The sequence below is a fragment of the Lithobates pipiens genome, unplaced genomic scaffold, assembly GCF_037356315.1.
Source record: "Lithobates pipiens isolate NorthernLeopardFrog02 unplaced genomic scaffold, aLitPip1_a1.2 Scaffold_27, whole genome shotgun sequence".
Taxonomy (NCBI): Eukaryota; Metazoa; Chordata; class Amphibia; order Anura; family Ranidae; genus Lithobates; species Lithobates pipiens.
The window spans coordinates 96,448,355-96,592,533 of record NW_027507788.1 but is presented as its reverse complement, the minus strand read 5'-3'; the positions used below and the strand labels follow the sequence as shown (position 1 = coordinate 96,592,533).

Below are 144,179 nucleotides of genomic sequence, written 5' to 3'. Positions count from 1 at the left end.
TGTGCCATGCATGGCGCGTGCGTGATTTTGCCCTGTTTCAATGCGCTAAGCAGATTGGCACCGTTGTCACATACCACTTTACCAACTGTCAAATTTAGCGGTGTTAGCCACTGATCTGCCTGTGAACGCAAAGCTGAAAGGTGTGCCGGGCCAGTGTGGCTCTTGGCTTCCAGGCACAACAGACGCAGCACGGCATGGCAACGTCTCACCTGGCATGTCGAATAGGTTCTGGGGAGCTTGGGCGGCGCAGCGGAAGAGACGCTAGCAGCGGAAAAGGAGGAGTCAGCCGAGGAGGAGAGGGAGGAGGAGAAGAAGAGTCAGGCCTGCATGCAATTTGTGGCGGTAAAACCAAATCTACACGGGTGCCACGGGTTACATGCTTGACGGCCGTCAGAAGGTTCACCCAGTGGGCAGTAAAAGTGATATACCTTCCCTGCCCGTGTTTGCTAGACCACGTGTCTGTGGTCAGATGTATCTTGGCACCGACACTGTGTGCCAGAGATACATTCACTTGCCGCTGAACATGGCCATATAGCTCTGGGATGCCCTTCTCTGAGAAATACTTCCTTCCTGGGACCTTCCATTGTGGTGTTCCAATGGCCATAAATTTGCGAAAGGCCTCTGAGTTCACCAGTTTATATGGCAGTAGTTAGCGGGCTATGAGTTCTGACAAGCCAGCCGTCAACCGTTAGGCAAGAGGGTTATCCAGCGTCATCATTTTTTTACGCTCGAACATTAGGCTCACGGAAGCCTGCCTTTTTGCAGAAAAACCTGAGCTTGGCTTGATGGAAGGTGGAGTGGAGGACAATTGTGAGGAGAGAGGAGAAGGAGAAGTAGAAGACGAGGCTGGACGGTGAGAGCCTGGAGTGTGGCTTTGTGTGTTCCATTGCTCCCACTGGGCTCAGTGATGGCTGCTCATGTGCCTTCTTAAGGCGGTCGTCCCTAGGTGAGTGTTGGGCTTACCGCGACTAATGCGTTGACTGCTAAGATTGCAGATGGCAACGCTATTGTCAGCAGCGGAAATGTTAAAAAAAGCCCACACTGCGGAGCCATGTGCCAGGGTCCTGGGAGCGTCAGATGTGACTGTACATGGTCGATGACTCGCTCCTGATACATTTGCAGTCTACTTTGTCCCTCCTGTGCAATGTAAGTTATTCCTGCTTCTCCTCCCTATCTGCTGGTCCATATCTCCCTCTGAACTCCCCTCCTCTTCCTCTCTTGTGGGCACCCACGTGACATCACTAGACACGTCATCATCGACGTCACCTTCCCCACCGCTTTAAGTAGAGATATCGGAGTAGGCAGCAACACCGGGGACCAACCTCCTCCTTGGGCTGATCTGGGTACTGTCGTCAGACTGCTGAGTAGCGGTTGTTGCTACCTCCTCTTCCTGATCCAATACCAAGAGTGCTACGCATCAGAAATGTCTTGATATGGATCGTAAAATAATTCCTGTGACTCAAGCGGAAGGTACAGTGGTGTGAAAAAGTGTTTGCCCCCTTCCTCATTTCCTGTTCCTTTGCATGTTTGTCACACTTAAGTGTTTCAGGAAAATCAAACCAATTTAAACAATAGTCAAGGACAACACAAGTAAACACAAAATGCAATTTGTAAATGAAGGTGTTTATTATTAAAGGTGAAAAAAAATCCAAACCATCATGGCCCTGTGTGAAAAAGTGATTGCCCCCTAAACCTAATAACTGGTTGGGCCACCCTTAGCAGCAACAACTGCAACCAAGCGTTTGCGATAACGTGCAATGAGGCTTTTACAGCGTCCTGGAGGAATTTTGGCCCACTCATCTTTGCAGAATTGTCCTAATTCAGTTACATTAGAGGGTTTTCGAGCATGAACGGCCTTTTTAAGGTCATACCACAACATCTCAATAGGATTCAGGTCAGGACTTTGGCTAGGCCACTCCAAAGTCTTCATTTTGTTAAGGGTGGTCCAACCAGTTATTAGGTTTAGGGGGCAATCACTTTTTCACACAGGGCCATGATGGTTTGGATTTTTTTTCACCTTTAATAATAAACACCTTCATGTACAAATTGCATTTTGTGTTTACTTGTGTTGTCCTTGACTATTGTTTAAATTGGTTTGATGTTCCGAAACACTTAAGTGTGACAAACATGCAAAGGAACAGGAAATGAGGAAGGGGGCAAACACTTTTTCACACCACTGTATGTGGTGGTGGTGTTGTTGGTGGTAGTGTCTTTGGGGGTGCACATAGCAGAGAGTGAAGAAGAGGGTGCAGATCGAGAGGATGAGGAGGGTGCAGAAGAGTAATGCTGAGTGAGCCACTCAACCAAGTCTGGTGCATCCTTTAAATGAATTGAACGCACCTTCTGCAACTTCCCACTTTGGCTCAAGCCTGTTGCTCCTGCCCTACCCCTACCACCCCTGCAGAAGGGCCTGCCTCTTCCTCTGCCTGTCATTTTTTAAATGACCCTGTGACAAAACTCTCTGTCCCTATACCGATGAAGGACTGCTGCAGTATAGGGCAGCGGTCAGCAGTAGTGCACCTCAACCCTATGTATTGTGGACCTATAGCAGTCCTTATAGAATGGCAGACTGTACCTCACTCAACCCTATGTACTGTAGCACCCTAGACAGACCAAGTTAGCAGTCCTTATAAGGACCTTTGTGGAACAAGTAGGTTGTGTGTGACTGATTAGCAGACTGTACGTCAGTCCCTATACCGATGAAGGACTGCTGCAGTATAGTGCAGCCGTCAGCAGTAGTGCACCTCAACCCTATGTATTGTGGACCTATACCAGTCCTTATAGAATAGCAGACTGTACCTCACTCAACCCTATGTACTATAGCACCCTACGCCAGGTTATTACCAGTCCTTATAAGGACCTTTGTGGAACAAGTAGGTTGTGAATGATTAGCAGACTGCAGCAGAAGGGCAGCAGTCAAGTATAATATTTTTTCTATATTTGGAAGAAAGAATATTATACGTGTACAAGCCTATTACCATACCACTGATACCAGTCCTGAAAAGAACCTTTGTGGACCTAATATAGTAACTATTGGCGCTGTTCGCCCGGCGGACTTCCGTGTTTACTGTGTAAAAGAACTTAGACCTATGATGACACATCCATCATGGGGTACAGAACAGCCAATTGAGACATTACAGCACATGGACACTTGGACATTCCCATTAACTTATAAATAGACCCGATCCGGCGGCCATTTTACATTCTTTCTTCTGTCACTATAGGGAGAGGTTGCTGTGTGGAGCAGGGAGATATTGCAGTGACCCAAATTCGCTAGCTATTTGGTACACAAAAGTTCTTTTCAGGACTGGTATAGGTGTTAGGTGTATATAGGTTTGCTGTGCTACTGATTGTTGCAGCAGCCTGAGTGTCTTTTGTCAGTTTAGAGAAAGGGACAGGACGGTGTGTGCTGCAGGGACAGTCAGTTTAATCATTAGCTGTTACTATCAGGTTCACAAAAGTGCTATTCAAGTTATTGTTCCAGCAGCCTCTGTTTTGTCAGTTTATATAGGGACAGGCAGGAAGCTGTGTGTGAGGCAGTGAGGGTCAGTTTAATCAGTAGCTGTTACTATATTAGGTCCACAAAGGTTCTTTTCAGGACTGGTATGGTAATAGGCTTGTACACGTATAATATTCTTTCTTCCAAATATAGAAAGAATATTATACTTGACTGCTGCCCTTCTGCTGCAGTCTGCTAATTAGTCACAACCTACTTGTTCCACAAAGCTCTTTATAAGGACTGGTAAGGTCTAGGGTGCTACAGTACATAGGGTTGAGTCAGGTACAGTCTGCTATTCTGTAAGGACTGGTATAGGTCCACAATACATAGGGTTGAGGTGCACTACTGCTGACCGCTGCCCTATACTGCAGCAGTCCTTCATCAGTATAGGGACTGACGTATAGCCTGCTAATCAGCCACACAAAACCTACTTGTTCCACAAAGGTCCTTATAAGGACTGGTAACTTGGTCTAGGGTGCTACAGTATATAGGGTTGAGTGAGGTACAGTCTGCTATTCTGTAAGGACTGGTATAGGTCCACAATACATAGGGTTGAGGTGCACTACTGCTGACCGCTGCCCTATACTGCAGTAGTCCTTCATCAGTATAGGGACTGAGAGTTTTGTCACAGGGTCATTTAAAAAATGACAGGCAGAGGAAGAGGCAGGCCCTTCCGCAGGGGTGGTAGGGGTAGGGCAGGAGCAACAGGCTTGAGCCAAAGTGGGAAGTTGCAGAAGGTGCGTTCAATTCATTTAAAGGACGCACCAGACTTGGTTGAGTGGCTCACTCAGCCTTACTCTTCTGCACCCTCCTCATCCTCTCGATCTGCACCCTCTTCTTCACTCTCTGCTATGTGCACCCCCAATGACACTACCACCAACAACACCACCACCACCACCACCACCACATACCTTCCGCTTGAGTCACAGGAATTATTTTCCAAGCCATATCAAGACATTTCTGAAGCGCAGACACTCTTGGTATTGGATCAGGAAGAGGAGGTAGCAACAACCGCTACTCAGCAGTCTGACGATAGTACCCAGATCAGCCCAAGGAGGAGGTTGGTCCCCGGTGTTGCTGCCTACTCCGAGATCTCTACTTATGGCGGTGGGGAAGGTGACGTTGATGATGACGTGTCTAGTGATGTCACGTGGGTGCCCACAAGAGAGGAAGAGGAGGGGAGTTCAGAGGGAGATATGGACCAGCAGATAGGGAGGAGAAGCAGGAATAACTTACATTGCACAGGAGGGACAAAGCAGACTGCAAATGTATCAGGAGCGAGTCATCGGCCATGTACGGTCACATCTGGCGCTCCCAGGACACCGCCACATGGCTCCGCAGTGTGGGCTTTTTTTAACGTGTCCGCTGCTGACAATAGCGTTGCCATCTGCAATCTTTGCAGTCAGCGCATTAGTCGCAGTAAGCCCAACACTCATCTAGGGACAACCGCCTTAAGAAGGCACATGAGCAGCCATCACCGAGCCCAGTGGGAGCAATGGAACACACAAAACCACACTCCAGGCTCTCACCGTCCAGCCTCGTCTTCTACTTCTCCTTCTCCTCTCTCCTCACAATTGTCCTCCACTCCACCTTCCATCACGCCAAGCTCATGTTTTTCTGCAAAAAGGCAGGCTTCCGTGGGCCTAATGTTCGAGCGTAAAAAAATAATGACGCCGGATAACCCTCTTGCCCAACGGTTGACAGGTGGCTTGTCAGAACTCATAGCCCGCCAACTACTGCCATATAAACTGGTGGACTCGGAGGCCTTTTGCAAATTTGTGGCCATTGGAACACCACAATGGAAGGTCCCAGGAAGGAAGTATTTCTCACAGAAGTGCATCCCAGAGCTATATGGCCATGTTCAGCGGCAAGTGAATGTATCTCTGGCACACAGTGTCGGTGCCAAAATACATCTGACCACAGACACGTGGACTAGCAAACACGGGCAGGGAAGGTATATCACTTTTACTGCCCACTGGGTGAACCTTCTGACGGCCGTCAAGCATGTAACCCATAGATTTGGTTTTTCCCCCCACGGATTGCATGCAGGCCTGGCCCTTCTCCTCCTCCTCCACCCCCCCCCCCTCTCCTCCTCGTCTGACTCCTCCTTTTCCGCTGCTAGCGTCTCTTCCGCTGCGCCACCCAAGCTCCCCAGAACCTATTCGACATGCCAGGTGAGACGTTGCCATGCCGTGCTGCGTCTGTTGTGCCTGGAAGCCAAGAGCTACACTGGCCCGGCACTCCTTTCAGCTTTTCGTTCACAGGCAGATCAGTGGCTAACACCGCTCAATTTGACAGTTGGTAAAGTGGTGTGTGACAACGGTGCCAATCTGCTTAGCGCATTGACACAGGGCAAAATCACGCACGCGCCATGCATGGCACATGTCTTAAACTTGGTCGTGCAGCGATTCGTTGTCAAATACCCTGGGGTCCAGGACATCTTGCGGCAGGCAAGGAAAATCTCGGCCCATTTCAGAAGATCTTACACGGACATGGCTCGCCTTGCTGACATTCACCGGCGACACAATCTGCCGGTCAAACGTCTTATTTGCGATTGCCCGACGCGATGGAACTCAACCTTCTATATGCTTGATAGGCTGCTCCAGCAGAAACGTGCAGTTAACATCTACCTGTATGAACTCTGCGGCAGAACAGGTTCTGGGGAGCTCGTTTTTTTTCACCGCACCGGTGGCTGCTCATGCGCGACGCATGCAGACTTCTGCGCCCATTTGAGGAGATCACCAAACTGGTCAGTCGCAGCCATGGCGCCATCAGTGACATGGTACCTTATGCCTTCTTTATGGAGCGTGCATTGCGTCGTGTCATTGATCAAGCTGTGGAGGAGCAGGAGCGGGAAGATGAGGAAGTCGCAATGCTGGATGAATTCCCAGGGGGGGCTACTCTATCTGAGACAAATCAACAACAGGAGTCTGAAGAGGAATCAGAGGAGGATGATGCCGGGGCGGATGAGGAGGAGCAAGAAGAGCATGCTTTAAACCTTTCTGGGATCCCTGTTGTGCGTGGATGGGGAGAGGAGAATGAAGAGGATGACATTATCCTGGATGATGAGCAGGAGCCATGCCACCACACCGCTTCCAGTTTAGTGCAAATGGGGGCCTTCATGCTCCAGTGTTTTAATAGGGACCCCCGTAAAAAAAGCATAAGGGTCAAGGACCAGTACTGGGTGGCAACATACTTAGACCCCCGGTACAAACACAAAATGGCGGAAATGTTACCGCTGTCACAGAGGGCTGGCAGAATGGAGCACTTCCAGGCCTTGCTTCGAGAAATGCTGCATTCTGCTTTTGCGTGCGCTGGCAGAGGAGCAATTCCCACTCCCAGAGAAGGAGTTGCGGGTACCAATCCAACAGCGCCTGCAAGAAGAGGCCGGTTTGAAGATGTGTTGGTGACTTCGGATATGAGGTCATTCTTTCAGCCGACCCATCGACAGGTGTCATCCGGATTCAGCATCAGGGAACGCCTAGACCGTCAGGTGTCCGACTACATCGGGTTAACGGCCGATGTGGACGCTCTGAGGAGTGATGAACCCCTGGACTACTGGGTGGGCAGGCTTGACCTCTGGCCAGAGCTTGCCCAATTTGAAATCGAACTGTTGGCTTGTCCCTCATCCAGTGTCCTGTCCGAAAGGACGTTCAGCGCAGCAGGGGGGATCGTGACCGATAAACGTACTCGCCTAGCTCACGACAGTGTTAACTACCTCACATTTCTAAAAATGAATGAGGCATAGATCTCGGAGGAATTCAACACATGTGACCAGTAGACCATGTATATGTCTATAACCAATTTTTTTAATCGAGCACACAGACCTTCTTTCTTCATTTGGCTCACTTCCTTGTCCAAAAAAAGCACACCCTACTATATGCCCGTACCCTCCTCTTTGAAGAGGTTGAGTGGTGTCATATTTCTACTGGGGCTGCTTATTATGAGGGGCTCCCACCATCCCTGTGCTGTGCTGACTTCCTCCTGGGGCTGCTTATTATGAGGGGCTCCCACCATCCCTGTGCTATGCTGACATCCTCCTGGGGCTGCTTATTATGAGGGGCTCCCATCATCCCTGTGCTATGCTTATTATGAGGGGCTCCCACCATCCCTGTGCTGTGCTGACTTCCTCCTGGGGCTGGTTATTATGAGGGGCTCCCACCATCCCTGTGCTATGCTGACATCCTCCTGGGGCTGCTTATTATGAGGGGCTCCCACCATCCCTGTGCTATGCTGACATCCTCCTGGGGCTGCTTATTATGAGGGGCTCCCACCATCCCTGTGCTATGCTGACATCCTCCTGGGGCTGCTTATTATGAGGGGCTCCCATCATCCCTGTGCTATGCTTATTATGAGGGGCTCCCACCATCCCTGTGCTGTGCTGACTTCCTCCTGGGGCTGGTTATTATGAGGGGCTCCCACCATCCCTGTGCTATGCTGACATCCTCCTGGGGCTGGTTATTATGAGGGGCTCCCACCATCCCTGTGCTATGCTGACATCCTCCTGGGGCTGCTTATTATGAGGGGCTCCCACCATCCCTGTGCTGTGCTGACTTCCTCCTGGGACTGTACCTCTGCTGTGCATATTATGAGGGTCTCCCACCATCCCTGTGCTATTCTCATTATGAGGGGCTCCCACCATCCCTGTGCTATGCTCATTATGAGGGGCTCCCACCATCCCTGTGCTATGCTCATTATGAGGGGCTCCCACCATCCCTGTGCTATGCTGACTTCCTCCTGGGGCTGCTTACAGTGCAGGTGTCAGTGCTGTATATCACGGTGCTGCTGTCAGTGCTGTATATCACGGTGCTGGTGTTAGTGCTTTATGCCACGCTGCTGATGTCAGTGCTCTCTATCACGGTGCTGTTGTCAGGTGACTCTATCACAGTGCAGGTGTCATTGCTGTATGTCACGCTGCTGATGTCAGTGCTCTCTATCATGGTGCTGGTGTCAGATGACTCTATTACGGCGCAGGTGTCATTGCTGTATGTCACGCTGCTGGTGATCATCTCCTGCACCCTCTTCTTTGCCTACCCTGACCTTCCCTCTCCTCCATTGCCTTCATGCGCTCCACAGTCCTGAATTTTCAGAACAATTTCCCATATAAAAAAAGAATGCTTGTAGTTGTCGATCCCAGATTCACCTCATACATGTGTTATGTCATTGGCCATGTGGTGGGACTATGTTTGCACAGCTATTAATTATTTTGTGGCTGCAAATTTGACCTGTAGGTTTGCAAAGTTCGCCTCCCATTGAAGTCAATGGGGCCCGCCGCGAACATTCTGGTTCGCGAACTATCGGCCGCGTTCGTGGTCCGCGTTCGCGAAAACGTCCCGTCGGAAGTTCGTCCATCACTACCCACTAAGCTCTCACCTGAAGCCGGATGTCAGAGATAAGATAGTGAAGGGTGAGTATGTGGAGATATTTTCTCTATTTCCCCTGGAAAATTTTAATTTGGACAGGGTAAAACCAGACGATATTTCAAATGGATACACAAAAATTAAACCGCCCACTTAGTGTATCATCACCGCGCTGCCACTAACCCCTCTTAATCTTTAGCTGCTACTTAAACATATAATTATCGAAACAGTAGGTGCATCCAAATCTATTAACCGTAATTACCAAATAGATAGTACCTAGTAGCGCTAGTGCTGTGTGAAAAATTAATTCACTCACCCTATCAGATCTTACTCTGTGCTAACTCACAATTTATTTTTTTATATATTAAATAACCACTAGTAACAGTGAGCATAAACACATACAGTTACCTATACATTAAATGTTTGTGAGTCACAATATGACCTGCAACTTCCAAAAAAACAAAAATATAAAGACATATATAAAAATTATATATAAAAAACTTTTTTGTGTATATGTGAAGCAATATAGTCCGTCACCCAGGGGTGATTACAAATCTTCCAACAATATTCCTTCTTTTTCGTGTGAAAAATAATTCAGTGTGCAGACAATTTTCTTAAAATCCTTCACCACACCAATAGTGTCCGTGACCCCCCTCGTAGAAGCACTCACCAACTGCTGACCCTAGCACTCTCATGCTGGGCTAGTAAAGCATTAAATCTCTCACGAGATGATAGCAGATGTTCAATCATCAATCTCTGGACATTCTCCTTTAAGGCTTTAATAGATATATTTCGCAAGAACCTCAAAAGAAAAAAGACCTCCAATAGTGCAATACTGTAAACACTCTTTAATTTAAAATAATCCACTCGTTTATGCACTCACATGAATCAATATGAAAAAAAGCACTCCAAAATCACATCAAGCCACTTCAGTCTTCAATAACGTCACACTATACTCCAAGGCATTGGTGGTCACAGCGGACACTAGTTAAGCCGACAGCGTAATTGCTCTCTCTCTCTCACCCTTCCTTGCGTCTCCTGCTTGATTTCCCACAGCAGAGTATGCAGTTTGAATAGGGCACCACAGCCTCCTATCGCCGTCCCGTTCGTCCAGCACCTCCCTCCGCCTTCATATCTGAGCTTAGTGTGTCAGTGATAGTTGCCAGATAGCCACTCCCCCACGAACAATTCAGACAGTGCATGGCCGTCTGTCCATCCCTAAGATGGGATCACAAGGACATTAGCCTCTGGATGAAGCTGATGTCATCGGTGAGGGCCCTGAATCTGTTTTTTCCAGGGGTTCTACATTCCCAGGACAGCAGGTCACCAAAAATGGGGTGTCTGCTGGCAGTACTATGAGGGAACCTGCAGGGGAGCATGTCGTTTTAGACATGACACGAGTGCTCTGGTTGTGGGGGATCCCATCCCGTTTCACGCTGTTTCAAAAAGGGGAAGGGATGAACTGGGGATTTTAACAAAAAAGGGGACGACGCCAGTGAGGGTGGAAAGGATGCAAATGTTTCTAAATAGGTATGCAGATCGGGAGGCCGCTAGGCTCTTGAGGGGGGGATTTTCCAAGGGTTTCCGTATCCCTTGCTCTTTATCAGCCGTTCCGCTGGTAGCTAAGAATTTGTGATCAGTGTTGCTCCACCCTGGGGTAGTGGGGGATAAATTGGGTAAGAAAGTGGCACTAGGCCGCCTTTCAGCAATCAGCCTATGGAGGAGTTGGTGATTTCCCCTCTGGGAGTGGTGCCCAAAAAGGAGCCAAACAAGTTTAGGCTTATACACCACCTGTCTTTTCCAAAAGAAGGTTCGGTCAACGATGCAATCGACCCTGACTCACGTACACTTCCTTTCGAAGGAACCCAGGTGGGCTGGGTTCGCTGCTGTGGAAAGGGGGCATTGATGGCTAAAGCTGATATTGAACAGTTTTTGGCTGTTAGGGTGTCATTGGCAAGGGAAATTTTATGTTGATCGGTGCTTGCCCATGGGTTGCTCCATTTCGTGCACATTGTTTGAAACATTCAGCTCCTTTGTAAAATGGGCGGTTAGGGACATTTCTGGGCTGAATTTCATAATTCATTACCTGGATGACTTTCTTTGTGTAGGTCAGCAGTTGTCTACCGTGTGTGCAGTGTTGTTATCCACACTGCAATACATGGCGGACACATTCTGGATCCAATTGGCAGAGGACAAGACAGAGGCCCAACCACCGCTCTTAGCTTCTTGGCATTGTCATTGACTCGGAAGCTATGGAGTGTTGATTACCGGAGGGGAAGTTGGGTGCACTGAGGTTGGAGGTTCAAGGGGTTCAAGGGATTCTAGGGCTACGGAAGATTCAGCTAAGGCAGCTGCAATCTTTTTTTAGGAAAGTTTAACGTTGCATGCCGCATTATTCCCATGGGTAGGGTGTTTTGCCAATGGCTGTTGGCAGCCACTACAGGGGTCCGGCCCCCCACTGATTTCATTCGGCTTACCAAGGAGCAGCACAAGGATTTGAGTGGTTGGGATACCTCCCTGGTGGACTACAATGGCAGATCAGTCTGGATGTCGGGTCTGGTGAGTAACTGGGATTTGGAGCTTTTTACGGATGCTGTGGGGACAACAGGTTACGGGGCTTTCTATCAGGGCCATTGGAGTGCTGGTCCTTGGCCAGTGGTGTGGGTAGACACAGGGTTACAGAAAAATCTGGTGCTCCTGGAGCTGTTTCCAGTGGTTCTGGCCATGGAAGTATGGGGTGAGAATTTCAGGAATTTAAAAGCGAGGTTAAACTGTGACAACCTGGGAGTGGTTCAAGTCATTAACTGTGTCTCAGCCAGTATTATGGCTGTTATGCCACCTGGTGCTGCAGTGCCTACAGTTGAAAATTTTTCTGTATGCGGTGCATCTCCCGGGGGTAGATAACACTTTGGCTGATGCTTTATCTCGCTTTCAGTGGGACAATTTCCGAGAGCTGGTTCTGGGGGTACTGTGTCCCCAATGGCTGTGGGAGATTGCCTTGGTGTCCTCACAGGTTGGATAAGGAGGTTGGTGATGTCCACGTGGGCAGCTTACAAGACGGTATGGCAGGAATGGTGGGCACTAGTCAGGCAGGCCAAAGTGGAGCAGGATGCCATTGAGGTAAGGTTGCTGATTTATTATTTTGTCTCCAGGAATTTGGAACGAGGGGTGTCAGTGTTAGTCATGGACCTCAAGCTAGCGGAGCTCGCGTTCTTGATTAAATTGCAGGGAGGGGCAGATTTCACAAAGGATTTCTGGTCCAACAGGCCATGAAGGGTTATCGTCGTCAACATAAACGGAGGGATTCCAGGAGACTGGTGTCCTTTGACTACCTGCGGTCACTGTTTGTTCAGTTGGGTGGGGTGTACTCTTTGGCATATGAAGGGTATTTGTTTAGAGTGACTTTTTTGCTAGTCTTTTTTCGAGCCTTTAGAATTGGGGAGCTGGTTAGGCCTTCCAAGACAGTTCAGAGGGGTTTACAAGTTCAGGATGTGGAAGCCAAAGAGGCGTGCATTGAGGTATTGTTACGCCGGTCTAAGACAGCCCAGGGTGGTAAATGGGTAAAAGTATGGCTGTATTCATTACCACACTCTGTTGTATGCCCGGTGGTCACGGTGAGGGAATTTTTGGGAGTTCGCCTTAGTTCAGATGGGGTTTTGCTGGGGCACAGTGACGGAGCCCCATTGTCTAAATTAGAGTTTTGCCGCGTACACACGACCGAATTGTCCGGCGGACTTAGTCCGCAGGAGCGCATTACGCCGGGCAATTCGATCGTGTGTGGGCTCCAGCGGACTTTTTAATCGTAAAGTCCAGCGGACTTAGAAAGTAGTTTTACATCAAAATTTGTCCTCTGGTCTTGGCTTTTAGCGGACAATACGTTCGTCAGTGTGCTAGTCCGGCGGAATAAGAATGACGTAAGCTCAGAAGCAAGTACGAGAAGGAAGCTATTGGCTACTGGCTATTGAACTTCCTTTTTCTAGTCCCGTCGTACGTGCTGTATGTCATCGCGTTAGAAATCGACGGACTTTCGGAGTGTCCGTGTGTGGCCAAGTCCATTTGTTCTAGTCCCGTCGTACGTGCTGTATGTCATCGCGTTAGAAATCGACGGACTTTCGGAGTGTCCGTGTGTGGCCAAGTCCATTTGTTAGAAAGTCCAGCGGATTGTTTGCCGGATTGATTACCGGACTAAGTCTGGCAGACAATTTGATCATGTGTACGTGGCATTAGTGGCAGTTTTTTTGAAAATGCCTGAAAGCAGTGGGTCTGGATAACCAAGCGTATGCTTCGCACTCCTTCTGCATTGGCACGGCAACAGAGGCCACGCAATGTGGGTTGGACGAGGCAGCTGTAAAACCGATCGGTCGCTGGGAATCAGTGAGATCCCAGACTTACATCCAACCACATTTGGTAGGTGAAGACAAAGCCTGGGGTATGACATGAAGGGGGGTGGTTTTTGTTGCCGAACGGGGATGTATTCAAGTTTTTGAGATGGGTGAGTATTGTGTGTAGTGGTATCATGGTTATCTTGTGTTTTTCTTCCTTTCTTGCAGGTAGAAGCCAGATGCGGCTCGTCTGGATATTGGGACACTCCTATGTGTTTTGGGGAGCTAGGCGGCCAGATGTTAGGCCTAATTGCAGGTAACTGGGGATTCCCATATGGGCATGTTGTGGAGCAGGGTTCTGCCAGAGGTGCATCTCTTTGCACATCTGGACAGGCCTCCAAATTTTTTTTTTTCTCCACGTTGGGGGGAATGATTTAGGGGGTTGTACCATTAGGGTGCTTAATAAGGACATTCAATTTGATTCCCTTCGGATGCAGAGTTCCTTCCCTGACATGTTGATTGTTTGTTCGGACATTGTTGCCAGGGCGACTTGGCGGTTGGCGAGGTCGGTTGATAAACTAAATAAAGCCTGCATTAAGGGTAATAAGATGTTGGGCCGTTTCGTGGTTCAGAATGGGGGCTTGGTGATCCACCATATCTCAGAAGGGATGGGGTTCACTGTTCAGCGGTGGGCATTGATCTTTGGTCCTAGGAACTGCAGGATGGGATACAGCAGGCTTTGAGAGAGTGGAGAGGCTGCCAAGGGTAAGGGATCACCCTTGTTAACGGTGGCGGTGCTGGTCTTTGGTGGTGACAAGTAACCTTTGAGATGGAAGTGTGGGGGACCCATCGGTGGTATGGGCCCGTGGTGTATCCAGTTAACACGGGTTAATTGGATGATGGTAATGGTGGCACTGTGGGAATGGGTTTGTTTCTGAGCTGGTGTGACATGGCTGGAGGCCTAATACGCAAAAGCCCACAGTGTGGAAGCTGAATCAAGTTATGTTGGGAAGTGCCGTCAAAGACCACCGGGGGGAGAGCAACTGAGGTTATGGAATTCTCTGTTATGGTTAAAATGTTAATATAATTTTGAATATTTGTGAATTATTTTTGTGAATTGTGTTATTAATGAGACCACACTTGAACTGGAGTATAAGTAGGTAATAAGTGGGACGAGTTTTGGAGTATGATAATGGTGGCAGTCTTATGAAGGTGGGACATCTTATCTACACTGGTCAAGAAGCTGAGGGTAAAGGTGATGAACTGTCCAAGCATGTCTCCAGACCTAATCCCTATTGAGCATCTGTGGGACATCCTCAAACGAAAGATGGAAGAGCACAAGGTCTCTAACATCCACCAGCTCCTTCATGTCGTCATGGAGGAGTGGAAGAGGGCTCCAGTGGCAACCTGTAAAGCTCTGGTGAACTCCATGCCCAAGAGGGTTCAGGTAGTTCTGGAAAATAATGGTGGTCACACAAAATATTGACACTTTGGGCCCAATTTAGACATTTTCACTTAGGGGTGTACTCTCTTTTGTTGCCAGTATTTTAAAGGGAAAGTATATTTACACTGTTATACAAGCTGTACACTCACTACTTTACATTGTAGCAAAGTGTAATTTCTTCAGTGTTGTCACGTGAAAAAATATAATTAAAATTTTACAAAAATGTGAGGGATGTACTCACTTTTGTGAGATACTGTGTGTATATATATATATATATATATATATATATATATATATATATATATATATATATATATACACAGTGGTGTGAAAAAGTGTTTGCCCCCTTCCTAATTTCCTGTTCCTTTGCATGTTTGTCACACTTAAGTGTTTCGGAACATCAAACCAATTTAAACAATAGTCAAGGACAACACAAGTAAACACAAAATGCAATTTGTAAATGAAGGTGTTTATTATTAAAGGTGAAAAAAAATCCAAACCATCATGGCCCTGTGTGAAAAAGTGATTGCCCCCCAAACCTAATAACTGGTTGGGCCACCCTTAGCAGCAACAACTGCAACCAAGCGTTTGCGATAACGTGCAATGAGGCTTTTACAGCGTCCTTGAGGAATTTTGGCCCACTCATCTTTGCAGAATTGTCCTAATTCAGTTACATTAGAGGGTTTTCGAGCATGAACGGCCTTTTTAAGGTCATACCACAACATCTCAATAGGATTCAGGTCAGGACTTTGGCTAGGCCACTCCAAAGTCTTCATTTTGTTTTTCTTCAGCCATTCGGTGGTGGACTTGCTGGTGTGTTTAGGATCATTGTCCTGCTGCAGAACCCAAGTTCGTTTCAGCTTGAGTACACGAACAGATGGTCGGACATTCTCCTTCAGGATCTCTTGGTAGACAGCAGAATTCATAGTTCCTTTTATCACGGCAAGTCTTCCAGGTCCTGAAGCAGCAAAACAGCCCCAGACCATCACACTACCACCACCATATTTTACTGTTGGTATAATGTTCTTTTTATGAAATGCAGTGTTCCTTCTACGCCAGATATACTTGGACACACACCTTCCAAAGAGTTCCACTTTTGTCTCATCGGTCCACAGAATGTTGTCCCAAAAGTCTTGGGGATCATCAAGATGTGTTGTGGAGAAATTGAGACGAGCTTTGATGTTCTTTTTGCTCAGCAGTGGTTTTCTCCTTGGAACTCTGCCATGCAGGCCATTTTTGCCCAGTCTTTTCCTGATGGTGGAGGCATGAACGCTGACCTTAACTGAGGCAAGTGAGGCCTGCAGTTCCTTGGACGTTGTTGTGGGGTCTTTTGTGACCTCTTGGATGAGTCGTCGCTGCGCTCTTGGGGTAATTTTGGGCGGCCGGCCACTCCTGGGAAGGTTCACCACTGTTCCATGTCTTCGCCATTTGTGGATAATGGCTCTCACTGTGGTTCGCTGGATTCCCAAAGCTTTGGAAATGGCTTTATAACCCTTTCCAGACTGATAGATCTCAATTACTTTCTTTCTCAATTGTTCCTGAATTTCTTTGGGTCTCGGCATGATGTGTAGCTTTTAAGGATCTTCTGGTGGACCTTACTGTGTCAAGCAGCTCCTATTAAAGTGATGCCTTGATTGTGAACAGGTGTGGCAATAATCAGGCCTGGGTGTGGCTAGAGAAATTGAACTCAGGTGTGGACAACCACAGTTATAGTATGTTTTAACAAGGGGGGCAATCACTTTTTCACACAGGGCCATGATGGTTTGGATTTTTTTTCACCTTTAATAATAAACACATTCATTTACAAATTGCATTTTGTGTTTACTTGTGTTGTCCTTGACTATTGTTTAAATTGGTTTGATGTTCCGAAACACTTAAGTGTGACAAACATGCAAAGGAACAGGAAATGAGGAAGGGGGCAAACACTTTTTCACACCACTGTGTATATATATATATATATGTCAATGAAAACGTTTTCATCAAAAATTTCGTCAGCGGAATTTTTACAGTGATGAAAACAAAACGAAAAATACAGCACTTTTTTGTCCACTGATAAAAACGATGACAAAAATCCGATCTGCTTTCGTTATTGGATGAAAATGATACAAAAATGGCAAGGAGGGACGTTTACCAACTTCCGTAATCCGCACCCAGCAAGCACTGTGACGACTCAGAGAGTGCCAGAGAGGCCGAATTCTTGACTCCTCCTGATGCCGCAACAGCAGCCCAGAGGCAGAGCAGGCTGTGTGAATGCAGTGCTTTGCAGTACAAAAATTGTGATACAGCAAGCCTGAGGCCTCCCCTCTCCTCAGACGACCACTGTCCGTCCAGAGCACACTGTGCAACAGTGCAAGTACAACTGTGCACGCCTCCTCTGACCACTGGCAGTGGCATCCAGGTCTCTTTTGCACTGTCGATTATATAACATCCCTTAGACCACCATCCAGGCTCTAGCAATGCGTGTGTTGCCTTTATTTACAAATTTTACAGACTACCATTGTCCAGAGAGCACGGTGCTGTGCACACTGCACTGCAGCATAAAGGGTTCCAGTTCCTCCCCACGACTCCAAACTATATACCAAAAGAGAAGAGAAGAACTATGGATGTATTTTACATTTGATGTTAAGGACACAAAGACGCTAGTAAAAATATAAAAAACTTGAAGTATCATTTGCGGACAACTCATCCTGAAATTCAACCTAAGGTAACCACAGCAACACTTAAGTCCACTTTTTGGGGAAAAGTCTTATGTACATTGCAGGGATTTTTTTTTTTACAAACTGTTGCAGATTTCATACCTTTGTTATTCTGAATTACCACTTAGGGCGGCACCGTGGTGTAGTGGTTAGCACTTTCGCCTAGCAGTAAGAAGTGGTCGTTGGTTCCAATCCCAACCATGACACTACCTGCCTTGAGTTTGAATGTTTTCCCTGTGCCTGCGTGGGTTTCCTCCGGGTAATCTGGTTTCCTCCCACACTCCAAAGACATGCAGGTAGGTTAATTGGCTTCTGTCCAAAATTGACCCTAGTATATGAATGGGAACCTTGGGTTGTGGGCTCCTTGAGGGTAGGGACCAATGTGAGTGTGCAATGTACAGGGATAGGGACAATTGTAGACACTCACTCAAGTTTAACTGGATGGACTGGTGTCTTTATTAAACCTTACTAACTATGTAACTTAAAGGGGTTGTAAAGGTAAATGTTTTTTCACCTTAATGCATTCTATGCATTAAGGTGAAAAAACATCTGACAGTGCCTGCGCCCCCAGTCCCCCCGTTTTACTTACCTCACCCCTCGAAAGTCCCACGCTCGTCCTCGACTTCCTCTTCACCACTCAGCCTGGCCGCTGATTGGCTGGAGTGGATGGATGGAAAGCAGCGCAGCCATTGGCTCGCGCTGCTGTCAATCACATCCTCTGACACGGAGCGCCAAGGGGCGGGCCCTGTGATACAGCGAGCGGCTATAGCCACCGGCTGTATCACGGGAGCGCGCCCGCAGATGCTTCTCACCATGCGAGGGAGCTCGCATGAACGTGAGAAGCACCTGCGGGAGGAAGCCGAGACAGCCGCCGAGGGACCCCAGAAGAGCAGGTTCGGGGCCACTCTGTACAAAACGAGCTGCACAGTGGAGGTAAGTATAACATGTTTGTTATTTAAAAAAAATATATTTTTTTTACTTTACAATCCCTTTAAGGACTGATCCTCTTTTTCAGACTTGGTGTTTTTTTTGCTAGAAAATTACTTATAACCTCCAAACATTAGAAAAAAATATATATAACACCCTAGAGAATAAAATGGCAGTCATTGCAATACTCTGTATTTGTGCAGCGGTCTTACAAGCACACTTTTTTTGGGGAATAAAAATCACTTTTTTGAGTAAAATTTGCCCATTTTTTTTTATATTCTGAAAGATAATATTATGCAGAGTAAATTGATACCCAACATGTCACACTTCAAAACTGCGCCCGCTCGTAGAATGGCACCAAACTTTTACCCTCAAAAATCTCCATAAGCGACATTTAAAAAATGCTACAGGTTGGATATTTTACGTTACAGAGAAGTTCTATGGCTATAATTATTGCTCTCGCTCTACCAATCGTGGCGATACCTCACATGTGTGGTTTGACTACCGTTTTCATATGCAGGTGCTACTCACGTATGCCTTATGCTTCTGCGCGCAAGCTCGTCGAGACGGGGTGTTTTAAAAAAACTTTTTTTTTTCTTATTTATTTTACTTGATTTTATTTATTTTTACACTGTTTTAAAAAAAAATGGATCACTTTTATTTCTATTACAAGGAACATAATAGAAAAAAGCATGACAGGTCCTCTTAAATATGAGATCTAGGGTCAAAAAGTCCTCAGATCTCATATTGCAATAAAAAAAAAAAAAATGTCATTTGAAAAAATGACATTGAAAAAATGTTCCTTTAAGAGGTATGGGCGGAAGTGACGTCGCTTCCACCCTCCTATGGTATAGAGACGAGTGGGTGCCATCTTAGCCTCACTCGTCTCCATACCCAGCATAGAAAAAGGACCCGATCGCCTCTGCCGCTACCGACGGCTTCGGTAAGCACCAGTGGGCGTGGGAGAGCGGCGGGTGGGGGGGTTGCACCTCTCCCGCCACCGATAACGGTGATCTCGCAGCGAACCCGCTGCAGAGACCACCATTATCGTAAACACAACCGGTGCCTGAAGAGATAGATTTCTCGGTTGTGGCAGCAACTGTTTGTAAAGGCAGGGTCTGCTAAGGCCTTTTACAGTGCCTCGAAAAAGTATTCATACCCCTTTTTTCTACATTGTGTTGGTCTATCACATAAAATCCCAATAAAATACATTTATGTTTTTGGTTGTAACATGACAAAAAGTGGCACATAATTGTGAAGTTGGAGGAAAATGATAAATGGTTTTCATTTTTCTTTACAAATAAATATGTGAAAAGCGTGGCGTGCATTTGTATTCAGCCCCCCGAGTCAATACTTTGTAGAACCACCTTTCACTGCAATTACAGCTGCAAGTCCTTTCGAGTATGTCTCTCACGATCTAGATGTGCAAATCTGGAAATCTGTTGCCCATTCTTCTTTGCAAAATAGCCTAAGCTCTGTCAGATTGGATAGAGAGTCCCGCAGCTATACAACGCAGGGGGAGGGGTGAGCGCAGGGACAGCATGCAAGGTGCATGGACAGCCCTGGCGCTTTTGTAAAAGAAAGCCTCAGGTCGCTTTAAGAGCAGGGGGCGGAGCTACGGCATGGTAAGCAATAGCAGCGTACCATGCTTTCACTCAGAGCAGAGGAGGAAGCGATCCCCACCCACCCTCCCTGGTTCTATTAGGGTCTGTCAGGTTAGGGTTATCAAGGTGGAATGCAGGCGGTGCTTGGGGCTTTGAATAGGAAATGTGAGGTACAGGTAGAAAAGACTGTTGTACCCATCCATGGGATGGGGGTGGTTAATGGTACTTCCAGGTTACGAGGGGTTAACCTGGAAGGATTAAAAGGGGTAGGTCACTGCGATGGTTTGGATATAGCCTCCGAGACAGGGGATTCCGTCTGGAGGTCAAAAAGTTGTAAGTGACCAGTATGTTATTATTATGCTAGTACCCATGACCCGTTTAATAAAATACCATAAATAACTTTAAAGGCTGGGAAAGTTTACAGTTATTTAAAGTATATATTTTGTTAATAAATTAAGGCCGGATGGCCATTTCCATGACTAGGGTAGCCAGATAACTTACTTCCCCAACAATACATGTAAACTTTAACTGTTACCTTAAAATAAATACCCGGACACCTGCTTGGATGAAAATGGCCTCAACGGCCTTTATTTAAATAACAATAAAAACTAAACTTTATTTTAAATATTTTAATAATACAAAACTTGTAACAACTTCCAGTTACCCAAAAGACCCTAAGTGCTTTTTGGCTGGTCCCTGACGACCCCTTATTATTTTTGAGCCTGTGATCCCCTCTTCGTCAGCATCTGTCCCCAGCCGCCAAACTTGCCTCGAGGACTCACTAACTGACCACAGACCCCCAACATATGTTAGCCATTAATCTGGACTGACACCAGCCCAAACACAATGACTCCATCTCTGGCATGGGTCCCAACCTTTTTCAAATGACCCATGCATTTCTACATATATATTTTCATATATATATATAGCAATCGCCAAGGACCCAACGCCACCCCCATAACGACAACCCTACTAACCCCAACCACTATCCATTATTAGGGCGGGCGGGAACGTCTCTCCTCGCTTGCTGACCCCCAACTGCTGACTTGCTCCACCCTGGCACATGGACGAGGGACCCACACTCCTCCCCCCCTTGTGACCATCCACCAATGGGGTAAGTACGCCTGCATCCTAAACCACCCCCACGCTGCTCTTTCTTTAGCCCAGTAATTCCCTTGCACCCTGTCATGTATGTCCTGCGCTTCCTTTTTAATACAGCTCCGTACATGTCTTAATACCTTGTCCGTCGTTTGTTAAAGGTGGGAATGGGGTTTGGACGGGGTGCCTGTCAGGGGTGGAAGGTTATAGATATACATTTCAATGGGCTTAAGTCCTACAAATGTCATGCCTGTGAACAGCAATTTTCAAGTATTGCCACTAATTCTCAAATTGGATTTAGGTCTGGACTTTGATTGGGCCATTCCAACACATGAATATGCTTTGAACTAAACCATTCCATTGTAGCTTTGGTTGTATGTTTAGGGTCATTGTCCTGCTATGATGTCACAGTCCCGGGGGATGACACCACCCAGTGACCCCGCCCCTTATGACTATATAAGTCGCCGCTCAACGCGTCCCTGGCATTACAGCCAGAGAGAGCGTCCTGTCAACAACGGAAGGAAGAAGAAGGTGATGGAGAACGAGAAGACCGGGCCAACGCTAGTAAAAGAGCTGGAAGAAGATAGCGAAGGAGCCCGGCAGATGAACCGTAGAGCGTGGAGAAGTCGGAAGAAGACCCCCTGACGACGACGAGGAACGAGAAAGCCGGGCTCCTCTGCTAGCAAAAGAGCCGCAAAATAGCAGAAAATAGCGGAGGAGCCCGGTGAGAAGACCCCCGGAGCTGCCTAATAAACTACTTTAAAAACCTGTGTTTTTTATTTACACTTTTTTCCTCCAGGTGAATGGGTAGGGGTAAATTGTACCCCATACTCATTCACATAGGGTGGGGGGCCAGAATCTGGTGACCCCCTTATTAAAGGGGGCTCCCAGATTCCGATAAGCCAGCAGACCCCAACAACCAACAGCCAGGGTTGTCGAGGAGAGGCCTTTGTCCTCATCAACATGGGGACAAGGTGCTTTGGGGTTGGGGGCCCGAAGGGGCCCCCTTCCCCAAAGCTTCCACCCCCCATGTTGAGGGCACGTGGCCTGGTACGGCTCAGGAGGGGGGGCGCTCGCTTGTCCCCACCCCCTCTCCTGACCGGCCAGGCTGCGTGCTCGGATAAGGGTCTGGTATGGACTTTGGGGGGACCCCCACGCCGTTTTTTCAGTGTAGGTGTTCCCCTTTAAATCCATACCAGGTGATGGGGCTAGCAAGGTGTCAGTCTCGCCGATTGGAAGCGGCAACACTGACTTCCTTCACTAGTCCCGTCGTACTTCAAGTCACGTTCAAAATTAACAAACTTTACTCCGTGTGTGGGCAAGTCCGTTTATTTGAAAAGTCCGGCGGACTAGCACACAGACGAATGGATTGCTGTGTCCGGCGGACAATTTTTGGGAAGAAAAGGTCCGCTGGAACCCACACACGGATAATCCGATCGTGTGTATGCAGCATCACAGGTTTTCTTCTAAGATTGCCCTGTATTTGGTTCCATCCATATTTCCATCAACTCTGACCAGCTTCCCTGTCCCTGCTGAAGAAAAGCATCCCCACAGCATGTTTCTGCCACCACCATGCTTCATGGTGGGGATGGTGTGTTTAGGGTGATGTGCAGTGTTAGTTTTCTGCCACACATAGTGTTTGGTCAGATGAGACCAAAATGTTACTTTTTGGCCTAAAAGCCAGAGCACCTTCTTCCACATGTTTGCTGTGTCCCCCACATGGCTTCTTGAAACTGAAAATGGGTCTTCTTATGGCTTTCTTTAAACAATGGCTTTCTTATTGCCACTCTTCCATAAAGGCCATATTTATGGCGTGCACGATTAATAGTTGTCCTGTGGACAGATTCTCCCACCTGAGCTGTGGATCTCTGCAACTCCTCCAGAGTTACCATGGGCCTCTTGGTTGCTTCTCTGATTAATGCTCTCCTTGCCTGACCTGTAAGTTTAGGGCGGCTATGTCTTGGTAGGTTTTCAGGTGTGCCATACTCTTTCCATTTTCTGGTGATGGATTGAACAGTGCTCCGTGAGAGTGTTCGAAGCTTGGGATATTTTTTTATGACCTAACCCTGCTTTAAACTTCTCCATAACTTTATCCCTGACCTGTCTGGTGTGTTCCTTGGATTTCATGATGCTGTTTGTTTACTAAGGTTCTCTAACAAACCTCTGAGAGTAAATTACTCACAGGTGGACCCTATTTACTAATTAGGTGGCTTCTGAAAGAAATTGATTCCGCTTGATTTTTGTTAGGGGTATCAGAGTAAAGGGGGCTGAATACATATGCATGCCAAACTTCACATATATTTAATTGTAAAACAATTTGAAAACAATTGATAATTTTCCTTTCACTTCACAATTGTTTTCAAATAAATATATGTGAAGTGTGGCATGCATGTGTATTCATTTTGCTACACCAAAGGGGCCCACAGTCCCAAAAGGCATTTGCTTTGAGCCTGTTTGAGCCAGTGTCAGGCCTGCAATTTAGTGCTAGCTGGTCCTGGTAATGATAGGCTGCAAGTAATTTGTGCTTGAGGAAGAAAGGATGTTGTATATATACTGAAGACGTATATAATTTTCAGTCCCTACATTGTCTTTTTGATCAACTGGGCATCTCATATCTACCCCTTCCAAGTTTATTTCCCCTGAATAAAACATGAAAACAAGGTGCAGGGACTGTTTCCTGTCTACTGAGAAGCTGATGAGTGTGTGCTGGGCTGGGGAAGGTGAGAGAGGGACCACAACAAGCATCAGCCCCTACAGGGGTACCGCTACATGTGCATACCCCAAAAACCTATCCATTGCAAGCTTTTGTTGGATTCTTTTACTATGTTAAATTACAGTTTGTATCTGGTCCATTTACTATGGTTTGATGATATCATCCTTTTACTCCATGGAAACAACCTCACAAGCTCTGTGTTTTTCATATGGGCTTTCACTACAACGTAGTGACAGATAGAACATAAAGCGGAAATGTACCCAAAACAGGAGAATGTACATTCCACATTAATTAATAATTATGCTACCAAAATAAGTGTGTACTGTAAATTGCCTCCAGCATTGTTGCTGTTTCTTCTTGCTGGAGGCCATCACTCCATTGAAGCCCAGAGCAGTCACTTCCTTATTGGAAATGATCCCCCTCTCTTTGATCTCAAGAACTAGAAGTGACCATCTGTAATAAAAATATGCACATTTCGAGCCTTGATTGTGTGTCTTGGCTCAGATAGAGAGGGAGGCTGACAGAAGCTTTACAGTGCTGAAGTTCACATGTTGCAGATGAGGGAGAAAGGAGCGAATATCAAGGTGATAAGATAAGACAATATTCTTGTAAGTTTAACTCTTTTGTGTCTACCTGGCAGCAGAGTTTGTCCTGTCACCTCTCCTGCTTTTCTATTCTACTTCTAATCCTCATGTTTCTTCTGCACCAGTCTGTGTCGTTCCTGTTGCTTTCTCCCCCCTTCAGCAACAGTAAATCTTAAAGTTGTCAGCAGATGGGCCTCTAGTGGCTCTGATTTTAGGCACAGTGCTGAGAATAGAGAGCAACTAGGCATTTGCAGAGCAGGGTGTGACAATGCATTCCTGGGTTTTAAACAGTATAGACACTTATTTTCAATGTTTTACATAGCTATACCTGCAAAAGTGGCCAGCCTGAAGTGATCAATCAATACTTGATTTTCTGACAAAAGTTCCACTTTAAGAAAAAAAAAAAGAATGTGTTACATTAAAACTTTTATTTTACAGTAATATAGTGTTAAGTCATCTTTATAAATTATACAATACTGATGAATAAATCCTTTTGGACTTGAAGCTCTGTCATTCAATGTCTTTAAGTGCTTTACAGTTTTTCCATACTCGAAGACAGAACAAAGCAGTGGTTGCTGGTGCCATATTCATTCTTATCCATCCTGTAGTGTCTTGTCCATATCCTGGAATAATTTAATATTGATATTTCATGTTTTCAAGTGATTTCTTACAGTTTATATATACAAATTAATATAGTGTTCCTTGGCCATTGAATATCTTAAACGCAGCAGCTGTGTCTATTCATAATTTGGTCTTTTGATCTAAGTTGGATGTCTTCAGCTTATGCAAACAATAAGGTTCCAGTTTTTTCTGCAAATAAAAAAATAAGTAAATAAATCTGTTCAATAACTAGGATTTTTAAAATAATTTGGACTTGACATAAGAAATGCTAGCTGTTAGTGACTTAAAGAGAACTTAAGTCAGGAGAAAATCTATAAAAGCACAGAAGAAACATGTTTAAAAGGAAATCACATAAATTTAAGATAACATTAATGTTCAATTCGCAAAGATTTAATACCAGCCTAAGGCACTTTATTTTCAGCCATGTAACTATAATTTACAAATTTCATTGAACTTAATTGAAAATAGCTTCCTGATTAAAAGTTGTATAGTTCTTCACTCAGTTTTTTTTTTATTACTGTCTGGGTCCCCATTAAGAAGACTTCTTAAAGGCTAAGTTCATCTTTTGGAATAGAATTTCACTTTTCATAATAGATATGGTAGGAACCTTTTCTAATGTTGTTTCTGCCCAAGCCATACCAAGGTGCTTATTTGTCTCTTACTTAGTCCATGGCAGCATTAAGCTTCAAAATTTAAAAAAATGCATTCTGAGTCCATCCATCACTTCCTGTATCATCATGTGGCCATCTAGGAAATGTCATATCCATTATGTGCTGCCTTACTGCATCGCAGAATAGGGTGTGTTTTACTTCTGTGGACCATACCACCACTTTTTTGATATCTACCCAATTTCCTACTTCCTTCTTTAAGGTTGCCATACACTGTACAAGCTGATTGTACAATCTACTTTATATCTAACATCAACTATGTAGTGCAAGGGCCTTCCTGATTTGATACAAATTGAACTGATTGATCAGAACTATGGAATAAGAGGACCTATTTGAACAATCTAAAGGAAATTGTACAGATTGCATAGTGAATGGGCAGCTTTACAGAAGTATATGAAGTGGAAGGAGACACTCAGTTGTAATTGTTCTTGTGTAAACACACCAAAATCACTTTCAGACCCTATTTACATCTAGTGTAGTTACATAGTTAAATAGTTACATAGTTACATAGTTAGTAAGGTTGAATAAAGACACCAGTCCACCCAGTTCAACCTGAGTGTGTGTCTACAAGTGTCCCTATCCCTGTACATTGCACACTCACATTGGTCCCTACCCTCAAGGAGCCCACAACAGGCCACAGGCCAATTTTGGACAGAGGCCAATTAACCTACCTGCATATCTTTGGAGTGTGGGAGGAAACCGGAGCACCCGGAGGAAACCCGCACAGGGAGAACATGCAAAGTCCAGGCAGGTAGTGTCGTGGTTGGGATTTGAACCAGCAACCCTTTTTACTGCTAGGTGAGAGTGCTAAATAGTGTGGTGGGAGCGTACATTTTTTTGGCGCCTTTTTTGTGTGACAGATTTCAATGGGCTGCCTTATGCCCAAACTGCAATACACCAAAATGCCTCATGAACTACTTTACCATTTTTGTTTACAGGCTGAAGCTTCTCATAACCCTCATTGAGTATGAAAGAAACATGTGGCAAAGTAAGCAGCTACAAATACTGCAAAAAACACACCTTATCTGTCCAAGGATCAAAGATGTTATCACCTGACCAGGCTCTTTGCTGGTCCTAAGGTGCTGGCCATGGCATCTTAAATGTGGGCAGCGGACTGTGACACAGTCGGCTGCCCACAGTGCATTCATAAGCCCTGTCAATGGGTATATCCAGCATTCACCTGGGACATGTCCCAAGAGGCTGTAGGGGACAGAGGGGTGGGGAGGGCCATGCTGCAGTGATCTGACTGTAAGTCAAAGATAGATACCCGTTCCCCTCCCAAAGAAAAAAAAATCCAAATGTAGTAGGGGAGAGGAGGAGAAACAGTGACATCACCACGTGACCCTGCCCTTACTTACAGTATATAAGAACTGTCAAACGGCAAAGGAGGCATTCAGCAACCAGCCGTCCTCAGGAGCAGACCTCTTTTTTGCATTGCACGGGCGTCATGATTGACAATAGATTTACATTGGGGGGACACAGTTTTTGACAAATCCTTTATTTGAAAAATAAAAACAGTTTTAGGGTTTTTCTTGCTTTTTGGCACTTTTTTTTTTTGTCAAATAACTTTTTATTAGTATAAAGTGAAACATTACACGTCAGACACTTCAATGCAGCATTGGCGGAGCGAAAGAAAGAGAAAAGAAAAATTACAGGGGAGAACATACCATAAGAGCATATTGGCCTACAGATTATAGCCACCTGGAGCAGGTACCAACCAGGCCATGTAGAGCTATTCACAGACAGCATGTTCTGCAACACATGTAAGTCAGGGATAAAGTCCAACCAATAATAAACCAGTCCTCAAAACTCAACAGCCAGTAAAGAGTGGCAATCCGAGGATACAGGTGTCGACTAATAGTGTAAGATACTTGTAGTACACATTAACCCAATCAAACACCCCCCCTCGGGGGGGTTTGGAAGAAAGATAGAAATAAGAGAAAGGAAGAAGGGAAAAAGAGAAGAAAAGGGATACCAAAAGGGTAGAAAGAAAGGTAGGGAGGAAAAGGAGGGAATAGGGGTGGGTAGTCATCCGAAATCTTCCGCTTGCCTGTCAGGGACGGTCGCCCTTAAGATTCCAGGGATTCCAGACTACGTAATGCGCTTCCAGCCGGTCCTGTATCCTGGCGGTCATCCTCTCCATAAGCTCCACGTCTCTAATGCGAGCGTATAATGCGTCCGGGGTAGGGGGGTGTGTTTTTTTCCAATGAAGTGCAACAAGACACCTCGCTGCGGTCAAGATATGGCGGGATAGTTTCTGTAGGGGTTTGGACAGTTTGGGAAAAGGGACTCCCAGTAAAAAGTGCTTTGGGTTCAAGTCCAGGGGTTGGTCCAGGACACTGGCCAAGAGAGTACAGACTTCCGTCCAGAAAGGGACTATACGAGGGCATTGCCAGTATATATGCAAGAGGGTTTGGCACTTTTTTAGTGAATGGGTAGGGATATTATGTATCTCATACTCATTCACATAGGGGGGCCAGGATCTGGGGGCCCCCTTGTCAGAGGCAGCTTCCAGTTTCTGATAAGCCCCCCACCCACAGACACCGACAACCACCAGCCAAGGTTGTCAGGAAGAGGCCCTTGTCCCCATCAACATGACAAAACACGTCTGGAGGAGGGCAAGTGCTGACATCACCAAGCCGTGTACTAGGAGGACGGCTTTGTTTTTAGATGCAAACTTTTTAACGTACCAAATGTAAGTGCAATACTTTTTTACACATTAAATTGATTAGACTGCATTACGCTATGGTCAGTCTTTTTTTCTGGATCAATTGCTGGGTTTAACGGCCACTGACTTCATAGATAGTGCCAGGGCTTGGGAGATCTACAGCCATCCATACTGTGCTACTGGGTTATTCGGCCACTGATCGTCCGTGCAAGCTAAAGACTTTGGCTGGGCTACAGCCACATGCTTTTTTTGCTTGCCATCCGGTAAGCAGGTCTTTCTTAAGGTGGCTGGGCACTTTCTGATTGAAGTCACTGTGGTGCCATTGGGAGGAGGATGTATTTCATCCTTAATGTTGATCAATAATATGCTGTTCCAATGAAGAATTTTTCTGCAATCATTGGGACTTTTTAGCACAGCTTCTCCCATTTTTCTATCTATTATTGTGTGTATCTTACTTCAAGCTGCTGCTTTGTTTATTTTATTTGTGTTGGAACACCAGCACGGTTTCTTGCCTAATAGTATTCCAACATGATAACGACCCCAAACACACCTCCAAGATGACCACTGCCTTGCTAAAGAAGCTGAGGGTAAAGGTTATCTATTGGCCAAGCATGGCTCCAGACCTAAACCCTATTGAGAATCTGTGGGGCATACTCAAACTGAAGGTGGAGGAGAGCAAGGTCTCTAACATCCACTAGCTCTGTGATGGAGAAGTGGAAGAGGACTCCAGCGGCAAACTAGGAGCTCTGGGTTAAGACAGTGCTGGAATATAATGGTTGTCAGTGGCAGTGCATCCATTAAGAGCGCATGGGTGACGCCCCCTATTTCCAGCCACCCCCTGCATTGCACGAATCTATCCATGCCCACTGTAACCACCCTCTATTCAGATGACGGGTGTTTCTTTAGAGCCATATGCTCTAATAGGCTTTAAAAAGGTAAACTGCGAGCACAGAGCATTTCGCTCGCAGTTCAACCAGGTGGGTTAGCGCTTTGCTAAAACTGAACCGCCTCTCAGCCAATCATAAGGCATGGATCTAATACCCCTCAGCTGATTGGCTGAAGGCAGAAGCACTCTGATTGGATGCCTAACAGGGAGGACAGAGAGCCATGGCGTATACAGGAGCTCGCCGCTGTCACCTGCTGCATGTCCCACAGCTCGCCGCCGTCACCCTCCACCAGTATAGAGTAAGTGTGTGCCGGTCAGACGGCCAGCGGGGGGGGGGGGGGGGGGGGTTCACAGAGGCTGCATATGATGGGCACAGTGGCTTCATTTTATGGGGCACAGTGGCTGCATATGATTTTTTATTTTTTTTTTCAGTATTTTTCAGAAAGTTTGAGCACCATCCGCCACTGATGGTGGCCACACAAAATATTGACACTTTGGGTCCAATTTGGACGTTTTCACTTAGGGGTGTACTCACTTTTGTTGCCAGCGGTTTAGACATTGTAGCAAAGTGTAATTTCTTCAGTGTTGTCACATGAAAAGTTAGAATAAAATATTTACAAAAATGTGAGAGGTGTACTCACTTTTGTGAAATACTGCATATATACACAGGTGCATCTAAAAAAAATTTTATATCAAAGTTAATTAATTTATTTCAGTAATTTAATTCAAAAAGTGAAACTCATATTATATAGATTCATTACACACAGAGTGATATCTTCCAAGCATTTATTTATTTTCAATGTGATGGATATGGTTTACAGCTAGCGAAAACCCAAAAATCAGTATCCCAGAAAATTAGAATATTACATAAGACCAAAATAAAGAATATAAAATACAGATATACTGTATCATTGCTGATGTGTTATGGAGGCCCAGGTTGCTTTGATAGCTGCCTTTAGCTTGTCTGCATTGTTGAGTTTGGTGTCTCTCATCTTCCTCTTGACAATACCCAACAGATTTTCTATGGGGTTTAGGTCAGGTGAGTTTGCTGGCCAATCAAACACAGTGATACCATAATCATTAAGCCAGGTATTGGGGGGGGGCGTGGCTTGGCACATGAAGGAGACGGCAGCTTGAGAACTCAGCTCCCGCTCCACATCGCAGAACGTCGCACAGCACAGCCGGTACACACCGATTCAACTTTCCCTATGAACAGGAGGGGGACCGGAGACACCCCCCGCACCTCGGGGAAACACAAAACCGGGGAGATCGGCAGTTATTTTTCGACAAAGGGGCCTTCACACAGGACCACGCCAGCATCCAAGATGGCGGCGACCCGCGCAGCGGCAGCACAGGCAGCCCTCACTGCCTCTCAGGTACTAGTCTCGCAGCCTGCACCCTCCCTCACCGCAGTCCCCTGGCCCGGGAAGTCAGAGTTCCCAGAGCCCAGCGCAGCCCAGAAGCCCCTCGCCTCAGCCACACAGCCAGCATGAGACATGGGACATGGAGAGCTACATTAAAGCTCTCCCTACTAAAGGGGACATTGAGACCTACATCAGTAGACTGGAGCGTTCATACAAAAGGGAGATCACTGACCTGCGTCATGATATAGGTCAGCGCTTTGAAGATATTGAAGCCACTGTTGAGGAGTCAGTGACCAGGATTATAGAACATGATAACATTTTGCAGGAGCACACTAATCAGATTCAACAGTTGTTCTATGGTCTCGACGACCAGGAAAATAGAAGTCGCCGCAACATTATTCGCATCCGTGGGGTCCCAGAGTCAGTTGAGAATAAAGATCTAGCTAAGGCGGCCACAGCAATGTTTAATCACCTGCTGAATAAACCTAAAGAAGCTCACCTGAAAATAGACAGAATCCATAGATCTCTGGGCCCTTGCAACCCGAATCCAGCTTATCCCAGAGACATTATTTGTCGCATACATTTCTTCCACATTAAAACTGAGATAATGCAAGCAGCCCGTACCCAAGACTCCATCTTGTTTAATGGTACACCTATTATGCTTTTGACAGACCTCTCCCGGCAGACCTTGCTTATGAGGAAAGCTCTGAAGCCGCTTACAGATGCCCAACATTCCAAGCAAATTAAATACAGGTGGGGCTTCCCCTTCCATCTGTTTGCATCCCACAGGCAAATTGGCTACCTTCCGCACCCTTGGAGACCTGCCTAACTTCCTGGGAGTCTTTGAACTGCCCCAGATCAGAATCCCAGATTGGCCATTGGAAGCGGCAACCCTGGGTTTCCCCAAAGCTCCCAGATGGGAAGAAGAGGTCCCGGTCCCGAGCATCCAAATCCCCTCCGGGATGATTTTTTGGTTCTTTTTTGGGGGAATCCCCCTTTTATTTTTTATTTTTCTACCCTCGTCCATTTTTTGTCGCGGCAGCTGATGGATCAGAGTGATCGCACAGAAATGGCCTACCTAGGGTTCTGTCCCTAGCCAAGACTGCCTCTCCATTTGTTTTGCCTACTTGTTTCTGACACCTTTCAAGAGACGAGAGCCTCAGTTTTGGCCCCTTTGGCAGCCAACTTGCCCGTAGGCAAGCTCTTGAACTTGTTACAAACCCGCAATGACTCTCAGTTACCTGTATAACTCATTTTGCACTGTTGACCATTAGATCTTACTCTACTATTGTACTGTGCTGTGTGCCTCAGTAGTTTAACTATATTGGGGCGAAGCCCCTGAGTTTTGCTCTATCATGTTCCCCACGTTAGGGTGTGCAGAGTCTTTACTGTCTCTGTTTTTGATATATTCTTAGGATTATTGTATAGTGTTCACCTCTCCCCTTACCTCTGGACAATAGAGGGTGTAGCTTCCCTACACCCTGCCTACCTCAACTAAGGGTTAAGTATACTAACACACCGACGCGGGACCGCTGGGACTTTCTTGGAGGTGCCGGTGCTCCCGTGTGTCCCAACTGGAAGATAGACCTATGCCCTTGCCTTAGGCTACCAACCCTCCATCTCCCCCGTGACATCCCTTTTTATTTATACCTTACCCCTTCCTACCTGTAGCCTAGCTTCAAAGCTGGAGTCTGCCTCTTCCAGCTCCCTGGACAGGAACCCCATTGTCCCTCAGATGTCCCCCTCCAAAACAACTTCCTTGGCAATCAAAATATCCTTTCTCAATTGTAGAGGCGTTAACACACCGGAAAAACGCAGACAGATCTTGCATCATTTTCACAAAGCTAAAACGCAAATCTTGTTACTACAAGAAACTCACTTCCAGTCAGATAAAATCCCTTCATTCTCCGACAAACGTTTCAAGACCTGGTTCCATAGTACTAATCCCGAAGCTAGAACGAAAGGCGCCTCTGTGGCCTTTCACAGCTCCTTCAACCCCATAGTGCTTGACCAAGAAATAGACCCCAAGTGTAGATATGTATTTTTGAAACTGCAATATCAGCAGACTGTTTTAACCATTGCTAATGTTTACTTTCCAAACCAGAACCAGTATCGATTTCTTTCCTCCGTGACAACCCGCCTAAACAATTTTGGAACTCACAACCTGATCCTTGGAGGAGACCAGAATGTACCGCTTGTGCCGAGACTGGACTCACATATACCACCATCCACACTGACTAACATATGCACCACTTTGAAAGACATATCCCTAGTGGATGTATGGCATGTACTACATCCATCTGAGAAGGACTATACCTAGTACTCTCCCGCTCACAACTCTTATAGCAGGATTGATTTCATCCTCCTTTCCCAACCACTTTTGGACTGCGATCCTGTAAGCGAGATTGGCTTGAAACTGTGGTCTGATCATGCTCCGGTACATATGACTCTCAGGAGACCCCCACACCTTTCCAGACGTAACTCTTGGAGATTGAATGACAATCTGTTAAACAACACTGTGTGTAGCGCAGAGGTAGCTGAAGCGATTGTAGACTTTAACTTGATCCACATCCAAGACGATACTTCTAATTTAATCAAATGGGAGACACTGAAATGCGTGTTAAGGGGAATTTTCATACAGCATGGCTCCAGACTAAAAAAGGCCAGTACGGCTGATATCAGTCCTCTGCTCACGCAGATATCCTCTCTTGAAGATTCACATAAACATTCCCTAGACTCTAGGACATTAGCAGAACTCTCTAACGCGTGTAGGGACCTCATGCAGATATTTACCGAGCGATCGGTGACTGCCTGCACCAAAGGACGACACATTTATTATGCACACGCAAATAAATGTGGTAGACATCTCGCTCGAACTATACATCCCCAACAATGTAGACAAAATATCTCACACCTCATGCCCCCCTCCCACGTGAAGCGTTCCAAGAATTCGGAAATAGTATCGGATTTCAGGGACTTTTATTCATCACTGTACAACCTGCCCTTACCTACCAGCTCCTGTCCTTCCTCGCACCCTGACCTTCTACAATACATACAAGATACAGCTTTGCCAAGAATTTCGCCACTGGCAGCAGAAGACTTAGAACAGCCACTGAACTCTTCGGACTTCTTAAACTCTATCAAGGGTATTAAAAATGGTAAGAGACCAGGCCCGTATGGCTACACTCTCCTATTTTTTAAACAATTTTGCGCAACAGCTAGCCCTGATAATGGCGAGAGCATTTGAGGAGGTGGATGAGCACCACCCATTGTCTCTTTCACTCCTGAAAGCACAGATAGTGGTGATCCCTAAACCCGGGAAAGACCAAAAGCAATGTAGCAATTACCGCCCCATATCTTTGCTGAACATTGATTTGAAGCTTTACTCTAAAATATTGGCCACACACTTAGCCCCCCTTCTTCCCTCCATAGTTCACAGTGATCAAGTAGGGTTTGTCCCAGGCCGTGAGGCCAGGGACAACACCACAAAAACGCTCCACCTAATCTCATACGCTAAGGACCATAACATCCCAGCTTGCCTCTTGGCCTGTGATGCTGAAAAGGCATTTGATAGGGTTAGTTGGCCGTTCCTAAAAGCATCCCTACAACAAATAGGATTGGGCCCTAAACTGCTTTCGAAAATGATGGCCCTGTATTCCCACCCCACTGCAAGGGTCACAGCTAATGGGGAATCATCCGAACCGTTTGCTATTAGTAACGGCACGAGACAAGGCTGCCCTCTTTTGCCGCTGTAGTTTGCAATTACGGTGGAACACCTGGCACAAGACATTCGCAACAATACCTCTATCCATGGGATTTCCACTCCATTGGCTCCCCGTAAGCTGTCACTATATGCCGACGACTTGCTCTTGTATGTCACCCAACCCCCCACTAGCATTCCACTCATTTTAACAGAGCTTGATCGCTTTGGGAGCTATAGTAACTTTAAACTGAACATGACGAAAACAGAAGCCCTAAACATCTCATTACCCTAGCAAGAACTGACCGCTATTCAGAAAAGATTCCCGTTTCGGTGGCAACCACACTCGGTTAAATATCTAGGGACTGAAATCCCTAGAGACATGCAAGACATTTACCCTCTAAACTTTAGTCCACTGCTGACCAATATTAGACGCTCACTCGAGACATGGCATAATCTGAAGCTTACATGGTGGGGGAGGATGAACGTCATTAAAATGGAGGCTAAAGCCTTGTATTTATTTCAGACGTTACTTCACCCCAGGGCTTTCTTCCTCTCCCTCCGCTCCATGATAATTAAATTTATTTGGCAACACCACTCTCCTAGGCTAAAGCATAAGGCCCTCTGTGCCCACAAACACAAAGGTGGCACCGGCCTACCAGACTTCCAATTATATCACACTGCGTCGTTATTCTCCAGGCTACTGGAATGGTTTCCGAGACTCTTGATCAAGCCCTCGGTTACTATTGAACAAGATATGGCCCCAGTTGACCTGAGAGCCCTTCTATGGGGATACCACACCAGATTTTGCACGTTCCGGCAGATTTCCTCGGTGATGACAGCGGTCCTCACAAAGTGGTATGACACAGCTTGTAAACTCGGTCTGTCCACGGACCCCAGTCCTCTCTCTTCCCTCTTTGATAATGCACACCTGCCCACTTACCTCTCTGGAGCACGTGTCGGGGCATACAAAAGAGAGGATTGGCCTACGGCTAATCAATTTATTCACCCCTCCACTGGACTACTGAGAGCGCACTTAACCCCACGGACCTCGGCCACCGTGGATTGGCTCTCCACGATATCCCTGAATCAATTTTGCAGATCATTACACATTTCAGGTTCCATTCACAGACCTCTCACTACGTTTGAGGAACTCTGTATAGAAGAGATAGGGTGTGTTTAGGGGTTTGCGGGAGGTTACAAAGACATTCAATCCAACCTCTCTACACCACTCTCCCGACATACACCCACAAATGGTCTAGTGACATTGGTGTGGAGATAGCCCCAACACAATGGCACACAGCTTTCATACTCACCCACCAATCATCCAGGTTGGGATTCACACAAGAGAAGAATTATAAATTGATCTCCAGGTGTTATAGAGTTCCAGTCTCAGTGCACAGGATGTTCCCCAATACAACAGATACCTGCTGGAGATGTCACGGAGGAAGAGGAACGTTTCTTCATATATGGTGAGATTGTATTAAAGTTCACCCTTTTTGGGACAATGTTTTTGAAATGTATAAGGCTATGTACCAGACCGCTATGTCCCCTTCGCCTTTTGTTGCCCTGTATCCATCATTAGGGGCTCAATTAAGTCGCACAAAAATTGCCTCTTTAGATTCCTTCTTTCTGCTGCCCGTCACAATATTACGCTTTACTGGAAGAAGGACAGCACCCCTTCTGTATCAGGGTGGGTTGACATCCTTAATGATATGATGGTTATGGAGGAGCTACAGGCAAAGGTCGACGACGGATATGACAAATTTGTCACATTGTGGTCCCTCTGGCGCCACCACTCCACCTCTGAACGTTTCCTGGGCGGTTTGCGGTCTTGAAGCAAGTGGCAGTGGTTTATATTATACAGTTCACGGTGTACGGCAGGCAGGATGGCTAGTTTCCTCTGCCTTCACATGCTAGAAACTCTTCCACATATATCCCCCTACCCACCTGTTACCCCCCACCTGAAGACAGAGCACAGTTAGGTGGTCGACATCTTGGGCGGTGTCCAAAAAGTGGTGGCGTGCCACAAGGCGTCTGATGTATGTCATGGATGCTGATCAGGGATTAAGGGCCTAGGTGTTGTTGTTATTGCCTGCGGATAAATTATGAAGCGGGGCGACTTGGCCTCTGCTATGCTACTTGCCCTCTCCGATGTTCCTGTCTACTTCTATTAATCTCCACCCCCCCCCCCCCCCCGATCTCCCATTCAGCCTCCCTCATCCCAATATATGGTTATATTTTGTTATATGTTGTTATGCATATGGCTTAGGCATACTTTTGTATTTTTGTATTTTATTTGTCTTTAAAAGAATAAAATATATATTCAACCTTGAACCAGGTATTGGTACTTTTGTCAGTGTGTGCAGGTGTCAAGTCCTGCTGGAAAATGAAGTCAGGATCTTCATAAAGCTGGTCAGCAGATGGAAGCCTGAAGTGCTCTAGAATTTCCTGGTAGAGGGCTGCACTGAGGCTCAGGAAACCTTTACAGGTGTTTTGAGTTCATTAATCTACAACATTGAACTTTTTCACAATATTCAAATTTTCTGATACTGAATGTTGGGTTTTCACTAGATGTAAGCCATAATCATCAAAATTAAAAGAAACCAATGCTTGAAACATATCACTCTGTCTGTAATGAATCTATGTAATATATGAGTTTCATTTTTTGAATTGAATTACTGAAATTAATAAACTGATGATAATCCATTTTTTTTGATGAACCTGTGTGTGTGTGTGTGTGTGTGTGTGTATATATATACTTACTGTATATGTATACATATAAACGCACTGTATATATACACACACCTACACTGAGGGGAGCCTAGGCCATGGGTTCCCAATCATAGAGAGACTGCACACACAGTTCTTGCTGTAATTTATCCTGAATATTATAGATAGGTTAGAGACAATGCATAAAGACAGTGCCTCGTAACAGTGCCTACAAAAAATTTAGCATATGGGGTTTACATAATGTTACCAGGCTTGGGCCTGGAGGATGGCCTCTGTTTGAGGGGTGGCAGTCTTTGTACGGGAACAACACAATGATGCTGCTGAGTAGAGCCTCACTTAACTGCTCCAGATACCGGAATGTTTCCTCTAGGCAGGCCTTGTACTTAGTGAGTAGGGTCAGCTCAAGAACATCTTCCTGCACTAGACACTTTCCCTAACAAGTAGGATCTCTGAACCTGTGACCTCTGAGGTGTCCGGCTTTGGCTCTTCTTTCTGTGCCGCCAGTAATGCTAGACAGAAGAAGAGCAGAGGGGGAAGATGTACTGCTCTAACTCATTTTGTTTTATGTGTGGATTTCAGCTTGAGCTTTTGATCTCTGTAAAAAAACAGTTGTCTAGGAAAGAAGCACATGGAAAAGGGGAAAACAAGCCAAAAAGCTACTTTCTGGTTGAAGATGTAAAACACTTGCTTGAAATACAAAATATGTAGTATTTAATATTGACTATAGTAAAAAAAAAAAAAAAAAAAGTACAAAACAAATTATATATATATATATATATATATATATATATATATATATATATATATATATATATATATATATATATATCCATCCTTATACTTATATACACACACACACACAATACCTTTGATATATATATATATATATATATATATATATATATATATATATATATATATATATATATATATATATATATATAGTAAATGTATCATGGGTCTAACTTTGAGGCAAGGAGATAGATTCTATCTCCTTGCCTCAATTGCCTGAATGCAGAAGAGACTTTGAGAAATTGTGATTTTATTATTTTTAATGAATAAATAAATACCAATCAGTGTTGTATTGCTGTCTGTCTCCTTGTTTCAATTTTTCCTGTATCACCTGTTGGATGAAACCATTGTCACCAGGACAGCATCCCTGCATAGCAGTAAATCATAAGAGGGTTTCTAATCCTCTCCCAATCTCTTCACAATTTAAAGAGTAGGTAAATCCATTTTTTTTTTTTAAAGTGTAGGTTAAACCTTTCATATTCCTGATATGTGTCTATTGTACCATAATACTTGTATGCAAATGTATCCTGTTCTCTTTCTATTTCTTCCTTTGTGTGAGATCCATAATTATCCTGAACTCCTTTCCTATTAAAAATTGACCACACTAAGGCCGCGTACACACGCGCGGACTGTTCGCCCAACTTTGTCCGTCAAACAGTTTCGGCAAACAGTCCGCTCAAAATTAGCATGGACGGACATGGCCACACACGACGGACGAACAGTTTGCTGAAACCGTGCGCGATGACGTGAACGGCACGTACGACGGGACGAAAAATACGACGTCCTATACACTGCATTATAACTTTCGGCGTGAAAATCCTTTCTGAGCATGCGCGCAACTTTGTTTGACGAACAAGCCTACACACGAGCGGACTGTCCGCTGAAACCTTGTTTCAGCGGACAGTTTTTCGGAAATTCCGAAAAACCTTGTCCGTCAAACTGTCCGCTGAAACTGTCCGCTGAAAGCCCACACACGAGCGGACTGTCCGCCCAAACACTGTTCAGCGGACAAAGTTGGGCGAACAGTCCGCCCGTGTGTACGCGGCCTCAGAGGGAGAGCACACCATTGTCAGTTCTCTAGCTTCGCTGGGAATTCAGCATGCTCTACTCTATTGAGCACTGGTTTTGCACAGAGTGGCCCAGAGCTCCTTGCACCTCGCACTTGAACCTCCTGAGCCATGCTGTCTGCATCCATAAAGAAATACAGTGCAGCTCACCCCCGCCCACTGCCACCTCATCATAGGATTTGATTGACAACAGCAGGAGTCAATGACTCCTGCTGCTATCACTCTGTCCTGCGAGGAGGGAGAGCCGCTGCTCTTGGACACAGCACTGGATCAAGATTGGGCTCAGGTAAGTATAAGGGGGGAGGGGGGTTCATGTGCGCAGAAGATTGTTTACCTTAATACAAAGAATGCATTAGTAAATAGAGTAAAGAACTTTCTGCCTTTAGAGCCACACTCCTTCCTGGTGTCCCACTCCCATTAAAAGGGTTTTTACATCTGCGGTGGGTGGGACAGACTTCCTGTTCACGTTACCACTATGATTGGCTTTATCTGTGGTTAATGGGAAAAATGCTCCTTGCATTAGTAGACAGTAGTGTTGCACGAACAGTTCGGCCCAAGCAAGAGTTCGGGCCAAACATTGGCTGTTCGGCCCATTAGTCCAACACCCGAATTAGCAGGGTGTTCGCACCTGCAATAGTCTGCTCGCTGCACAGTGCATTTTGTGACCTGATTGAGCAAAGCTTTGCCCAATCAGGGCGCAGTATTAGCTAGTTGTTAAGGAGCGGGGCTGAGAAGCCAGCCTTGGTATCCTTAACAACGTGGTTTCCCCACTGACAGCTGAAAAAAAATTGCTGGTTAAAAAAGAAATAAAAAGAAAGGGCATTGGGTCGCCCCTCCCCCACAAAATCCACACCAGGAATGTAGCCTGGCAGGTCAGAAAAGGTGGGGGGGGATGAGCAAGCAATCCCCCTCCTGAACCATACCAGGCCACATGCCCTCACCATGAGGGGGTGGGTGCAGATTGCAGATTCTGGTAAGCTCCCTGCCCACAGACCCCCACAACCACCGGCCATGGTGGTGGGGATGAGGACCTTGTCCCCATCAACATGGGGACAAGGTGCTTTGGGGTGGAGTGGGCAGAGGCCCCCTGTGGACTGGTGGGTATAAAATTACTCTGCTCCAATAAAAAAAAAAAAGGAAAATATTTTTGCAGTTATACTGTTTCTTACCTTTACCTTGATGTCCTCAACATCATAGAAAATTGAGATCAGAAAAGAGCAGCATGCCTAGTAATGGTGCGAGTGGAGACAGAGCAATAGGGATGACACCTGGAAAAAGAAATGGGTGTATATTAGTGATGTACATTAGGAAAGATTTCCAATGTTAGCACTGTTAGTGCTTTGATCCTAATACTCTCTAAGGGATGAGACTAATTTGCAGTGAAATCCTAAACAACCATTCAAAATTTACCTTGCTGAAGTCGCACCATTACAAGAATAAATTTGATTGGTTCCTATAGGTTGCTGCACTTAAAAATGTTTGCTGCTTGCTCAATATTGTCTGTTTCCAGATTGTTTTGAAACATAAAATATACATAGAGAGAGAAACAACCTAGTGTAATAAATACTATGGTCAACGCACATGCTACTCTCTAATCCAGCCTTTCCTGGCCTCCTTAGCCCTTGTACACACGGTCAGAGATTCCGACGGAATGTGTCCTATCGGACCGCTTTGTCAGATATTCCGACTGTGTGTGGTCTGCATCGAACTGTTTCTGTCGGAATATCCGACGGACCAAGTTTTCCAACTTGCCAGTAAAATTTTCCGCCAAAATGCTCCTATCGGACATACTCCGATCATGTGTAGCCTACTCCGACGGACAAAGTGCCATGCATGCTCAGATCAAATTCCTAGACCAAAGCTATTGGCTACTAGCCTGAACGTAGTCCCGTCTAACAAAATAACGTTATCACATTATGTACAATCGGATTTTCCGACAACTTAGTCCGACCATGTGTATGCAACATCACTTCCGGACTTCTTCCGGAATTAATCCGTCGGAATTACTCCCACGGATTTGGTAGTCAGAATCTCAGACCGTGTGTACAAGGGCTTACCCTTGAAATAATGTTCAGATTAAAGGGAACCCTGGCTAGGATTAGTCCATTGGTGGTCTTTGGGAAAAGGCTCCTTATATTGGTGTAGCGCCAGCTCCTGAAGAGCACGCGCTATGTGTTTTTTTCTATTTAAAATTCCTAAAGCCACAGTTGAGTTTTAGGGTTAATTATACCAAAATATGGTTTCAGTACCAGTTTAGCTGGATTGCACTGGGTTCTGCTTGGCCACAGGTGTCGCTGTCACCACTGGCAAGTGTGGGAACGCAGTTGAGCTAGGCGTATTGAGTGCCATTCTTTCTCAGAACCAGCGCAGTGGGAGTGTCATCTTGCTGTGCATTCTGGGAGAGGGTACTTAAAGCAGGGTTCCACCCTAAAGTGGAACTTCTGCTCATTGGAACCCTCCCCCCCTCCGGTGTCACAGTTGGCACCTTTTAGGGGGGAGGGGGGTGCATATACCTGTCTAAGACAGGTATTTGCACCCACTTCCGGGCATAGACTCCCACGGGAGTCTATGCTGTTTCCTGTCCCGCCGCACTGTCTGCTGGGACACACACGGGTCCCAGAGACAGCTCAGACCATTCCCATTGCGCTGCACGACTGGCGCATGTGCAGTAGGGAGCCGGGAAGTGAAGCCGCAACGCTTCACTTCCTGATTCCCTCACCTAGAATAGCGGAGGCAGCAGCCGAGAGCCGAGCGATTGATCGGTCTCGGCTGCCGACATCGCTGGACCCTGGGACAGGTGGGTGTCCATTTATTAAAAGTCAGCAGCTGTAGTAGCTGCTGGCTTTTAATATTTTTTTTGTAGGTGGAATCTCTCTTTAAGGTACTGAGATCATGTGCTTCTGGGTCCAGAAGAGCTTTCTGTCTGTTTGGTCCTGGTCCTCCTGACCAGCCCCCATGGCCCACATGGATTTGGATGGATCCACATCCCAGGCCAAGTCTCGGGGCTGGCTAATTAACTGGTAGGAGAATTCAAAGGTGGTCAGGTAGGCCACGCATAAGGCTGGCTTCTCAGAAGGAGCCTGGAGGCTCAGTTGAAAGACACCAAGCAAATCTACACTCATATGGTATCGCCGGACCGGCTTCAAGATACTGGTACCGTATGATAGCTCTCTAAATTTATCTACATCCTTCAGTTACATTCAAGTCTGTGGCACAGTATCTAACTGATGTATCTTCCCCTCATGGTAACTCAGTTCCCATTACTTGGGCGGCGTTACCGCAAATACACCTACCGCCCAGGAGGCCAACCATGGCCTCGCTGCCTGGCCGTTCGTTCCGCTGCAGGGAGGGGGGCTTTCGCCTGCTGAGCTGAAATAAGGCTGAGACTCAGAGAGACTGTCTGGACCGCCCCATCTGCGCCGCCTATCCAGAGAGAGAGAATGTAGGGAGGTGGGGCGGACACTGAGAAATGAAGTCAGCTGACACCGATCGAGTGAAGGGGAGGGTCTCTCTCTCTCTCTCCCCATGAGGAAAGGCATCCCTGGAGGCATTCAAGTAAGTGACTGATGATTCGAATTGCAGTGCAATCGATCCATCCCAAGTCCTCCACCATCTCTGCTTTTTACTGATCCCATCCCTACCCACCATCACTTCTACAACAGAGGTGATGGGGGAGATACGGTGGGGATGAGATCAGTGGTGGTGGGGGATGGGATCAGTAAGAGGCAGAGGTGGTGGTAGGAGAGGATGGCACCACCACCATTGTCACCCCCCCCCCCCCCAAGTACCACCGCTGCCTGCCACCCTCCCCCAAGTACACCCCCGCTGCCACCCCCCCCAAGTACCACTGCTGCCCCCCCCAAGTACTGTACATCACCACCACTGCCACCCCCCCAAGTACACCACCACCACCACTGCCAACCCCCCCAAGTACCACCGCTGCCACCCCCCAAGTACTGTACACCACCACTGCTGCCACCCCCCTCAAGTACCACTGCTGTCATCACTGTCACAGTTACTTTGCTGAGTAACTAATTACTTCTCCCAAAAAGTAATTGCGTTAGTAACTCGGTTACTTCATTGGAAAAGTAATTTGTAACTTAACTAATTACTTTTTTAAAGTAAGATGACCAACACTGGTTGTGAAGCATAGTGGGGGCAAAGATGGTAAAAGTCATTGGGCGCCAGACACTTTTTGGATGCAAAAGAGGTTTTATTTCTTTAAACAGTCCTTTTTATATTTTGCAGGGAAAGAAGGTTAGGGCCAGGACACCCTTGAGTAGTTGCAATTTCAATTGTCAGACTCTGAGACTTCAATAGGAGGACAGCTGTACAGGTAAAGGCCTCAGCAAGGTGGGACTTCTGCATGTGCAGGATTGCTGTCTCCTATGGCAACAGTACTTAACAGTTCCTAACACAAAGTTAAACAGTTCTCTCAGCTTCACTACAATATCCACTTGTAGCTATTCAGCCCCTTGAAATTCCCAGTCTCTCACTGGACTCTCTGATTCACTGACTCTGAATCCCATGAGCTCCTTAAGGCTTCCTCAAGCGTCACTCACGCTTCCCTGCTGGGTTCCTAGCTTGGCAATCCAGATGCCTTTCAAGCTTCACCCCTGCTGACCAGCTCGGTCCCTGGCTTGACACAAAAGGCTGCACTGCAAGCGTAATCTCCGCTGGTTGGGTCCCTGACTTGATCACCATCTGAAGTTTCCCGATTCTCCACCGTGCCCATTCGGTGAGGATGTTGCTCCAGTACTTGCTTCAGTTTCTCACTGTGGTCCCTGGTAAAGGTGGTTGGTCCCTTAGTGGCGACAGCTTCCCTTCTACCTCTGACCATGACAGGTTCTCCATTTGGCAGAACTGTCACCTTTGGTTGGACTACAAGCCGCAGTCCCAACCCTGTGCTGCGCTCTTACTTCTGGATAGGCCCTCACACTGCCTGGCAGCCAGATGCCCCTGGGATAGGCCCAATTTCGGGCCTAGCAGCCTGGGGCATACGACACAACAGCGGTCTGGGTGGCACAGAACATAGATCATCTGACCCCAACCAAATATATAGGTTCTCCCAGCAGGCCAAGGGATTCAAGAAAACCCCTGCCCATTGGCTGAGACCTCCCATATACCCATAACTTGACCTTCAAATTTCCTTCTCACATCTAATACCACCTAGTGGCAGAAGAGAAAAGCACAACAAGGCCAAACTTAGAGCTTCATTGATTTCTTCCTAACAACTGTCTACAGTAGCTACTCCTGACAAGGAATTTGGTGAGGAGCTCCCTGACTAAACCTCAGGGCGCTACACAGTTAAATTCTCTCGAAGGGGTTGTAAAGGTAAATGTTTTTTCACCTTAATGCATTCTATGCATTAAGGTGAAAAAACATCTGACAGTCCCGGCGCCCCCAGCCCCCCCCCCCCCCCCCCGTTTTACTTACCTGACCCCTCGAAAGTCCCGCGCTCGTCCCTCGGCATCCTTTCCACCGTTCAGCCTGGCCGCTGATTGGCTGGATTGGATGGATAGAAAGTAGCGCAGCCACTGGCTCGCGCTGCTGTCAATCACATCCACTGACGCAGAGCGCCGGGGGGCGGGGCCGTGTGATACAGCGAGCGGCTATAGCCGCCAGCTGTATCACGGGAGCGTGCCTGCAGATGCTTCTCACCATGCAAGGGAGCTCGCATGAACGTGAGAAGCATCTGCAGGAGGAAGCAGAGACAGCCGCCGAGGGACCCCAGAAGAGCAGGTTCGGGGCCACTCTGTGCAAAACGAGCTGCACAGTGGAGGTAAGTATAACATGTTTGTTATTTTAAATAAATAAAAAAAATTCCCTTTAAGATCAATTCCCCAAATTCCAAAGTGAAGTATTGAATACCTAAAAGCAATCAATAAACAATAAATTGTACACAGACCACTACAACTTTAGGTGGACATAGACCTGATATACTAATTCTGTATCAATGATTGTCCCAACAAGAAACTTGTAGGTATGTGTGTGACTCACCGTTCACCGAAAGGTATACAGAGCCCTGTTGTAGGGTATTTGTTTGTATCTGTACTGTATAAAAACCAGTCAATGTTTTTTTGACGTTGCTGATTTTTAAGGACCCATTTTGTAGTCCCTGAGCACCCTCAATGTATTTTGGCCCCTTAATCTCTTCCTTAGGGAAATAGTTCAGGATTTGGTTGGCAGCATCTGTGCTTTGGCCTTGATACCAAGTAGCAAATCGAATACTTCCAGAAATGTCAGAGACTTGTAAGATGACAATGTCTCCCTCCTTAGGGTTTTTTGGGATCACTTCAAGTTTAATTCCAGAGGCAGAATTCATGCAAACAGAAAGGGAAACTGGAAGAGAAAAAAAACACTTGGTGAGCTTTGTTTATTTTAGTTTCTGCAAGTAACATATAGGGGTCTTTTTTATAATAATTAAAAAAGAAATCACTGTGTAAGGCCCATACACATGATCAAACTTTTCGACAGACTTTTCTACGGACTTGGTCGACAGACTATCCGGCGGACTTAGCAGCGGAGGTCAGCCGGACTTTCAAATGAATGGACTTGCCCACACACGATCACACCAAAAGTCCAACGGATTCGAACGTGATGACGTAGCATAAGGAACTTCATAGCCAGTAGCCAAGAGCTGCCCTAGCGTAGGATTTAGTCCGACCGGATTTTTCGACCTTGAGTCCGTCGGAAAGATTTGAAACATGTTTTATTTCTAGGTCCGTCTGACTTTTGGGAAAGAAAAGTCTCCTGGAGCCCACACACAATCGAATTGTCTGCTGGATTCCGGTCCGCTGGACCTAGTCCGTCGAAAAGTCTGATCGTGTGTACGTGGCATAACTGTCTTAAGCGTTTGCACAGCTATCACAAATAATTCCAATAATTTGACTAATACAATTATTTCCTATGATTTTCAGCTCAATCTAGTGACCATAATGTGGAAATAACAATCTTTGGAAATAAATATTTTACAGAGATAATGGTGGATAGTTGTGCAATTTTTTTATTTTATTTTTTTATTTTTTTAGCAATAAACCGTATAATGATAAAGCCTACTAATCTACAATGTGCCCATATATATGCAAATAAAAATGCCACAGGGAAATGCAACCTGCGATTCTTAAAGCTGACTTTTTTTTTTTTTACTTGTCAGCTGAACTCTAGGAAAATGGATAAATACACAGCTGAAGTACAAATATGCGAGCAATTTCACCTGCTAAAGGATTTGTATTCTGTCCATCTGGGTCTTATATTTATGCAGTTCCATCCCACAGTAAAGCCATCTGGGTGACCTGACTTTTTAAATGATGTCATCCTCATGTAATCCTCTTCCGCACAGCAGCTCTCAGGCAGGGAAGAGACAGACCATCAGCCAATCGGGGCTTTAGATCTTGCTGTCATCTAACACTGGGGATATGGTTTTAGGAAAAGCAAAAGGATTGCCTTGTTATAATGCTGCTCCTTTCTTGTCAAGTTACAGTTGGTTTTGGTCCTTACTGTATTGCTTATCTGCAGCATAGTCTATGGGAAAGTTAATGATCCGGCTACAATGTCTGGCAGGGGTGCCTGCTTCACAAGACTGACGGAAAATCATTTACAAATCCATTCCAAGCAAGAGTTAATGTCGTTTGTTTCAGAATTATATATTTAGCCTTATGCTTACAGTTAGGGTTGCCACCTGTTTGGGATTCACCCGGACAGTTCGGGTTTTGAACCTTGTGTTCGGGTTTCAGGCAGGCTGAAACCCGGACACATTATTCAGACCGGGCTATGACTCCCCAAGTAACCAAGATAGTCACACACAAATCTGTTGCCATCCGGGCGCTGTGGTGTCTGTATGAGGGCAGGTTTGGCATCACTGGGTGGGTGGGGGGGGGGGGCAGGCTGATGATGTCAGCAATAGCAATTTAGCCACAAACACTGTAGCATGCTATGCTCACCCCACGACTACCCAAAGGTGTCCCAGGCTGGTAAAATGTTCGGGTTTGGCTTGAAGAAAAGGTGGTAACCCTACTTACAGTTCATCTTTAAAAGTGGGGTCTGGTTAGAATCTCTGCTGTTTTTTTTAATTTTTTTTTTACTATTTACTCTTTATGCTAATTTGCCCTCAATTCTGTCACCATAACAGGTAGTTAGGGAAATTTGTCTACAAGAAAAATTTGGTTTGACTTTTATTTTTTAAAAATCAATTTAGATTATGTTGATTCTTTTTTGCATATGAGTTGGATAAAGAAATGAAAAATACTGCATCCCATATTATATTTGTTATATACAGAAATTAAGCTTTATCGTAAATGCATAGGTATATCTCTGTTGAAAAATCATTTTAATTGCCTTTACTTATAATAAAAGGTGTCCATTTGTAGTTTATTTCTGATAAACTTTATTTATAGTTTTTACAATAAAAAGGTTGTTGTGATAACATCTTTAGCCACTAGGTGGAGCAGAGGCTTCTGAAGCTAGATGGAGACTAAAAATTGTGCCTTGCAAAGGGTCTGAATACTTATGCCAATGTGATACTTCAGTGTTTCCTTTTTCACACATTTGCAAATATTTCTAAAATTCAGTTTTCACTTCGTCATTATGGGGTACTGAGTGTAGATTCAATTCTCTTTTTTTCTCATTAAACAATTGTAGTATCAGGCTGAAACATAACACAATAAAAAAAAAGTGAAGGGGGTCTGAATACTTTATGAATGCACTGTTATCAAGGGGGCTTCAGGTGCCACTCAAAATCCTGAAACAATATTTAACTATACATACTGAAAAAAACTAAATATTGTACACAAAAATGCTTTATTGGCTGAAGGCCGAAGGTAAGTGATTATAACCCCCTATATATTAAATCCAATTAAAAAACAGGGAAACCCACTGAAGCCCCATACACACTATCAAGTATTCTGCTGAGTTTTTCCTTCAGATTTACCAAAACCATGTAGTGTAAGGGCCTGCCTGATTGCAGAGACAACTCCTAAGGTTTGACCTTAGGAAAAACCTTAGGAAAAACTCAGCAGAAAATCTGATAGTGTGTATGGGGCTTAACCCCTAAATGACAGAGAATTTACAAAATTCAATATACTGGAATAGTACAAAAAAAGAAATGATAGAGGTAGTCGCATTGAAGATATGCGGAAGAGATTACATCCACACGGGACAAATCAACACATCTATTTGTAAACAGAAAATATTATTAAATTAAGCATATATTAAATATGGCAACGCATAGATTATATACGTCGGTTGAGTTATATGGAATAGCTGGACTTAACATGATTTTTGTAGAGTCAGTCACCTTCACCATTACCAGTAATCTATTCAAGTATTCACACAGTAGGCAGACACCTATGGTATACATATGGGAGATCATAAGTCATAGAACTATAATCATAAACCCAAAATTGATCACTAGGCATTTGACATACAGATGTCAGTAAATTCATCCTTGCAAGATATATACAATAAAGTATAACCACAATGTATTAGCCATGTATTCACAATGTATTAAAGAAATATTATTCATATTAATCACTGAGAATTCCTTGATGCCTACCGTCTTCCTACTGAAACTTCTTGGGACCGTCCTAGTACCTACAACCCCCTACAAGACCCCTCCCGTCTTCTCCACTTCACCAATCAGGTCAGTACTCCTCTTCTTGCATCCAACTTTCCAACTCTACATCCCTGTCTTCCACTCCCCTTTTAAACCAGTCATGCTGTCCCTCCGTCTATCCCTTCTGGATTTTTCCTCTGGGCCTGACAGGATAGGTTTATACTTACCTATACTGTGAGCGTTCGGTTCTGGTGACATTATCATCTCTCAGCACTAGCTTGTTGTGCTTTTCAAGGACAATTTCCCGCACAATATTTACTAAGTAATTTTTAACGAAGATATTTTTAAGATACAGAATCAGTCTATATGACACAGTCTATATATGTGAAACTTTTTCACGGAGACGAGTGATCATACAAAATAGCTACATTTATTGGTTGACAGAAAACAAATATTTACATGAAATATTAAAATACAGATTACATTACTTGATCATTTTGACAATTACTGGGAACACCCTAAAACTGGGCGTAGTAGTACCTTGGACACAATTATCACCATTATCACTTCTCGGTAGAATCAATAACCTTTTGATATTTGACAATTAAACAGAATGTCTGTATTTCACACGTCCAACCGTTACTATACTGCAGGTAAGTAAGTGGTTAACAATGTGAAATAAATTAGACATTTGTTTGTCAATAAAATTGGCATCTATGCAAAAAGAAATTTATAATGAAAAATAAATTTAGAGAAAAATCTAAAAGGCGGTTATTGATTCGGGAGAAATATTTTCAATAATAGAACATTCAAAAAAATCAATATTTAAGAGAACATAGAATAGATGATAAACATATATTTACCCATTTCCAATTTGGCTATTAGTGTGGAGTGTTGATTACCAGGAATTTTAAGATGGCTGCCGTGGCTTTCAACATGGATTCTCTTACAGAGGAATTACTTGGTGTGACCTCCGAGTTCCAAGGAGCAGGGATCTTCGTGAATGTAAAAAATATGTATTCATGCATGTCTTCCAGTGTCCCTACTCAGGGGGGGGGGGGTCCCTAAGCTTCCCCTTGGCTCTCTCCCCCCAGCTCTCCCCGAGCTTTCTCCTCCCTTTCTTTCTAGTTTCTTAAATATCCTCTTTTAACAAAAAGGTCATAAAATTATACTAAGTTCTGCCCAGAGGGTATGTGTTCCCTCCTCACTGGCCGGCAACATGTAATGGTTAGCTTTCCCGGGAGTCTCGTGATTTTAAGGTAATAGCACCTTCCACCACCAGGTGTCTCACATGTGTTTGGTGTTTTATTTCTTTAACCACTACAATACAGGGCACTTTCACCCCCTTCCTTCCCAGCCCAATTTTCAGCTTTCAGCGCTCTAGCGCTTTCAGTGACAATTGCGCGGTCATGCTACACTGTACCCAAATGAAATTGTTATCATTTTGTTCGCACAAATAGAGCTTTATTTTGGTGTTATTTATTCACGACTCCGTTTTTTTTTTTTTGCGATATAAGCGCAAAAATAGCGGAAATTTGGAAAAAAAAACAATATTTTCTTTTTTCTATTTGAAAAGAAATCCAATAAAATCAAATTTTGTCATAAATTTAAGCCAAAATGTATTCTGCTACATGTTTTTGGTAAAAAAAATTCCGTTAAGTGTATAATAATTGGTTTGTGTGATCACGGACATATGTACGCAAATGATCATGTACATATGTGTGCAGGTGATCACGTACATATGTGTGCAGATAATCATTGGGACATGTGATTTTAGTGGGACATATGTGGGGGACATGTTTTTATTATTAGGGACATGTGTTTTTATTATTTGGGGACATGTATGTTTTGGGGACATGTGTGTTTTGGGGACATATGTGGGGACTGTGTTTGTACTGTGTGGTGTGTTGTGTGTTTACACTACACTGATGATCAGTGAGTAAAAAGCTGTAAAAAGCAGCCCATACTCACTGATCATCAGCCGGCTGCAGCGTTCTGCTCTCCTCTCCTCAGCGGTGACTTCCGTGTGAGGAGAGGAGAGCCGATTGCCTAGCAACCGGCTGTTTGTTTACATCACATGACGGCCGTGATTGGACACGGCTGTCATGTGATCAGGAGGGCCAATCACAGAGCCCTCCTGCCGATCTGAGATGTGCCGTGTCCGGGTGACACGAGCACATCGGGATCGCGCCGCTGCGCGAGCGATCCTGCTACTCCTGAAGGACGTTCCTGAACGGCCTGTCAGGAGTAGACGGCTCCCACCCGGCCGTATATATGCATTGGCCGGGTGGGAAGTGGTTAAGTTAATATTTTTCTATTTCTGTAATATGCGTTCTTTGTTTATATATGTTCTAATGAATATATTTCGAGTGTTCAAGAATTATGGCATAATATAAAATGCGCTTTAACATAAATTTCAATAATCACTTGCATAAATTGGTGATATATATGTATATCAATGTATATCTGTTAATCTTTAGTCCATTTAGAAAGGGCACAGGTTAGATATATCACACAAATCACATACAATTATTATCTGTATGGATACACGTATAATTCGGGTATCCAATCAATATTTGTTTATCTAAACATAGGTTAAATTCTTATACAATTATAATCATGATTATATGTTTTTTTATAATACTAATTTGTTGCTAAAACACTTCTACTTATAATCACACTTTCATATATAATTTCTTTATGACAAAGTTCTTTAGATCATTAGATACCAAACCACAATATCTCCTTGTTGACCCACAAATATCACATACAATTTTAATCACTTGAAGTATTTTTGAAATATATCTGATTTGTATCTTTCTCTCACACCATGTTTTGAGACATTTGTACTATAGTAAGATATCATATCCCTGCTTCTAATATATGTATATTCATGATGTAAAAATATACACAATTTTCAATGTTTCCTCGTAGTGTCTTCAAATGAACATTGAACATTCAGCATACAGTCCCATTGTTTACTTTTCTAATGGAGGTGTCTTATTTGCCCTGTGGGGTAGATCTCCACTTTGTATCTTAGTCATTGTCTCATGAGAAGCTAGGACAACACTGACTACTTGGCTTATTGATCTCTCATTTTCTGAGACAATGGGATATTTGTTCTGGTCATTCAGGTTTAATGGCTGTTGGTCACAGGTACTCCAAAGTATAGCCCAAACCTTGTCATATCTATTTGCATGGTTGTGTACTATCCAAACAGTCTTTTTACTTACGCACAATGGGGTTCTCTAGTTAAGGGTTATTTCCATGTGATAAATACTTATGCAAGTTTGGCCTTCTCACTCTAACCAACAAAATAAGTAAACAGCTTTTTGTTTGGTGACAGAAAATACCATTGTTTCAGCGAGTTTCTGTCCCAATACATGCTTGTAAAAGTTTTCAATAGTTGATGTAGTGAACATGAGATCATGTATTTTGTGTTCTTCAAGAGGGTAATAGTTCAATGAAAGCAAAATCGTGGTTCATCTGTTCCTGAGGCCTAAACAATCTCACCTCTCTGACAGTAAATATGAAATGCATTATTATTATTTTTTTCTTAATGAATTCACAACAAGCTTTAGTGTAGAGTATGGATGGTCGACAACAGATGACCCATAATAAGCCTATGGGTAATGTTACCACCCAAGCTCTACAGCCGTTGTTTGCAATTTCTTCTCTTGACTAAATCCGGCTGCTGGGGAGATCATATGACCAGACTGCCCTTTACAATACTTAAATGTACAGATCTTTCCTTTACTGGGTAGTTGGCATATGACTTATAATGGGGGTGGGAGTAGATTTCAGCTTAGTTAGTTTGACTTTTACTTTAAATTCAGACCACCAATTCATTGCTGGTCTCAGCTTAAAGGCACCCATTGATGGAGTGAGCAATCTTGTCAGGAAAGTGACTAGTAAAGAGTCACACCTTCAATCTTCCAGGTCCAAGCATAGGCCAATTTCCATTTCCCTGGGACTGGATTCTAAAAATTGTGAGGCCTTTCTCAGATGGCATGCCTGGGAGGAAAGAAGGCTTCTCAAGGTGGACCTCTTCTCCAGGCAAAGCCTGGGAGACAAAGGCCAGGCCCCTGGGCTCACATCCTGTCAAGAAGGACGTCCCGGTAATCCGGCGGTATATGGAAGACCTGCCCGCAGAATCCCTATTCTAAGAGCTAACCGGAGCACACGGGTGTGCATTAGCGCGAACGAGCGCACGCGGGTGTGTGATGGAATGAATGGATGTGCGATGGCACGGACGGGCATGTGCGCGGGTGCGTGCAGACGGGATGTGTGAGTGTTTTTGGCGCCCAGAGAGCTATTTAAGGGAATCTGTCACTGTGCCTCCTTGCTGTCCAGTCTACAGCTTTTCCTGTGACCCTGCTACCTGTTACCAGTTGACTTGATTCCTGTCTACCCGGTCTGTTCCTGACAATGTCTGTTTGCTGCCTGCCTCCGACCCTGGCCTGTCCGAATACCCTTCTGCCTCTTCCTTTGGATTCATCTCTGCCCGCCTGTTACCGACCTCCATTTGGTACCTGCTCTGCCTGCTAGTATTAATCTGGCCTGTCAGACTCTGCCTGTGTTACTGTCTGACCTCTGAGCACCTTCCTGCAACCTGTCGATCCAGCCCTCCTGCTGTACTACAGGACACCTCCTTGCTGTCAGCTGTTTCAGAGTTCCTGCCAAGCTCAGGCACCTCCATACTCCCACTGTTCCAGTGTTCCTGCCAAGTTCCTGTGCACCACTTTGCAGCCTGCAGATCCTGTGCTCCTGCTGAACTATAGAACTCCTCCCAGCTGTCTGCGGTGTTCCAGTCACCAGTTCCAGCTTGCTGTACCTGCCTGCCCTTCTCCTGCTACTTCAGAGGTCCGGACCAGTCCCACACCTGCCATCTATCTGGCACTTGTGCCCTCTGAACTCTTGAGTCCCTGTCTCCACTACCAGGGGTTCTTGAGCCAGAGGCTTACGAAAGGCTGCTCCCTGCATTCTGGGCTCCAACACCAGGTACGTGACACATCCTCTCTAGGCAAAGCCTGAGAAGTAAAGACCCTTCAAGAAGTGAATTTTGTGCACTACAAATTTATACGGTCCCATGAGACAGTCTAGTTCTGGAATATGAACCTAAATTAGGTGGGATAACCTGATCATAATATGTATATAAAAAAAATATGTTTTTTTATTTATCCTTACCTCCAAGAACCAAGACCTGGATCAGGAACTTCCAGATGCCTAGCATGTTAGCTATATCGCAGAGGTGCCAACCTAGGTCAAAAAGAACGCAAGAAGAATTACAATTTGCAGAGTGTGAAGATCTAAATACCTCTGTATGAAACTATTTCACACTTCCAGCTTTTTCTCTTATCAGCCTAATGGCGAGAATGTGATTTACACTCTATAAATAGAGACATTCTGTCTTGTCTCCAAGTGTATTATCACATTCTAAAGATTTTAAAGTACACTATGCATGGAGAAGCTACATTTTAAAGATGGATAAGCTTGACCAGTGATAAGTATTCTCTGAGTGAAGTATGGCAGTTATTTGTTTTCCTGTTTAACATGTATCTGTGTTTTACAAGAGTCTGAGTATTTTGGAGGAAAGATATTAAAAAGAACATGCTATTATGTAGGAATTTGCCTTATTGGAGAGCATCCCTATTAATTGCATGTAACAAAAAGTGTTTTGTTGCAGTCCATATGACCTCTGGTGAGAGTTCTCCAAACTTCCTTTCTCAAGAGGTTGTGAAAGGAAATCAACCAACAATGGTTTTCAGTTGTGTCCATTCACACCTGAGAATAGCTTCGCTTGAAGCTTAGTTAAAAAAAGTACATGGGCTTCTTTTGAGGTACAAGCTTCAGGTATGCCTAAAAACACACACACAAAAAAAGTGCAAACACACATGCACATAATAACTTTTGTTATGTTTCTTTTTCCCTAGTAACTAGCTTTCCATTGGCTTAAAATAAAAAATCGCTCAAGCTTCAGATGCCCCCAAAAACAATCCAAAATGCCTGCTCAAAAAAGCATTCAAAATGACCAACGATGCTCAGCTCAAGCGTGAATTTACATTTCTAAAAAAGGAGATTTTTTTTACTTACTAATTGTGGTCATTGCCTGACCTGAAATGAATCAACCACAGTCTATGTGATTTGTATTGTTCATTTAAGGCCCGTACACACAATAAGAAAATTGGAAGTAAAATTTTGTGCGACGAACAATTGCCCAATTATCTGATCATTACTATAGTGCTTTCAACAGCCGTTGTCAACTTATCGGATGACAAAACCCGAAGGTGCAGGCTATAAAATTGTTATCATACGTGAATACAACGTCCGATTTTCGTTTAACTAGTACAGTTTTCATCCAAAAAAACTCATAATGTGTTGAATTGTTTTGTAATGTAATCTTTTGTTTCCAAGCATGCGTAGTCTTGCACTTATATCACTTCCTGAACTTGTACTCTGTCGTACGAGAATTTTCGTAAGTTGAGAAACCTATATATGAGAATAGCATGCAACAAAACCCTTCCAAATATTCATCCGATAATCTGATCGTGTCTACCAGGCTTTACTAGATGAATGAATTGGCAACCCTGCTTCCATGTATAACATTATAGAAAGACAGTTGTGCTGATCGTTACATGTTCCCCAACTATCAATGGGTCTGTGTCAACAGGCTTTTGTTCGCTTCAAAAAAGTTTTGCATTTCCATCAAAGTCTATGGAAATACAAAACCTGCTTGAAGCAAGGTAAAATACAGTTTAGGAGGTCAACTACAGGTCATATGCACCTGTCTGGGAATTTTGAATTATCTCATAACCTGATGCAATCGACACAAGCACAAAGTCCATCAACACACTTTTAAACAATAGCATTTTGAAAGCTGCCCTTTACTGACAAATCCCACATCTACTGCATGTGGCTATTGTATAGCTGTTGCCAAAAGTTTTGAGAATGACACAAATATTAATTTTCACAAAATCTGCTGCTTCAGTGTTTTTAGATCTTTTTGTCAGATGTAACTATGGTTTACTGAAGTATAATTACCAGCATTTCAAGAGTGTCAAAGGCTTTTATTGACAATTAAATTACGTTTATGCAGAGTCAATATTTGCAGCGTTGACCCTTCTAGACCTCTGCAATTTGCCCTGGCATGCTGTCAATCAACATCTGGGCCACAGCTTGACTGATGGCAGCCCATTCTAGCTTGGAGTTTGTCAGAATTCGTGGGGTTTTTTGTTCACCCACCTCTTGAAGATTGAGCACAATTTCTCAATGGGATTAAAGTCTGGGGAGTTTATTGGCCATGGACCCAAAATGTTGATCTTTTTATTCCCCAAGCCACATAGTTATCACTTTTCCAGCATGATAGAGCACTTTGCCATAAGGCATCATCACATAAGGAAATTATTCCGGATGGCTGCACTTCCAAAAATTATTTTATTGAAGCTTCATATGACAAGTGGTTGACAGATGGAGCAGGGAACATAGCGGTAGACGATTTTCAGGCAAATGTTAGCACTTAGTCATTACCAAACTGTTCTTGGATGGTTGGGAGAAGTTGCTCTCAGAGGATGTTTTTGTAACGTTCTTTATTCATGGCTGTGTTCTTAGGCAAAATTGTGAATGAGCCCACTCTCTTGGCTGGAAAGCAATCCCACACATGAATGGTCTCAGGATGCTTTACTGTTGGCATGACACAGGACTGAGGGTAACTCTCACCTTTTCTTCTCCGGACTAAGTTTTTTCCGAATGCCCAAAACAATTGGAAAGGGGACATCAGAGAAAATTAGTTTACCCTAATCTTCAGCAGTCCAATTCCTGTGCCTTTTGCCGAATATCAGCCTGTCCCTGATGTTTTCCTGGAGAGAAGTTGTTTCTTTGCTGTCAAGAAGGGTCTTGACACCAAGTCATCCTCCAAAAGTCTTCTCCTCACTGTGCATGCAGATGTACTCACACCTGCCTGCTGCCATTCCTAAACCAGTTCTGCACTGGTGGTGCCCCGATCCGGCAGCTGAATCAACTATAGATAATGATTCTGGCGCTTGCTGAACTTTCTTGAGTGCCCTAAAGCCTTCTTTGCAAATGCAGTGGAAATGTTTTTTAGGGGATTAAGCTACTTTTCATGGTAAAGAGCAACTTTGCAATTATCTGCAAATCATTTGATCCCTCTTCAAGATTCTGGGGACTTTGTGAAAATTCATATTTTTGCCATTCTCAAAACTTTTTACTATGGCTGTAGAAGAGTTAGGTAAAGCTTGTTGTATTTGGGGTGATATCAGGGAGGGTATGGGAAAATTGTCATTAAAGTGTAGAGATTGCATAATTATTTTATAGCGTGTCCTGGCCATAATTGAGGAATAGAGCAGCATATAGTGAATGGGGTATATGAACCAATAGGACTTCAATTAATTTTTTTTGTGAGTTCCAGATCACTGCACTAGTGTTTTGCAACCTTGTACATTGCATGATGTTGCTCAGCGCTTGCAGAGCGGCTTGAATGGGTTGTGTTCAGTGGGTACTATGCCTGTTAAAAGAGAGGGGTTATTTACTGTATGCCTGTCGCAGGTCATCATGTCCATGGCATATGTAAACCCCCACCACTGCCTCTACAGCTAAAGGGGATAGTGGTTGGGGGCAGTAAAAGTGCAGATCAGCCACAAGGATTTGATGTCCCCTTATTCTCATGTGTGATGAAACCATTAGTTCCTGGGTACATGCATATGACACAAATTGTATATATCATGACAATTTCAAAATAACAAAATACATTTTTTGGAAATAGTATACTATAGTATCCTCCTCCCCTACACTCACACATTTTAACAATGCAAATACAAAAACAGAAAAATACTGTTATCCGTGCCAAGCAATAATGACAATTAGGGCTTTTTCTATAACTAGTGTCCAGTCATAAGCAGGGCAGACAAGAGGACAAAGTGGGCCCATTGTTTGAAGAAGACAGAAGTGCTTTGTACAAGTGGTACCAAGAAACTTGTTAGGGAGCAGCAAATATGTGTTAGAAGTGAAGCCCGCCATCCATTCCTCTACAAGTGCGATACTTGTTAATCTCACAAGCTCTTTTTTAAAATGCATCAAGTGTCACTCAGTGTAAGTTATCTGCATACCTCAGAAGTTACAAAACCCGCAGCCTGCAGATTCCTTAACCGATTCAATACCGGGCACGTTCATCCCCTTCCTGCCCATGCCAATATACAGCTTTCATCGCTGTCGCATTTTGAATGACAATTGTACGGTCATGCAACGCTGTACCCAAATTACATTTTTATCATTTTCCCACAAATAGAGCTTTCTTTTGGTGGTATTTAATTACCAAATCATTAATCATTTAATTTTTGCAAAACTTGTTTTTCTTAGTTTCTGTTATAAAATGTTGCAAATAAATATCCTTTCTTCATAAATTTAGGCCAAAATGTATAATGCTACATGTCTATAGTAAAAATAACCCAAGTCAGTGTATATTATTTGGTCTGTAGGAAAGTTATAGAGTCCACAAATTATGGTACCGTATATATCTGAAAATTGATCAATCCTAAAGTAGTGACGGCCTATTGATTTCTAATTTCTTGAGGCCCGAAAACACCAAGACAGTACAAATACCCCCCAAATGAGCCCTTTTTGGAAGGTAGAAAGTCCAAGGTATTTAGTAAGAAGCAAGTTTTTTGAAACTGCAATTTTTTTCAAAATGGAGAAATAAAAAAATAAAAAATTTTCACAATTTTTTAAAAATTGTTTACATACTGTCACCAGTGCAGTACAGTGTCATCATATAACTGGTGTGGTGGTGATCAGGGACACTGATTGGTGATGGTATGTAAAAAAAAAGAAATTGTAACTTTTTTTTTTTTTTTTTTTAATAATTGTATATTGAGATGAGTAGAATGTGTAACAGAACAAAAACATTCAAAATGTCAAGACATTAAAGAATGCTAATAGCAGGTACAATACAAAGAAATATAATAAGTCATCTCACATATGACATCTCAGTACGATTAATGCAGTGTTTCTCAAATCCAGTCCTCAGGCCCCCCAACAGGTCATGTTTTCAGGATTTCCCTCAGATGAAACGGCTGTGGTAATTGCTAAGGCAGTGAAACTGATCAAATCACCTGTGAAAAATAATGGAAAACCTGAAAACATGACCTGTTGGGGGGGCCTGAGGACTGGATTTGAGAAACACTGGATTAATGGAAGAAGTGAGCCTTAACCCTCTTGGGCATGGAGCTCACCAGAGCTTCACAGGTTGCCACTGGAGTCCCCTTCCACTCCTCCATGACAACATCACGGAGCTGGTGGATGTTAGAGACCTTGCGCTCCTCCGCCTTCCATTTGAGGATGCCCCACAGATGCTCAATAGGGTTTAGGTCTGGAGATATGCTTGGCCAGTCCATCACCTGTGGAGGTCTGTTTTGGCTGCAGTTCCAGTAATCCATGTCCTTAGTCTGCTTGTCTTCAGCAAGCTGTTTGCAGGCTTTCTTGCACATCATCTGTGCGGTGTATGGTCTGAGCACTGACAGGCTGACCCCTCCACCCCTTCAACCTCTGCAGCAATGCTGGCAGCACTCATACATCTATTTCCCAAAGACAACCTCTGTGTATGACGCTGAGCATGTGCACTCAACTTCTTTGGTCGACCTTGCAAGGCCTATTATATCACAGTATGGTCTTGGTCACTGTGCTGCAGCTCAGTTTCTGGGTCTTTGCAATCTTCTTATAGATTGGCAGAGCTGCAATAATTTGAGTCTTTTATATATGACTGGAGTTCAGCTTTAAAGCCCATCTCCATTCCAAATGTTTTTTTTTTTTTTTTTGCTGTCTCTGAGCGAAGAAGGTTTAGGACTTCTGTGAACTTATTAATGCTGTCTACGTCAGTGTCTCTCAAGCAGGGTACCATGGCACCTAAGGTGCTGTCTGGATTCCCTACGGTGTGCCCCAAGCAAGGGACCTTTTTTGTCCTGGATCATTGTGTCATGAGTTATCATGGTGTGGGTGTGAGGGTGGGACGCACACACAGTGCCGTTCATTGCTATAGTGATGGCAGCGAGCTCACCTGCACCGTCGCAATGCATGACCCTGATTCAGGGAAGGCGGCTAGTAGGGTTGTCCCCAGAATTTAACAAAAGTGGAAGTCTGCCTCCTTCAAAACTTCTCTACTTCTCACCCTTTTCCCACACTGCTGGAGCCAAAAGGTAAAGCACTGAAATTAAAGGAGTCTGCGTGATTGGGGGGGGGCTTTAATGTATAAGGGTGATCGATTGTGATGGGTTGGCTCTCATGTATAGGGAGCCTCTGATGTATGATGGGGGGGGGGGGGGCTCTGCTGTTATGTAGAGGTCACTCTGATGTGATCAGGGGGCTCTCATGTATGGGGGGGGGGATTCTGATGTGATGGGGAAACCTTTCATGTGAAGGGAAGCTCTGATGTGAAGATAATTTAATTCAGGCGGTTGTGTGCATTGTCCCAGGCTCTGGATTCTCAGTGATAAGTAACCTTTACTTTTATTACATTTTAGACAGGAGTGCCTCAATATCTTGTATAATTTTAAAGGGAGCTGAGACTGAAAAAAAGGTTGCAAAATGCTGGTCAGTGTGTCTTCATTTAGGAGATATGTCTGGTACTAGTCAGGTAGGCTGAGGGGAAATCCTCACTATAGAACTCCAGCGCCAATAGCAATGCATGGGGGGGTTATTAACTAGAACTGGAGAGTGCAAATTCTGGTGCAGCTCTGTATTGAAACCAATCAGCTTTCGGGTTTTATTATTAAACCTTTATTTAACAAATTGAAGTTAGAATCTCGTGCAGCTGTTCATGGTACCCATTCAGCTTCTGAGTGCACCAGTTTTAGTAAATCTCCCCCATTGTCTTTTAGAGTGAGGAAGGCTAATGCCGTGTACATGCGATCAGACTATCCGGCGGACTTAGTCTGGTGGACAACCCGCCGTAAAGTCCGCCGGACTGTCCGAACGAGCGGACCTGCCCACACACGTGACTTTTCCGCCGGACTATCCGCCGTACTTTTGAAATGAACGGACTCCCCCACACATGGAGGAAAGTCCGTTCATTTTGAGCACGGCTCCAGATAGCCAGGACCAGCGAAGGAAGCGTCACTGGCCCCGTCACCTGGTATGGAGTTAAAGGGGAAGCCCTACACCAAAATAACGGCGTGGGGGTCCCCCCTAGGTCCATATCAGACCCTTATCCGAGTTGTTTACCCAGTCAGGAAAGGGGGGGGACGAGTGAGCGCCCCCCCTCCTGAGCTGTACCAGGCCGCGTGCCCTCAACATGGGGGGTGCTTTGGGGAAGGGGGGGCGCACGGCCCCCCCACCCAAAAGCACCTTGCCCCCATGTTGATGAGGACAAGGGCCTCTTCCCGACAACCCTGGCCATTGGTTGTCGGGGTCTGCGGGCGGGGGGCTTATCGGAATCCGTGAGCCCCCTTTAATAAGGGGGCCCCCAGATCCCGACCCCCCCACCCTATGTGAATGAGTATGGGGTACAATGTACCCCTACCCATTCACCTGTGAAAAAATTAAAAAAAAACATAACACACAAGGGTTAAAAATAGTTTATTGCACAGCTCCGGGGGTCTTCTTCCGTCTTCGGGGGTCTTCTTACCGGACTCCTCCGCTATCTTCTGCTAGTTCTTTTACTAGCGGAGGAGCCCGGCTTTCTTCTTCGTCGCCGCCCTCTTCTTCCGACTTCGGGGGTCTTGTCCTCCTCTTCGGTTCTTCTTGCCGGTCCTCCACGCCTTCTTCTAGCTCTTTTACAAGTGGTGGCCTGGTTCTATCGCTGCCTTCTGTTCTTCTCTTCTTCTGTTCTTCTCTTCTTGAGCTGTTGACTCGTTGCTGTCTCTGGCCACAACGACAGGCACGCGGCATGCGGCGACTTATATAGGGACATCACCGGGTGATGTCCCCGCCCATTATGATGTCACAGTCCCAGAGGATGCTGGGACTGTGAAATCATCGCCAAGAATCGTACGAAAAATACAGCTGATCGTTAGTGCACAGATTTCAAGAGCTGATCACGACAGTTATGGTATCATAAGAGATTAATTGTCATGTTTGTCCCTTCAGATAACTTTGGATAAACTAACAATTATCATTTAATCAGTACAGTTTTCAGCCGAAAATACAATACAAATACAATGCAATACATTACATCACTTCTGAATTTTTATTCTGTCGAGGATTTTGTAACTTTAGTAACCTCTTCATTTTCAATATGAGACTAGCATGCAAAAAAAATAAATGGATAATCAGTTATCCGATTTTCTCATTGTGTGTACTAGGTTTTAGTCTGTATGCAGTCTTCAAGTTCATGTGTTGCAATTGCATAACCCTGTTTGAACAATTCTTAGTCATCTGCAAACAATAATGTCAGGCACAAAAATGTTCCAGAGCACAAGTCTTGGAGCTGAATCCTGGCCTACTCCCTCTGCATTGTTTGGCAATATTTTTAAGTGATACTTGCATGTATTCTTCTTGCCTCCACCTTCCTCCTGTCCTAACCCAATTGCCCAACTGAGAAATTCTTATATGTACAGCAGAAGGCACACTTCTGTCTCCATGCTGCATTGGAAGGGAGTCCATCAGACAGACATCAGTTCCAGTTCTGTGCCTCTACCCCCACCCTCCGCTATGCCATTCACAAATCACAACTCCAGTGTCAATACTGTGTTATGCTGTTTGAATGCAACAGCAGAAGGAGAGGCAGAACTTCTTTCTTTTAGTGACTATGATCCACATGTTGCTACTGTATACAGAAAGCACCCTACTCATAAACACATTCTTGTTTTTCTCCTGAGGACTCATTACATCACTTGTGACTCCCAGGCTAGGTTCCTAGGTACTCCGTGCTGCGAAGATGGTCATGGTATGTGGGGAACCATTCGCCGGTAAAGGAGCCAAGCACCACACTCCACTACCAGAGTCTCCGTCTCCCATGTCACCCGCTTCCTGGCTGCATAAGCACTTATACGTAGTAGGTGAGGTTAAAAAAAGACCCTAGGTACATCAAGTCCAACCTATGTGTGTGATTATATGTCAGTATTACATTGTATATCCCTGTTTTTTGTGGTCATTCAGGTGCTTATCTAATAGTTTTTTTAAACTAGCAATGCCCCCCGCTGAAACAACCACCTGTGGAAGGGAATTCCACATCCTTGCTGCTCTTACAGTAAAGAACCCTCTACGCATTTTAAGGTTAAACCCAATTTCTTCTATTTTTAGTGAGTGGCCACGTGTCTTATTAAACTCCTTTCCGCTGAAAAGTTTTATCCCTATTGTGGGGTCGCCAGTACAGTATTTGTAAATTGAAATCATATCCCCTCTCAAGTGTCTCTTGTCCAGAAAGAATAAGTTCAGTGCTTGCAACATTTCTTCATAACTAATATCCTCCAGACCCTTTATTAGCTTTTTGTTGCCCTTCTCTGTACTCGCTCCATTTCCAGTAAATCCTTCCTGAGACCTGGTGCTCAGAACTGGACAGCATACGCCAGGTCAGGCCGGACCAGAGTCGTGTAGAGCGGGAGAATTATCTCTTTATCCCTGGAGTTAATCCCCTTTTTAATGCATGCCAATATTCTGTTTGCTTTGTTAGCAGCAGCTTGGCATTGCATACCATTGCTGAGCTCATCATCTATTAGGACCCCCAGGTCCTTTTCCATCTTTGATTCCCCCAGAGGTTCTCCCCCCAGTTAGTAGATTGCATTCATATTTTTACCACCCAAATGCATTATTTAAAAATGTTCCCCATTAAAACTCATGTAATTGCCTACCTCATTAATTAGTTCAGATCTTCTTGCAAGGTTTCCACATCCTGCGGAGAAGCTATTGCCCTGCTTAGCTTAGTATCGTCCATAAATAGAGATTGAGATGCTTACCCCATCCTCCAGGTCGTTTATGAACAAATTAAATAGGATTGGGCCCAGCATAGAACCTTGGGGGACCCCACTACCCACCCCTGTACTCACCCTATGGTCCATGCCAATGCACCCTACTTTGTACAGTAAACGTTTATGGGGAACTGTGTGAAATGCTTTTGCAAAATCAACTTGGCACAAGTATGGTAGTCATTAGCAATGGCTTTCATCTTGGGTGGTTCTATACAGGATTTGTAGAGTTGTAGAGTTTATATTTACTCAGGACCCAGGAGCTGCAAGGTGCATCTGGAACCCGCCCCTTTTCCACTCCGCCCCTATGTGATTCAAAGGATTAGTGGGTACTCACGTAATGCACATCAATGCCACGCCTCGCACCAGAAGAATGGCGTCAAATTTGGCGCCACCACGCCGGAATGTCCTTTTGATAGGAACCTGAGATGGTGCCTTTGGTATATATGTCACCCCCAGTTGGATTAGACAGTCTCTCTTTTCTTTCTCTTCTAAAGGGCATTGCACGCCACATCCAGATCATGTTGCCAACATGTGGGATCACCAGGTAATTAATCTGGGAGATTCTTTTCTTTCAGTATTGTGTCTCCCTTTGCTCCATCAGTCCCATGCTGTGGATATTATAATGTGGATTCAATTCAAAGCTTGATATACATTTATTCCACACTTGGGCTGTGGTTTACACCCATTCCTTTTCTCCACATGTTCTCTATCTCTTTTTTTTTTTTTTTCTTATGATTAGTCATAGGTTTTGTTATTTAAGCAAACCGCAGCATCTACTACATTCATTCACAATTTAATTTTTTTACAGAAATTCACTGGAGCTGTCATCACCATTAATAATCACCATGACACAGAGACCTATATCCCTCTGGGGGTTTGTATGTGTATTCCCTGGGCTTCCGCAGGCCACTGCCACAGATCCTGGGACACGTAGAACCCTGACAGCCCTCAATTTGCAACACCACATGCTGAATCTGGAACTAACTTGTAAGTAACTGTTGCTTTATGAGGGAAGCTATGTCACACACCTACATAGATAAAAAACTAAATGAAATATATTCATTCAAATTACAATTATTTTACAGCTATTAATGGATCACATAAACTTATATGGCAACATAACTCAGGGATGAATACTTTTTCTCCACCCCTTTTTTTTTTTTTTTTTATTAACCATCAAACTACATTGGTGCCTATGTTTTTTGCAGATACGCACTTTGCATCCGCCCCTGAAGAAATGGAAAACATTCCACAAATCTAAATCTAAATTGTAAACGCATGATTATATATGAACTTTTTGCAATCATTAATGAATTTAATATATAATTTATGATATGGATTGCAAATCAGCTCACAACAACTATACTTTATCTTGCAATGTGCTATTCATGATATATATATATATATATATATATATATATATATTAGGGCTGCAACTAACGATTAGGATCACGGCAGCACTGGAAAGCGGCCCGGCGAGGGCTTGCCGCGACTGCGCTCTGCGGCGGGTCTATCGGAAGGCTGCTGGGTAGAGGGGGGAGGAGGAGCCGAAAGCAGCCCCGGCACGTTGCTGGCGGGAAGTCAGCTCTGTGGAGAATGCTAGCAGGCGTAGCTGCGTGGTCATGGACGTGGTGCATGCGTAGGACACGGGAGGATACACAGGATTCTAACGGACCGGCAGGGGGGAAGGTGCGGACTAGGGGTGCAACGGATCAAAAAACTCACGGATCGGATTGTTCCTCGGATCAGAGTCACGGATCGGATCAATTTTCGGATCAGCAAAAAAAATAACACTATCCCCACCTCCCACAGCCACATTGTTTATTTAAATAAAAGGTATAACACGATCTCCCCCCCAATAAAATGCAGCTTATTACAAGCATAAAAACATAGTCAGCATATCACTGATGATTTGCGCCAAGCTCACCACCGATCAAAGTTCCTCCAAACAGACCGCCGTGATGAGTCCCGGGATGCCTATTGGCGCAAATCGTCAGTGATATGCTATGTTTTTATGCTTGTAATAAGCTGCATTTTATTGGGGGGGAGAGATAGTGTTGTACCTTTTATTTAAATCAACAATGTGGCTGTGCCGAGCAAGTGTAAAGGCTTAGATAGGATTAGATAATAACTAACTACTATCTAATAGATAGTAGTTAGTTATTAGGTTAGATTAGGTAATAAATGTAGTGGTACCTGCATAAAAGAAGTTTCGAATGAGGGCAGGCAAGGCATCCAGCGTGACTCCTCCAGAATTCCTTCACTTGGGCTGACACAGGCTGAACGTGCTGGGGGTGGCGTCAGCACGCAGCTCGCCGCCGCCGAGTGTACCAAGATGGCCGCCAGCTCCGGAGCTAGGCCGAAGCCGCGGCCTTTCCTAAGGCTGCGGCCCGCTCCGCGGATTGCATGCTGCGGACCAACTAATCGATAATGAAAATCGTTGACAACGATTTTCATTATCGATTATTATCGATAATATCGATTAATCATTTCAGCCCTAATATATATATATATATATATATATATAATCCAGGTATCTGCACCCACTTCCGGGACAAGACCCCCGTAGACCGCCGCAGATGCTCCCCCCCCCATTGTTTTCTGGGAAACACACAGTTCCCAGGACACAGCGGGGATCAGCAGAGACGCATGCGCAGTAGGGAACCGGGCAGTGAAGCCGCAATGCTTCACTTCCCGATTCCCTGACAGAGGATGGAGGCGGGGGCAGCAGAGAGACGACCGATCACTCGTCAACTGCTGCCGACATCGCTGGACCCTGGGACAGGTAAGTGTGAATTTATTAAAAGTCAGCAGCTGCAATATTTGTAGCTGTTGGCTTTTAATATTTTTTTTTTTAAACGTGCAGGACCACTTTAAGAGGTTGAGGTCACGTGTTCAAGAAAGGAGTTTGTGAGGCCCGTGTGGTCTGTTCTTGTTTCCAGGACCGGGGTAGCCCCGCGAGGGGTCCCGGTCATGGAGTGTTCAACATCACGCAACATGCTTTGGTTGGTTACCCCCAATAGACCCGCCTGGTCTGGGGTAGGGATCCGTCTGTTCCTAAGTCTCGGAACCGGCTGGTCTGAGGCACAGTAACTGAGACAGGATTCAAGGCATCCGGGTGTGCACTCGGCTTGGAGGGGCACCACAGCTCGTGGAAGTGACCGGGGGAGGACTCTTCGGAGGAGGCCTGACAAGTGGCATCCTGAGAAGTGCCTGGTTACTGAGTTGTGAAGGACACTGACAAATCCACGCTTTTCCCAGTACTATCAAGGAGACAGAGAACATTCCAGGTACTGAGGAAAAAGGTTCCTGTTCACTTTCAGTTATAACTTGTACACGTTCAGAGGATTTGACAAGTTCAGAATCAACGTGCTGATTGCCATGATCTCTGGCTAGAGATCTGTTCAGCTGCCAGTGGCTACTCTCTGGGTGGTATTAGAGACTTTGTTATGTCTGCAGTTCAAAGTGCCTGAGTTCTTCGCCCTCGCCCTCTGTTCCTATATGAGACTGTGTTATTGGATGTTACCCCTGCAAAATAAAAACTTTCAAAAGGACTTTATTGGTGTCAGCGTCCAAGTTGTTGGGTACCAACCCTGGGAACCCCTAGACGTGGAAGAACAAGCCGAGCGGAGGTAACCAGTAAGCCCAATAAGTCAAGGCCGCCATACAAAGGGTTATGGCCGCTACATATGAAATAATAAATGTGCCTTTATGCGTTTGACCACTTTATCAGCTATGTGTCACGTTCTTCATTTAAAGTCAAACTTTTTTCTTTTAAATTAGACCCCTTTCACACTGAGGCGATTTTCAGGTGCTTTTGGGCTAAAAATAGCACCTGTAAAGTGCCTGAAAAATGGCTCCCCTGCAGACTAAGGCGGTGCGCTGGCAGGACGTTAAAAATCTCCTCCAAGCAGTATCTTCGGAGCGGTGGAAGCATGGTATATACACTGCTCCTAAACTGCCCCCTGCCTATTGAAATAAATGGGCAGTGCCACCAAACCACCGGCAGAGCGCCGCTGCTGCACCGCTTTGCGGGTTGTTTTAACCCTTTTTCGGGTGCTAGCGGGGGTTAAAGGCACCCCTGCTAGCAGCTGAAAACCTCAGCAAAAACAACGGTAAAGCACCGCTAAAAATAGCGGCGTTTAAACGCCGACATCTCAGTGTGAAAGGGGCCTTAGCAATGGCAATATAACCTCCTTAGAACAGCTTCTCTGCGCATTAGGCCACTATACTGTATCTTCTCTAACTTCTCCTGAATAAGCTGGTAGTTTGGTACACCATGCATGCACCCCTTTAACTGGTTGCCGCCCGCCGACCGTCAACTGATGTTGGGGGGTGCAGCGCGGCGATCGCGGATAGGACATGGCACAACTGCGATCTCTGTAAAATCTGTGGCTCTTTAACCATGTGATGTGACTGGCTGTGATTGGACACAGTCAATGTAAACACGAAGATGATGGTAATTGGTGCTCCTCACCTCACACTGACAGAGTGTATGGTGAGGAGAGCCAATCAGCGGCATCTCCACGCAGGGGGGCATCTACGCATGTAATCAGGGCACTGATCATCAGTGCCCTGATTACAATATAGCGGCAACTGTGTCACCAAACAGTGCCCACCATTGCCCACCAGCGCCACCAATCATTGCCCATTAGCAATGCCAATTAGTGCTGCCTATCAGTGCTGCCCATCAATGCCCATCACTGCTGTCAATCAATGCCCATCAGTGTCGTCCATCAGCACTACCCACCAATGCCCATCAGTACCGCTTATCCATGCCCTCTATTAGTGCCCACCAGTGCCGCCTATTAGTGCCCATAAGTGTGGCATATTAGCGCCTCCTCATCAGTGCCACTTAATCAGTGCCCATAAGTGCCGCCTCATCAGTGACCATAAGTGCTACCTCATCAATGCCCACCAGTTCAGCCTATCAGTGCCCAACAGTAGCACCTCACCAGCGCACATTAGTGAAAAAGAAAAAATACTTCTGTCAGCAAACTTTTTGGACTTTTTTTTTGTAAAAAATAAAAAAAACAGTTATTCATTACCACCAAAAGAAAGCTCTATTTGTGTGAAGAAAATGATAAAGAAAATTGTTACGGTACAGTGTAGCATGACCGCGCAATTGTCATTCAAAGTGCGGCAGTGCTGAATGCTGAAAAATGACCTGGGCAGGAAGGGGGTGTAAGTGCCCGGTAGGCAAGTGGTTAATTACTCCAGACCAGGCAGTCAAACAGAACAACAACATAGTTTTACTAAAGTAGTTGAAAGCAGTATAGAAGCAGTTTTTTAAGTGTTTCTTAAGAGTTTCTTATGAGTTTCTCCAACACACATTCCTGACAAGTTTTCTAATAGAGGTACTTGCAGTGCACCTGAAGTAGACATATCTTGTTTACGTAGTAAAGTCCATTAAAAGTCCTTTGCCAGGTAAGAGTCCATTATTGTCAGTAAATCCATAGTTTGATAGCAATAATCCACAACTGGTAGTAAATTCATGACTGTCAGATTACCAGTCCTTGTTGGAACCCAGTTGGGGTTCCAAGGGATATAGACTTATATGGACTTATGCTACCAAAGTGGCAGCTACATCTTAACAATTCAGTCCCAAGACAGCTCCTGACTTAGATTTAGTTCCCATTTTATATGTTTTCTACAGCGGCGCTCATGGCTCCTTCCCACATTGAGAAACCACCTAGGAGAAGCGTTCTCCCTGGGGATTACCGTGTTCAGCATTTGTGTCCATAGACACAAAATGCCAGACTTGGCCCTACCCTCTGTTCAGATGTCATTGGATTTGATTGACAGTAGCAAGAGCCAATAAAGCTATCCAATTAAGAACCAAGACAACGGGCAAGGAGGGTGAGCGTGTCTCCGGTGTGGGAACTACAGAGTTTAGGTGAGTAAAACGGAAGTGACAGAAGTCTTTTCACTTTAATGCATAGAATGTATTAAGGTGAAAAAACATGAGAGTTTACAACCCCTTTAACCCTGAAAGTACTGAACACAACCACCACAGAAAAACCTCAATAATCACTTGCTTTCAAACTCCTTCCAAAGGCAGAAGGTAACAAAAGATAACAAAACGTAGGTTTTCAGCTCCTCCTCGGCCCCCCAATACTTACCTAAACCACTGTAACTTTCTTTTTCAGGAGGCTCCTACCCCCTATATCCTTATATTTATACCCATTACTTTACATTGTAGTAAAGTGTAATTTCTTCAGTGTTGTCACATGAAAAGATATAATAAAATATTTACAAAAATGTGAGATACTGTATAACCCCATAAAGGCTACCTTTGCAGCTTGAAGATTTCCCCTCTATTACTGTTCTGGTGTCAACCCAAAATTTGGGGTTTTCTTTTACTTTCTATTTGTCTTGTTTACTGTTATCATCAAACGTGAGAGGATGAATCTCCTTGAGGCCTCTTTCACATGGACGATCCGTTCAGGTCCGCCTGACAGTTTTTTAGGTTGACCTGAACGGACGCTCCATAGACCTCTATGGAGTGAGGGATGTCAGCGGATGTCCGACCCGCTCCAATCCGAAAAAGTGTGATGGAGGATAACCCTATTTTTACATCCGTCTGCGGATCAGATGAAAATGGACTGATCCATCGTCATCTGATCCCCCATAGAGGAGAGCGGTGCTCTGACAGGTCCGCCCCTGCACAGAGTCGGAGCGATTCCCCCGCTGAGCAAAGCGGAGCACATACATGGACACCTCCGTGTGAAAGGGCCCTAAAGGGGCACAGACAGCAATAAAACCTTATCAGGTGTTCTACTCTCTCTCCACAAAAAAGTTTTGCCAATTGATATCCTTTATTGCAGTAGCTCATTTATGTTATCCAACATATCAGGGTATGACCTAAACTCCAACCACAGCCAGCCGCGTCCTGACACACCGCATACTGACGTAGGTGACATCATTCATTTTCTGAGTCAGGTTTACTGCTTCCTGTATCACATTCCACTAGTAGACTATGAATTTGCAGTCTGATGAGGGTAATCTATTGTGCAACAAGGGGACTGAAGGTTTATAGGTGAAAGAACAAGTTGCAAAGCTTAAGAATTATAGGAATTATATGAGTCATATGTCTGCTCGAAAAGAATTATAGCGTTATACTATTTGGCAGGTAAACGAAACCTGTTGATTTGACTGTTTCCCAAAACAGTTAGTCCTTGTTCACACTGATGTGATGAGGGAAACACCTTCGATTAAGTGCCAGTTCCCACATCGCACCTGAATCACACACTGGTTCACACTGACATCTGCGAATCGCTGGGGGTGTTAATGTAAGGTTAAAACACCCCCAGATTGGTTTGCACATCACAGTGCGAATTGTAAAATGGTGCAGGAATCAGATCGCATAGGTGTGAACACCCATGTGATCCGATTCCAGTGCAGACCAAAAAATGGGGTCCTGCACCAATTTGGTGCAAATGTGATGCGATTTCAGCCATCTTATATGGGTACATGATTTCGTGCAGTGGGTCTGGGGTGCATGGAAGCACCGCCATGGACCCACTTTCACTGTGATTGGACACAGCGAGAGCCAATCAGCAGGCCCGGCAACCATAAAGGCTGCCGGGACCCACCGATCGTTCACACGAGAGGTAGAACAGCGGTAAGCCTATTTAAAGTTTTATTCTGCCTATAACGCAAGTTTTCACTTGTTGCTTGTTTTATGTTTTAGATATATGTCACACTTTATATACAGTACATAATAACGGCCCCTAGAGTTTCTGTTTTTTTCTCTAGGTTAACATTTGATGTGTGTGTATGATATATTTTGTGTTGTTTTGAACAATTTATAAATCTTTTTTTTTTTTTATTTATGATTTCTTTAACTCCATTGGAGTAATTTGTCTTCACTTCTTAGCCCTCGTATACACGGTCGAAGATTCCGACAGAATGTGTCCTATGGGACCGTTTTGTCGGATATTACGACTGTGTGTGGTCTGCATCGGACTGTTTCCGTCGGAATATCCGATGGACCAGGTTTTCCAACTTGCCGGTAACATTTTCAGATAAAATGCTCCTATCGGACATACTCCGATCATGTGTAGCCTACTCCGACAGACAAAGTGCCACGCATGCTCAGATCAAATTCCTAGACCAAAGCTATTGGCTACTAGCCTGAACGTAGTCCCGTCATAACGAAATAACGTCATCACGTTATGTACAATCGGATTTTCCGACAACTTAGTCCGACCGTGTGTATACAAGATCACTTCCGGACCTCTTCCGGAATTAATCCATCCGAATTACTCTGACAGATTTGGTTGTCGGAATCTCCGACCGTGTGTACAAGGCTTACAAGTAAGTAAATACCAAAAAAAATAAGGTAATATAAAACCTGCGCTGGCACCAAATAAACACTCCAAGGTGCCAGTACTCCCACAGTAAGAAACAAAACTCAAACAAAAACTAAAAGCAAAAATGTAGAATAAAATATGTAGGGAAGTGTTCTTTTGAACACTATCTGTGAGGTTGTTTACATTCATGCCTTCATGCCTGGTAACTACCAGAGAGTTTTTATTACAAACAGATTTCACCTGTTAAGAGGTTGTTTTCTGCACCTGCTTTAGGATCAGGAAGTGGAGGAGAGAGTGGCCAGCCACATGCTGAGCAAGAAATCATAAATAAAAAAAAGGCTGATTTAGTGTTGTATCCATCCAGGCTGAAAAGGGACAATAGGCAAGTGTTACTGCACTGTGTAGCTCACTGTTATATTACTAGCACTCCTGTGTGGGAATCAAAAATAGCTGTCAGAGGCTTCTCTGATTCACTGAAACTTTCTATTTGCATAATGCAAGATACTTGGGCTATTCTCAAGTGTATGAGAGCAAAGCTCACTTGATTCAAGTGATTGGTTTGTGTTGAAGTGTGTATCTGCCACTTCATTATTTAAAGAAACAGTGCCCCTTTTTGGTCTGGGGGGTTCCCAGCTAGTATTAGCCAAGGGAACAGTAAACAGCTCAGGATAGTGACAGGATAGGCTTCCGACAGCCATTTAGATAGGTAGAGGTCCGGTAGCATTGATAGCCTATAGTAAGGTTAGGGACCAAGAAATAGGCTAGATGGGCCTGATTTGCCTTGCAAGTGGCATGTTCCAGACTTTTTCACCATTGGTGTGTTCGCCCTTGTACACACGGTCGGACATTTCGACAACCAAATCCGTCGGATTTCGTCCGTCGTATCTTGTCCGAAACTGTTGTATACACACGGTTGGACAAAGTTGTCGAAAAATCCGATCTTTCAGAACGCAATGGCGTAATTTTGTTACGATGGGACTAGGTTCAGGCTAGTAGCCAATAGCTTTGATGTAGGAATTTGATCTGAGCATGCGTGGCACTTTGTCCGATCGGAATTCTCTACACATGATCGGAGTATGTCCTATCGGACCAGTTTGTTGGAAAATATTTCCAGCAAGTTTGAAAATTTGGTCCGACGGGAACAGTCCGATGCATACCACACACAGTCGGATTATCCGACCACACGATCCGATAGGACACATTCCGACGGATTCTCCGACCGTGTGTACAAGGGCTTCCTCTGTACAAGCATCCCCAGAAAGCCATCGCTCCACAGATGCATCAGCGTTCGTCCTCTCAAGCTGGATTGTGTTAAGCCTTGCAAGCCAGCTTATCAGGGGCCCCTGCAACCGAACTGTGCCACAGGGCCTAATTGGAGCTATTGGTGTTAAAGGCCTTTAGTTATATATCCAGGGTTGTCAGGAAGAGGTTGTTAGCAAAGGAATTCGCTTTGCTAACACTGAACTGCCTCTCAGCCAATCAGGTGCTCAGGTCTGTTACCTGATTGGCTGAAACATCAGGCGCTATGATTGGACGTCTATTAGAGAGGACGGAAGAAGACATCAAGGAGCGCGCAGAATACTGCCGCTAACCCTCGGCGAGACAGGTAAGCGCCGGGTGATACCCACTGGCAGCATTTGATTGGGCACAGTAGTGGCAATTGATGGGCATACTGGCATCAATTAATGGGTACAGTAGCTGTACTTGGGGGAACAGTGGCTGCATTTGATGGGCACAGTTGCTGCGCTTGAGGACACAGTGGCTGTGCTTGATGAGCACAGTGGCTGCAAATGATGTTTTTTTTTTTCAGTTTGTTTGCGCCCCCCCCCCCCCAACAATTTTTAGCACAAGCCACCACTGCTCTGCAGAATGTACACTGAGCTGCACATCATTCTCAATGTGGTACCTTGGTGCTGGGATGAATGAATTACTGCACGTGTGGGAGTTATGCTATTCCACACAGGTCAATCAAGACAGCTGAAGACCTGGCACCCAGTTGAAATCAAGCAGTCACCAGCTAAGGATATCAGATTGTTGGAGAGGAGGTAGGTACCAGTGAAGTTTAATTACACTTTAAAGTACACCTGTCATGAGGAAACTATGGAGGAACTAGCTTGCAGTAAATGACAATGAAAAGTCAGAATTCTTTAACCTGATACCTGTTCTTGCTCAGTGACTTTTAATGTACCAACACATTTTCTTGACAGCCAGTCAAACGGCATTTTCCCATTAGAAGTTTCCTCTTGGTGTGCCAGACAGAGAAAAACAGCTGAATTGAGGAAGCTCCCAGAGGTACAAGTATTTTAAAATAGATTTCACACGGAAATGACGGGTGTGAAATAAGGCTTGTCAGGTGTTCGGTGCATGACATTTAAGCTTCTTCAGCTGGAATTCGCAGCATTCAACTTCAATGCTAACACAATATCGATGTCACCTTGAGCTTTGGATTTATATTAGGGAAAAGTTTATGGCTTTCATGCACACAGATGTGCAGATTTGATCCAACCATCCTTTGATTATTCTAGTCAATTTTTTTTAGCACAGACATGTATGCTGGATCTACACATATGCATGCTTAACTGAACAGCAGAGGGAGCCGGCGCGGATGATGGCTCTGGTCCAAGCCTATCCAAGGGGGTGGAATGGTTGATGGTTCAGTTTCCAGCTTATGTAGGAGGTAAATAATGATCAGACTAGATTTTCATCCTGTCGCATTGAGGTGGGTCAGTTAGCAGGAGCCTGCTGCTGATATAGACAAGCACGGGCTATACGGAGGGGGGGACAATTATTTTGTGTCTTGTGATATGGGTGAACCCAGATCATCTGACTTTGAAAAAGCAAAACTGTGTTCATTTTTAAAAACCAGGCAAAAAAAAATTGTTTCTTGTCAGCATAAGCAACACAAAACAGTCCAAAGCTTGGGCATACAAAAACAAAACTACAACTCACTCCAGGAAGTGCCGGTTCACACAGGGGTGACACAACTTGCAGCACGACTCACAGACGCGACCTGCACGCGACTTCAGCAGCGACTTGCAAAATGACTTCTGTATAGAAGTCAATGCAAGTCGCCTGAAGTCACCTCAAAAATAGTACAGGAACCTTTTTTCTAAGTTGGAGCAACTTGAGTCGCTCCTATTAGAATGGTTCCATAGTACAGAATGGAGCGCGACTTGTCAGTCGGCTAAGTCGCCTGACAAGTCGCGGTAGTGTGAACGTGCACTTACACTTATCCCTTAAGAGTAGTCAGAACCCCCAACTGCTGCATCAGGGTCCCCATAATCAGAGTTGGCTGCTCTTTCCAACCCAAAATCAACACTTATATGGTATCGCCGGATCGGCTGAGAGAACCTGGTACCCTATGTCAGTTCTTTAAATTTATCCACATCCCTCAGTAATGCTCAAGTGTATCTCACAAGTCTGTGTCAGAGACTTTAGCCCCGTACACACGAGAGGACTTATGTCCGACAGACTTCCGAATGAGTTCTGCCGGAGTTCCGACAGAGTTCTGACGGACTTTTCGAATGAGCGGACTTGGCCACACACAATCACACCAAACTCCGACGGATTCGAACGTGATGACGTACGACTGGACTCGAATAAGGAAGTTCATAGCCAGTAGCCAATAGCTGCCCTAGCGTCGGTTTTAGTCCGTCGGAATAGCATACACACGAGCAAATTTTTCGGTAGGAACTGGGTCCAGCTGAGTTCCGTCGGAAAAATTTGAAGCATGTTCCATTTTCTAAAGTCTGTCAGACTTTTGCGAATCAAAAGTCCGTTGCAGCCCACACACGATCGAATAGTCTGACGGAATCATTCCGTCAGACTTTGGATGTTGAAAAGTCCGCTCGTGTGTACGGGGCTTTTGTCGAGCATTCCAACGGCTGCTAGGCCTAGTGAGAGGAGGTCTATCCGGGGGTTGTTAAATCCAGTTGTAAAACAGTTTTTAATCTCTGGATTTTCTCTAAAGACTTCCATCTTGCAATCTACGTGCCCTAACTCACTCCTAACCCTATACCCTTTATTGAGAGACTTTGTTTTGTTCTGAATAAATAACCCAAATGTGGATTCAGTGTCAGTTTCCACATTCTTTGGGCCATCTACCACGGGAACCCCAAGACGGAGCAGCAAACAAGTATGGTAATGGTAAGCCTAAATAAAACCAGCAGCTCCTTCGGGGGTCAGTACTACATATATATGGACGCATCTGCGAGTTACCTGCACTGTGCCATAGACTTCTGTTATTAGCTGCGGGTTTGGTGCACTATCGGTGTACTACACCTGCAGGATATACTAGAAGTCTATGGCAAAGTGTCTGTGGCAGCTAACCTGCAGGAAAGCCACAGGCGCACTGTGCTGCCCCCACGGTGTGGGTAAACCACAGCACATCCATGTGAAAGCGGCTTCAAGCCCCTTTCACACGATAAGTCCAGCCTAATCAGACCCTCCATTCACCTCTATGGAGCGGTAGAGGTATCTGTCCCCTTCCGCCTGGGCAGATTGGATAGTCCATAGAGTAGAGTGGGCTGTGTCCGTGTTTGCTCTGCATATCCAGTGTGGACATGGGCCTGTCATCCTTTCGCTCCTCTCATTGTGGCCTATTACTGGTTGCTTAAGTGGCCCTTGCTCTTCAAAAGTTTGGGCACCCCTGCTGTAAGATATCAATGAGTCTCAGTCCCTCTGTAAGGTGACCACTCGTATTCATTAAGTCAGAGTCTAAAAAGCTAATTTCCCAGAATCCAATAGGAAATGTCAATCCAATGCTCTCTGTAGGTTTTGCTTTCAATCATCATGATATAAAAAAGTATTTGGCACAAACTCAAAGATTTCAGGAAGTGTGGTCCTGTTTTTTCATATAGGTTACTCTCTGGTTAAAATGGGCACCTATCATCTTGCTGGAAGCGCACTGCGGGCCTGGCACCAAAAGATACAGGCACTGAAAGATACAGTCTATTCACAGTGTGTTACCATGGAATGTTGCTAAAGTGCTAAAGGACAGGAATGATGAGCAGAAATGTGGGAAGGGGGCACATATAGCAGACATCATATACACTGGGCTACACTAGTAAAATTTTAGAATTGTGCAATGAATGTTTCTGTAGGAGGAAGCATTTGTTCGAGGAATGTTTCGTTAATGAGTGTTATTCATTCTTGGTATCTATAATGACAGGCTAAACAAGGAACACTCCCTTTTTTTGCACTAGACAGATGGTGCAAGTCTTTAAAACCTAAAAAGCTATTTTCCTGTAGAGCTACATGCAATAGCATTTTCTGGCCCGTGCTAGGATATTATCGAGAAACACACATGTACGTCACTCTAAAGCCCCGTACACACTATCAGATTGTCTGCTGAGTTTTTCCTTCAGATTTACCAAAACCATATAATATGAGGTCAAACCTTAGGAGTTTCAATGTGTATGCAATCAGGCAGGCCCTTCTACTACATGGTTTTGGTAAATCTGAAGGAAAAACTCAGCAGACAATCTGATAGTGTGTACGGGGCTTGAGTCTTTACAGTTATTCACCACCAAAAAACACTTGAAATGGCAGCCATATCTTTGCAAAATATAGAGTAGAGCAGGGGTGTCCAAACTTTTTTCAAAGAGGGCCAGATTCGATGAAGTGAACATGTGTGAGGGCCGACCATTTTGCCTGACATTCTTTGAACCATTAAAATTCGGTCATTCGAGCACTCATACCTGGCCCAACAAAAATTCTCGTGCCTTTGTTGCGCTCGTTTGCCCGACACACAGACGAATGCTCTGTTCTTTAGGGGTACCGTTAAGTCTTAATGGTACCCCACACATTGGAAACATGGGGTGCTTTTGGTGCAGCGCAATAAAAAAAAAAAAAAGCTCTGGGACTTCTTTCCCTGCATTTTTGTGGGTATGGAAGCCCATTGAAATGCATGGGCTGCCCTACACACAGCATGCAGCCATGCAGATGTGAACCAAGGGCTTATTGGAGGGGCAGTAAAACTACATGGTTAAGCTGTTTTTACCACCCCCAACTTCTCCCCCTCTAGCTGCAGAGGGAGCAGCTGGGGGTGTACACATGCTGTGGCTGCAGCTGGCGGTATGCTCAGGGTGAATGGGCCTGCACTGCAACTACCCCGCAACTGTGTAGACTGCACAGTTGCGGTATAGTGATGCTACATTTACGGGCTTAAAACAGGTGGTGAGGAGGCAACATAATGCCTCTTTACCACCTTTCAAATGCCTCTGAAAAGCGATCTGTATATGGATTGCTTTTCAGAGGAGCAGCAATCCTGGCTGCTATCACACACACAAGCACCACAAAAGCAGTTCTGATGGTACAAGAATGGGGGGGGAGGTCTGGATTAAAAGTAACACACATGCATACACATACACACAGACATACACACATACAGACACATGCATACACATACAGACACATGCATATACTTACATACATACAGACACATGCACACACACACATACAGACACATGCACACACATACATACATACATACATACATACAGGCACATACATAAATACATACACGCACATACATACACGCACATACAGACATACATACACACACACACACACATACATGCACACAGATACATACAGACACACATGCTGCACACACATACAGACACACATACATGCACATACATACAGACAGACATACACGCACATACATACAGACACACATGCACATACGCATACATACAGACATACATGGACACACACACACATGCACACACACACACACAGACACACATGCACATACAGACACACATACACACACACACACACACACACATACATACAGACAGACATGCACACACACATATAGACACACATGCACACACACACATACATACAGACATGCACACACATGCACAGACACATACATACAGACACATACATACAGACACACATGCACACACACACATACACACATACATACAGACACACATGCACACACATGCATACATACAGACATGCACACACACACATACAGACAGACATGCACACACACACACACACACATACAGACACACATGCACACACACACATACAGACACACATGCACACATACACATACAGACACACATGCACATACAGACAGACATGCACACATATACATACAGACACACATGCACATACATACAGACAGACATGCACACATATACATACAGACACACATGCACACATACAGACACACATGCACACACATACATACATACAGACACACATGCACACACACACACATACACATAAATAAAGCCTTTTTAAAACGAATCTAGCTTGTAGTACAGTACCTTTCCATTCCATTTCCTTATTCAGCCGGGTACTGCACTGTAGGGGGAAGCAGAGAGCACAGCATACTCCTCTGCACTTTACTTTCACTTTTGAAGCCGACGGAGCTTCACACAGTGCCGGGGATCGGCTCATTTGACAGCCCTGATCCCGCAGCACACCAGGCGGGCCGTTCAAAACCGGACCGCGGGCCGCGATTGGCCCGCGGGCCGGACTTTGGACATGCCTGGAGTAGAGCTAAGAATAATTCTTCTAAACCGCTTTTTTTAAAGGGGTTGTAAAACTTTGTGTTTTTTCACCTTAATGCATTTAAACCCCCTAGCCCCCCCCCCCCTTTTTACTTACCTGACCCCACGAACTCTGTCTCTCTGCCCAAAATTGTTGATTGGATAGATCGATAGCAACGCAGCCATTGGCTCCCGCTGCTGTCAATCAAATCCAATGATGCGAGCGCCTGGGGGCAGGGCTGAGTCCTGAATTCGGCTTCTATGGACTCGGGAGAGCGCCCGCAAGGTAACACCCTCAGGGAAGCGCTTCTCCAAGGGGGTTATCAGATGTGGGGAGGAGCCACGAGAGCTGCCGAAGGACCCCAGAAGACAAGGTTTGGGGCCACTATGTGCAAAACGAGCTGCACAGTGGAGGTAAGTATGATATGTTGTTTTTTTTTTTTTTGGTTTTGTTGCTTTTTTTAAATGTTATCTTTACAAGCACTTTAGGAGTCTTAGTAGCCTAAGTCTTCTATTAGGCTCAGCTTGAAAGGAGTGAAGTGTGTGCATATTTCTCTTTTCCTCTCCCCACCAAAATTTTTCCATGTGAATTAAATAGGGAAACACTTCAAGCCCAGTTATTCACTAAGTTCTGTTCTTTACACGGTATCCAAAATTTGCGATTCGTACGAACACAGAACAGTTATACACTTTGCAACAGACCATTTTAAATTAGCTTTGGCCCAGAGCAGACAGCTGTGTTTCTGGATCATGTTCAGATATCATTACTCTTCTTTTGATTTTTGGGTGGTACTGCAAACCATGTTCACAGACAGTGATTTCTGGAAGTATTCCTGAGCCCGTGCAGTGATGTCCATCACAGGATCGTGCCTGTTTTTAAAACAGTGCCATCTGAGGGCCAGAAAATAAGTGAAAAACAACTTATGGTGCAGTATTCTCAAAAGCCTGCTAGATTAACCACTTGCCGACCGCTGCATGCCGATATACGTCGGCACAATGGCAGTGGTGGGCAAATGGGAGTACTTGTACGCCCCCCTTTAATTTGCAGGGTTAGCACGTGTACAGCATGACTGTGCCAGCGGGACCCGCGGACTCGATATCCGCCGGTTTCCAGACAATCGAGTCACGGAGCCACAGAATGGGGAAGTGCCTATGTAAACAAGTCATGTGAGTAGTAGCCCAACCCCCCCCCCCCAGTTAGAATCAATCCCTAGGACACATTTAACCCCTTCATCGCCCCCTAGTGTTTAACCCTGTCCCTGCCACTGTCAACACAGTGCCTTTCCTGCAATGAAATCCCAACAAGAGTTGCTAGCCCTGCCCACTGGACTACAGAACCGTCTCTACCCCTATCTTACCCTCTATAAGAGACTATATACTATATATATATAACCTTGGCTACAGTTGATAGCTACTGGGGAACTTCTTCCTTTGTTGCTGCTGTATTATCCTTCTGCAGATTGTACAGGGTTACACTGAACATTCATGAATGCAGAAGTGTAGAAGTTGTCTTTAGGGGATCACTTTGTAATGCTCGTCTCTGGAGTGACTTCTGTGTAAGGGGGGGCGTAAATCTTGGCTGGATCTAGTCTGGAGGAGGAAGGTGTTTGGCTGATGCAACAGAGCAAAGGGTGAGAGAACTGAACTGCTGAAAACAGGGAGCTCTGCTGTTCTACCAGCCTGCAGAATGCAGGTAGGAAACCACTTTAGGACTTTGTGCTGCTGAAACCATTTTCCTGTGCTAAACACAGGAGAGAGAGTTAGCACCACAGGTTCGCAGTGAAGTGGTGTGTGGTCAGAGTTTTCTAGAGTTGTATGATGCTGTGCTGCAATGTTGCTGCCACCATGCCTGGATACTGGATACTGAGATCAGTGTTTCTCTTGCTGGACACAGTGAGAGACTGCGACCATCAACAGACCCCTGAACATTCGGAGAGGACCACTGGCCACTGCTGTTGGGTGCTAGCTTGCAAGGGAAGACCCTTTTGCAATCATATGTGAAAATACCTTGAGTTTCCAGAGCGTCTACTGTGGCGAGAGTCCTCTTGGCCACTGACTTGTTTCCTGGTTCCATAAAATTGTTCTGAAATACTGGGGTTGCGTTAACTCTCCTTTAATTGGGAATAATCCAGTACCCCCTTGGATTACAAAGACTGTATTATAGAACACTTGTAAGGCTTAAAGGGGTTGTAAAGGTACTTGTTTTTTCACCTTAATGCATTCTATGCATTAAGGTGAAAAAACATCCAACAATACTGTCCCCCCGCTCGCGTTTTACTTAGCTGACCACTCAAAAGTCCCGCGCTCGCCCCCGACATCCTCTTCGCCGCTCAGCCTGGCCGTTCATTGGTTACAGTGGATGGATTGAAAGCAGCGCGGCCATTGGCTCACGCTGCTGTCAATCACATCCAGCGGCGCGCCGGGGGCGGGGCCTAGTGATACAGTGAGCGGCTATGGCCACCGGCTGTATCACAGGAGCACGCCCGCAAGCACTCCACACCATGCGAGGGAGCTCACATGAAGGTGTTGAGTCCTTGGGGGGGAGCCGAGACAGCCCCCGAGGGACCCCAGAAGACCAGGTTTGGGGCCACCCTGTGCAAAAGGAGCTGCACAGTTGAGGTAAGTATAACATGTTTGTTATTTAAAAAAAAAAAAAGAGTATTTATAGTGATCCTTTAATGTACACGGGACATTTTTACAACCTCTCCTGAACAATTTAACTTGCCAGATAGTAACCCACATTTAAAACGTCAGTTTTGCCGCATATACATGCCGCTTTTAGCCACGTTTGCTTTCATAAGAGTTTGAAAAAAGAAATCAAAATAGCCAAAAAATCAAAATGCGTGTATATGAAATGCGGCTAAACATGAGTTACCGCGTTTAGCGTCTGAAACATCAGAAACATTGGCGTCTGAACTAACTTTTTTGCCTTCAAAGAAAAGCCTATAAACGTAACTGCCTAAAAATGACATTAAACGAACCTGTGTATATGTACACATAAGATAACATTGGATGAATGTTGAAAAAAGCATCCAACTGTCTCTGAACGTCCATTTCCAGCAGCAGTGTACATGAAGCCTAAGGAACGAATAAAGGGACTGAAAAATACACATCACAGCATCTTCTATCCCTTTCTGACTTAAGCTAGATTTTTGCTGAATCAGAGCATTGTGTCCAGAGACCCAGAAAAGGGTGCCCTGGGGCTGATAAGAGACTATCATCATAATTGTTCTTGGCTGGCAAAGTTGGGTCCCATTAATAAAGCAAATTTTTTTCATCATTCACTGGCCAGTGTAACAAATCTGGGACTGCGACGTTGCACCCAAACAAAATTGACATCCTTTTTTTCCCACAAATACAGCTTTTTTTGGTGGTATTTTATCACCTCTGCGGTTTTTATTTTTTGCGCTATAAACAAAAAAAGAGCGTCAATTTTGAAAAAAAAAGAAATATTTTTTACGTTTTGCTATAATAAATATCCCCAAAAAATATATAAAAAAAACAATTTTTTTCCTCAGTTTAGGACGATATGTATTCTTCTACATATTTTTGGTAAAAAAAAAAAAAAAATCGCAATAAGCTTATATTGATTGGATTGCACAAAAGTTATAGCATCTACAAAATAGGGAATAGATTTATAGCATTTTTATTATTAGTATTTTTTTACTAGTAATGGCGGTGATTTGAGATTTTTATTGGGACTGCGACATTATGGCGGACACGTTGGACAATTTTGACACATTTTTGGGACCATTGGCATTTTTACAGCAATCAGTGCTATAACAATGCATTGATTACTGCAAAAATGTCACTGGCAGTGAAGGGGTTAACCACTAGGGGGCGACCAAGGGGTTAATGTGTTCCCTAGTGTGTATTCTAACTGAAGGGGGGAGAGGACTGTGTAAGGGAAGAGATGGATCGCTGTTCATACTCTGTATAAACAGACGATTTGTCAATTCTCCCCTCAGAGAACTGGTAACTGTGTGTATACACACACACAGATCCCGGTTCTCCGTGTGCCCCGAGCGATCGCAGAAGCCTGGTGGTGATCACAACAGCCTGGCGGTGATCGCGACCACCGCATAGGCTCCGTAAGGAGAGCAGGGGGCCCGCGCGCCCCTAGTGGCCACAGGGCGGAGAGACGTTACATAACGTTGTTTCGCCCAGCTGTGTCATTCTGCCGCGGTACAACTGCGGCGGCTGGACGTCAAGTGCTTAAATAGCACATGCTTTTACTGAATCTAGGTTAATATTTCAAGAAGGATTGCCAACTAACTGCACTTTTATCACTTCCATCAGCTCATCCCCCCAGTTATAACCTTTTGTACTTGCCCCATTTTATTAAATTCGAAGCTCTTATGAGCAGGGACTTCTTAACCTTCTTGTATTGTAACTACTGTTCCCAGTTGGTGTAGGGGAACCGCCCCCATCCATGCGCCCAGCCCCTAATCTGCATGCAGGGTGCTAAACGCATTGGATTTCAATGTTTTTTTTGTTTGTTTGTTTTTTAATGAAGCCCATGATTAGAGCCTAGGCTCTAAGTGGCTTCAAAAAAGGGCAGGCTCAGGGCGCTCTGAGCTCACCCAGTTGTGTGACAATAGCAAACTATTATTTGCTATTGTCTTCCTATTTCTCCTCCTGACCAATCAGGAAGCGGGTCTTAAACGTAAAAGCAACCGTATTGGCCAGTACCAGGGAGGATGTACGATCTCTCTGCTCTGCATCACCGCAAAACACAAGCCAGAGCCCAACCCTGTGGGAGTACCACCCACCGGGGGGTCGGGTGGTTTGTTTGCCACTCCCCTGCCGCTGACTGTTTCCCTTAGGCTTCATGTACACTTCTGCTGGTAAACGGACATTTAGGAGCAGTTTGGTCGTTTTTTTTTCAGCTGCCCCTGAACTCTCCTCTCTGTTATCTTATCAGTACATGTACACAGGGTCGTTTATAGTCATTTCCAGGCAGTTGAGTTCAAAAGCATTTTTTGGAACACAAAAAATGCGTTCAGGATGGATGTTCAGAGGCATTTGAAACGCCAAATGCCCGTAACAGCTTGTAAATGCGTTAACTTGCACTTAGCCACATTTAGTTTATGGGTGTTTTTCATTTTTGAGTATTCGGAAAAATAAAATATTAAAAAAAATGCTGCTAAATGCAGCTAGACGCAGCATGTAAACAAGGCGAAACGGACGCTTTTAAATGTCGGTTACTATCTGTCAAGTTGTACTTGTACATTATGCCTTAATATTAATTTACATACATACATACATATATATATATATATATATATATATATATATATATATATATATATATATATATTATAAAGCGATGCACAAACTTTTTGCTCTATACAAATCCTGAATATTAATAGGGATGAAACAAGAGAAGAGGAGATTAAAGCGGAACTTCAATACTTTTTTTCATCTTTCCATCTATTAAATCTTCTGCCTTTTTTGTTTTAACTTTAGATAGTAAAACATTTTTTTTCTGCCAGTAAATACCTTATACTGCCCACGGTTTCTTCTCTGGAAAAAAGCTTAGGCGTATGACATCATGCATAGCTCTCACTCTCTTAGGTTTGCCAGGAAGGGAGGGGGTGAGTCATAAGAGGGCCAATGAGAGCTGCAGAGATGGAGGTGTGTCTCGGTGTGTTTATGTAAATTCAGGAAGTGAACAGGCAGCAGCTTCAGCTGCCCACAGTTAAAATGGATGCAGCCAGACTTAGTGGAGGGAGATTTCTGCAGCATATTTGGCAAGTAAAGAATCACAGTATATATAAAATAATATGCAAAGTGGTTGGAGGGAAGCTTCAGAATGGCAAAGATGTTTTTATTACAAATTATGTGAGCAGACTGAAGTTCCTCTTTAAGGGGGAATATAATCAACATGTATAAATACATAAGCGGTCCATATAGTGAACTTGGTGTTGAGTTATTCACTTTAACCGCTTCCCATCCGCCCAACGTCATATGACATCGTTGGGTTTGAGCGCTGATATCTGAATGATGCCTGCAGTTACAGACATTATTCAGATATCTTCTGTAGCGCTGGCTCCTGACGAGCAGGCGCTATTATTTTTGTAAAGTTAAGTTGCCTGAAGCCACAGTTGGGCTTCGGAATTATTTCTCTAAATTTCTGGTTTCAGTAGCTGTCCAGCTGGGTTGCACTGGGTTCTCCTTGACCACAGGTGTCACAGTCACCGCCAGCAAGAGTAGAAACACAGTCTAGCTGGATGCATTGAATGCCACTTATCTCTCGGAACCAGCCCAGTGGGAGTGTTTTCCTGCTGTGCCTTCTGAGGGGTAGTATTTAAGGTACTGACGCCATGTTTGTGAGGGATTATTTTCTGTCTGTTTGGTTCTGGTGGTCCTCCTGACCCAGCCTCATGGCCCTCCTGGCCTGGGGTGCGGAACTATGCATCCTGTGTCCCGGTGCTGGCTGGGAAGGGACCAATCGAATTTCTGGGCCTACTGATCCAGGGATGGTCCGATGCCGTCTCATCAGAAGGGAGAGGCCCAGCAACTGAAGAACCCCAGGGGAGGACTCTTTCAGGAGAAGACCACGCGCAAGGCTGGTTTCTCTGAAGGAGCCTGGAGACTTAGTTGAAGGACGCAACCTGGATCAACACTCATACGGTATCGCTGGATCGGCTGAGAGAAGCTGGTACTGTATGTCAGTTCTTTAAATTTATCCACATCCCTCAGTAACGCTTAAGTGTATCTCACAAGTCTGTGGCAGAGACTTTACCGAGCGCCCCACCGGCTGCTAGGCCTAGTGAGAGAGGTCTATCCGGGGGTTGTTGAATCCAGTTGTGGAACAGTTTTATTCTCTGGATTCTCTTGATACTTTCACCTGGCAATTTAAGTGCCTGAACTCACCCCTAACCCTCTACCCTCCATTAAGAGACTTTGTTTTTTCTAACTAAATAACCCAAAAGAGGATTCAGTGTCAGTTTCAACATTCTTTGGACCATTTACCACGGGATCCCCAAGACGGAGAAGCAAGCAGGTGAGCTAACGGTAAGCCCAAATCAAACCAGCAGCTCTTTCGGGGGTCAGTGCTACACTTCTTTTTCAAACAGCGATTCCCTACACCATAAGAACAATCATAGCAGCTGTTCAGCCGCCTGATCGTTCTTATAGGCGGCAGGAGGGGACAACCCCCTCCCGCCGTCCTCCAGTGCTTCTCCAGGCTCGCCCCTGCCATTGGCGAACCATAGTAGGAACCAGTGCCACATGACCATAGAAATTTCTGGTGGACCAGATGGTCCATGATCGTTCAAAGGCCAGGCACGATGTTATGACATCACGCCCGGCCTCTGCATTTGAAAAAAATGCCACCGCCTTGGCTGGGAAGCCAGGATCGTTTTTTTATTTTTATTTTTTTATTTCAGGCCTCCCACCCCAGATCTCACTATAAAGAGGACCTGTCATGCCCTATTCCTATTACAAAGGATGTTTGCACTCTTTATAATAGGAATAAAAGTGATACAACTAAAAAAATATAAACAAAAGCATCAAACTAGAAAAATAAAAGTAAAATGAACAATAAAAAAAGATGTAAAGCTCCCCTGTGCCTGTGAGCTCGCTCGCAGAAGCGAACGCATACGTAAGTTACGCCCACATATGTAAACGGAATTCAAACCACACATGTGAGGTATCACCGCAAACGTTAGCGCGAGGGTAAAAATTATAGCTAAAGACCTGTAACTCAAAACAGGTGATGCTTTCAAATTTTTTACAGGTTACATGTGGAGATTTTTAAGTACCGAAGTTTGGCGCCATTCCACAAGTGCGTGCAATTTTGAAGCGTGACATGTTTGGTATCTATTTACTTGGCGTAGCATCATCTTTCACATTACGCAAAAATACTGGGCTAGCTTTACTGTTTTTTTTTTTTGTTTTTTTTTTAATGCATGAAACTGTTTTTTTCTTTCCCAAAAAAAGCGTTTGAAAAATTGCTGCGCAAATACTGTGCAAGATAAAAAGTTGCAACGACTGTCATTTTATTCTCTACGGTTTCTGCTATAAAAAAACATAATGTTAGGGGGTAGGCAAGTGGTTAAAGAGAAAGTATACTTCAGGCTGAATTTTTTTTTCTGACCTGTAAAGTAAAGACATCCTCTCCCCCTCCACCACCTCGGACAGTGAGCCTAGGGCCAGCCGTGACAGGTGATTCCCATTGAGGCAGCCACAGAGGCGGCCCTGTGGGGATTGGATAGTGCAGTTGTAAAATGTATTGGCAGATGGGAGTCAGGCAGATTAAAAATGTATGTTCATCCACATGTAGCGGTGGCCCCTGAAGAGCACGCGCTATGCGGTTTTTCGAAAATTAAAGTTGCCTAAACTGCAGTTTGGTTCCGGAGTAATTATCTAAATTGGGCCTCAGCATCAGTCTGACTAGACTGTGAGATGCTCAGCCTGGCCACAGGGGGCACTGTCTCTTCTGCCAGGCATGGAACTGTGGACTGGTCAGGCGCTTAATTTACTCTCTCTCTGAGCCCACCCAATGGGAGTGGCGCTCTCGCTGTGCTTCTGGGAGAGGGTACATAAGATGCGGATGTCACGTGGTTTGGGGTTCCGGTCCAGTATGATGTGCTGACTACATGGTCCTGGTCATCCTGACCAGCCCCCAGGAAGGCTATGGCCTGGGGTGTGGATCCACCCAACTTTAATGTCTTGGGGCTGGTCAGCCCGAGGCAAGGAAACTAAAGGAGGATTCTGAGGTGGTTGGGTGCCGTCTCCGTTTTGGGAGAGACCCGGTGTACTTCAAGCATTCCAGGGGAGGACTCTTCAGAAGAACACCACGTACGGGTTGGTTTTCTTAGCAAGAGCCTGGAAGGGCTGAAGTGACCGAGAGAATCCGGTCTTATAGGATACAGTGTTCTAAAGCTTAGTTTTCCTACAGGTTTTACAATGTCTGTGGCAGAGACATTATCTTGTACATTTCTACAACAACGTCTTTGGCAAAGACTTGTTTCTGAGTAAGCACCAAGTTGGCTGCTAGGCCTTGTGAGACAGCGACTGTCCAACCTGAGTGAACATCCAGTTGCGACTGGCTATTTTCTGGATGCAATCAAAGCGAGAAAGTTCTTCAATGTGTTTTTGACTTTGATACTAAGAGTGCCTGAATTTCCCTTCCAACCCTCTGATCCCAAGTTGAAAGACTGTTGAATGGATTTTATTTGCAAAACTCAGACAATTGAAGTGGATCTATTGTCAGTCTCAAGTTACTGGGCCATCTACCACGTGACATCCCCTAGATTTGCAACAAGGAGAACGGAGGGTAACGGTAAGCCCAAAAATAACCAGCAGCTCCTTCGGGGGTTAGTGCTCCACACACATGATTTAATACCCCTGGGTTTACTGAGGTGTCTTGTTATTTTTCCCTATTGCATGTGTATTAGTTGTTGTAGTTATGTTCTGTGTAGTGTGTTATGTCTTCTTTTTCTTTTTAGATCATGCTTGCCTCGTGTCGATATTAGGACACTTCTTTGTTCATTGTGGGACCAAGAGGGATGATCTCAGGCCTAATGGTCATCAGCTATGCTTCCCCAGATCTGAGGCAAGCATTAGGTGGATAGACTTTCCGGGCTGTTATGGAGCAGGGTGGTTCCGGAGTTAAATAGGGTCGTGAGATAGGATAGGCCCCCCGAAATATTGATCATACACGCTGGAGGTAACGACCTGGTTGTTAGGTCCAATCGACACCTCATACGGGACGTCAAGTTTGACGTGCTCCGGCTGCAGTTGGCCTTTTCTAATATGGTAATGGTGTGGTCCGACATGGTAGGTTGCACGACCTGGCATCTTGCCAGGTCAGTATCAAAACTGAACAGGGCCCGAGTAAAGGTTAACAAGGAGGTTGGGAGGTATATATATAGCACGTAATGGTGGTGTCGTAGTAAGGCATTGGGGACTAGAGGTGGATATGTGGCAATATCTCCGCAGTGATGGGGTCATTCTGAATGTGGTGGGCACGGATCTGTGGTCCCTGGGTTTGCAAGACATGGTACAGCGAGCATTACCAAGACCACCCCCTCCCTTTAGAATGTAAGCTCTACGAGCAGGGCCCTCCCGTCCCTTCTGTATTGTACTGAAATTGTGCTGTCCCCCCTCTACATTGTAAAGCGTTGCGGAAACTTTTGCCGCTCTGTAAATCGTTAATAATAATAATTATGTTTTTGGCAGAGCACAAAGGTGTGAGGCTTTACACTTTGCGCTGTGGTGGTTGGGTCTTTGGAGGCATTTGTAAATAACCTGCTGTATTAGATGATTTGGACACATTTAAGGTATGGGACCCTGGTGGAATACCAGTTATGGTGGTTAACTGGGAGTAATGGTGTATTTGCAGAATGTGGTTCGTCCTGGAGTCGGTGCAGTGCGGCAGGGACCGTGGAAATAGCGTACCCAGATACAGGGAACATTTTGATACTTAGTGCCTCCAAGGATCGGCACTAAGGTTATGTTTTTGTTTAAACCAATGTTACACATAATTGTTCGTTTTAATAAAGAGGCCGAAAACTGCCATTTTACTCCAACTTTTGTGTAAGTATACTTTTTGGTAAGTACACTGGGGGCAATAAGATGGGGATACAGTAATGTAGGAGACAAAGAGTCAGGATATATCTAGGGCAGTGTTTCTCAACTTCAGTCCTCAAGGCGCCCCAACAGGTCATGCTTTCAGGATTTCCCACAGATGAAATGGCTGTGGTAATTGCTAAGGCAGTGAAACTGATTAAATCACCTGTGCAAAATAATGGAAAACCTGAAAACATGACCTGTTGGTGCGCCTTGAGGACTGGAGTTGAGAAACACTGATCTAGGGTACCTTTTTCAAGTCTTTTCTGTAGGCTTTGGATTGCGTAAGTAGGAACAGTTTTGTTTTGGAATCCCCCCTCCGCTCATTTCACTGTGGATTACAAGGAATGCACAATCACACATTTTTTTCTTTTATCCTGGCACCTTCTCCCCTCCCCCGTACAGAGGGCCTCTACACAATGTGTGCGTGCCTGGGATTTAAATTAGAATTGTCTGGGCCTCAGTAATGTAATGTAACATGAAACTGTATTGTGTTTCCCAGCAATGTATTTTCAGTGTATCAAATCCCCAATTCTAATTTAAAAATGTGTCTATTTTGTAAACATTATAGGTAATTATTTTATTTTTATTTTTTTAAAGAAAATGTGATTCCTTCCTTAATCCCTTGAGTATTAGCCTGTATTACCCCTTCATTGCCATGCCGTTTTTCAGTTTTCAGCACTGTGATTGTGACTGACATTTAGGCCTCTTTCACACTAACGTCCCGTTCAGGCCCGCCTGTCAGTTTTTCAGGCGGACCTGAACGGGTGCTCCATAGAGCTCTATGGAGCGTCGGATGTCAGCGGTGACATGTCCGCTGACATCCGACCCGCTCCGATCCGAAAAAGTGTAACGGAGGAAAAAGCTATTTTTCCATCCGTCTGCGGATCGGATCGGGTGACGACGAGCACTGCGGTCCGTCGTCATCCGATCTCCCATAGGGGAGAGCGGCGCTGTGACAGATCCGTCCCTGCGCAGTGTGCAGAGACGGAGCTGTCATCTCCCTGCTCAGCGGGGATCGGCGGAGTGATCCCCGCTGAGCAAACGGACATCCACGGGGCGGATCAGAACTGATCCGCCCCGTGTGAAAGGACCCTTACTCTGTCCTGCCTTGCTTTATATTATTTTTTTGAGACAGATAGAGCTTTCTTTAATGATTTTTTGTTTTTATAGTAAAAAAAAGTAAATACCACCAAAGACCAACAATATTGAAAAGATAAAGTTCCCTTATTTTCTGTTAAAATCACAAGACAGAAATGGCACACACCTTGACGTAACCTGAAAGTATACAACATATATATAATCTCCGAGATGCCAGTGGCAGCTAGGACGTGTGATTGAAACTACAATAGAAAAGGATGGTCTAGTTCAGTGATGGCGAACCTATGGCATGCGTGCCACAGCTGGCACTCATAGCCCTCTCTGTGGGCACGCAAGGAAGAGCAGCGCACACTGGCCGTCCTATAGAAGGTGTCTTGTCCACGCCACCCCCCCCATCGAACTACATCTCCTATGTCTCTGGGGCCAGGAATAATGTGTCTGGGGGGGGCATGAACGAGACAAGGTGGTGCTGCTGGGTTGGAGGAAGTCACACCGATACTGGATGCCGGAGCCAGGTGAGATTGTAATGTGATAGTCTCCCCTGCAGCCTGCCTCTGTCTGTCCATGGTCTCAGCAGGACCGCCAACAGTGGGGAGAGGAGTTTCTCTCCTTCAGCAACTGAAAGATGGCTTCTTCTCCTCTCTCTCCAGCCAGCTTTCAGCTGCTGGAAGAGGGAAACAGGGCAGCGTCCTGTAATTGTCCTCCCATTCCTGAGCCTGTCACTATTAGGGCCTCTCCACATGGACCTGTCTGTGTACGGAGCCCGCTCTGCTCACAGGGAGATCGCTCCATCGATCCCCGCTGAGCAGGAAGATGACAGGTCCGTCTCTGTACACTGTGCAGGGACGGACCTCTCAGAGCTCCGCTCTCCCCTATGGGGGATCAGATGAGGACGGACCGCAGAGTTCATCGTCACCCGATCTGATCCTCAGATGGATGGAAAAATAGGTTTTTCCTCCCTCACACTTTTTCGGATCGGAGCGGGTCGGATGTCAGCAGACATGTCACTGTTGACATCCGACCCTCCATAGAGGTCTATGGAGCATCCGTTCAGGTCCACCTAAAAAACTGACAGGCAGACCTGAAAGGATCGTTCGTGTGAAAGAGGCCTTACTGCCTAGTGCTGCTACAGTGTGTACAGCTGATTGATAAAAAAAAAAAAAACACAGCATTAATATGGAAATAGCGTGAAATTCCCATGTAAAAAGAGCACTATTTATATATAAATAGTGTGTCATTCCTATGTAAATAACATAACTGGCCACCCCTCCCCTAGTTCCCACCCACCATCATCTCCTGAATAGTGCCCAAGAAATGTATGCAAATGGAAGCAGGCTTGAGAGTCCTGCTTTCCACTGCCTTGCTGGATGTTCCACCAGGTACAGCATTTAGGTTTCTGTAATACTGGGTCAGCAGTGAGCAGATGGAAGGGGGAGGGTTAACTATTTAGAGTGCAAGGGTGAGCAGGGGGTTGAGGTGCAAAGGTGGGCGAAGAGGTAGTGTGTAGAGGTCAGCAGATTTTTGGGGGTGCAATAGTGAGCAGAGAAGTGCATATAGAAGTAGGCTTTGGGGTACAGAGGTGAGCAGCTGTGTTGGGGTGTATTTACATATGCAGCAGCCCTTGTTGTCCCTCTGAGAAGCAATTTATGATGGATACATTTTCAGAAGGCAGTTTACAGGTGGCTGAGAGACGATATATCACCTTCTCACCACCGATATTAACACTGGCACTTTGAAATAAACAAGTTGGTTTTGTGTTGCAGTTTGGGCACTCAGGTTCAAAAAGGTTCACCATGACTGGTCTAGTTCATCGAGTCAAGGCGTTTGTGGGTGACAGAAGAATGCAAGATAAGGACTATTTAACAAAACCCTCAATTATTGAACGTCCTATTCAAAAGCTAGTAGTTCTCATAGAAAGTAAATGAGTTATCAGTTTTAGTGATAAACTAGCATACCAACACACAATACAGTCGCCAGTTACAGAGGTACCTATAAGCCAATCTGGTGTAAGACTCAAGTTTTGCTTACAATTGCTTACTGCATATCTTGCTACCCTTAACAAGGGGTGCAACGTTGCACCATTACTGAAGTTTCCAAAAGTTTATTGTCTATAAGAGTATATATGTTTTTAGGCATAAATTGAGTGCATGCTGTTAGTTAAAAGATATGCTGTAGACAATCTAAATCCTTGAACAGTAGATAGGAAGTACTAAAGATAGCAAATTAATTGAAAAGCACAAAAGGAACAAGTGTTCTGAGGGCTGGAAAAAAGCATTAGGAGCAGAGTAAACAAGCTTTAGGCCATCAGCAGGCAATTACTTAGGTCAGCTTTCCCCAGGCTACTCCCTCCATGGCCAACAATAAGATTTCTGTTCAAAAAGTAACACGCCTTCTTGATTTTGGCCAGTATATGATGAAGGGTCACGATGCAATATGCAGCATTCTATGGCAATGGTCTCATGCTTGAAATTACCCTGACTGAGATTAATTTAGTAATGTAATAATTTACATTAAAGGGAAAAGCAAATGCTTGTGCAGCTGATAGCATAAAATCAATATAAAGTTTTTTTGTTTCCATATTCATTTTTTTTTTTTAGAAAATTTGTCCTTTTTCTTATAACAGACCTTCACACACTTTTACCAGGTCCTTCCATCTAACCCCCTTTTTTAGCAACCAAAAATTTTTTTTTTAGGAGGTGATCCTTATATTCTGCAGTGCACAGCCCTAGGTGACAATGAGCTCCCCCCTACCCAAAGCCTTCTGGGAAACCCAAAACATTCATCCCAGCAAGGGATGGGCACTGATGAGTCACTAATATGCCGCACTGATAGGTGGCATGGATAGGTGGTACTGATGGGCTTTCCGAAAGCTGACGGGAACGGCCGAATGCAGCCGAAAATAGCTGAGAGTGGCCGAAGATAGCCGAGTGCGGCCGAAAATACCCAGAAGCCACCGAGAACGGCAAAAAGGCTTAGAAACAGCGGGGGATCGGCGTATAACATGCACCCCCGATTTTCCCCTGATTTTAGGGGGAAAACAATGTGTGTTATACGCCGATAAATACGGTAAATGTTATGCCAAGTGTCCAGTAAAAGTTGTTTCAACTGCTTTAAGTCCGGTCTGAAGTTATTCAAGGGTGCATGTTTGGTTTTGGCATATTCCTGGGCCTGTAATAGCACAATGGGATATGACTAAAACCACTTCAAAGGTTAACTCGCAAGGCAAGGAAGAGGAGGCAGTTGCCACAGGTAACGTAAGAACAGCTACAGCAAGCAGTCATTTGGCGTGGTACCTGGTTAGGTGACAGGTCCTCCGGTAGCAAGGGGGGTGGGTGTTATGGCTCCCTCCCTAGCTGTACCTCTCCTCTGGTCACCAGTAGCAAACTGTCATACAGAGACCTATGGCCTGATCACAAGGTACGGGAAGGTAGAGCTAAAGTCGGACACCCATTAAAAAGGTGCTACAGTATGTCAGGCGGGGTTTCATTCCGTTACCAGGAGTGAGGTAACAGACTTTTCTTTATTAAAGCTCTGGACCCATTTTTGGAGATCCTTGGTGTGTTGGTAAAAATTTTTTCATTCTGCCTGGTTGAATGTTTGACTCTTCACATTACCACAGCCTCTGCCTGGTCCCGGGCATTGGTGAGCACCAGGGGTGGACTAACAACTCATGAGACCCCCGGGCAATAGGAGATTATGTGGCCCCCCCCAGGCAATCCGAAATTATGGGGCCACACGGTATATAAACACACGCACACACACACAGTATACAATCACACAGTATACACAGACATGTTTCTATTGGCTGAGAAGGTACTGGAGAGGTGGGGCAGCCATAATCTCAGGATTTTTAGACCAAAAGGATGTCGGTAAGGGACATTTTTGAGACAGATGTAAAAAAAAAAAAAAACACGGATTTTTACATTCTGTCCCTGGTTTTACTGAGGCTGGCAACCCTGATGGGGTCCCCTAGTGGCTATGGGGCCCTTGGGCAGTGCCGAAGTGGCCCAATGGTCAGTCTGCCCCTGGTGAGCACACCTTCAGGCAAGTTGGTTATCCCACAAACACGGGCGCGGCTAGACCCTATATATATATATATATATATACATACATATACACTGTGTGTATATGTATGTATGTATGTGTATATATATATATATACATACATACATATACACACAGTGGGGGTTATTTTCTAAAGACAAATCCACTCTGCACTATAAGTGTACTTGGATGTGCAATCTCTGTAGATCTAAGAGGAAGATCTGAAATGAGGATTTTTTCATCCAATCATGTGCAAGCTAAAATGCTGTTTTTCATTTTCCTTGCATGTCCCCCTCAGATCTACAGCGACTAAACTTCCAAGTGCACTTGCAGCGCACTCATAGTGCAAAGTGTATTTGTCTTTTGTACATAACCCCCAGTATCTCACACAAGTGAGTACACCCCTCACATTTTTGTAAATATTTTATTATATCTTTTCATGTGACTGCATTGTAGCAAAGCGTCATTTCTTCAGCGCCAAGTTGAAGCACACTACTCCCTTGGGAGCTGCTAGTAGTTCATACAGTATGGCTGGTTTAACCCCCGCTTCTTCCACCCCCGCTATAGCAACAGACATGTGTAGAACAGTTCAAAACTTTAGATTTATTCCAGATTCCGGCGGGTACTATCACCTGTGATACACAAATATACTTTGCCTCTGGGTTGAAATGTACAAACTTGAGCTTTAGTGCAGATTCCGGCAGGTACTATCACATCAGTGATGCACAGAATAGGAGTTGCCTCTGGATTAGAATATGTGTGAGTGAATAGTCTCTCTCCTTTAGTGAGCTGACACGCATGCCCCTCTTAAAAGAATGTAGTATTGAAACACTAGTAGTCACAGGCCTCCCCTGCCTTCTCCTCATGCCCTTTTCCTCCCAGGCCAACTCAGGAAAGGTCCAGGCCAACCCTGGCTCACTCAGGTTGGTTTGCAGCTACTTCTTGCTTCGGAGAACGGTGTAAACCTTCCAGCTCTGGAGTCTCTGGACCTCCATCACCTTCCGGTGAAGATCTGTGTGGCTATCCAGCACTGGAATCTCTGAACTTCCAGGCCTTCCAGCCCTCGGCCTTCACGTCACATCTTTATACCTGTGTGGATTAGTTCTCTTCCCATCTCCAACTCCCCAGGGAACATGTGACCCCAGTGTATATGTATGAGCCCCACCCCTGACCAAGAAAATTAACGATTGGACAAGAGGGAGTAAGTGTGTTATATTTGGTGTTATCGCTCTCACTCTCTTATACTGGTAACTGGAACTTCAACATGGCGTCTCATGACTACGAACTCTGGGAGGATCTGAAAAAATAATTGTTGCTCTACAAAAAGATGACATAGGGGTGAGGGGTCAGCCTATAAGTGGTCAGACCATACGCCGCACGCTGCATAAAATTGGTCTGCATGACTGCCATCTCAGAAGGAAGCCTCTTCTAAAGATGCTGAAGACAAGCAGACTGTGCAGGCTTTCTTGTGCATCAAACTAAGGACATGGATTACTGGAACCATGTCCTGTGGTCTAATGCGACCAAGATAAACTTATTTGGTTCAGAGGGTGTCAAGTGTGTGTGGTGGCAACCAGGTAAGGAGTACAAAGACCAGTTTGTCTTGCCTACAGTCAAGCATGGTGGTGGGAGTGTCATGGTCTGGGGCTGCATGAGTGCTGCTGGTGTTCTGCCGAGAAGTGTCCCCCCATCGGATAGTGTGCGCCCCGTACTGCTCAGGCGCATCGCTTGCGCAGTACGGAGGACAAGGGGACACCGAAAGTCTCTGAAGATGAACGGCGCCTGCGCATTTAATAGTACCTTCTGTCCTGAGGCCAGGTTCAAGCCCCCCCATCCTACTGGACATAGATGATGTAAAACAGCACTTTGTAACAGGGCCCCTTGCAGGTTCGCTTCGCTCCCCACCCTTCGGGCACGACCTCGCTGCGCTCAGCATATTTTTATTCTAACTCTATGTCCACTTGGATGGTGGGGCTTGAACCTGGACTGAGGGCAGAAGGTACTATTAAGTGCGCAAGCTCCGATCATCTTTGGAGACTTTCAGCGTCTCTTTGTCCTCTGTACTGTGCAAGCACAGTACAGGGCAGACACTATCCGATGGGGAACAGTATTCAACAAGACATCGGCACTGGGGAGCTACAGTTCATTGAGGGAACCATGAATGCCAACATGTACTGTGACATACTGAAGCAGAGCATGATTCTCTCCCTTCGGAGACTGGGCCGCAGGGCAGAATTCCAACATAACGACCCCAAACAAACATCCAAACACAAGACGACCACTGCCTTGCTAAAGAAGCTGAGGGTAAAGGTGATGGACTGGCCAAGCATGTCTCCAGACCTAAACCCTATTGAGCACCTGTGAGGCATCCTCAAACAGAAGGTGGAGGAGTGCAAGGTCTCTAACATCCACCAGCTCCGTGATGTCTTTATGTAGGAGTGGAAGAGGACTCCAGCGACAACCTGTGAAGCTCTGGTGAACTCCATGCCCAAGAGGGTTTAGGCAGTGCTGGAAAATAATGGTGGCCACACAAAATATTGACACTTTGGACCCAATTTAGACATTTTCTATTAGGGGTGTACTCATTTTTGTTGCCAGCGGTTTACACATTATTGGCTGTGTGTTGAGTTATTTTGAGGGAACAGCAAATTTACAAGCTGTACACTCACTACTTTACATTGTAGCAAAGTATAGTTTCTTCAGTGTTATCTCATGAAAAGATATAATAAAATATTTACAAAAATGTGAGGGCATACTCACTTTTGTGAGATAATGTATATATACACACACACACACTATATTAACAAACGTATTGGGACATCTGCCTTTACACGCACATGAACTTTAATGGCATCCCAGTCTTATAGCTGTAAAGGGTGAACCCTACGGACTAACAGCTTCAACTATTCTGGGAAGGCTGTCCACAAGGATTAGGAGTGTGTCTATGGGAATGTTTGGTCATTCTTCCAGAAGCGCATTTGTGATGCCAGGCACTGAGGTTGGACGAGAAGGCCTGGCTCTCTAATTGATCCCAAAGGTTGAAGTGCAAGCCAGTTATGTTCCTCCACCCCAAAACCGCTCATCCATGTCTTTATGGACCTTGCTTTGTGCACTGGTCCAAATCATTTGGCAGTGGTGGGATTATGGTATGGGTTATTTTTTCAGGGGTTGGGTTTGGCCCCTTAGTTGCAGTGAAAGGAACTCTTAAGGCGTCAGCATACCAAGACATTCTGGACAATTTCATGTCCCTTCCTGTTCCAACATGACCACGCAGCAGTGCACAAAGCAAAGTCCATAAAGACATGGATGAGCAAGTTTGGGGTGGAGGAACTTGACTGGCCTGCACAGAGTCCTGACATCAACCAGATAGAACGCCTTTGGGATGAATTAGAGCGGAGACTGTGAGGCAGACCTTCTCGTCCACATCAGTGCCTGACCTTACAAATGTGCTTCTGGAAGAATGGTCAAACATTCCCCTAGACACACTCCTAAACCTTGTGGACAGCCTTCCCAGAAGAGTTGAAGCTGCAAAGGGTGGGCCAACTCAATATTGAACCCTCCAGACTAAAGCTGGATACACACACTATACAACTTTTGTTGTTAGATTTCCTTTAGATTTACCTTCAACTATGCAGAGGTCTGTCTGACTTCATACAAATTGAAAATGTTTAGGTTTGACCTCATATTATATGTTTTTGGTATATCTAAAGGAAAAAATCTAAAGAGAATTGTCTAGTGTGCATCCAGCTTTAGGCTGGCCATACATTATACAATTTTCTTCTATAGATTTCCTTTAGGGCCGGTTCACACAGCGAGGCGCGGCGAGGCGTCTCCGACTTGCCTCGCCGCGACCTGCGGGGATCTCAGCGGCGACTTGCAGAGGACTTCTGTATAGAAGTCAATGCAAGTCGCCCCCGAAGTCGCCCAGAAGTAGTACAGGAACCTTTTTTCTGAGTCGGAGCGACTCGAGTCGCTCCTCTCAGAACGGTTCCATAGTACTGAACGGGGGCGACTTGCGGGAGCGAGGCGAGGCGAGCCGTGTCGCCTCGCATCGCATCGCTGTGTGAACCGGCCCTTAGATTAACCAAAACCATTTAAAATGAGGTCAAATCTGAACACTTTCAGTTTGTGTGTAATCAGGCAGGCCCTTGTACTACATAGATTAAGGTAAATCTAAAGGAAATTGAATAAGAAAATGGTATGGTGTATGGCCAGCTTTAGACTGAGATGCCATTAAAGTTCATGTGTGTAAAGGCAGGCGATCATTCTTTGTACATAGCTGAGAGCTCCCCACTGGGGTCCCCAATAGAGAAAAGTGTCCACCTATAAATAAATTACAGTTTATGAATAATGCCGCATACACACAACCGGATTTTTTCGACAGCAAAGGTCCGACGGAAAGAATCCGTCAGACAATTTGATCGTGTGTGGGCTCCATCGGACCTTTGCTGTCCAAAAATGTGATGGACTTTAGAAATAGAACATGTTTCACATTTTTCTGCCAGACCCAGTTCCTATGGAGAAATCCGTTCGTCTGTATGCTAGTCCGACGGACGAAAACCGATGCTAGGGCAGCTATTGGCTACTGGCTATGAACTTCTTTATTCTAGTCCGGTCATACGTCATCACGTTTGAATTCGTCGGACTTTGGTGTGATTGTGTGTGACCAAGTCCGTTAATTCGGAAAGTCCGTCAGACCTAGTCTGCCGGAAAGTCCGGTCGTGTGTACGTGGCATAAGACAATAGAAAATCGATCTACTGTATAAGAACAGATTGTATTAGGAGACCATTGTCTTATAACTGTAAGTTTTGCAATCATACTGTGCTCCATATATATATATATATATATATATATATGTTTATATAGAAACACACACACACACACACACAGAGCTGTCTCTGTATAGCTGTCAGATGACTCTCCAGGGTGTATTCATCTACCGTCATATGATTTCATTTAAGACTTAACCATTTCCTTTCTATGTTGAATAACCTTCTAATGCATTGCAACAGAATTATTAAAAATATGTTTGCGTTACGCCATCATGATAGATGCTCACGTAAAGCATTCACATGTGGCTACTAATGACCCCCACCTAGAGCCCGGGGCTGAAATCTCGACAAAAACCACAACATGCGATGCTTAGCTCTTGGTCCCCTTTCAGCTTGGAGGCTGCACTTCCGGAAGCTAATTACATACTCCACTGGGTTTAAAAGACCTGCATCCCCCACACTTAAATTATTTAAAACCTTATTCAACGCGTAATTTTACAGAAAAAATAAATAAATAAAACCATGTGGGTTTTCAATTGATGGCAACCTGCTTGCTCATCCTTTACAGTTAAAATCCTAAAGCAGAAGGTCAACACATGTTTTTTAAAACACGATCTTGCAAAATGTAAAAACATTTGAGCAGCCTCATTCCAATGACGGCAATACACAAAATGATTTTATATATGATTGTGTTTTTGATAGTTTTACTATTTAACAACATCTATTTATACATACATGGGACTTTAACGGTACACAGCTTTCAATGTTTTTAAAAATTCAATGATTTCTTTTTTATCATCAATAAAAATTCATACCCCATAAAAACTTTAAAATGTACTAAAGGTTGAAAATGTAAGTCACAACGAGATTGAGGTGTCTTGCATAGAATATTGAATGTAGATACTGTCTTCATAGAAGATCACCTAATGCGCCATACAATTTACGATCATATCAAATTATCTACTTTCCTACGATCAGATTCTGCCATCAATTTAATCGTAAATATTCTGATCAATATGGGTCGGTTCTATACAGATCAGTAGCACGCTATGGGGTTGATTTACTAAAGGCAAAATGACTCTGCACTTTGCAAAATGCAGTTGCTCTCTGCAATTGCAGTTGCTCCGGAGCTTAGTAAATGAGGTCAGGCTTTACTTTGCAAAGAATACCCAATCACATTCAAGGAAATTTTTTTTTAAAAATAGCATTTTTGCTTGCATATGATTGGATGATGGAAGTCAGCAGAGCTTCTGCTCATTTACTAAACTCTAGAGCTACTGCTTTTGCAGAGTGCAACTGCAATTTGCAAAGTGTGCAGTCATTTTGTCTTTAGCAAATCAACCCTTATGTGTCTTTTTGATAATTGATACATCCAATAATATTATCCAAACCTGTGAAGAATCAGATTGTTACATGTATGGCCACCAGAAGTCAAATCCTGTTTGGTCAATCTGGCCAATTGATCACTAAAGGCAGGATTAAAAATGTATTGCAGTACAGTATATAATTATCGCATGATCATGTTTACTGCAGTCAGATCAGAAAAACATACATTGTTATTAATATGTATATCGGTTGCTGTGGTCTTGCAAATTAATCTATTTTAAGATAAAGAGATGTCAGGTTGCTGTAGGGTTAAGGTGCCTAACACACCTTCAATTATTTTTGTGCTTTTTTTTTTTAATAATGAATTTCAGAAAATTCATAGGCTGTATAAATCAGCTACACCATTATAACAAGCATAGGTTTACATGGCGTCTGCTTAAAGGTGAGAAAGATAAGCACAGATTACATGGCTGAGTAACATGCGGCAATACATTGAGCCCCAGCAGACATCAGAAATACAGATGGATTGTACTCACTGCGTGTACAGAGTCTGCTGTTGTCTGTGGCTGGGAGCAGCTGTCAGCCTGACACAAGCTGTGTGGGATCAGCAGAGAAATGAATGGGTGTGGAGAGACCAAGGGATGAAGGATGGGTAGGGTGGAACTACAGCTCATGACGAGAGGCTCAGGAGAGAACAGAGGAGGACCTTTGGAGAGAATGGAGGGCATAGAAGGGGCAGCATGGAAGGAAATAATGAACCTGCATTGAAAGATTTAATGGAGGATAATCAGAAATGCTGAGCAAAGGCAGTCTGCTTGGATGTCAGTTTCTTTTTTTTTTTAAACCTCATCTACGGGAGTGTAACATATTATTATGCCCAAAATCTGGTATTAAACCCTTCCACGAGAACAACCCGTAATGATAAATCCATGTCAGTATGATGGCAACTGTTTACCTTGAAATGTTTGGCTCAGCCTGTTTGAATAGAGTCATAACTGGGGTTTCAGTTTGTAAAAAGAATAAAAAGTCTAATGCCGCGTACACACGACCCGAATTTCCGATGGAAATAGTCCGATGGGAGCTTTTCATTGGATTTTCCGACCATGTGTATGCCTATCAGTCTTTTTCTGTCTGCGTTTCCGATGGTCTTTAGATTGGGAGCCTCTTCTAAATTGTTCAAAAGTAAAACCTTTCTATCAGATTTTTCAATCGCGTGTATGCAAAATTCCGACACATGCTCGGAAACAATTTAACGCATGCTCGGAAGCATTAATCTTCCCTTTTATAGTGTTGTTGAACGTGTTGTATGTCAAGGTGTTATTGACCGTCGGAATTTGTTGTGACTGTGTGTAGGCAAGACAGTTTGAGCGAAATTCCGTCAGAATTCCGACGGGAAAATCATCAGAGCTTTTTCCGATTAGAATTGCCGCGTACACACAATCAGATTTTCTGCTGATTTTTGTCTTCATATTTACCAAAATCGTAGTACAAGGGCCTGCCTGATTGCATACAAATTTAAACTCTTAAGGCTTGACCTCATATTATATGTTTTTGGTAAATCTGAAGGAAAAAAAATCTGCAGAAAACCATCAGTCATCAGTGCCATATCAGTGTCACGTGTCATCAGTGCCACATATTAGTGCCATCAGTCATCAGTGCCACCTGTCAGTGCCTCATGTCATCAATGCCAGGTATCAGTGCCATCTGTCATCAGTGTCACGTGTCATCAGTGCCATGCATTAGTTCCATCTGTCGCCAGTGGCACGTATTAGTGCCATGTATAAGTGCCATCTGTCATCGGTGCCACATATTAGTGCCATCTGTCATCAGTGCCACGTATTAGTGGCATCTGTCATCAGTGCCACGTATTAGTGGCATCTGTCATCAGTGCCACGTATCAGTGCCATCTGTCATCAGTGCCACGTCGGTGTCATGTGTCATTGTCCTGGTGCTCCAGGGCCTTCAAAAGTGTAATAGGTAGTCAACAAGTTAGATGTGTAATTTATACTCCTAGAACACGTGATGTCGCTCCCTGCATTTTGGCCCTCTCTATGTGGCCAGGCTGTGGAAAAGTCCCACATATGTGGTATCTTAATACTCAGGAGGAGTAGCAGAATTTATTTTGGGGCATTATTTGTGGTATACACATGCCACGTGAGAGAAATAACCTATTACAATGATAATTTTGTGGAAAAAATTAAAATAAAATAAAAAATCTTAATTTTTTCAAAGAATTGTGGGGAAAAAATTGCAACATCAAAAAGCTCACCATTCTGCTTACTAAATACCTTGGAAGGTCTACTTTCAAAAAAGGGGTAATTTGGGGGGCATTTGTACTTTCCTGGCTTGTTCGGGTCACAAGAAATGAGATTTGAGAAAAGAGGCCACCAGTACAGTACATCAGATGTGATAAATTTTGTATGATTCGCAGCTTGTAGACTCTCTAACTTTCACAAAGACCAAATAATATCCACTAATTTGGGTTATTTTTACCAAAGATATGTAGCAGTATAAATTTTGGCCAAAATTTATGAAGAAAAATTTATAATTTGCTAAATTTTAATCACAGAAACAAAGAAAAATTTGTTTTTTTTCTAAATTTTCGTAATTTTTTTCATTTATAGCGCAAAAAAAAAAACCCCAGAGGTGATCAAATACCACAAAAGAAAGCTCTATTTGTGGGAAAAAAAGGACAAATAATTCATTTGGGTACAGTGTTGCATGACTGAGTAATTGTCATTCAAAGTGTGAGAGCACCGAAAGCTGAAAATTGGTCTGGGCAGGAGGGGGGTTTAAGTGCCCAGTAAGCAAGTGGTTAAAGAGCGAGTTCACCTTCACAAGAAAACTGCTTATGAAGTTAAGGGAAATCAGTAGATAAAAGCAAACTGCATCTTTGACTAATTGGAATGATGCACTTGCCAAAGCTGTAGGTCATCAATTTACCTCCCAAAGACTGGAGAATAGTGATGGACGAACTTCCGTCGGGATGTTTCGCGGACCGCGAACGCGGCCGATAGTTCGCGAACCGTAACGTTCGCGGCGTGCCCCATTGACCTCAATGGGAGGCAAACTTTGCAAACCTACAGGTCAAATTTGCAGCCACAAAATAATTACTAGCTGTGCAAACATAGTCCCACCACATGGCCAATGACATAACACATGTATGAGGTGAATCTGGGATCGACAACTACAAGCATTCTTTTTTTATATGGGAAATTGTTGTGACAATTCAGGACTGTGGAGCGCATGAAGGCAATGGAGGAGAGGGAAGGTCAGGGTAGGCAAAGAAGAGGGTGCAGGAGATGATCACCAGCAGCGTGACATACAGCAATGACACCTGCACCGTGATAGAGTCATCTGACACCAGCACCGTGATAGAGAGCACTGACATCAGCAGCGTGACATACAGCAATGACACGTGCACCGTGATAGAGTGATCTGACACCAGCACCGTGATAGAGAGCACTGACATCAGCAGCGTGACATAAAGCACTAACACCAGCAACGTGATATACAGCACTGACAGCAGCAGCGTGATAGAGAGCACTGACATCAGCAGCGTGACATACAGCAATGACACCTGCACCGTGATAGAGTGATCTGACACCAGCACCGTGATAGAGAGCACTGACACCAGCACCGTGATGTACAGCACTGACAGCAGCACCGTAATAGAGAGCACTGACATCAGCAGCGTGACATGCACCAATGACACCTGCACCGTGATAGAGTGATCTGACACCAGCACCGTGATAGAGAGCACTGACACCTGCACCGTAAGCAGCCCCAGGAGGAAGTCAGCATAGCACAGGGATGGTGGGAGCCCCTCATAATGAGCATAGCACAGGGATGGTGGGAGCCCCTCATAATATGCACAGCAGAGGTACAGCCCCAGGAGGAAGTCAGCACAGCACAGGGATGGTGGGAGCCCCTCTTAATAAGCAGCCCCAAGAGGAAGTCAGCACAGCACAGGGATGGTGGGAGCCCCTCATAATGAGCATAGCACAGGGATGGTGGGAGCCCCTCATAATATGCACAGCAGAGGTACAGCCCCAGGAGGAAGTCAGCACAGCACAGGGATGGTGGGAGCCCCTCATAATAAGCAGCCCCAGGAGGAAGTCAGCACAGCACAGGGATGGTGGGAGCCCCTCATAATAAGCAGCCCCAGTAGAAATATGACACCGCTCAACCTCTTCAAACAGGAGGGTACGGGCATATAGTACGGTGTGCTTTTTTTGGACAAGGAAGTGAGCCAAATGAAGAAAGAAGGTCTGTGTGCTTGATTAAAAAAATCGTTTATAGACATATACATGGTCTACTGGTCACATGTAAGGTAGTTAACACTGTCGTGAGCTAGGCGAGTACGCTTATCGGTCACGATCCCCCCTGCTGCGCAGAACGTCCTTTCAGATAGGACACTGGACGAGGGGCAAGCCAACAGTTCGATTGCAAATTGGGCAAGCTCTGGCCAGAGGTCAAGCCTGCCCACCCAGTAGTCCAGGGGTTCATCACTCCTCAAAGCGTCCACATCGGCCATTAACCCGATGTAGTCGGACACCTGGCGGTCTAGGCGTTCCCTGATGCTGGATCCGGATTACACCTATCGATGGGTCGGCTGAAAGAATGACCTCATATCCGAAGTCACCAACACATCTTCAAACCGGCCTCTTCTTGCAGGCGCTGTTGGATTAGTACCCGCAACTCCTTCTCTGGGAGTGGGAATTGCTCCTCTGCCAGCGCAACGCAAAAGCAGAATGCAGCATTTCTCGAAGCAAGGCCTGGAAGTGCTGCATTCTGACAGCCCTCTGTGACGGCGGTAACATTTCCGCCATTTTGTGTTTGTACCGGGGGTCTAAGTACGTTGCCACCCAGTACTGGTCCTTGACCCTTATGCTTTTTATACGGGGTCTCTATTAAAACACTGGAGCATGAAGGCCCCCATTTGCACTAAACTGGAAGCGGTGTGGTGGCCTGGCTCCTGCTCATCATCCAGGATAATGCCGTCCTCTTCATTCTCCTCTCCCCATCCACGCACAACAACAGGGATCCCAGAAAGGTTTAAAGCATGCTCTTCTTGCTCCTCCTCATCCACCCCGGCACCATCCCCCTCTGACTGCTCTTCAGACCCCTGTTGTTCACTTGTCTCAGATAGAGTAGCCCCCCCTGGGAATTCATCCAGCATTGTGACTTCCTCATCTTCCCGCTCCTGCTCCTCCACAGCTTGATCAATGACACGACACAATGCACGCTCCATAAAGAAGGCATAAGGTACCATGTCACTGATGGCGCCATGGCTGCGACTGACCAGTTTGGTGATCTCCTCAAATGGCCGCAGAAGTCTGCATGCGTCGCGCATGAGCAGCCACTGGCGCGGTGAAAAAAAACCCAGCTCCCCAGAACCTGTTCTGCCGCAGAGTTCATACAGGTAGACGTTAACTGCACGTTTCTGCTGGAGCAGCCTATCAAGCATATAGAAGGTTGAGTTCCATCACGTCGGGCAATTCGCAAATAAGACGTCTGACCGGCAGATTTTGTCGCCGCTGAATGTCAGCAAGGTGAGCCACGGCCGTGTAAGATCTTCTGAAATGGGCCAAGATTTTCCTTGCCTACCGCAAGATGTCCTGGACCCCAGGGTATTTGACAACAAATCGCTGCACGACCAAGTTTAAGACGTGTGCCATGCATGGCACGTGCGTGATTTTGCCCTGTTTCAATGCGCTTAGCAGATTGGCACCGTTGTCACACACCACTTTACCAACTGTCAAATTGAGCGGTGTTAGCCACTGATCTGCCTGTGAACGCAAAGCTAAAAGGAGTGCCGGGCCAGTGTGGCTCTTGGCTTCCAGGCACAACAGACGCAGCACGGCATGGCAATGTCTCACCTGGCATGTTGAATAGGTTCTGGGGAGCTTGGGCGGTGCAGTGGAAGAGACGCTAGCAACAGAAAAGGAGGAGTCAGCCGAGGAGGAGAGGGAGGAGGATGGAGTAGGAGGAGGAGGAGAAGAAGAGCCAGGCCTGCATGCAATCCGTGGCGGTAAAACCAAATCTACACGGGTGCCACGGGTTACATGCTTGACGGCCGTCAGAAGGCTCACCCAGTGGGCAGTAAAAGTGATATACCTTGCCTGCCCGTGGTTGCTAGACCACGTGTCTGTGGGCAGATGTATCTTGGCACCGACACTGTGTGCCAGAGATGCATTCACTTGCCGCTGAACATGGCCATATAGCTCTGGGATGCCCTTCTCTGAGAAATACTTCCTTCCTGGGACCTTCCATTGTGGTGTTCCAATGGCCACAAATTTTCAAAAGGCCTCCGAGTCCACCAGTTTATATGGCAGTAGTTGGCGGGCTATGAGTTCTGACAAGCCAGCCGTCAACCGTTGGGCAAGAGGGTTATCCGGCGTCATCATTTTTTTACGCTCGAACATTAGGCCCACGGAAGCCTGCCTTTTTGCAGAAAAACGTGAGCTTGGCGTGATGGAAGGTGGAGTGGAGGACAATTGTGAGGAGAGAGGAGAAGGAGAAGTAGAAGACGAGGATGAACGGTGAGAGCCTGGAGTGTGGCTTTGTGTGTTCCGTTGCTCCCACTGGGCTCGGTGATGGCTGCTCATGTGCCTTCTTAAGGCGGTCGTCCCTAGGTGAGTGTTGGGCTTACCGCGACTAATGCGTTGACTGCAAAGTTTGCAGATGGCAACGCTTTTGTAAGCAGCGGACACTTTAAAAAAAGCCCACACTGCGGAGCCATGTGCCGGTGTCCTGGGAGCGCCAGATGTGACCGTACATTGTCGCTGACTCGCTCCTGATACATTAGCAGTCTGCTTTGTCCCTCCTGTGCAATGTAAGTTATTCCTGCTTCTCCTCCCTATCTACTGGTCCATATCTCCCTCTGAACTCTCCTCCTCTTCCTCTCTTGTGGGCACCCACGTGACATCACTAGACACGTCATCATCAATGTCACCTTCCCCACCGCTATAAGTAGAGATCTCGGAGTAGGCAGCAACCCCGGGGACCAACCTCCTCCTTGGGCTGATCTGGGTACTGTCGTCAGACTGCTGAGTAGCGGTTGTTGCTACCTCCTCTTCCTGATCCAATACCAAGAGTGGCTGCGCATCAGAAATGTCTTGATATGGATCGGAAAATAATTCATGTGACTCAAGCGGAAGGTATGTGGTGGTGGTGGTGTTGTTGGTAGTGTCTTTGGGGGTGCACATAGCAGAGAGTGAAAAAGAGGGTGCAGATCAAGAGGATGAGGACGGTGCAGAAGAGTAAGGCTAAGTGAGCCACTCAACCAAGTCTGGTGCGTCCTTTAAATGAATTGAACGCACCTTCTGCAACTTCCCACTTTGGCTCAAGCCTGTTGCTCCTGCCCTACCCCTACCACCCCTGCGGAAAGGCCCTGCCTCTTCCTCTGCCTGTCATTTTTTAAATGACCCTGTGACAAAACTCTCAGGCCGCGTACACACGGGCGGACTGTTCGCTCAACTTTGTCCGCTGAACAGTGTTTCAGCGGACAGTCCGCTCGTGTGTGGGGCTTCAGCGGACAGTTTCAGCGGACAGTTTGACGAACAAAGTTTTTCGGAAATTCCAACCCATGTGACATATACCATGTGACACCGCCCCATTGTCACTATATAAGTGGCCGCACAGCGCGGCTCTGGCATTCCGGCCGGAGAGAGTGACGTGTCAACATCTCCTGGAGAAGAAGAAGAACAAGAAGAAGAACGGAAGGCGACCTGAAGGCGACAGCGGCGACAGCGGCGACAGAAGACCGGGCCACCGCCTGTAAAAGAGCTATAAGAAGGCGCGGTGGCCCGGCAGAAGAACCGAAGAGGGGGACAAGACCCCCGAAGTCGGGAGAAGAGGCCGGCGGCGGGGAGGAAGAAAGCCGGACTCCTCCACTAGCAAAAGAGCTACAAGAAGATAGCGGAGGAGTCCGGCGAGAAGACCCCCGAAGACGGAAGACCCCCGGAGCTGTGCAATAAAATATTTTATCTCGTGTGTTGTGTTTTTTTTTGGGTACTTTTATTTTACAGCTGAATGGGTAGGGGTACATTGTACCCCATACTCATTCACATAGGGTGGGGGGCCGGTATCCGGGGGCCCCCTTATTAAAGGGGGCTCCCGGATTCCGATAAGCCCCCCGCCCGCAGACCCCGACAACCAACGGCCATGGTTGTCGGGAAGAGGCCCTTGTCCTCATCAACATGGGGACAAGGTGCTTTGGGGTGGGGGGGCCGCGTGGCCCCCCCTTCCCCAAGGCACCCCCCATGTTGAGGGCACGTGGCCTGGTACGGCTCGGGAGGGGGGGCGCGCTCGCTCGCCCCGCTTTCCTGGCCGGCCGGGTAGCGTGCTCGGACAAGGGTCTGTTGTGGACTTTGGGGGAACCCCCACGCCGATTTTTTTCGGCGTTGGGGTTCCCCTTTAAGTACATTCCAGGCGGCGGAGCCCGCGACGTCTCTGTCGCGGGCCCCGCCTACCTGCACACGCGCTCGAAATGAGCGGACTGTTGCCTCGTGTGTGGGCGAGTCCGTTCATTTGAAAAGTTGCGCGGACTTAGTACGACGAACAAAGTTTGCCGTATTTGTCCGCTCAAAAAGTGCCGTGTGTGGGTGTGTTCGTTCATTCAAAAGTTTGAGCGGACTGTTTGACGAACTTAGTTTCGGCAGACAGTCCCCGCGTGTGTACGCGGCCTCAGTCCCTATACTGATAAAGGACTGCTGCAGTATAGGGCAGCAGTCAGACTCAGCAGTAGTGCACCTCAACCCTATGTATTGTGGACCTATACCAGTCCTTAAGGAATAGCAGACTGTATTTCACTCAACCCTATGTACTGTAGCACCCTAGACGTTACCAGTCCTTATAATGACCTTTGTGGAACAAGTAGGTTGTGAATGATTAGCAGACTGTACCTCAGTCCCTATACTCATAAATGACTACTGCAGCAGAAGGGCAGCAGTCAAGTATAATATTCTTTCTATATTTGGAAGAAAGAATATTATACGTGTACAAGCCTATTACCATACCAGTCCTGAAAAGAACCTTTGTGGACCTAATAGTAACAGCTACTCATTAAACTGACTGTCCCTCACTGCCTCACACACAGCTTCCTGCCTGTCCCTATTTAAACTGACAAAACAGAGGCTGCTGGAACAATAACTTGAATAGCACTTTTGTGGACCTAATAGTAACAGCTAATGATTAAACTGACTGTCCCTGCAGCACACAGCGTCCTGTCACTCTCTCTACACTGACAAGAGACAGGCTGCTGTAACAATCAGTAGCACAGCAGTGCCTCAAACCTATATCCTGAACTACACCTAAGGCCGCGTACACACGGGCGGACTGTTCGCCCAACTTTGTCCGCTGAACAGTGTTTCAGCGGACAGTCCGCTCGTGTGTGGGCGTTCAGCGGACAGTTTCAGCGGACAGTTGGACGAACATGGTCTTACGGAAATTCCGAAAAACTGTCCGCTGAAACAAGGTTTCAGCGGACTGTTCGCTCGTGTGTAGGCTTGTTCGGCCAACTAAGTCTCGCGCATGCTCAGAAAGGATTTTCACGTCGGAAGGTTGCATTGCAGTGTATTGGACGTCGAAATTTTCGATCCGTCGTACGTGTCGAAACGTCATCGCGCACGGTTTCAGCAAACTGTTCGTTCGTCGTGTGTGGGCATGTCCGTCCATGCTAAGTTTGAGCGGACTGTCCGCCGAAACTGTTGGACGGACAAAGTTGGGCGAACAGTCCGCCCGTGTGTACGCGGCCTAACACCTATACCAGTCCTGAAACGAACTTTTGTGGACCAAATAGCTAGCGATTTGGGTCACTGCAATCTCTCCCTGCTCCACACAGCAACCTCTCCCTATAGTGACAGAAGAAAGAATGCAAAATGGCCGCCGGATCGGTTCTATTTATAAGTTAGGGGGAATGTCCAAGTGTCCATGTGCTGTAATGTCTCAATTGGCTGTCCTGTACCCCATGATGGATGTGTCATCATAGGTCAAAGTTCTTTTACACAGTAAACACGGAAGTCCGCCGGGCGAACGGCAGCAATAGTTCGCCGATCGGGCAGACGGCGAACAGCCGAAATTCGCCGCGAAACGACCGCCGGGCGAACCGTTCGGCCATCCCTACTGGAGAAAATATGTCTAATTTCTCTTTAACATGGGCAAACTGATCGGGTACACCTGGTGGACCTGACCAGAACCTCCAGTCTCCTCTATGGAGAAGTGTCAACGAATACGTGTCCATTGACACTCGCTGACATCTGATCCTGTCTGCTAAAAACAGACGGATGGGGTTCCCTTTCCATCATCATTATACATTGGCTTTACGTAATATGTAATGTGTATATTATCAACATTTTCATTTGTATTGTTTAATATATTATGTAATTTGGCTACTTTTCTTTATTCTTTTTTCCCCACTCCGGTGCTCTGTAATAGCTCCTGGCTGCACAGTTGTCTGTCTCTATGTGGCGGCTTGACAGTTTTCCTGGTGGTGAGATGATCACCCCCACCAGGGGTGGTTCGTCCACCCACTTGCATACGCCCCGACCCGGGCTCCGCCCAGCAGCCTCTGGGCTTATGCGCAAGGCAACCTCGCACGCGCACTGTGGGATCCTTGACCCTAGGTCACAGGGTTGCAAGACGTTAATAGCAGGGATTACCTACTGATCATTTAGGCTCGTGTTGAACCCGGAGGAGGTTCCGATCACCTCGTACTGCTGGTAAGTCCATTAGCTTGATCTGCCCTTGGCTCTTGCCTAGCCATATGTAATAAAGCATTGGCTTTGGCTTTTAATAGATTACCATCTATTAACTTTAATATGCTATGCTCCCCACAGGATCCATATTTGTTACCTGTGCACCCCTGAGACTGTACACTATTTATCTTCTGCGGCAAGTATCTGGCCCACCCTACCACCGACATATCCTGATAGCAGTGGTACTTTTTTCCTCCGGGTCCTGTACTTTGGTAATCTTGCCATTTAGTTACTTATTACCCCTCATATCGGCATCATGGGTCGCATTTTTAAATGAAATTTTATTCTGATGCACACTTTTTGAGTACACCTTTATATCCCCTCCACCCTAGGGTGTATTGTTCCCACACTCCTTCACACACACCTGTGTCTTCTTGTGTCTTGTATCCCTTTTCATCCTTTCCCTTCCCCCTTCTCTTTCTCTCACCCTTTTTGTCCCTTTCCGCTTCTGTCCTTTCTTCCCTCCTGTTCCTACTCTTATTCTTTTCTTCCCCTTTTCTTTCCTCCCCCCCTTTTCTCTCCCCCTTTTCTTTTTCTGTTTATACATACATTTGTTTTCTTCCTCCCCTCTCTTTGGATTCAAGGAGAAGGCCTGGAATGTAATGCGTAGCATTATAGTGGAAGGCCTGCATGACTGGGGGGGCAGGGTAGGCTGTAGCTGGGCAGATTTTAAAGGGGATTAGGACAAAAGTGAGGTGCACAGACATTGGTTCAGGGGAAGGCGTGGTAGGGGGAGTAGGTCAAGATAGGGCGGAGTCTGAGAGGGTGTAGGCTGTAGGGGGGCTTGACAGGTTCAGTTGGTAACAGCCAGGGAAGGAGAATTTACAGGTCAGTGAAGGGAGAATTTAGCATGGCTGACGTGGAGGGTATGTTAGGCCAGCTGCGGGCAGCCGCATTAGTGAATGGGCCCCAGTTGCTTGAGAGGCAGCTGGCTGGTATGCTGCAGGGGTTGGAGCAGGTTCTCCCTGTTCCTGCCACTCGTCCACAGCGTGCTAGGAGGTCTCACCCTCCTGAGCACTTGAGTCCAGATGTGACCCCTAGGGTCAGCCGCCACACTAGGAGCCCCAGCAAACGGGACCCTTCAGCACCCAGGGCTAAGAGGCACACTCCCTCTACTGCCTCTGGGGCCGGAAGCAATCCTCTTCATCGGCAGGACCCGGGCGGGAATGCTCCTGTACCTACTGACTCCTGCCCAGCATTAACAGGGAAGCGGAAAGTGGCAGCTACAAAGCGGGGGGGCCCCCTCCCTGCTGGCAGGTGCTCGGCGGGGGAGGGTGGCATTGGCGGGTGAAGGCTGGGATACCGATGAGGCTGCGACCCCCCAGGACAGAAGGACTGTGACCAGACGTGCAGTGTCCCGATCGCCGCCCCCTTTGCGGGAGAGGAGAGCGGCTAATGTCTCAGGAGCGGAGAGGCAGAGCGCACAGCGGGGGAGGAGCAGAGCTGTCTATGTCTCCTGCTCCTGTGTTTCATGTGTCTGCTGTACCCCCTGCTGTGTCAGCGTTGCCCGCCCCTCCCCTCCCCGCTGTGATTCCTTGCACTGCAGAGACTCAGCTGGGTCAGGTGGGGAGCTCAGGGGTGCCTAGTGCAGCGGTAGGCAGGGAGAGCTGGGGGGGAGGGCTGCAGCTATGCCAATGATGGAGCGCATACTGCAAAACTGGTTGGCGGGTTGCAGGGAGTTGCTGGCCGGTGGGGTTGGCTGCGCTCCAGCTCTGGGTGTATCGCCAGTGAGTGCTTGGACATCGGCGGGGGACAGTGGACGGCCGCGGGAAGCTCGCTGGAAGGATCAAGCAGCCGGACTGTGATGGCGGTGGAGGCAGTAGCGGTACCAAGTGTGGCGCAGACTACGGTAGACCCCCAAGCCTACGGAGGGGACGGCGGACGGGATAAGGATGGCGGACGCAGCCAAAGGGGAGGTTTATGTGTGCTTCGAGGGACCCCTTAGGGCGCATTTGAAGCCGGAGGTGAAGGAACACATTTGGAAAGGGGAATACGTAGAGATCTTTGCGTTGTTGCCGCCAGAGAAATTTAACCTGGACAAGGTTAAACCGGATGAAAGTAAGAAAGAGGAAGAAGAAAAACGCCGGAATCACCCGATTCCTAGGACTCTCAGCAACTGGCTGCAAGCTTTCACCATTTACGCTAGCATGATTGGCGAAAAGTCGCCGGAGTGCTGTTCCCCCCTTTTTTGCTATCTGGACTCCATTAGTGAGGCCCAGCGGGTTTATGGGGGTGTACCGTGGTTATGCTACGACGAACAATTTAGGCAACGGAAGGCAGTTCAGCCTTCACTGCGTTGGGACCACAAGAATATAGGGTTGTGGATGAAGTTGATGACACAGGTGAGACTGGCACCACAACCCTTTCCAGGGGGGGCCGAAGGTGCTAGTGCCTCCATGCCATCACCCGCCAATCGCAAGGGGTACTGCTGGCGGTTCAATGACAGCTCTTGCAAGTTCGGGGTTTCGTGCCGTTTTCGGCACGAGTGTTCCGGATGTGGCGGTGCCCACCCTTTGTCCAAATGTTTTAAACAAGGAAAAGGTAAGGCAACCGAGGTTGGAAAAAGGGAGAACCCCGGTGAAGGTGGAAAGCATGGTCCCTTTCCTCAATAGGTACCCCGATAGGGCCGCAGCGCATTTTCTATTCCGAGGTTTTTCAGAGGGTTTTGCGGTTCCGTGTACATTGTCTACTATGCCTTCCCAGAGCGATAACTTGAGATCGGCGAGAGTTCATTCGGTGGTGGTTTCTGCAAAATTGGCAAAAGAGGTGACCTTAGGGCGGATGGCGGGGCCATTTTCTTCCCCCCCGTTGGAGAATTTGGTGGTGTCACCGCTTGGGGTGGTTCCCAAGAAGGAGCACAACAAATTTAGTCTTATACACCACCTGTCTCACCCACGGGGTGGTTCAGTCAATGATGCTATTGATCCCCAGTTATGTGCGGTTTCTTACGCCTCGTTTGATGATGCTATCAAATGGGTGCGGGCCTTTGGGCAGGGAGCATTGCTGGCGAAAACTGACATCGAATCGACTTTTCGCCTACTGCCTGTTCACCCGGAGAGCTTTCATTTCCTTGGTTGCGTTTGGGAGGGAAGGTATTTTGTGGATCGCTGTTTGCCCATGGACTGCGCCATCTCCTGTTCCTTTTTTTGAGACTTTTAGCTCCTTTTTGGAGTGGGTTGTACGTGACGTCTCGGGGTGGCAGTCAGTGGTGCATTACTTGGACGACTTTCTGGTAGTGGGTACCTGTGGGACTCGGATATGCCAGATCCTGTTGTCTACATTGCAGCATCTGTTTAAAAAATTTGGGGTTCCGTTGGCGTCCGAGAAGACGGAGGGCCCAGTCGAGGAGCTGAAATTTTTGGGTATCGTGATTGATACGCGGAAGATGGAATGCAGGCTGCCTGTGGATAAATTAGAGGATCTTCGCAGAGAGGTGGAGCTCATGTGCGATTGTAAAAAATTGCAGTTGCGGGCCCTGCAGTCTCTTTTGGGCAAACTGAATTTTGCTTGTCGCATTATGCCCATGGGGAGGGTTTTTTGCCGGCGGTTGGCGGCCGCCACCGCTGGGGTGACTTCTCCACATCATTATATTCGGCTGCTTCGGTCGCATCGGGAATATCTGAGGGTGTGGAATACTTTTCTTGCCCAGTATAATGGTAGATCTTTGTGGATGGACACGGCGGTGTCCAGTTTTAATTTGGATCTCTATACAGATGCGGCTGGGTCTGTCGGGTATGCAGCCTATTTGGGTGGGAAGTGGAGTGCAGGGTGTTGGCCGGCAGAGTGGAGGTGTCCGGCCTTCATTCGCAACTTGGTTCTTCTGGAGCTGTTCCCCATAGTGTTAGCGGTGGAAATTTGGGGGAAAGAATTTCGGAATACACGCATGCGGTTTCAATGTGATAATCTTGGTGTAGTGCAAGCGATTAACTCGGTGAGTTCTTAATCTCCGCCTGTGGTGTGTTTGTTGAGGCATTTGGTTCTGCAGTGTTTGCATTTAAATTTATTTGTGTTTGCGGTACACTTACCTGGGGTTACTAACATGGATGCCCTTTCTCATCAACAGTGGGACAAATTCCATCAGTTGGCGCCGGAAGCGGAGCGGTGTGGAATCCCCTGCCCGGATCATTTGTGGAAGATTGTCTAGCCACCATGACAGGTTTAATTCGAAGGACAGTTTGTTCCAGTACCTGGGCGGCTTATGAGCGGGTCTGGGGTGAATGGCAGAGGCTGGTGAGTTCGGTGGGTGGGTGTTTACATGAAGAGGATAGGTTACATGTGTTACTAAATTTTATCGGAAAGAACTTTGAGGAAGGGGTTTCAATTGTGTCATTAAATAGGAAGATGGCGGGGCTGGCGTTCCTTTTCCAGCTTTCAGGGTTGGGGGATCTTACAACATCTTTTTTGGTGCGCAAGGCATTGAGGGTTTACAGAAAAGGGCGGCGGTTACCCGATTCTAGACGCCCGGTGTCTTTTGGGCTTCTTGGAATGCTTTTGGATAAGCTGCCAGTGGTCTGTTCGTCACCTTTGGAAGCGGTTTTGTTCAAGACGGCTTTTGTCTTGGCCTTTTTCGGGGGTCTGCAGAAAGGGGAATTAGTGAGCCCTTCGACTAAAGTCACTGGGGGTTTGGGCGTGGACGATGTGATTGTGCCAGGGGACAGGTTGTACTTGTGCATATGGAGATCTAAAATGGATCAGGCCGGTCGGGGAGCCACGGTGGTGCTCGGCCGGGTTTGTGACTCTCTGGCTTGTCCCGTAGCAGCCGTGGTTCATTGGTTAGGGTTGTGGACGGCAGGTCTGGGCCTGCTGTTAACTCACGCTAACGGTTCAGCATTGTCACGTTTTCAATTAGTAGTTGTATATCGGAAATGTCTGCGGGCAGGTGGTTTGGATCCTGGGGCTTATGCCTCCCATTCATTTTGCATTGGGGCGGTCACTGAGGCAGCCAGGTGGGGTTTGGATGACCGAATCTTACAGCGGATTGGTCGTTGGGAATCCCGGCGTTTGATTGTATGTGCGTCCACATCGCCTGTGATATGTCCTGTATCGTGTCTGACCCGGTATGAGTTGCGGTGGTCGTGTTGTGGAGTGTCTTGTGTTTCCACGTGTTGGTGGGGGTGTTTTGTCTAAGTGTTGTTTGAAAGACAAAATACATTAAAAAACAGAGAGCGAATGTTTTGTGTGGATTATCGGACATTCCTATGTGTTTTGGGGTGCAAAGCGGGCTGCGGTTCGCCCGGACGGCCGACAACTCGGCTTCCCCAGAAGGTCGGCAAGAGTTCGATGGATTGGAGTCCCGGGGATGGTATGGTCGCGGGTGTTGCCAGAAGTTCACAGATATGTCAGATTGGACCAACCTCCTGATATTTTAGTAGTGCACGCTGGGGGGGTGGGACAATCTAGGACTCCGTCCTGCTAGGGAATTAATCAGGGATATTAAGTTAGATTTTTTGCATTTACGCTCTTTTTTCCCCCAGATTCTCCTGGTTTGGTTGGATATTGTGGGTAGGGCCTCCTGGCGTCTTGCTAGATCGGTGGAGAGGCTAAATAAGGCTCAGATCAAGCTGAATAAGGAGGTGGCAAGATTTTTTGTCAGGAATGGTGGCCTTGCTGTGCGCCTTGCTGAATTAGAGGGGGATAACTGGCTCTACCTGCGGGGTGACTGTGTTCATTTGAATGCTGTTGGAATAGACATGTGGTGTCTGGGCCTGCAGGATGGAATTCAGTGGGCCTTGAGTGTGTGGCGGGCCGCACAAGTGTGAGGTTTCTCACTTGTGGCGTCGGTGGCAGGGGTTTCAGGGTTTTGAAGGTGGGCATGGTCAAGAGGTTATGTGGTGTATGGTGGGAGGGTCTCATCTGTGGTATGGGACCCCCCTTTAATTCAGTGATGTCATCATGACAATTTTGGTATTGGGGCTGTATCAGGCTGGTAAGGTTTGGCAAAATTGTCATTGAGCCAGGTCATTCGTGGCTGTGGGCCGTGGTATGGAATGGTAGCCTGATACAGCAAAATGTGGTAGACCATGCTCGCCCCTCAAAACACCTGCTTTAAGAACCAGTTAGTCTCAGGAACATACAATGTTGGTTATGTTTTTTGCAATTTGTTTAATAAAAGGCTGCTTTGGCCATTTAAAACCCATAGAAGTTTGGTGTTTGATTTATTATGGGAGGTTGTGGGGTTTGAGGTATGGGCCACGGCAGCCGGTAAGTCTGCAGTACTCCAGTCATGCCTTTTTTTCCCCGGCCTGGTGTTTCTGACTTCCCTGGCTTGCTTTGCTGTTTGGTTTCAGTTTGTCCACAGTTTATTTATTTAATTACTGCAATCCCATTGATTTCTTCTTCCCTTTCTCTCCAATCCACGATACCGATAACCTTGTTATCATTTACCTGCACCTTTTTACCACCATTATACCCTTGGGACATTTGTCTTCTGTCACTGGCACTTCCCCCTTCTTGGCACTTTTAAAATTTTGCCAATTCTACTTTATGTATATCATTCCATCTAGACATCAGCCCTCTGATCCGTTAAAATCTCCCTCAGTCGCACGGAAGGCTCTACTGGTCACACCTTGTGTTCTGCTTGCACTGGAGCAGCCCCATACCCTTATTACTCCCTTTTTTCCCCCATTCTATTAATTTCCATTATTAAAACAAATATTTCTATATGAATTTGACTGTATTGTCATTGACTTTGTATCTACTTGCAGATGTATTTCCTGATGAAGCGGTTAAACTCGCAAAACTAGTCGAAGTACTATGTATGAACAAGTCACCTGTGCTTTTAATTCTATTGCTTTGTATTTTGTATTAATAAATTATTTGTCAATTTTTATAATTGTTTATATACTTCATTTGTATATCCATATAATGTACTGAGATAGTCCACTTGCTCCTTTGTCTCTGGTGAGTTCTGGTTGGGGTCCAGACTCCCAAAATATCTATTTCATTTAATTCAGATGATGGTACCAAAGTTTACACTTTTTATGCACTAAATATCAAATTTTGAGGCCACCCATTTCTTCTATCTATTGGAAAAAACAAAAACGTTAGTCTGTAGTGCAATACAGTCCACAATTTGAAGTATGTTGTATTTTAAATAGTCTTATGGTGTACAGTGAAAATCTCTGTCATATGGGCCATGCAACTGAGTCATTCCTGAAGCTGCTCCCAGCTGGAGCCTTTTATGAGTTTGCTTTGGTCTGTAACACTAGTACCTCCTCTGTTACTAAACTAAGCAATTAGTCACTGAGGTTGACATTACACTGCTGGGTGTAGGGGCCAAATTTATAGATTTTAATGTTTTAAGATTTAATGTGGTTTTCCCATGGAGAGAAAAGAACAGGTTAACTTTAGGCACAGTTCCCCAGCAACATCCCGCTGCTCCTTTTAGCCCCTGGGAGCAATGTAAGGAGGCTTGTGCTTAGTGATTGACCCAGCGCTGTCACGTGGAGCTAGAGGGACAGTTTCCGACTGGAAAGGTGATTTTTTTATTATATAGTTGGGGAATGACACTAACTTAATAAAATTAATTTTTTTTTATATATTGCAAACTGAAGTTGATTTGATAGATAGAGATAGCAGCTTTTTCAGTAAGACAGTACAAAGTGCATCAACACATGGTGACCAGTAAAATGTTACCCTTTATCTTGCTTGCCCACAGAAAACCATGGTACATACCATAAATAGGGACACTTTAAAGCCAACTTGTCATGCAAAGAATACATGGTTTGCCTTTCTGATCAGTCCAGAAGAGAGTCAGAAACAAAATGACAACTGAAAAAGTAGAACAATCATCAACGCACCATAAAGGACATAGAAGAACATAGAACCAAACGTATACCCCCTGCACCATTGCCCTATGTTGCTTCCACCTACCCCACTTAATAGGCTAGCCTTAGCATCACACTAACTAATTAAAAAATCATAGCTAGACAAGGCAATAATTTTTACTTTCTGCTATAAAACATAGCCAATAAAAAATGTAAAAAAATCAAATTTCTTTATCAATTTAGGCCAATGTGTATTCTGTTACATATTTTGTTTAAAAAAATCCTAATAAGCGTATATTAATGTTATAGCATCCGCAAACGATGGGATATATATATATGGAATTTTTATTTATTTTTTAATAGTAATGGCAGCAATCAGCATTTTTTTGTGGGACTGCAACATTGCTGCAGACAAATCTGACAAAAATTGCACTTTTTTGGGGGCCAGTGACACCAATACAGTGATCAGCGCTAAGAAAAATGCACTGTCACTGTATAAATGACACTGCCAGGGAAAGGGTTAACATCAGGGACAATCAAAGGGTTAAAGTGTGTTCACTAGGGGGTGCTTTCTAACTGTAGGGGATGTGTTTTGACTAGGGCAGGGGTAGGGAACCTTTTTGGCTGAGAGAGCCATGAACGCCACATATTTTAAAATGTAATTCCACGAGAGCCATACAATATGTTTAAAACTATTTATTTTTTTTAAATCGATTAATCAACTAATTTCAATTCTAACTAATATCCATGTCATCCCCCCCACTGTAATATCCACATCTCCCCTACGATTGTCTGCTTGCTTACCACTACACAGGCAGGCAGATCCACGAGCAGTTGAGGCGGGTGATGGTGACGTCAGCACGCCGCTCACCTGGGCGGCCTCCGGGTGTGCCAAGATGGCCGCAGCTCCGGAGCTAGGCCGAAGCTGTGGCCTTTCCTATGGGCTCAATCCACGGATCGGCACACTACACAATCCGCAGATTGAGAGGGGAGAGCCATATGCAGCCATCAAAAGAGCCACATCTGGCTCGAGAGCCATAGGTTCCCTACCCCTGGACTAGGGGAAAACAGAGATCCATGTTTCTGCTTAGCAGAAACACAAGATCTCCATTTTCCACTTTGCCTATGTAAACAATGCATACTGCCATTCTCTCAGACTGCCCTTCTGCCTCTCCTGAGAAGGATCGGCGGTTCCTGGTGGCCATCGCGTCCGCCAGACCTGCTGATTGGCTCCTGCTGTGTCTAATCACTGGTGGGACACCATTGGTGCGCGCCCCAGACCCCGCGCACAAAATCATGTACATGTACGTGGTTTCGCGCTGGAGGGCCATCTTACTGCAGTTTATCTGCGTGGGGTGGTCCAGAAGTGTTTAACCACTTCCCGACCGCCGCATGACGATGTACGTCGACAGAATGGCACGGGCAGGCATAAGGGCTTACATGTACGTCCTTGCCTGCCCGGTGCCTGCGGCGGTCGGTATTCGTTCGGGAGCGATCCCGGACGAGGGGGCGGCCATTCATTCATGGCCACCCCCTCGCGATCGCTCCCGACGAATGAAAATGCTCCGTGACATCACTTCCTCTCCTGTAATGTAAACACAGGAGAGGAAGTGATGTAATCTCTCCTCCGTGTCGGTATTTTTCGTTCCGACACCGAGGAGAGAGGATCGGTGAGTTGCACCAACACGACACTACACAGTAGAACATGCCAGGCACACTCACACCCCCCCGATCACCCCCCCAATTACCCCTGCCCCCCAGTCACAGTGACACCAATGTCATTTTATTTTTATTTTTTTTGCATTGGTGTCATTTGTGACTGTAATAACTGTTAGGGCAGTTAGGGTTAGCCCCCTTTAGTTCTAATGTACCCCCCTAACCCCCCAATAAAGGTTTAACCCCGTGATCACCCCCCGTCGCCAGTGTCACTAAGGCTGGGTTCACATTGCAGCGGTTTATGAGAACGAATGTGATTCGCACCGCACTGCAGTGCAAATCACATCCGATCTCTGTGCGATTCGAGTTCAGCCATACAGATAGTATGGCTGAATTCGCATCGCACTCGCCGCACCCGCTGCAAATTCGCACGGGACCCTTTTTTTGGCCCGCAGCAGAATCGGATCGCATGGGTGTTCACACCATGCGATCCGAGTTTGCAGATCGCACTGCGATATGCGAACTGATCTGGGGGTGTCATTAACATTTCACTGACACTCCCAGCAGTTCGCATAGGGCAGTGTGAACTGCCGCCGGGAGGCATGCGATGCGGGAACCCGCCGTGGATTCGTGGCGTTCCCGCATAGCTCCAGTGTGAACCCAGCCTAATAAGCGATCGTTTTTCTGATCGCTGTATTAGTGTCACAGGTGACGCTAGTTAGGCAGGTAGGTATTTAGGTTCGCCGCAGCTTTTTATAGCGCCAGGGACCCCCATATACTACCGCATAAAGCCCCCTGATTGCCCCCTAGTTAACCCTTTCACCAGTGATCACCATATAACTGTTACAGGTGACGCTGGTTGGTTAGTTATTTTTTTATAGTTTCAGGGCACCCGCCATTTATTACCTAGTCTCACTAGTGTACCCCTAAATTTAGGGGTGTCTACTTTCCAAAATGGGGTCATTTGGGGGGGGTTTGTGCCATCTTGGCATTTTATGGCCTTCAAAACTGTAACGCCCTTAGAAAGCCTGAAGGCGGTGCTTGGTTTTCGGGGCCCCGTACGCGGCTAGGCTCCCAAAAAGTCCCACATATGTGGTATCCCCGTACTCAGGAGAAGCAGCAGAATTTATTTTGGGGTGTCATTTCACATATGCCCATGGCATGCGTGAGCAATATATCATTTAGTGACAACTTTGTGAAAAAAAAAAAAAAAGTTTGTAATTTTCCAGCAACTTGTGGCAAAATATAAAATATTCCATGGACTCAACATGCCTCTCAGCAAATAGCTTGGGGTGTCTACTTTCTAAAATGGGGTCATTTGTGGGGGTTTTGTGCCATCTTGGCATTTTATGGCCTTCAAAACTGTAAGGGCCGGTTCACACTGCAGGCGAGGCGAGGCGACTCCGACTTGCCTCGCCGCGACCTGCAGCGGCCTCGGCGGCGACTTGCAAATGACTTCTGTATAGAAGTCAATGCAAGTCGCCCCAAGGTCGCCCAAAAGTAGTACAGGAACCTTTTTTCTGAGTCGGAGCGACTCGAGTCGCTCCTCTCAGAACGGTTCCATTGTACAGAACGGGGGCGACTTGCGAGAGCGAGGCGAGGCGAGTCGTGTCGCCTCGCATCGCCCGCTGTGTGAACCGGCTCTAATAGGTAGTGAGGAGTGAAGTCAAATATTTACGCCCTTAGAAAACCTGAAGGCGGTTCTTGGTTTTCGGGGCCCCGTACGTGGCTAGGCTCCCAAAAAGTCCCACATATGTGGTATCCCCGTACTCAGGAGAAGCAGCAGAATTTATTTTGGGGTGTCATTTCACATATGCCCATAGCATGTGTGAGCAATATATCATTTAGTGACAACTTTGTGAAAAAAAAATTTAAAAAAATTAAAGTTTGTAATTTTCCCGCAACTTGTGGCAAAATATAAAATATTCCATGGACTCAAAATGCCTCTCAGCAAATAGCTTGGGGTGTCTACTTTCTAAAATGGGGTCATTTGTGGGGGTTTTGTGCCATCTTGGCATTTTATGGCCTTCAAAACTGTAATAGGTAGTGAGAAGTGAAATCAAAAATTTACGCCCTTAGAAAGCCTGAAGGCGGTGCTTGGTTTTCGGGGCCCCGTACGCGGCTAGGCTCCCAAAAAGTCCCACATTTGTGGTATCCCCGTACTCAGGAGAAGCAGCAGAATTTATTTTGGGGTGTCATTTCACATATGCCCATAGCATGTGTGAGCAATATATCATTTAGTGACAACTTTGTGTAAAAAAAAAAAAAAAATTTTTTTTTTTTGTCATTATTCAATCGCTTGAGGCAAAAAAATAAAATATTCAATGGGCTCAACATGCCACTTATCAATTTCCTTAGGGTGTCTACTTTCCAAAATGGGGTCATTTGGGGGGGGGTTTGTACTGCCCTGCCATTTTAGCACCTCAAGAAATGAGATAGGCAGTCGTAAACTAAAAGCTGCGTAAATTCCAGAAAACGTACCTTAGTTTGTAGATGTGACAACTTTTGCGCAAACCAATAAATATACAATTATTGACTTTTTTTTTACCAAAGACATGTGGCTGAATACATTTTGGCCTAAATGTATGACTAAAATTGAGTTTATTGGATTTTTCTAATAACAAAAAGTAGAAAATATCATTTTTTTTCAAAATTTTCGGTCTTTTTACGTTTATATCGCAAAAAATAAAAATTGCAGAGGCAATCAAATACCATCAAAAGAAAGCTCTATTTGTGGGAAGAAAAGGACGCAAATTTTGTTTGGGTACAACATTGCATGACCGCGCAATTACCAGTTAAAGCAGCGCAGTGCCAAATTGTAAAAAGACCTCTGGTCATTTACCAGCAAAATGGTCCGGTCTGAAAGTGGTTAAAGATGTCCCCTGGAAAAATGTGGCCACACCCTCTGAAACTTATTTATATATTTAATAAAAAGTTTTGCAACAGAGCCTATGAACTCTAAAACAGTGCCACATAGATGGCAGGAATAGAGGAAACCATCTGCCCCAAGATGGACTTCAAGACCACCCCAAAGCAAAGACAGATAGTGTGCTAATGAGGATCCTTCTCTCTTCTTTAACAAACCCAAAGCTCAAAAAGCGACAAATATATTCCCAACCATTCATAATCCAGTTAGTACCATGTAATATGCTAATTGTGAAGTATATACGGTAAACACATAAAGGCCATTACTACTATTCAGAGATGAAACGCTTCAGCCTTCGGATCCAAAGTAAATGATCCAGATTTCTAACAAAGACTGTGAAATCAACATACAAATTTGGCTAGAAACATGGACCTGGGTATGGGATGGAATCCTATTACATAATGGCTACAGGGAATTTTCTTTTCCTGCCTCGAAGGATAGAAACATCAAAGAAGCTCAGTGTTCAGGAGGAGAATTAGTATGGTAGGAGGAGCTACAAGAGTACATCAAAAAAGAAGAGCATCACATCCAGATGGAAATCAGTAGCCCCTATCCTCACCTCTCAGTCTAACATCTACCTGTGTACAAAATACAATGCTCCAGCAGGGTCCCTATATTATAGATAAAACACCTTTGAAGTTTACAAACAGAGGCTACGCACTTCCAGTCCCTTGGACAAATTCTCATCTATGGAGATCTCAACACAAAATCAGGAAGAGAAAAGGACTATCTAACTTTCTGGTGTGAAAACATATTAGAACTTGAAAATTACTGTCACAAGTTAATACAAACAAAAAAACAGCTATGGCTGAACAATCAAACAAGGATGAAAGAAAACTGCTGAGTTTGTTGCAACTTCTAGGCTCTACATACTCAACAGCAGCACTAAGGGAGATTCTCTGGAAAGATATAAACAGTAGTAGCTATTCCAACACAGATGTAAACCTGCAGACATTAGTGCCTTCACAGATACTCCACATATATACCTGTCTGACCAAAAAAACATAGCTATACATTACATTTCCATAGAAACCATCTTTAAACCCCCATGATCTTTACAACCCGCCTGCATGATTTAAATGGTCCAAGCAGTCTACCATAAAACACAGAGAGACAATTAACAGAGTCGACATCAAAGAACAACTTGAAATCTTCTAAAACAACATCTAAGAAGTGGGGTCATGAAATGAGCAGCACAGGACCTCTACAAAAACTACACATCATTGCACAATAATCCCAAATGAAACAAATGAACACACCATCTAATAACCAATTCAGTGGTTTGACAGAAAAATAAAATTTGGGTTTACATCCACTTTAATTTACACTGTGTGTAAGATGTTTTTAGTGCCGTATTCTATTTTTTTTTTATGTCATAATGTAGAGTATAAGATTCCTATCATTTGAGCTCAGTCTTGTCATAAAGAGTTAATCCAGCAATCCTCTTCTATTGTTCAGTGAGATGAATCTTGACAAACAGAGAAAAACTTTGTCAAATCCTCCCCCTTGCTGTGAGTGACAGGTGATTTACATATCTCGTGCACTAGCCTAAGAGACATGCATTATTTTTTAATTCCCTCCCATTCCCTTCTTCTGCTGCTCTACCAGGATTGGATGTTCCACACCCCAGCATAATTGGACATGCTGAAGTCATGTGGTTACTTTCCTGTCTTTACACTGGATGTTAGAGATCATAGCTGCAGTTCAGTGTAAGAAATACACAGGAGAAAATGCATATTGACAAGGGGAGTGTAGAGGTAGGCGGGGAGTCTACTGACATCACGACTCCACCCACTGAGCTCCAGACAACAGACCCACCCACAGAATCTGTTGTTTTTTGGGTCTCATAACAGACAGGGAGACATTTGAGGCATGTATATCCTTATAGATAACCCCTATGGCAGTAGTTTAGAAAGGATGACATTGGATTTACATCCACTTTAAGGAAACAAAGAGTGCTTGACAACACATATCTAAGGATAAAACAAAACTGCATCTTTAAAGCGGGAGTCCACCGGGACTCCGCGTTTTTTTTTTTTTTTTTTAAAAGCCAGCAGCTACAAATACTGCAGCTGCTGACTTTTAAAATAGTGACACTTACCTGTCCAGCGCGCCCGCGATGTCGGCACCCGAAGCCGATCTCTAGGTCGCCTGTCGGGTCCTGCCGCCGCCATCTTGGGTATGGGAATCAGGAAATGGAGCCTTTCGGCTTCATTTCCCGGTTCCCTACTGCGCATGCGCGAATCGCGCTGCGCAATAAGGACGCTCCCCGCTGCCTCTGGGATCTGTGTGTTTCCCAGCAGGCAGCGGGGCACTTGCGGGAAGGGGCGGGCACTTGCAGAAAAGGGCGTAAGTTACGCCCCTTTCCGCAGAGAGCTATCCCGGAAGTGGGTGCAGTTACCTGGATTATCCAGGTAACTGCACCCCCCTCCCCCCTGAAAGGTGCCGATTGTGGCACCGGAGGGGGGGAGGGTTCCGATGAGCGGAAGGTCCACTTTAGGGTGGACCTCCGCTTTAACAGCCTTAACAGCCTTCAAGAACTGGAAGATGCAACTTTAGTACAAACAGCCGGCTCATAGATGCATCGAAATTCAATCAGTTCCTGCTGAACTGGATGGATTTAGATCTGTCTATGGCAGGTTTAAGTGCACGAAATATCACTTGATATTACCATTTATAGATAATAACACCAGAGATAGTTGACCCAGGGAATGTCTGATTTCCTTTTGTGGAATTGGTGGATCATGCTGTATTGTTTTTTGTTTTTATTTTGCCTTCCTCTGGATCAAAAGAGTATAACATTGGGGGTTATTTACTAAAGTAAAATCCACTTTGCACTGCAAGTGCACTTGAATGTGCACTGAAAGTGCACATGGAAGTAAAGTCGCTGTAGATCCAAGGGGGTCATGCAAGGAAAATAAACATAATTTTAGCTTGCACATGATTGGATGATAAAATCAGCAGAGCTTCCCCTCATTTCAGATCTACACCTAAAGCCGCGTACACACGGGCGGACTGTATGGCCTACTTAGTCCGTCATACAATCCAACGGACAGTCGGTCATACTTTCGAATGAACGGATTTGACCACACACGGATGCACAAACAGTCCGTCGAAAGCTTGCGCGATGACGTGTACAGCACGTACGACGGGACTAGAAATAGGAAGTCCAATACACAGCAATGCACCCTTCCGCCGTGTAAATCCTTTCTGAGCATGTGCCATTCTTAGTCCGTCGAACTAGCCTACTCACGAGCGGATTGTCCGCTGAAACCAAAGTATGACGGACAGAATTTAGAAAAATCCGAAATACTTAGTACGCCAGACTGCACGCTGAAAAAGTCCGCTGAAGCCCACACACAAGCGGACTGTCCGCTGAAATGTGTTTAGACGGACTAAGTAGGCCATACAGTCCACCCGTGTGTACGCGGCATTAGATTTACAGCGACTGCACTTCCAAGTGCACTTGCAGTACAAATTGGATTTGCCTTTCATAAATTACCCCCATTGTGTATATTGAGGCTTTCTATGTGTTTGCTTTTTTCTATTTGCTGAACTTAGGTTGAAAACAGACACAAGTCAATCTAACTATGCATACTGTACATGCTGCAATATGTGGCATTCAACATGGCTGTGAATGCTGGCTTCTGTCCTCAGTTATGGAACCAAGCCTTTATAACACTTATCCATAAAAGTGGAGACCAAGTGATCCAGCCAAGGGATTGGTGTCAGTAGCATGCTGGGGAAAACTCTTCTACAGGATGCTAACCAAAATAGTTCTCACCTTCCTAACACAGCATAATGTCCTTGGTCAATGCCAAATAATTGCACCACAGATTGCATCTACACCCTGCACAGCCTCATCGAGATAATCTTTAGTTAGACCAAACAGCCTTTCAGAGGAAAATTGGTATACAGACTCTCTGCTGCTTCCTCAGCCAATGAGAAAGCATTGTACCCATCCCCTTCCTCAGCCTGCCTGATTTGATTTCTAAGCTAAGAACACAGCTTGCTATGGATGGTGGATTACAAGAGGCAGACAGATCATGTCACAGCCCCTGCAGTGAGGCCATGAAAGAAACATCCTGTCCCGGTGCTGCTCTTCTAACTTTCTCTATCTCCCGCCATCCATCCCTCCTTCTATCTCTCCCTCCATCCATCACTACCTCCATCATTCCTCTATCCATCCCTCCCTCCATCCAACCATCCCACCCTCCATTCATCTAACCATCCCTCCCTCCATCCTCCCTCTATCCATCAACCCTCCAACCATCCCTAGCTGTACCCATCCATCTTTCCCTCCCTCCAGGCCATCAGGTCAGGGATCTCGCACACAAGTGGCTAAGTCCATTCAGTGTAATTGCAGCCCAGGTGCAGTGTACAGCCCTTCACTGACATGAATAGTTGTGTGTTGCTGTATTACTCTATCTATACAGTGATAATAAACATGAGTACGGCAGCATACAACTATTCATGTCAGTGACGGGCTGTACATTGTACCTGGGCTGCAATTACACTGCATGGGCTCAACCACCTGTGTGCAGGAGCCCTGAATCTCAATAAAAGTAATGTGAATTTTCTCACTGTACTATATCTCTCCTCATGTCAGAGTAAATTATATCCCATACGGAGTATGGTGGTCAGTACAATCACCAAATGCAATCTTTCCAAGAGAATCAGCTAATTTGCAACTCCGTACTCTATGTAGTGCATGTCCGAATGCTACACTTCGTACATACCATGCTCCTGAACTCTGTACGTATCGCATTCCTGATCTCTGCACTGTGTACGTATCACATTCCTGATTTCTGCACTGCGTACATAGCACACTCCTGATCTTTGCACTGTGTACATAGCGCACTCCTGATCTCTGCACTTTGTACATATCACACTTCTGATCTCTGCACTGTGTATGATGCGCATTACTGATGTCAGCAGTGTGTATGTAGTGCACTCCTGATCTCTGCACTGTATACGTTGCGCACTATTGAACCCTGCACTCTGTACATAGTGCACTCCTGAACTCTGCATTCTGTACATCACGCACCCCTAAACTCTGCACTCTGTACATCTCGCATCCTGAATCATGTACATAGCGCACCCCTGAACTCTGTAAATAGCACACCCCTGAACTCTGCACTCTGTGCATAGCGCACCTCTGTGCTTCACCCCTAAGAATAAAATATAAAATATGCATTGAAAAGTTTTTTCTCTATCGTATCTTCTTAACATTTGGTAGTCATATCCCAAAAAATTCTAATCCCACATACACACGATCGGACTTTTTGACGGCAAAGGTCCGATTGTGATCGGTGTGAGGGCTCCATCGGACCTTTGCTTGCCAAAAATCTGATGGACTTTAGAAATAGAACAGGTTTTAAATTTTCTCGTCAGAACTCCGCCGGACCCATTTGCTAGCGGGAAACGCGTTCGTCTGTATGCTAGTCTGACGGACCAAATACGACACAAGGGCAGCTAAAGCACCTGCCTACAAGAATGTTTCCAGCATGATCCTATCGGCTATCGCAAACATAGGCATAAGGGGTGTGGTCACGAGTGATGTCACGCGGTCCAGCATGCCCCGGGACTGAGACGTCATAAGGGGCAGGGTCGCCGGGTCACATTACCCGGTGACCCCGTCCCTTATGCCTATATAAGTCATTGCGCACTGTGTCCACAGCATTACAGCGGGAGAGAGCGTTGTGTCAACATCGGAACAACAGAAGAAGGAAGAAGAAGACGACGACAAAGGAGAAAGCCGGGCTCGCCACTAGCAAAAAAGAGGTAAAAGAGCAGAAGATAGCAGAGGAGCCCGACAGAAGAACCGGAGAGCGGGAGAAGAGGCCAGAGAGTGGAAGAGAAAAACCGGAAAGGGCAGAGAAGTTGGAAGAGACCCCCGAAGTCGGAAGAAGACCCCCGGAGCTGCCTAATAAACTACTTTAAATACCTGTCTAGCGTATTTTTTTATTGACACTTTTTCCCCCAGGTGAATGGGTAGGGGTACAATGTACCCCATACTTATTCACATAGGGTGGGGGGCCGGGATCTAGGGGCCCCCTTATTAAAGGGGCTCCCGAATTCTGATAAGCCCCCCGCCCGCAGACCCCCACAACCAACAGCCAGGTTGTCGTGAAGAGGCCTTTGTCCTCATCAGCATGGGGACAAGATACTTTGGGCGTGGGGGGCGCAGCCCCCCTTCCCCAAAGGACCCACCCACCATGTTGAGGGCATGCGCCCTGGTATGGATTTTAGGGGGACCCAGACCCCTTAAAATCCATACCAGGCGACAGGGCTCACAAGGTGTTAATCTCGCTGATAAAAGCAGCAAGATTGACTTCCTTTTCTAGTCCCATCGTAACTCTGGTGGGAAGTCCGTCAGACCTAGTCTGCTGGAAAGTCCGGTCGTATGTACAGGGTATTAGAAGTATCTTTTTGTTTAATCTCATGGACAAAATGTGAGAAATAAAGTATATATCATACAATCGTTCCATAAACACATACAAAAATACAGTGCATATATCATTTGAGGAAAATATGCTTATAAAATAAAATGAAAAATACTAAGCCGCGCTTGACTTGTACAAACGACTAAGGCCGCGTACACACGCGGGGACTGTTCGCCCAACTTTGTCCGCTGAACAGTGTTTCGGCGGACAGTCCGCCCGTGTGTGGGCTTTCAGCGGACAGTTTCAGCGAACAGTCTGCTGAACAAAGTTTTTCGGAAATTCCGAAAAACTGTCCGCTGAAACTTGGTTTCAGCGAACAGTCCCCTCGTGTGTAGGCTTGTTCGTCAAACTAAGTTCCGCGCATGCTCAGAAAGGATTTACACGCCGAAAGTTATAATGCAGTGTATAGGACGTCGTATTTTTCGTCCCGTCGTATGTCCCGTTCACGTCATCGCGCACGGTTTCAGCAAACTGTTCGTTCGTCGTGTGTGGCCATGTCCGTCCATGCTAATTTTGAGCGGACTGTTTGCTGAAACTGTTTGACGGACAAAGTTGGGCGAACAGTCCCCGCGTGTGTATGCGGCCTAATTGTGCAAAAAAAATTTGAAATAAATAGTAAACAAGGTATAGCGACCCTATATAGATTAGTGTATATCTATAACGTGCGTGATATAAAACACACTTATATTAATAACTCAAAACATAGAGATTAACCCTTACAATAAATTTCCATAACATAAATCTATATCAACATAAAAAAGGAATGGGACAAAAACACCCAGTGTATGAACAATAAGTCCGTATACATGAGCCACCAAACTGATTATCACAAAGCTGTAAATAAAATCCTCCAAAATTAAGCCACAATATTCATAAAAAATCCGCCACTAAGTCCAATGGGAAAAGGAGTGTTCAATCCACCACCAACATGCGATAAAATTTGCCACTTACCAGAAAGCCATGACCCCCCACTACAGAGGGTCACGCAAGACTTGTGAGAATGGATACCACTTCCAGCCAAGGGGGGGTCCTCAGTGTCCTCCTAGTTCCACCGCTCCAGTGGGGGTTGGGAAGAAGACTTACTCCCGGGCGTCTTCCTCAGAGGTCCAAAAAGGGACTCAAAAGCAGGGACATCTTAGCCAAGGAAGACGCAAAGGGTGCTGGAACACCTATTAACCACTTCCCGACCAGCGCACGACGATGTACGTCGACAGAATGGCACGGGCAGGCATATTGGAGTACAGGTATGTCCAATATTCAATGCCGCCCTGCCATCGGGGGCGCGCCGCCGGCGGCGCGCTCCCGCGCTGGTCGGGACCCCCGTGAGTCCGGTCGCGGGACCCGCGGACTCGATCGCCGCGGGCATCCCCGCGATCGTCTCACGGAGCGGCCGAATGGAGGAAATGCTGTATAAACAACATTTTTTCATCATTCTGCCTAGCAACTAGTGACGCTGATCTCTGCTCCATGTGATTGGAGCAGAGATCAGTGTACACTAAATGAAAGCCCAACCCCCCCACAGTTAGTAACACACCCCTAGGAACACTTAACCCCTACACTGCCACCCACTGGTTAACCCTTTCACTACCAGTGTCATTTACACAGGAATCACTGCATTTATATAGCAGTGATTACTGTATAAATGACAATGGTCCCAAAAATGTGTCAAAAATGTCCGATGGGTCCCCGACAATGTCGCAGTCACAATAAAAATCGCAGATCGCCGCCATTACTAGTAAAAAAAAAATAATAAAAAATTATTAATAAAAATGCTATAAAACTATCCCTATTTTGTAAACGCTATAACTTTTGCGCAAACCAATCAATAATCGCTTATTGCGATTTTTTTTACCAAAAATATGTAGAAGAATACGTATCGGCCTAAATTGAGGGAAAAAAATGTTTTTTTATATATTTTTGGGGGATATTTATTATAACAAAAAGTAAAAAATAATGCGTTTTTTTCAAAATTGTCGCTCTATTTTTGTTTATAGCGCAAAAAATAAAAACCGCAGGGGTGATTAAATACCACCAAAAGAAAGCTCTATTTGTGGGAAAAAAAGGACGTCAATTTTGTTTGGGAGCCACGTCGCACGACCGTGCAATTGTCAGTTAAAGCGACGCAGTGCCGAATCGCAAAAAGTGGTCTGGTCTTTGACCAGCAAATTGGTCCGGTCTGAAAGTGGTTAAATATTTTGCTTCTGCATACCTCTCTTGGCCCCGAGGCTCTGGGGTTCCTGTGGCTGCAGTCTGCATCATATTACACTTCTCATAAACTGACCTCCTGGGGTTTCCTCCAAAGAAAAGAACATGCAATTCCAGTGACTGCAGAATGTTATCCTCTCCAGTGAGATTCCTGACACATTATTTGCATGCACGTGCAAGAGTGTGTGTTTTGATGTTCTGGTTTGTGCATGAGCCAATGCATATTGCTTTGGTTTGCCATTCACTATGAAAGGCAAAGCACCACATGTACATGTTCTGTGATGACAAAAAAACTGCATCACTGTTTGAATGAGCCCTCTTAGACGTGGTGGTGCTTTCGATTTTCTTTTTTAGCAAGGTCCCAGGCGTCCTTTGACCTGATGAGAACCTCCAGGGCCAGGGACAGCAGACATCCTTCTGCATGTAGTGGGTTGTGAGGCATGGTGGGTATAGAGTAGTTAAACTTTCTTTTGCATTCAAGAAGTGTCTATCGCCCAATAACTTTATTTCTCTTAAACTTTTTTGGGGGAGAGAGGGTTAGGCCAAGGACATCCTTAGGTAGTTGCAAGATTAATGGGCAGACTCTGAGACTTCAATAGGAAGGCAGCCATGCAGGGAAAAGCATCCAGCAAGATGCCACTTCTGCATATGTAGGAATGCTGTCTCGTATGACAACAGTCTTGAGCCTTGTGTTTAGAATTGTTAAACAGTTCTTTCACTTGACCCGTGTAGCCCAGATATACACTCTCTGCTGAAATAGCCCCTTTTACTCCTACCTCCTTTTCCCTTAATAATAGACCACACAGTTCTCGTGGAGTAAACTGGCCACAACAGCCTTTATTAAACCAACCAAATAAAACTCCAAATTACTTTAATAATGAATAACATATTAACACATATAAACCAAGAAACAACATGTTTCACCTGATTGATTGGTCAGTGACGGAGCTAAACTCCTTCTTACCCTATACCTATAAATATATATATCCATATATATATATATATATATATATATATATATATATATATATATATACACACACACACACACCAGGGGGCACTGCGGGACTTTTTCCATAACCTCATAGGCCTCCAGCTCTACCGCTCGGAGACAACCACCGTTCCCTCAGTGCAACAACACCAGTATTCATCAAAACTTTTGATGTACACACCGGAGGGGCCATCTACCGATGAGCCCCCCACCCACTTTACCACCTCTATAACTGCTACCGTCACTGACCAATAAATAACTACCGCCAACCCCAGCTGTCATGACGACCCCTGCTTCCGATCCTGCAATGACAACAAACAGACATTAACACAGCCTTACAGTAAAAACAACCTATAAAGGGAGGGTGGGTGGGAAAAACTGCCTCCTCGTGTCTTCCTCCTTCCGCACTGCCCGTTCCGGCTCCGCCCCCTTTTTATATGGCCGCTCCCCCTCTTTCAGCCCCGCCTCTACCCCTCTACAAACCCACCCCTTCGTGTGTCACTACACATGTCCGGCCCTCCTCTATCCCTCCATGTCAGTCCGGTCCCGCTCCGGTCCTCTCTTGACCCGTGTAGCCCAGATATACACTCTCTGCTGAAATAGCCCCTTTTACTCCTACCCCTTTTTCCCTTAATAATAGACCACACAGTTCTCGTGGAGTAAATTGGCCACAACAGCCTTTATTAAACCAACCAAATAAAACTCCAAATTACTTTAATAATAAATAACATATTAACATAACATATAAACCAAGAAACATGTTTTACCTGATTGATTGGTCAGTGACGGAGACTCCTTCTTACCATATACCTATAAGTATATATATATATAAACCAGGGGGCACTGTGGGACTTTTTCCATAACCTCATAGGCCTCCAGCTGTACCGCTCGGAGACAACCACCGTTCCCGCAGTGCAACAATATTCATCAAAACTTTGGATGTACACACTGGAGGGGCCATCTACCGACAAGCCCCCCACCCACTTTACCACCTCTATAACTGCTACACTGACCAATAAATAACTACCGCCACAGCCTGAAAGGGTGAAACCTCAACCTTGATGGCACCTCCACGCCCTCCTGAAGCCCCAAAGACCAAAGGTCAATGCCCACATCCGTGAGGTGGACCCCATTCTTCCTTAAATAAAGACCAACGTTGATCTCCAATTCTCTATGGCGAATCACCATTCCCCCTTCCTTTGCCAAAAACCTCCCGACCACCTTATTGACTCTAATCCGTGCCTTATTAAGTCTGTACACAGACCGGGCCATGCGCCATGTCGTCCGCGCCACCATGTCCGACCACAGCAGCAATGTGTCCGGGAAAGCTGTACGCAGGTAGACCAGGTCAGCCTTGATATCCGCGATCAGGTCCCTGACCGTTCGGACACCCAGGTAGTTACCTCCTGCATGAATGACCAACACATCCGGCGGTCTGTCCAACCAAACATATCTCTCCACTTCTGGGACCACCCTGCCCCACATCATACCCGGCCTACCCAGCCACCGGATGGACGCCTCCCGCCTGGAGATCCCCAACTGTCTCCCACCTGGTCTTGCGTCCCCTCTCCTGGCCCCCCAGCACACATACGAATGCCCCAGGATCCAGATGAGGCGTGTAGGCCCTCCATCTGAAACAACAAACAGAACGTAGCAATCACTCACCAACCACTGTACAGAAAATATATATATATATATTTTTTTTTTTATTCACAAACCAACTGCGGTCTAACATAAGTATGGAATCGTTTGGATTCCCATCTCCCCAGCCTAAGCACCTCCGCTTCATCCAACCCGCGTCTGGCAGCCTCTGTGGCCGCCCCGATACGGAAGGAGTGGGAAGCGTATGCTGAACCATCCAAGCCCAACCTCTGTAAGCATTTTCGCAGTACCGCCACAAACTGGTATTTTCGATAAGAAAGACCCATCCGCATGAACCAATAAAGGACCACCCCCCGCCGATCTCTCACGTACAAAACACCCAACCGCCCGTACTGGGCATGCCACACAGCCCGGCAGCGCGTACAACCACAGTCGAACCCCCACACCTCGTTGGTCCGTTTTTGACCTCCTCAACAGCACCGATACTTTATCACCGAACACTTCCACATCGTGTGCCAACAAGCCACCCCCCAACGCCCTAGAAGGGCTCACCAATTCCCCAATCCTGAATGTCCCGAAAAACGCCAGCGAAAAAGCCGCCGAAAACAACAACCTTTCGAAGTGTGAGGAGCATATCGATCCCAATTGTGCGCATAATGCCAAAAGATTCACAAAAGTAATAGGCCGCCTCGTATCCTTACTCCTATGCTCCTTTCGATATCCCTTAATAGCCTGCTTCACCCAAAAATCCTTCGTCCAATCCACCATCCCACGCAGCTTGAACCAAAATGCCAACCCTGCCATCTTCCTATTTATGGATGAAACCGACTTCCCCTCCTCCATGTTCCTGGATACCAAATACAACACCAAAAGCCTCAACGCACGCTCGTCTCCCCCGACCTCTGCCTCCTGAACCAAAGTCAGCCATTCCTGCCATACCTTATTATAAGCCGACCATGTGGCCGCACTTGTGGACCGCCGGATCCATCCCGCGGCGATTCCAACGCCAAATCCCAAATCCAGCCCGGGCAAGGGACTCCCTCCTTCTTCACGTCCGGCGCCAGATTCCTGAACCTGTCCCACTGGAAGCGAGACAAAGAATCAGCCAGGGCATTATCAACCTCCGGGATATGCACAGCATATAGAAAAACGTTTAACTGCAAGCAGCGCAACACCAACTGCCGCATCAGCCATATGACGGGTTGTGAAGACGCCGACATGCTGTTGATCACCTGCACAACCCCCGTATTATCGCAATTTAGCCGCAATTTCAGGTTCCGGCAAGCCTGCCCCCATAATTCCAACGCCAGTACCACCGGAAAAAGTTCCAGCAGCACCAAATTCGGAAAGAAACCCGCCTCCACTCAAGACTGCGGCCACGGCTCTGCGCTCCAATGACTTTGAAAGAACGTACCGTATCCTGTGGATCCTGCGGCGTCAGTAACCAATTCCACGTCGAAGTTGCTCACCGGGCCCGACATCCACACTGACTTGCCATTGTGCTCAGTCAGGAATTGATACCACACCAAAAGGTCTTCCCTATGTTCTCTAGTCAATCTGATGAAGTGTGTAGGAGCCCTCACCCCGGATGTGGCTGCCGACAGCCTGCGACAAAATATCCTTCCCATGGGAATGATCCTACACGCGAAATTTAATTTTCCCAACAACGATTGCAACACACGCAACTGAACCTTTTTACAACCATGAATCTCCCGAATTTCCCTCAGCAAGTCCCTAAGCTTCCCCTCTGGTAATCTGCACTCCATCGCCATGAAGTCAATCACTATGCCCAAGAAGCTCAGCTCCGTACGTGGACCCTCCGTCTTATCAGCTGCCAAAGGCACCTGAAATCTCTCCGCAATGTGCTGCAACGTGGACAGCAGAACACACATTAGAAGAAGGAGGGCCCACACAGAGAAAATCATCCAAGTAGTGGATGATGGAGTCAATACCTGCCACATCCCGAACCACCCACTCCAAAACAGAGCTAAACGCCTCAAAGATAGCGCAGGAAATGGAACAGCCCATGGGTAAACATCTATCCACATAAAATTGTTCTTGCCAACAACAACCCAGCAAACGAAAACTATCCGGGTGAACCGGCAAGAGCCTAAACGCAGATTCCACGTCTGACTTCGCCATCAACGCCCCTTAACCGTAGCGCCTCACCCATCGGACCGCCGCATCAAACGATGTATACGATACCGTACAAGCCTCTGGGTCGATGAAATCATTCACCGACCCCCCTTTCGGGAATGACAAGTGGTGAATCAACCTAAACTTGTGAGGCTCCTTTTTGGGAACCACACCTAACAGAGACACCACCAACTCAGCTAACGGTCTGGTCGCAAAGGGCCCCGCCATTCTCCCCAAGGCCACCTCCTTAGCCAGCTTTTCTGAAACCACAGCCGGGTGTTGCAATGCCGACTTGAAATTCTTCGCCAGCGGGGGCACCACCGTCAACGCACACGGGATCCTAAACCCATGCCGAAAACCCGCGCAGAGCAACCCCGCCGCCGCCCTATCCGGGTACCTATTTAGGAAAGGAACCATCCTTTCCCACATCACCGGCATCGTCCCTCTTGTGCGAAGTACGTTTTCCCTTTTTAAAACACCGCGCGAGTGCGTGTCCTCCCCCGTAGCCCGAACACTCGTGTTTGAACTTGCAGGCACCACCGAATTTGCAGGAGCCCTCATTGAACTGCCAGCACACTCCCCATTTTTTTCCGGCCGACAGTCCCGTGGAGTGGCTACTCCCAGCCCCCCCTGAAATGGCTGATTAGGTGTCCTCGCCGACGCCATTAGCCTCATCCAGAGGCTAATGTCCTTATGCTCCCAACGCAAGGCAGGGCGCACCACCCTGCGCTGCCGGAACTGCTCGTCGTAGCGAAGCCACGCCGTGCCGCCATAAACCCTATAGGCCTCCCCAACAGCGTCCATGTAACAAAATAGGGCCGAACAGTGTTTGGGGCTCTTTTCCCCAATGACGCTTGCTAAAATGGCGAACGCTTGTAACCAGTTAGCAAACGTACGCGGGATTAAACGGTACCGACGTTTCTCTTCATCCTCCTTCTTTGTATCATCTGGCTTAACCCTATCCAGGTTGAATTTCTCCAGGGGCAAAAGGGAGAAAATCTCCACATACTCCCCTTTCCAGATTTTTTCCCTCACCTCCTGTTTTAAATGTGCACCTAATGGTCCCTCGAAGCAGACATATACCTCGCACCGCGCCGCATCTGCGATCCTCACGATGTCCGATCTCGCCGTCTTCTCTGCGCCCTGCGAATCCACCGTACTCACCTTTTCCGAAGTACCCGTCGCCAGACTGACCACGGGAACCGCCCCGGTCCCCTAACTTGGCACACCCCCGTCGACCCCAGTAGCCGATCCGCCGGCCGTGGCCACGCCGCCGACACCTCGCCCATCCACCGGATCCAGAACTTGACTACCATCAAAACGGCCCACCAGAACCCGCAAACTCTCCAACAGTTCATGCATCTGTCCCCGCGTCCCCCCTGTGGCCACACTCCCGCCCCGCGTCTGGTCAGAGGTAGCCAGCGGCGGAGCGGGAGGCCCCGCCACCCCCCCCCCCCCCCACTGATACAGAATCCAACAAACTCTTCAAAGCATTCGTGAAAATAACATTGTCGTTCGACTTACCGGGCTGACTGACTGACAGCCGCTGATTGGACCTCCCTTGACGTGATCGCCGACTGGGCACCTCCTCCTCTTCAGACAGCTCTCCCTCCGACCTGCTCACACCGTCCAAGTCTTCCGCGCACGGCGACCCCCCTGGCGAGGGGCCCCTAGATGCGGGGCTGCACTGTGCCCCATACTGACTGCCAACTGCCCCCCCACTGTCCAGTGGGACCTGCTGTCTCTCGGCTCTGCTGGCAGGCGGGCTGATCTGGGCACCGCTCCTGCTCCGTGATTCCCGCACCCGGCCACTCGGTTTCCTCCGCCCACCCTCCGGACTGGTCCTATCCTCGCCCGCTCGGTCCACAGCGGCTGGCCTAGCGGTCCCCCTTCTGTCTGCCCCCCTCGGCCCGTGCAGGCTGCCGGGGGGACCGCCATCGTTGGACCCCTGGCCGATAAAGCCCCCTTCCTGGACATCTGCGGTTGTGCGTCCCTCTTCACTAGCCGTGCGGGGTGTCCTGCCGTCCACCCCCCCGCTACGTGTAGAGCGGCCGGGGGAGACACCCCCGCTGAAGCCCCCTTGCTGACGGCCCCCCTCTCTGCATCCGCAGGGCGCCTGACCCACCGTCCTGAAGCCCCCCCCAGCCCGTGCAGGGCTGCATCGCCCAGTCCAATGGGGGATATACTCCTGCTCCGGCCTGGTAAAGTCTCGCCATGGATGTCCGTGGCCCTGCCCCCTCCCGCATGTCCGCGGCGTGCAGGCCGCCCTAACCCCCCCTGACGCGGTGGCTGGCTCCTCTTAGCTGGGGGAGAGGAGTGCTCCCCCCGCGGACTCCTGGACAGTCTCGTAGGCCCCACCACAGCCCCCAGCGAATTCCTTGATGGAGGCCTGGAGATCCGGCCATGTGCCGCCGCTCTGCCACTTCCCGAACCTCCTGGTCCCTCCGCCAGCTCCGCGGATCCTTCCAGCGCCGCCGCCACCTGCTGGTGCAGCCAGTCCGGCCCCCGGGATGATGCCGCCGCCCGCAGCCTCTCCAGCAGCGCTTCCACGTCGGCCATGTTCGGTGAAAAACTAGGAGCAGTGAAAAAACTGCCTCCTCGTGTCTTCCTCCTTCCGCAATGCCCGTTTCCGGCTCCGCCCCCTTTTTATATGGCCGCTCCCCCTCTTTCAGCCCCGCCTCTACCCCTCAGCAAACCCACCCCTTCGTGTGTCACTAGACACACGGTCATGTCCGGCCCTCCTCTATCCCTCCCTGTCAGTCCGGTCCCGCTCCGGTCCTCTCTTTCACTACAATCTATCCATGTAGTTCTTCAGACCACTGAGCTCCCAGTCTCTCACTAGACCCACTGATCACCGTCACTGAATCCCTTGAGCTCCTCCAATCTTTACAGTAGCATCTTCCTTAAGCATCACCTCCGCTTCTCTGCTGGGTCCCTAGCTTGGCACTCTAGAAACCTCTCAAGCTTCGCCCACTGGCCTGCTCAGTCCCTGGCTTGACACACAAGGCTGCTCAGCAAGCATCAACTCCGCTGGCTGGGTACCTGGCTTTATTCCCACTGAAGTTTCCCGATTCTTCACCATCCCCATTTGGTGAGAATACTGCTCTGGTACTTGCTTCAGTTACTCACTGTGGTCCCTGGTAATAAGGCAGATAGTCTCTTACTGGAGACAGCTTCCCCTCTGACCATGACAGGTTCTCCGGCCGACAGAACCGTCACTTCTGGTTGGACTGCAAGCCGCAGTCCCAACCCTGCGCTGCTCTCTCTTGCTTCTGGATAGGCCTTGAAACTGCCTAGCAGCCAGATGTGCCCGGGATAGGCCCCATCTCCAGCCTAGCAGCCCGGGCAATATGACACACGTCCACCCAGACAGCCGTCCAGGTGGCACAGAACACAGATCATCTGACTTCATACTAATATATAGGCTCTCCCAGCAGGCCAAGGGATTCAAGTATAACCTCTGCCCATTGGCTGAGACACCCCACATACCCATAACCTGACCTTGGGTTGCCCTTCTCATATCTAAGTACCCGGAAGAGAAAAGTGCAACAAGGCCAAACTTGAGATCTATTCATTTCTCCCTAACAATAAACTAGGATAACAACTTCTGGCAAGTAAATTTGTACGGACCCTGCTTAATCTCCAGGGTGCTACACTTTGTAGGATTTTTTTTCTTTATTTTCACCAGAGACTGGACAAATTTTGATCCATGTTTGGACAGGGAGGTTGTATCGAAGTTGATCTACCGCTGGATTTTCCTCACTTGATCAGCAATACTGACTTGAGTCAGCAGCACTGATCAGTGTATTCTGACAGTCTTCCCGCTGTCAAAATACAATAACTTAGCGGGGAGGATTTACCCATCCACACGCTTGATGTGGATGGGGGGGAATACTCCCCGCTAAGTTATTGTATTTTGAGAGTGGGGAGACTGTCACTGTGTGATAAGCAGTCTTTTCTGAGGTCTGTCTTCTGATTGCAGCCAGCTATGGCAGGATTTTGTTCAGTCAGTACAGTAGCAGCAGCTCAGTCTTTTCCCCCACACCTGCTTGCTTCAGGATAGTCCTTTCCTCTCAGTCTGCAGACCCCTTCTTTGCTTTGGATCCTGAAGGTGATTGGCTGATGTAACAATCAGACCCAGCAAAGTTGGCTGCCCCCTGCACTGAAGACACTCCATAGATGAGCATTGCAAAGTGATCTACTTAAAGATGACTGCTGCATTTCTGCATTAATAAATATTCAGTTTAACCCTGTCCACACTGGAGAAATATATTACATCAGCAACAAAGGAAGATGTTCCACAGAAGTTTGGGTTACAACAGTCAGTGTTACTGGTCAGCCGGTGAAAATAAAAAGAAAAAAGCCTAAAAATAAAATGAATGCATTCATCACATCCAAGGACTGGTAGGCTGCAATATATTACATTTTTGGGGGCCTTAATACCGCTTTAAGTAAATCTGTAATGGGAAATATGGGGGCTGCCATTACTGATCAACACTTGATAAAGTAAGGGGGGGCAGAAAACAGACAGTGAACTAACATTATCATTTTCTGGGATACTGGTACTGACCAAGTTTGAAATAGCCAACCAGAACAAGTATTACTTCTGGGTTCTCTGATATTCAGAGTCCTAAAGCCTGAGGACCACCATGATGGTCAAGCAAAGCATGTTTAGAAGTAGGGATGAGCTTCGAGTTCGACTCGAACATTGCCCGTTCGCCTGTTCAGCGAACAGTGAACAATTTGTGCTGTTCGCGGCAAATTCGAAAAGCTGGAACACCCTGTACAAGTCTATAGGAGAAATCTAAAGTTCTAATTTTAAAGGTTAATATGCAAGTTACTGTCCTAAAAAGTGTTTGGGGACCTGGGTCCTGCCCCATGGGACATGGGTCAATGCAATAAAAAGTTTTAAAAACAGCTGTTTTTTCAGGAGCAGTGATTTTAATAATGATTAAAGTGATGTAGTGATGTAACGCAGGTTTCCGTTACAGCAGAGGGGGGAGGGGTCACCCATACGTCACTGGGTAACCCCTGGCTTCCTTCACCAGCGTCAGAGGGGGCGGGGTCAGGTGACGGGTGGCCCCACCCTCCTAATATAAGAAACGTCAGCGCTGGGATCCCCGCAGTGTCTCCTCAGTGGAGACAGAAGACGGATGCATGTATGGACAGCGCTGGACTGAGAGATTCCCCTTCACTGGATCAGATCAGCCATCGCTGGACCCCGGAGAGATGATCATCCATCGCTGGATAGCAAGAGTGGATTACCACCGCTGGAATCTTGTTTTTATTTTTAATAAAGGAATTTTTCAAAAGTGTGTTTGTCTTATTTAACCATTTTTTACACTTTCTTTGTGAAATGGTAGGGGTACCTTACCATTTCAAACAGGGGGGGGGCGGGATCTGGGGGTCCCCTTGTTAAAGGGGGCTTCCAGATTCTGATAAGCCCCCCTCCCGCAGACCCCCCACAACCACCGGCCAGGGTTGTGGGGATGAGGCCCTTGTCCCCATCAACATGGGGACATGGTGCTTTAAGGGGGCACAGACCCCCAAAGCATCCTCCTAATGTTGAGGGCATGTGGCCTGGTATGGTTCAGGAGGGGGGGCGCTCTGCCAGATTGTGTGCTCGGGCCTGGTAGGGATTTTTAGGGGGACCCCCACGTCATTTTTTTTTTATTTGATGCAGGGTTCCCCTCAATATCCATACCAGACCTGAAGGGCCTGGTAATTGAATTTAGGGGAACCCCACGCCTTTTTTTTTTAAATCAATGAATGAATCGTCGGCTCCGTAATACAGAGCACACTCATTGAGTGTTCTCTGTATTACGGGAGCCGACAATGGAAAGTGATTTTAAAATACTTTTTTTCCTTGCGAAATGACACTTTGTGCAGGGACAGTTCTAAGCACGGGAAACATGCGCCCCTTCACAGGCATACTATAGACACCCCCCAGGTACGAAATTTAAAGAAATATTACACTTTTATTGTTTCACTTTAATCATTATTAAAATCACTGCTCCTGAAAAAACGTCAGTTTTTAAAACTTTTTTTTGCATTGATCAATGTCCCCTGGGGCAGGACCCAGGTCCCCAAACACTTTTTAGGACAGTAACTTGCATATTAGCCTTTAAAATTAGCACAGATTGTGAACATTCGAGTCCCATAGACTTTAATAGGGTTCTAAAGTCCACACAAAGTTTAGGTCTGTTCGCAGGTTCTGGTGTGAACCGAACAGGGGGGTGTTCGGCTCATCCTTATTCAGAAGAATGAGCCAGCTATGGCAGTTTTCCTGGTTCTCTCATGGTTTAGGATTCAGGTGAATATTCTCTGTAGCTTACTGTAGAATATAGCACCTCAAAGCACCTGATGTATAGCAAACCCCCTACAGTCTTTGTCCTGAATGGGCAATGTAAAGGTATGCTATAAGTGGCACTGGCAACTACCATAGTTGCCAACATTGTAAAAAAAAAAAATCGGGACACTTTTTTGGCAGTAAGCGGAGTCGTGGTATAATTAGGGGGCGTGGCATGCGTTTATAGGTGTGGCATAGGAAAAGGCAAAAATGCGGCGAGGAGAGGGAAAGGGGGGGGAGAGGGAAAGGAGGGACAGCAGCCCCCCGATCCTACACCACAATAGCAATATGTGTTTTCCAGAGTTTGACAATCAGCAGATAAAGATACTCCAAATACCTGGTGTTGGCGCTTCAATCATCCCGGCGCCATGATTGTTATGGTGTCAGGATGATTGAAGCGCATTATTTCTATTATTACATTGTAATATAAAATGAAATCATTCAACTCACCATAATGCCGAATCAGTGGGA

At 45.9% G+C, this 144,179-nt stretch overlaps 1 protein-coding gene across 1 annotated transcript; it reads right to left on the bottom strand.

Annotated features, from left to right (window-relative positions):
* Positions 1-39,915: 39,915 nt before the first annotated feature.
* On the bottom strand, positions 39,916-101,557 carry LOC143934017 (pregnancy-specific glycoprotein 22-like). The gene is made up of 4 exons (XM_077457251.1): positions 101,408-101,557; positions 53,487-53,558; positions 44,747-45,088; positions 39,916-40,014 (listed from the first exon to the last, which is right to left on the bottom strand). Exons 2-4 carry the CDS (start codon positions 53,530-53,532, stop codon positions 39,938-39,940), a joined length of 465 nt encoding a protein of 154 aa, XP_077313377.1. The 5' UTR covers positions 53,533-53,558; positions 101,408-101,557; the 3' UTR covers positions 39,916-39,937.
* Between the last annotated feature and the right edge of the window lie 42,622 nt (positions 101,558-144,179).

What these genes read in the sequence shown, in the direction of transcription:
- LOC143934017 (XM_077457251.1), bottom strand. Translation starts at nt 53,532, where the DNA reads ATGCTAGGCATCTGGAAGTTCCTGATCCAGGTCTTGGTTCTTGGAG. An exon ending in CCAGGTCTTGGTTCTTGGAG is followed by an intron (nt 45,089 to 53,486) that starts GTAAGGATAAAT and finishes TTTCTCTTCCAG; the next exon opens with TTTCCCTTTCTGTTTGCATG. An exon ending in TGTATACCTTTCGGTGAACG is followed by an intron (nt 40,015 to 44,746) that starts GTGAGTCACACA and finishes TTCTTTTTCCAG; the next exon opens with GTGTCATCCCTATTGCTCTG.